General features: G+C 41.2%; 1 protein-coding gene across 7 annotated transcripts; it reads left to right on the forward strand.

Annotated features, from left to right (window-relative positions):
- Window positions 1-887: 887 nt before the first annotated feature.
- Window positions 888-100,276, forward strand: RAD18 (RAD18 E3 ubiquitin protein ligase). 7 transcript variants are annotated; one of them, XM_082344404.1, is made up of 15 exons: window positions 920-1,061; window positions 2,031-2,281; window positions 4,167-4,391; window positions 4,854-4,935; window positions 23,311-23,372; window positions 24,563-24,633; window positions 28,372-28,706; window positions 32,413-32,512; window positions 37,247-37,431; window positions 48,151-48,227; window positions 49,534-49,594; window positions 61,582-61,716; window positions 66,159-66,333; window positions 89,036-89,098; window positions 99,947-100,276. In XM_082344404.1, exons 3-15 carry the CDS (start codon window positions 4,347-4,349, stop codon window positions 100,047-100,049), a joined length of 1,494 nt encoding a protein of 497 aa, XP_082200530.1. In that variant the 5' UTR covers window positions 920-1,061; window positions 2,031-2,281; window positions 4,167-4,346; the 3' UTR covers window positions 100,050-100,276. The 7 variants fall into 7 exon arrangements, with proteins under 7 accessions (XP_082200529.1, XP_082200531.1, XP_082200533.1 ...); XM_082344406.1 differs by lacking the exon at window positions 4,167-4,391; XM_082344403.1 differs by lacking the exons at window positions 2,031-2,281; window positions 4,167-4,391 and having other exon boundaries at window positions 888-1,061.
- Window positions 100,277-144,179: the final 43,903 nt, after the last annotated feature.

Genomic DNA, 144,179 nt, shown 5'->3' on the forward strand with positions numbered 1-144,179 from the left:
AGTGTTTAAAGAGCACAAAAATTCACCTAGCAGTTCCATTTATAGGAAATCATCCCCCAAATATTCTGGCTCAAGTGTGCCGAGATTTATATAGATAGTGTGTTCATTGCAACTGTTTGCAATAATGAAAAACTGGAAACAACCTAAATGGTCCTCAGTATGGGTGTACATAAGTAAATTGTGGCACATCTGTATTATGGACTATGTAGCTATTAAAAGGAACGAAGTAAATCTATATGTATTAACATGGAGAGGTCTCAGGATGTATGTAAGTAAACCAACAGAAAACCTCAAGTTGACAGGTATGCATTTAGTATATCAACATTTGTGGGCAAAAAAAACTGTATCTATGTATCTGCACAGGAAATATCTGGAAGGCTACACGCCAAAATTAAGATGATTAAATTAAATTAACCATCCTATTTGATAAAAGAGCTCCTATTTTAAGGCCAGAGGCCCTATCTGTAGTCTGGTCAAAGACATTGCGTGACTCAGAGAAACCTATTCACTTTTTTGAGCCGAAGCTTTCTCTTGTGTAAACCAATAATGATATTTACCTCTCAGTATTGTGATGGAGTGAGATGAAATAATGGTTATGAAAACCCCGGCTCTGAGCAGAGACAGCACATTATAGCAATCATGGAGGGCGACCGGAAGGAAGAGGCAGGAGCCCAGACCTTGAAAGGTTTGGCAAGGCCTGGATTTGGTTTGATTTTAGGCTGTCTCTTCCTAACATTCAACAGGCATTCACTTATTACGGGTGCAGTACAAAACCCGCAAGTGGGTTTTTTAACCACACATCTGCGCACGGAGGCATAGTGGAAGCCAGGCGCGTGCGCAAAGAGAGCATCTTCGGTTGCGCTTCGGCCACGTCCTACAACTCCCAGCATGCTCCGCACACGCGTCGGGCGCGTCGTCGACTGCTGACGTAGCTCTGTAGCGCGGGGAATTTCGAGTGGCAGTGGAGCGTGGGAGATCAGTCGGACCCTCCACCCTCTTTAGGGGAGGCCATGGACTCCCTAGTCGAGCCCCGGTGGCCTCCGGGCCTGGCAGTCATGAAGGTGAGTGCTTCGGGGAGGTCGGGGGCGTACGGCGTCCGCGGGAGGCGAGCCCCGCCTTGAGGAGGAGAAAGGACTAGGCGCCGGCGCCGAGCTGGGCCAGGATACCCGGCTCTGCTCTGCCACTTGCCACCGCGTAGATCTGGGCCTCAGTTTCTTCCTCTCCTGGGAATTACCGAGGACAGGCCTCGGCCCCTTATGGTGAGCCTAGGTTGGCTGTCGTATGGGACGGGGTATTCTGCCGTTCAGTCACAACAACCACAATGATATGGAGAGAAACACTCTAAACGGTGGAAACGACAGCGACACCTAATCCTTTCTTAGAGCTTACTGCCTGCCAAGCATTATGTAAACTCTCCCAGTACTTTAGTGAATAATCTCCCACAGTGACACCGGACACGGTTTGGAGTGGACCTTGCATCAGAAAACATTTATTTAATCACCTAGCAAAGCGGGCAGTCTCCTTTACATTCTCATTCATTTCTTCTAATTACCCTCAAGAAACCTAGTGCTACTTTGCCCTAATTCCTCCCTAACGTGTCCTAACTCTTGATAGTTGTGCATCCTCTCTTTTAAACAAAGAAATCAGGACTCACGTTTAGCACTAGCCTTTCATTTTATTGAAGTCTTTCACTCAAATAACATTGATTTCTGTGGCTACTTTGTTTTTGACAATGCATTCCTGTTTCCATGGGCGGTAGTGGTGAGTCCTGGATTCCTACTGTGTTTGGTCAAGAGCAAATACACCGTTCTGTACTAGCTAAGAACTAGCTATGTGATTATGTGATTATTTCCGTTTGTGACTGAGCAAAATCACGTTCTCCTTCTGTTGCTCAGTTTTGTAAACTAGGGATTATGGTATCTGCCCCACTGACTCCGAAGGTGACTTTGAGGATTAAGTGAAGGGACTTGGGGGAGGTTAAAGTAAGTATAAGGCCTTGTTCTACTTGCCATCATCAGTGTCATCTACAGGACTTGGTGACTGAAGATCTCCCCATGGAAGAGCTGACATTGTGGAAGGATCTGGGAAAGCCGTGGTTTTGCAGTTGTGCTGGCTTTGGCTCCAGTGTGCAATGGAGAAGAGCATCGATTTGAGTTCCAATGGTTCTGGGTTAAATTTAGTCTCTGCCTTCTATTTAACTGTGTGACCTTGATTCAGTTACTTAACCTCTCTGAGCCTGAGTTGCCTCAACTATAAACTGGAGACAGAAATAGTTTATAAGGTTGGTTAAATGAGTTGATGTGTGTGGATAGGGATCCTGTCTGGCTTATTCACTGTACCTAACACAATGCCTGGCACATAGTGGGTGCTCAAAAATTATTTGCTAATTGATTGAAGGTATCTAGAAAGTAGTAAGCATTAAATTAATATATCTTTATTATTATTATTAATGCTTAACATGTGTTAAGTATTTCTCCCCCTGCTTTTTATGTGTTGTCATGAAGATTATGAATTGGATAAGGGAAGTGAAAGCTTCCCCCTTCCACTTTCTCTAAGTTGAGGAAATCCTAGGGCATCCAGTGGACTGAAAATCTGTGCAAGAATGTTATAGCTCATCGGATGCGGTATCACTTCCACAGATCTTGCTCAGCACATCTGTCAGAACCACTCCTCCTCCAGGAGAGGATGGTGATAGAGAAGAAAGCAAATAGACCAGGTGCCAGGGCTTTGGCTTCTGGTCCTGCCTCTGCTTTTGATTGATTTTCAACACAGTCCTCTAGCTTTCTGTGTCAGTGGTAGCCTACCATCCAAAGTAATGGAAGATTTCGGCATTTGAATGTTTATTTCCCTGGTTCTACTGTAACAAAAATTTGTTTCTGACAGATTATATATGTAGAATGTGTATATAGTAGAAAAAAATTAAAATTTACAGTAAGATAAAGGAGGAAATGAAAGTTACCTAGCATCCTACCATCTAGAGAGACCCACTGTTTAACATTTTCTCTTATTGTTCTTCAGTTTTTCTCATGTGGGATCATGCACACACATACCCACAATGTGTATATGCATTTAAAATTTGGGATCACCTTGGAGTCAACCTCTCAGATTTGATACAACCCCTTATAAGCTCTATAGGCTTCATCTAAAAAATTGGCATATAGATGCTATAGACCTCCTAAGATTGTTAAGGAGATTAAACTACATAGTTCTGTTATTATGTATTATTGTTGTAGGTTTGTTCTCTGATTTTTTTTTGTTTGCATTAAAACATGAACATTTTTCCATACATTAATTATTCTTTGAAAGCATGTTTTCTTTAATGGCAACAGTATTTCATATGTGAACTATTAGAGACATTAGTCTTTTTGTTTGTTTGCATTTTTAAAAATTAGGTCATATACTCATATGGTTCAAAAAGTACGTGAAATAAAAAGTAAAAGTCTTCCTCCAAACTTGTCCCTCATCTGTCCAGTTTCCTGACCCCTTTGACCATTATTTGTTACATTCTTGTGTTCAGATTTGCATTCAGATTTATATTCTTATTCCCTCCTCCCTTTTTAACAAAAGGTCACAGACTGTGTGTACTGCCTGTACCTTACTTCCTTTTTTCACTTTTCTTGGCAGTCTTTCCGTATCAGTACATAAGAGAGCACGCTCTCACTCTCTCTCTCTCTCTCTCTTTTTTTCCTCTTAAATATCTGCTCAGTATTCTTTTGAATGAAATAACATTTTAGGGCTTCCCTGGTGGCGCAGTGGTTAAGAGTCCGCCTGCCAATGCAGGGGACACGGGTTCGAACCCTGGTCGGGGAAGATCCCACATGCCGCGGAGCAACTAGGCCCGTGTGCCACAACTACTGAGCTTGCGCTCTAGAGCCCGCATGCCACAACTACTGAAGACCACGTGCCACAACTACTGAAGCCTGCTTGCCTAGAGCCTGTGCTCCGCAACGAGAGGCCACCACAATGAGAAGCCCGCGCACCACAACAAAGAGTAGCCCCCACTCGCCGCAACTAGAGAAAGCCTGCATGCAGCAACGGAGACCCAATGCAGCCAAAAATAATAAATAAATAAAATAAATGAATTTATAAAAAGAAATAACATTTTAAATGATTTAGAAGATTTTAGGTTGCGAGAGAGATGCTTTCCTGTTTGGGTTTCATTCCAGATGGATGCACACCTATCTGACTTTGCAGATTGCCTGCCTCTTCCCCTCCTTCTGCTGTCACTGGCGCCAGCTCTTTCCAGGGCTTCCTCATCTGGCTCCACCGTGTAGTACCGTACAGTACTGAGCAGAAAGCACTGGACTGACGGCCAGTAGACCGGAAGTTTTGTCCTGGCTTGACTCATGTGCTGTGAGCCTGCTCTGGATACAAGTTTACTCATTTGTGAAGTAAGGGTTTTAACTAGATAATTTCTAGTGTTTCTCTTTAATATCCTCTGATCTGGTTCTTACCCTGTGTGGTGAATGGCTGCCGGTACCTTTCACCCAGCAGTGACAGTGGACCAGGGAATGGGGTCTGAAGAGGAGGAGGCTTGGAGGAGGAACTGGAAATACATGGCAAGTAGAAGAGAAATAGAGTAGCCCTTTTGTGAAGGGCTGGCAACATGGAGTGGGAATCTGTAGCGTCAGCTTCATCTTTCTGAAGTGTTCTCCGTAACCTAAGATTTGAATAAGTCATATGGGGGAGGTTTTCTCTCCCCTGCAGTTTATGTGGACTTAGCTTTTGAGTTTGAATATTTGACAAAGAAGTATTATTAAATTATTTTTTTAGGGGATGGAGAAGGAGTTCTGTGGCAGATGTTCCAGTCTTGGTGGCTTTCTGATAGGTGTGTATGTATTTGTGCATTTCAGACAATAGATGATTTGCTGCGCTGTGGAATTTGCTTTGAATATTTCAACATTGCAATGATGATTCCTCAGTGTTCACATAACTGTAAGTATGTATTGTTTCTCTGAGTTACAAAAATGTGGTTTTTTTATATAATGTATTATTTTAACACCAAAGGTAAGTACACATATATTATTTATTTCTCACCTTTAGCTCCTCTATCTTGAAGTTTTAGCAAGGTCTTTTCCATGACCTTCCTCTTAAATATTGAATATTTTTTACAAGGCTCCTATGTTTTCTACCACCTCCCTCTTGGATACTTTTATGCCTTTTGTAACGTTTACAGGAATAAAGATTTTGATCACTATATATTGTTATTTGCCCGGCACTTTTGGATGTTAAATTTCAGATTTTTCATTTTTAGCAGTATAAGAGATAGGTGGTTCAACTAAGTAGTCCTTGGCATAGAGTTTTAAAGTTTAAAAATTCCACTGGGAGAGTTCTACAACTGAAGAGCATTACAGACAGTTTTATCACTTGCTGTGTGATGGTGGGAAGACTCATATATTGAAATGTGCTTGTACTTCTCTTCATGAGTCTAGTATGTACATATTTTTTATACTGTAGTTTGACGTATTTAGTGCATGGGGTGCACTTGTCATTGTTCTGGATCTAGCCATCAGTTTATGGGTTATCTAGGCTTATGATCGTTCTTATTCTCTATTTTCGAGTTGATTTGCCTTGGAAAGTTAAAAAATAAGTTAGGCTTAAAAAATGGTGTTAGTGGATAGTAGTAGCTTTGGTGAAAAAGTTTCCATTGGGAAGACATAATAAGCGGATGGTGGTGGTAGCAACATGGGCATTAGAGATAAACTTGGGCTTGACTCTTAGCTCCCCACTTATTAGGTGGGTGAGATTGCAAATGCTCAACATTTCTTCAGATGTGAAACCCTGGTGAGTAGTTTCTGCCTTAGGAGATGGTTGTGAGAATTAAATGTACAGAGTCCAGTGTCTGGCACGTTATAGGACCTTAATAAATCTTAGTTTCCTTCTAGGCTAGATTCATATTAGGAACCAAGATAAGTTTTGGGGATTGTTTCTAAATATGTGTTAAAATCACCTTTATTTAGGTATGATTTATATGTAGTAAAAGGCATCCATTTTAAGCGCGCAGTAAAATGTACAAGTGTCAACGAGTTTCAACAAATGTTTATACCATGTAATGACTACAATTAAGATATTAAACATTTCTATCACTTGATAGAGTTCTCCCCATTATCAGTCAGTGTGGCCCCAGGGAATTATATGTGGGTCTGTTTCTGGATTCTCTTCTATTTCATTGATTTTTATGCCTATCCTTGTGCCAGTACTACACTGTCTTAATTACTGTAGCCTTCTAGTAAGTCTTCAAGTCAAGTATTGTAACTACTCCAACGTTGTTTTTCTTTATCAAGATTGTTTTGGTTCTTTTAGGATCTTTGCATTTTATATGCATTTCAATATAAATTTTAGAATCAGGTTGTCAATTTCTACCAAAAAAAGCCTGCTGGGATGTTCCTTGGGACTGCACTAAATCTAGAGATCCAGCTGAGGATATATGACTTCTTTTTTTTTTTGAGATTTATTTATTATTTATTTATTTTTGGCTGCATCGGGTTTTAGTTGCAGCACGCGGGATCTTTGTTGAGGCACGCGGGATCTTTCGTTGCGGCATGCGGGCTTCTCTCTAGTTGTGGTGTGCAGGTTTTCTCTCTCTAGTTGTGGAGCACAGGCTTCAGGGCACATGGGCTATGTAGTTGTGGGGTGCAGGTCCAGGACGCGTGGGCTCTGTAGTGTGTGGCACTCAGGCTCTAGTTGAGGCACGTGAGCTCAGTAGTTGTGGCACGCGGGCTTAGTTACCCTGCGGCATGTGGGATCTTAGTTCCCTGACCAGGGATCGAACCTGCGTCCCCTGCATTGTAAGGCGGATTCTTTACCACTGTACCACCAGGGAAGTCCCTATGACATCTTAACAGTGTTGTCTTCAATGTAAGAATGTTGTCCTAAATTAGAAGTAAATCCCAGAAAATAGTCAGTATTATCTTAAAGCAAAAGGACAGCTTTATTGTTTGCAAGGTTTGCAGACGGGATATGCAGCCTTTGGCTGTAACCTAAAGTACCTTTGGGCGTAGGGGGTAAAGAGAGTGAGGGATTTTTAAAAACAAAAACTGTAGAAGTCACTTTTGGGAGACTTGCAAAGAGGATTGGCTGACCCCTGCAGCCTGACCACAAGTCCTTGAAGCTTGACTATAGTTTGTTTTTTTTTTAAAATAAACGTATTTATTTATTTATTTATTTATTTATTTATTTTTGGCCGTGTTTGGGTCTTCGTTTCTGTGCGAGGGCTTTCTCCAGTTGCAGTGAGCGGGGGCCACTTTTCATCGCGGTGCGCGGGCCTCTCACTGTCGTGGCCTCTCCCGTTGCGGAGCACAGGCTCCAGACGCGCAGGCTCAGTAGTTGTGGCTCACGGGCCCAGTTGCTCCGCGGCATGTGGGATCTTCCCAGACCAGGGCTCGAACCCGTGTCCCCTGCGTTGGCAGGCAGATTCTCAACCACTGCGCCACCAGGGAAGCCCCCCTGTGCTGCTTTTAATATTTTTTTCTTTGAATTTAATTTTTGTTAGTTTGATTAATATTTGTCTTGGTGTGTTTTTCCTAGGTTTATCCTGTATGGGACTCTCTATGCTTCTGGGACTTTCCCATGTTAGGGAAGTTTTCAACTATAATCTTTTCAGATATTTTCTCAGACCCTTTCTTTTTCTCTTCTTCTGGGATCCCTATAATTCGAATGTTGGTGTGTTTAGTGTTGTCCCATAGGTCTCTGAGATTGTCTTCAGTTCTTTTCATTCTTTTTTTCTTTTTTCTGCTTCTCGGCAGCTATTTCCACCATTTTGTCTTCTGGCTCACTTATTTGTTCTTCTGCCTCGGTTATTCTGTTATTGATTCCTTCTAGTGTATGTTTCATTTCAGTTATTGTGTTGTTCATCTCTGTTTGTTCTTTAGTTCTTCTAGATCTTTCTTAAACATTTCTTGTATTTTCTCGATCCGTGCCTCCATTCTATTTCCGAGATTCTGGATCATCCTTACTATCATTACTCTGAATTCTTTTTCAGGCACATTGCCTGTTTCCTCTTCATTTATTTGGTCTTGTAGATTTTTACCTTGCTCCTTCATCTGTGACATATTTTTTTTGCCATCTCATTTGTTTTTTTTTTTAATGAGTGGGATTGTGTTCCTGTTTTACTGGTTGTTTGGCCTGAGGCTTCTAACACTGGGGTTTGTAGGCTATTGGGTAGAGCTGGGTCTTGGTGCTGAGAGGAGGAACTCTGTGAGACCTCACTCCGATGAATATTCCCTCGGTCTGAGGTTCTCTGTTAGTCCAGTGGTTCGGACTCGGAGCTCCCACTGCAGGAGCTTCGGCCCAACCCCAGACTTGTGAACCAAGATCCTGCAGGCTGCCTGGGTGCAAAACAAACAAACAAACAAAAACAACGATAACAAAGTAAAAAATAAAATTAGACTAGGAAACTAACAGATCTGTTAGGAAGAATATAAAAATAAAAATTTAGATGAATCAACAACCAGAATGCACAGTAGTACCATGACAGTAAAAAAGAGGAGGAGGGGGAAAAAAGAGTGCGGGGGAGGCCTTGGCTGTGGAGGGTGGGGTCTAAGCAAGGGTGAGCTTTGGGTGGTGGATGGGGCCAATGCTCAGGACCCACAGGGCTGGAAAAGGCCCTGGGGGCCTTGGGGGGTGGGGCTTAGGCTCAAGGAATAGAAGGGGCCCAGTGTGCCCCCCACCGCTGGTTTCAGAGGGCAGGGGACCTCACCTGGGAGCCTGGCAGGCTTCCTGGGCTCGAGTGGGCAGGACAAATGCCCTCCTCTCCTTTCCTCTCCTGCTCCTCTGGTCTGCGAGGGCCCCTCCCACCTGCCTCTCCTGATCTCCCTGGTCTCCCTCCTATGCCCCCAAGGACCCACGTGGCCTGGAGGAGGGTTTGGAGGGCAGGGGATCGGCCTGGGAGCTCAACAGGCTCCCCGGGCCTGAGTGGGTGGGGCAGTCGCCCTCTGCTCCTCTCCCGCTCCTCCCGGAGGGCCCCTCCCGCCTGCCTCTCCTGATCTTCCTTGCCTCAGGGGTGCTGATCCTGTCTGGCCTCCACTTCTCCTCCTCCCTCAGTCCCCCTGTGTCCTACCGGTTCACTTTGGGGTTCCTCCCATCTCCTTGGGCGTCAGAGTCCCCCACTAGCGGCTGGCGGGTGCCCTAGTTGTGGGGAGATGCTAACTCTGTGTCTTCCCACACCACCATCTTGACTCTGCCCTCTAATTTCATTCTTTTACATGTAACTATCCAGTTTTTCCAGCACCACTTTTTTTGAAGATAATGTCTTTTCCCCATTATATATTTTTGCCTTCTTTATCATAGATTAATTGATGATAAGTGCATGGGTTTATTTCTGGTCTCTCTTTTCTGTTCCACTGATCTATGTGTCTGTTTTTGTGCCAGTACCATGCTGTTTTGATTACTGTAGCATTGTAGTATACTCTGAGGTCAGGGAGCGTGATACAACCAGCTTTGGTCTTTTTTCTTAAGACTGCTTCGGCTACTTGGGGTCTTTATGATTCCATATAAATTTTAGGATTGTTTGTTCTATTTCTGTGAAAATGCCATGGGTATACAACTGTGTACTTCTGTTCCCCCCCTTCTGTCATCCTGTTGTTGTCTTTCCTTTTATGATGTGCACATATACCACAGACAATACATTGTTATTATGTTTGCTTTATTTATTTACTTTCTGTAAATTTACTTATTTATTTATTTACTTTTGGCTGCGTTGGATCTTCGTTGCTGAGCGCGGGCTTTCTCTAGTTGCAGCGAGTAGGGGCTACTCTTTGTTACGGTGTGTGGGCTTCTCATTGCAGTGGCTTCTCTTTGTTGCAGAGCACAGGCTCTAGGTGCGCAGCCTTCAGTAGTTGTCGCACACGGGCCCAATAGTTCTGGCTTGCGGGCTGTAGAGCTCAGGCTCAGTAGTTGTGGCGCATGGGCTTAGTTGCTCCGCGGCATGTGGAATCTTCCCGGATCAGGGCTCAAACCTATGTCCCCTGCATTGGCAGGTGGATTCTTAACCACTGCACCACCAAGGAAGTCCCTGTATTTGCCTTAGACAGCTCATTATCTTTTAAAACAAATTTAAAAATGACAGAGTTAAAAAAAAAAAAATGACAAAGTAGTCTTTTATATTTAGACACATTTATCATTTCTTATACTCTCCTTTGTATACATCAACGTTTTCTTCTTATGTCATTTATATTTTCTCTGTTGCATTTCTTGTAGCACCAGTATGCTGCTAAAGAATTCTCTCAGCTTTTGTTTCCCTGAAAAAATTTCATTGCTTTTTGAAAGGTGTTTTCAGTGGGCATACAGTTCAAATTAAAATTTTTCTCCTTTCTGAATGTCAATTCTACAATTCAAAAATTCTACAATTTTCTGACTTGACTAGTTTCAGATGAAACCAGGTGTGTTAGGTTTTTTTTGTTACAGCTTTCTGTATATAATGTGCCTTTTTTCTTCTGACTGCTTTTCAGATTTTCTCTTTATTACCAGATTTTAGAAATTTGTAATGTGCTTTAGTGTGACTTACTTTATGTTTGTACTGCTTGTGGTTCATTGAACTGCTTCAGTTTATGGGTTTATATTTGGAAAAAATTTAACACTTTTTCTTTGAGTATTTTTCTGTTTACACACCCACCTCCACACCCGAGCTCCAATTCAGATTACACTTTTTTAGACCTTTATTAACTTTATTCCACTGCTTTATGTTAATCTACAGACATTGAGGCTCTGTTTTTTTTTTTCTTTTCCTTTTTGGTAATCTCCCCACCCCCATCCTTTTTGTGCTTAATTTTGGATAATTTATATTGTTATGATTTCAAGTTTATTGATCTTTTATTCTGCACTATCTCATCAACTGTTAGTCTCATCCAGTGAAATTTTCATTTTAGATATTGTATTGTTCCTCTCTAGAAATTTTACTTTTTTAGTATCTTCCATTTCTTTCCTCATTAGGTTCGTGTGTGTGTCTGTTTTAATCCTTGAATATATTGAACATATTCTAATAGCTAGTTTAACCTCACTGTCTGCTAATCCGTTATCTCTGTTGTTTCTAAAACTATCTATTGATTGATTCCATCCCCCCACACACACACACACTTCTGGTTATAGAGCACATTTTTTTTTGCTTCTTTGCATTTCTGGTAATTTTTGATTGGATGCTTTCCATTGTAGTTTTCACATTTTTGAGTGTTTAGATTTTGTTTTATACTTTATTGGAGTGTTGGGTTTTGTTGTGGAAGGCAGTTAAGTTACTTGTGGATCAGATTGGTTCTGTCAAGTTTTGTTTCTAAGCCTTGTCATGATGAATCTAGAGTAACCTTTTTTATAGGACTATAGTGGGGGGAGGGTGAGAAACACATAACATAAAACCTTCTCCATTAACAAGTTGGTAAATGTATAGTATAGTATTGTTAACTACATGTGCATTGTTGTACAGCATGTCTTTAGAACTTTTTCATCTTGCATGACTAAAATTCTATACCCATTGCACAGCATTTACCCTTTTCTCCCTCCCCCTGGCCCTGGCAACAACCATTCTGTTTTCTGCTTTTATGAGTTCATTTAGATACCGCATATAAATATAATCATGCAGTATTTGTCGTTCTGTGATTGGCTTATTTCACCTAGCTTAATATCCTCGAGGTTCATCCATGTTGTGGCATATGACAGAATTTCCTTCTTTTTTAAGGCTGAATAATATTCCATTTTATGTCTAGAGCACATTTTTTCTTAATCTGTTCATCCACTGGTGGACACTTGGGTTGCTCCCTCCTTTTGGCTCTTGTGAATAATGCTGCTGTGAACACAGGAGTGCAAATATCTCTTTGAAATTCTGTTTTCAGTTCTTTTTGATAAATACCCAGAAGTGGGTTGTTGGATCATATGGTAACTGTATTTTTAATTTTTTGAAATGCCTCCATACTTTTTTCCATAGTGACTGCACCATTTTACATTCCCATCAACAGTGCACAAAGGTTCTAATTTCTCCACGCCATCACCAACGCTTGTTATTTTCTTTTCTTCTTTTTCTTTTTTTTGATAGTGGCTGTCCTAACAGATGATGTCATTATGGTTTTGATGTGCATTTCCTGGATGATTAGTGATGGCGACGATCTTTTCATATACCTGTTTGCCATTTGTCTTTGGCAAATGTCTTTGGAGAAATGCCTTTTCAAGTTCTTTGACCAGTTTTAATCAGGTTACATGTTTTTTTGTTATTGAGTTACAGGCGTTTGTTGTATGTTTTGATATTTTTGGATATTAACTCATCAGGTATATGGTTAGCAAATATTTTCTTATGTTTCATAAGTTGTCCTTTTATTCTATTGATTGCAGAAGCTTTTTAGTTAGATGAAGTCCCACTTGTCTGTTTTTGCTTTTATTGACTGTGCTTTTGGTATCATATCCAGGAAATCATTCCTAAGACTAATGTTATGAGGCTTTTTCCCTTTATTTTCTCCAGGCAGCTTTATAGTTTCAAGTCTGTATTCTTTTGCAGTGGAAATCCAGTTTTCCCAACACCATTTGTTGAAGAGACTGTCCTTTCCCCATTGTGTACTCCTGGCACCCTTTTCAAGGACCATTTGACTGCCTATGTGTGGGTTTATTTCTGGGTTCTCTATTCTATTCCATTGGTGTACATTCCTGTCTTTATGCTAATACCATATTATTTTGATTACTGTAGATTTGTAATATGTTTTGAAGTCTGGAAATGTGAGACCTCTAGCTTTGCCTTTCACATTATTTTGGCTATTCAAGGTCCTTTGTGGTTCCATATGAATTTTAGAATTGACTTACCTGTTTCTGCAAAAAATACCATTGGTATTTTGATAAGGATTGCATTGAATCTATGGATTACTTTTGTTAGTATGAGCATTTTAACAATGTTAAGTTATCCAGTCAATGAACATGGAAGTGTCTTCTGCAGTTTCCTTCAGCAGTGTTTTATAGTTTTCAGTGTACTTGTCTTTTGCCGCCTTGGTTAAGTTTATTCCTAATTATGTTATTCTTTGTGATGCTATTGTAAATGCGATTGTTTTCTTAATACCTTTTCTGGATTGCTAGTTTTAGAAGTGAAACTGAATTGTGCATTTTGATTTCGTATCCATCAACTTTGCTGAATTCATTTATTAGTTCTAACAATTTTTCTTGTGGTATCTTTAGAATTTTCTACATATAAGATTATGTCATCTGTGAACTGAGATAATTTTACTTCTTCCTTTCTGATTTGGATGTTCTTTATTTCTTTTTAACGTTTAATTGCTCTAGGTAGGACTTCAAATACTGTGTTGAATAGAAGTGGCAAGAGTGGGCATTGTTGCCATGCTTCTGATCTTAATGGAAATCATTGGGTATGATATTAGCTGTGTGCTTTTCATAATGGCTTTTATTATGTTGAGGTAATTTCCTTCTAATTTTGTTGAGTTTTTTTTTTTATCATGTAAGGGGTTGAATTTTGTCACATCCTTTTTCGGCATCTATTGTGAGATGATCATATGATTTTTATCCTTGTTCTGTTAGTGGTGTAGCACATTGATTTTTGTATGTCAGCCTATCCTTGCATCCCAGGAATGAATCCCACTGGGTCATGGTGATGATGCTTTTAATGTGTGGTTGAATTCAGTTTGCTAATATTTGTTGATGATTTTTCATCAGGGATATTGGTCTGTAGTTTTCTTGTAATGTCTTTGGTATCAGAATAATGCTTGCCTCATAAAATAAGTTTGGAAGTGTTTCCTTCTCAATTTTTATGAAATGTTTGAGAAAGATTGGTGTTAATTCTTTTAATGTTTGGTAGAATTCTGCGGTGAAGCCATCTGGTTGTGGGCTTTTCTTTGTTGGGAGATTTTTGATTACTGGTTCAGTCTATGCACTAGTTTGAAGTCAGTTCGTATTTTCTATTTCTTCATGAATCAGTCTTGGTACGTTCAACTTGTTGGTATATATTGTTCACACTAGTCTCTTTTAACTCTTTTCATTTCTGTGGCATCAGTTTTAATGTCTCCTCTTTCATTTCTGATTTTATTTACTTGAGTCTTCTCTCTTTTTTTCTTAGTCTGGTTAAGGGTTTGTCAGTTTTGTCAGTCTTTTCAGGAACCAACTCTTAATTCCATTGATTTTTTTTTTTTTCCTATTCTCTTTTGTTTATTTCTACTCTAATCTTTACTATTTCCTTTCTTTCAGTAACTTTGGGCTTAGTTTGTTCTTTTTCTAGTTCCTTGATATATAAAGTTAGGTTTTTATTTGAGATTTTTTTTCTTGTTCTTAGTGTAGTCATTTACTTCTATAAACCTCCCTCTTAGTGGTGCTTTTGCTGCATCCCTTAAGTTTTGGTGTGTTGTGTTTTCATTTTTTTAAACATTTTCTGATTTCCCTTTTCATTTCTTTTTTGACCCATTGCCTGTTCAGGAGTGTGTTAATTTCCACATGTTTGTGAATTTTCCTTTTTTTTTCTTCTGCTATTGATTTCTGGTTTCATTCTGTTATGGTCAGAAAAGATACTTGATGTGATTATTTTGTGACTCAACATGTAATCTCTCCTGGACAATGGTCTGTGTGCACTTGAAAAGAATGTGTGCTCTGCTGATGTTCTGTATATGTCTATTAGATGCCTTGGGTTTATAGTATTGTTTAAATCCTCTGTTTCCTTATTGATCTTCTGTCCTATCCATCATTGAAAGCTGAGACATTGAAACCTTCTACTATTATTGTTTTGCTCTCTGTTTCTCTAGTTCTGTTGGTGTTTGCTTTGTGTGTTTGGGTGCTTTTTTATGGTGTCCTATAAGTCCCTTAGGCTTCTTCTTTCTTTTTCCTTTTTGTGCCTATGAATGAATAATTTCAGATGACTTGTCTTTAAGTGCATTGATTCTGTCTTCTGCTTGATCAAGTCCACTGCTGAGCTCTTCTGGTAAATTTTTCATTTCAGTTACAAGTATCCCCTGCTTTTCAAAAGTTTGCTTTATAACACTTCCCTTTTATGAAAGACCTACATTAGGACCAATTTCCACTAACCAAAAGAAATCTGAAGAGGATTTTCACTTTTACAAAAGAAAGGCAGAAGGTGAAAATAGCCTTCAGTATTTTTGTTGAAGTGACTGTAATAGAAGCGGTGTGCACCCTGAACAGCGAGAGTGGCATCCCTGGCGACTACACTCAGCATCGCAGCATCAAGCCACCATAGCTTGGAACTGTGTCTGTGAGTATCTGTGTTTCATCTCGCTTTATTTTGTGCATCTTCACTTTTTCACTTTATGCCATTTCGGCTTACCAAAGTTTTCACAGGAACAGTCAACTTTCAGATGGTGGGGGAAACCTGTATTATATTCTTCATCTCCAGAATTTCTGTTTGGTTCTCTTTTGTATTTTGTGTCTGCGTTGATACTTTCGTTTTGTTCATGCATCATTTTCCTTAGTTCATTGAGCATCTTTATGATGGTTATTTAAAATTTTTTGTCAGGTAATTCATACACATCTGTTTTTTTAGGATTAGTTTCTGGAAATTGGCCATATTTTCCTGTTTCTTTGTATGCCTTGTTGCTCTGTTGGGATCCATGCATTTGAAAAAACAGTCACCTTGCACAGGATTTACAGACAAGCTTCATATAGGGAAAGCCAGATGTTCCTGCACTAACTCACCAGCCAGCCCAGCTAGAGATTCTGGGGATCCCTTAAACCTTTTCTGTGGTTGGATCTTCTCTAGACTTATGAGTATAATTAGAGATGTTTTGCTGGTTTCTTTTTTCATTACTGTGTAATCTTTTGCTGCTTCTTGTATCTGTGGTACTGCAGAGCCTCTGGAATTGCAGCAAACTGCCCAGCTCTTTTTTGTTCCTAGTGGCCCCCGGGCACTAGAGTATGCCAGGTCCCATCAGAACTCCGAGCCAGGCAAGGTAGAAGCAGTCCCTTGGGCAGCCCCTTGGAAAGCTGAAATACTGGTTGCATCCTTCTCTCTTCTCTTTCTCTCCAAATGAGAAGCCACTGAGTTATATTGGCCTCCATCTGTACCGTGGGTCCTCTGGAGCAGTGTCGCAGCTCTTTTTTGTTCTCGTTAGCCTCCAGGCATCTAGAGTATGACAAGTCTCTTCAGTACTGTGAGTTGGGTGAGATAGACACAAGTCCCTTGGGCAGCCCCCTGAAAAGCTGGAACGTTGGATGCACGTTCTTCCCCAAGAGAAGCTGAGAGGTGGGAATTTCTCCTGCTCACTCCCAGGGGAGGGGTAGTGGTGAATGAGTGACTGCTCGTGCAAACCGTCACCTTTGTCCTCAGCGACTCCAACCTGGTCCCCTTTCTTGTCAGTGATTAGATTCAGGCAAGATGGAAACCAGTCCCTGGGGCAGCCACGTGAAAAGTCTGAACATTTCATATGTGTTTCAGTCTTCTCTTGCTCCCTCCCCCGGAGTTGGGAGTGTCTTTCTGATTATGTGGTGCTGAGCCAGGGGTAGGAACTCTGGCAAGTGAGGGCCGCAAATTTTCTACTGGCTTTGATGTGGCTGGTTTTGTGCTTGCCTTGGGGTATAGGAGCATCTTAACTAGTATCTGGATTTCTCACAAAGGGAATTGGTTTATGTATTGTTGTTGATTTGTGTTTCCATGGGAAAAGCAGGGTCTGGCTTCCTGTTCTGCCATCTTGCTGACATCACCCACTCTCTATGGCTAATTTATTCATATACTAAGGTATGACGTTCTGGGGTTTCTACTCAATGCCCATGCGTTTAGTGAGGTTCCTCCAAACTGCCTGCTAGAAATTTCATGAACCCTTGGTGCTTTGTTACCTCTCCAGTTATTGTTGTTTCCCTGGAAGTTGATCTTTATTTGGCCTTATGGATTTTCACGCCCGTGTATGTGCAGATTTGCATTCAGTCATAGAATCGAATGGATTTGTATTCATATTTCTGGAGGTCTTTCTGTATGTAGCATCTTTCTTTCTGGTACTCTGCCCTAGAAATTCTAGCTACCTGGATTGCCCTGAACTCTGATCTTTGTTTCTTCAGCTAGCAAGACTGATGGGCTTTTGGCTTTCCTCCCTGCACAGTGGTCCAAAGTCTGAAAATAGAAAGAGTTGTTTTATATTTTCCCCTAGTATTTTAGTTGTTTACAGAAGGAGGGTAATTCTGGATATTGGTTACTTTCTCATGGACAGAGATGGAAGTCTACTCTATATATTTTAATTATGTCATTTTAGGGAAGAAAGACTTGACTTTTTATGAATTCAGTGAACTCAGCTGAAAAATTAACCTTTACTTCCATTCTTTTTTTTTTCATGTTTCTTTGTCACATACAGTTGTCACTGATGTCGTTCTTTATCTAAGAGGAATTCAGTGGAGAATACTTCCAATAATGATAATTTATTTTACGAGCACTTATTTTTCATACTCTACCTGTCATGATTCAATAGGCATTTTCTACTAATCATCAGTTGTCACAGGTTCCCTCAAGACTAAAAGTTGCTCTGGGTCTGTAATTGTTTTAATGACACAAAAGCCCCCAGAGCTTAGTAGAAGCCAGACTTAGCTATCATGTTCTGCTGTCATCCTGGATTGACTAGAATTGGTGACCCAGAATCCTAGCCACTTTGCTGTTCCTTTCCTTAAACATTTCAGGATTTGTCATTTTAAATTCCTTTATTTGGTTTTCCTATGTTAGCTTTTTGGGTGTAAGTAATGAATACTGCATTTGCATATCTCCTGCTATTAAGGTTTGAGTGGGGTGCAGTGGCAGAATGCAGAACAGTTAAATTGATCCAAATTCATGCTATTAAAGAGTACATTTTGGGGGAGAGGGCCTGGACTTACTCCAATCCATAAAACACCATTAAGTGAGAATGTTCTCACTAGTAGATTGATCTGCTTAAGTGCCAATTTACTTTGCACTTGCAGTTTTTCTGACTTGATAATGGAAGATGCTCAAAATATTTACTGCTAGGTGAAATCATTGGCTTTTAGGCACTGTTAAATTACCACTATTTTAAAGATGGACCAGCCGTCATTTTTCTTTTTCTTTTGTGGATTTTTGACTCACAAAATTAATTGAGGCTTGTGTTGTAATAAAAAGCAGTTTACGGCTTCCCTGGTAGCGCAGTGGTTAAGAATCCGCCTGCCAATGCAGGGGACATGGGTTCGAGCACTGGTCTGGGAAGATCCCACATGCTGTGGAGCAGCTAAGCCCGTGTGCCACAACTACTGAGCCTACACGCCTAGAGCCCGTGCTCCACAGCTAGAGAAGCCACTGCAATGAGAAGCCCGTGCACTGCAATGAAGAGTAGCCCCTGCTGCCTGCAACTAGAGAAAGCCCATGCACAGCAACAAAGACCCAACACAGCCAAAAGAAAAAAAAGCAATTTAATTTTACTAAAAAAAAAAAGTGAAATGTGAAATGTTCCATTTACTGACTTTTTCTAAATTAAGAGGCAATGTAAGATTCTTTTAGGCAAATAGTCAGTGTTATTCTTATCATTCTTATGAGGCAGCACTGTGAAGCAAGACGGGAGAAAAGAGATAGTTACACATACAGAAGGGGCATATAGTTATGCAGAACTGCCCTTATGGAGATGCCGGAGTGCTGGTTGTTAGTTGGAGGCATGTTATTCTCTTATCAGCTAACTGGTCACTTAACACTGGACTTGGAGGCAGAGGCTAGCTTTCTCAGCTTTGAAAGGATCCTTTGAAAGCATCTCCTATACCTTTCAAACTTGGAACTGGATTTTCTTTTTTTAATTGGACACTTTAGAATTATTTTTGAGATGGTTTGTTTTCTCATAATATACTTAAGATCACATGCAAAATGGATTGGCTTAAGTTTTAGAAACTTGATTTTTACAGTCAGGATGCTATGCTCTTCTGATATATGAAAGCCAGCGGATGGCTGCATCCTGTTTGAGATTAGAAATACCTCCTTCCCCAGGCTTGCTTGTTTCTTTGAAACTACCCTTTATTTCATTGTTTTATTCTTCCCTCCCCCACCCTATACACACGGCTCATAGTTGGGCTTTTGGGTGGAAAAAACAAACTTCACAGGTGATTTAAATAAAGCCAGCTAGGAATACACGGTTCAGAGTTCTTCAACTGCTCTACTTTGATTGAAATATCATGGTTGCTCACTAGAGAATAAATTATGCTGGTCTGCAGTTCACCAGTACATATTCGGTAGTAGACTGGTAGGTTGAAATTAAGCCAAGGGCTTGATCCACTTTGGACTAGTGTCTGGTTCTCCATGTGTAGAAGGAAAACGCGTATAAGATTATGCAGAAGAGAAAGCAGTAGCCTCATTTTACATACTCTGATACAAGTGATCCTGTTAATTAAGTACATATTGGTATTACATAGGTATATATAATAAGTGCATCTTATAAGCAAATTATAAATATTTTAAATAATTAGTTAGAAATATGTTAAAACTTGGGCTCTGGTACGTGCCTTTGCCACCTATTAATTCCATGATCTCGGGCAAGTTGGTTAAGCTGTATGCTGCATTTTCCTTCTTGTAAAATGGGACTAATAGTACCGACCTCAAGGTTGCTGTACGGATTGAAAGTGTTAATACAGCTAACATGCTTAAAACAGAGTGCACAGTAAGTACACAGTGTTATGTTAAATCGAATGAAATTGCCAATATTTGTCCTTTTTTGACTTACCAAAAGTTTCATATGGTTCAACCTAGTAAAAAAACATATTAATTAAAAAAAAATAATTGTTGTTCAATCAGAATCACATATTATGGATGTGATTTACTGATCAAAATCCATTGAATTGGTATGAACGGGGCTAGAGCCTGCCAACTAAACTAAAGCCAACAATAATCTCCCCAAGTGACTCAGATGAGCAGCCAGGTTTGGGAATTCTTGACTTACAGTATCACTCAGGAGACTTTATATACTGTGGAGAGAATAACATTGATAGTCAAGAGAATGAGTCTAGAGAGGAATTTTGCCTCAGGATGAATCAGGATGAATTTCAGGTCTCATCCGCATCTGATTTAGGTGATATTTAGATGAGAGTTTGGATTTCAGACTTCAGAGTTGATGTTGGGATGAATTACGACTTTTGGGATTGGTGGGATGGGGAGAATGTGTTTTGCATGTGAGAAGGACATGGATTTGGGGGGTAAGGGGTGAAATGCTATGGACTGAAGTGTCCCCCGCCCCCAGAATTCATAAGCCCTCAGCCCCAGTTTGATGGTATTTGGAGGTGGTGCCTTTGGGAGATGCCCCTGATAGTGGGATTAGTGCCCTCATAAGAAGAGATGTAGAAAAATAAAAAAAATAGAAGAGCTGTAGAAAGCTTGTTCTTTCTTCTCTGGCCATAACAGGACACAGTGAGTAGGCAGCTGTTTATGAGCCAGGAAGAGAGTCCTCACCACAAACCTATGATACTGGCACCTTGATCTTGAACTTCTAGCTTCCAGAACTGTGAGAAAAGAAGTTTCTGTTGTTTAAGCAAGCATTCTGTGGTATTTTTTATGGCAGGCAGAGCTAAGACACCTAATTCCTCCCTCCAGTCCTTTGTATCATTGCTATCATTCATTTTACTTACACATAAGCATATGTATATTTACATAAGCATAAATAATCTCATTTGCTGCTATTATTATTTTGAACAAACTATTATCTGTTATATCAATTAAGAATAAGAAAAAAAAGTTTTAATTTTACCGGTAATTATTCCTTCTGGAATTGCTCTTCTTTTCTGTATGTGGATCCAAGTGTCTGGCTTATATTATTTTTCTTTTCTCTGAAGAACTTCTTTTTTTAACATTTCTGGCAATGTCAGTCTAGTGGGAGCACATTTCCTTATTTATTGTTTGTCTGAGAAAGTCTTTATTTCTCTTTCACTTTTGAGGGATCATTTTGCAGAATATAAAATTCTAGGTTGATGGGTTTTTTCTCTCCTGCTTGCATGGTTTCTGAGAAATCAGATTTAATTCTTATCTTTGCTCATCTGTAAGTAAGGTGTTTTTTCCCCTCTGGCTTTTTCCAAGATTTTTTCTTTAGTTTTGATTTTCCACAGTTTGAATGTGATATACCAAGTTGTGGGTTTCTTGGCATTTTTTCTACTTGGTGTTCTTTTGGCTGCTTGGATCTGTGGTTTGGTGTCTGACAATCTGAGGGAAATTCTCAGTCATTAATGCTTCAAATATTTCTTGCTTTCTTTCTCTTTTTCTTCTCTTTCTGGTATTGTTATTACGTGTATGTTACACCTTTTATAGTTGTCCTGCTACAAAATGTTCTTGAATATTTTTCTGTGGGGTTTTTTTTTTCCAGTCTTTTTTCTTTTTGCTTTACCGTTTTGGAAGATTTTATTGCGATATCCTCAAGTGCAGTGATTTTTTTTCCCTCAGCTGTGTCCTGTCTACTAATGAGCACATGAAAGACATTCTTCTACAGTTTCTCATCTCTAGCATTTCTTTTTTTGATTCTTCCTTAGAATTTTCACCTCTTTTTATACATTACCCATTTCTTCTTGCATGTTGTCTGCTTTGTCCAGTAGAGCCCTTAGCATCTTAGTCATAGTTGTTTTAAGTTTCTGGTCTGATAATTCCAACATTCCTGCCATATCTAACTATGCTAATGATGCCTGCAGTTTCTTCAAACTGTGTTTTTTGCCTTTTAGTATGCCTTATAATTTTTTCCTAATAGTGGGACATGATGTACTGGGTAAAAGCAAGTGTAGTAAATAGGGCTGTAGTAATGTGTCATGAGATTGGGGGGTGCTGGGTAGCATTCTATATTCCTACAATTAGGTCTGTTTCTTAGTGAGCCTGTGCCCTGGACTGTGAACTTCACAAGTGGTTCTCAATTTTTTACCCCCTTAGGTGGGACAGGATGGCTAGAGGTAGCTGGAGTTGGTTATTTCCCATCCCCCAAGTTAGCTGGGCTCTGGTAATAGCCCAATAGAATAGGCTCCAGTAAAACTGTTTCTCTTGAGGTTAGGCCTTGTTAAGAAGAACACAGTGCTCTCATGTATTTCAAAATGATTTACTTTTCCTCCTCTCCCTGCGGAAGAACTAGGGAATTTTTTTCTGATAGTCACTTTGAGAACCTGGTAGAACCCTTGGAGCAAAAACTCACATAACTGTCAGGCCTCCCCTCCCCAATGTCTGGGTCCCCATTGAGTTTTTAACTCTCAGACTTGTCCACACTGAGCTTCCAGCAATTTGTGAATTACAGTTCAGATTTTCCTATGCCAACACTGGTTCCAGCAGAACCTCTTTCTCTGGTTCCCATGGAAGTTTCTGCTCTGGTAAGTTGTATTTCTTTGTATCCATCCTGTCTGTCTCTTCAGTTTTGGAGGCAGCAGTTTGCCTCATAAGGTCACTTCTCTGATGGATCTAAGAAGAATTATTGATTTTTTTAGTTTGTTCAGCTTTTTACGTGTCATTAGATGGAGTGATGACTTCCAAGCTCCTTACGTGCCAAACTGGAAGTCCTCGTTTATTTGTCTTTGCTTCCCCAAAGAACTTCACTCGTTGCCTGATTTTTCTTTTTCATAATGTGTTTCATTGTTCCTGGGTGCTCTTACTGAGGCCGGCGTGACTTGTTCACTTCCAGGATGTCTGTACCTGAAATCATACTGTCTCCTTCTCCTTAACTAGACTGAATCCTTTAATGAGGCCCCTTCACTAAGGTGAATTTGTGCCAATAGCAAATGGTACCAGTAAGGTACAATTGTATTAGTCACATTTTGGGAGATCATTTTATGCTGCCTTGGGTGTGAAGAATTAGTTCATGCCAATTCCCACTTAAATTGTTAAGACTTAATACATTGTCCTTAATACACTGAATTGTACTGTAATTGTCTCACGCTTTTTTAACTCCTTGAGGTCAAGAATCTTCCCTCTTTCTTTAGTGCCTGCCACAAAAGTATTTGTAAGTGTGGGATGAAGGATATCATTTACGAAGTTAAGATGTAGAAATCCCTAATTTGATAATCTGGGTATATATTGTTTCTTAACACATGTATAGATCTTATTTCAAAATTTATATTTTAGAATGTTAGGCAGTGGAGATATCTGACATGTTTATACAAATTCATCCTAGGTCTTACATGTATGTTTTCTTCATTTTACAGATGGAAGATACAGAGAGTGATACATGTTGCTTATAGAGTTGTGATATGCTAGGGACTCATAATTATTATTATTTGATATGTTTCCCTTCTCTAAAAATGCTATTTAATCGTGTTTGCAAATGTGTAGAGGTACTAGAATTTTGAGATTATAATGATATACCTTAGATGATGGAAATAGTCTAGGGTTTAAGTCAGGTTTTGTTAGAAGTCAGAATCCAATAGTCTTATACAGCTTAAGTAATTTATTATGTTGCATTTGTGTTTTTGCAGACTGTTCTCTTTGTATAAGAAAATTTCTGTCCTATAAAACACAGTGTCCAACTTGCTGTGTGGTGAGTTTTTCTTTTCTTTTTTTTCTTTAAACTAACTGATTGGTGCAGATATTTCTGCTTCATGTATACACAAAAGCCCATGGGAAGATGTATAATTATTGAATTAAGCTATATCAAAGACCGTTTCAGGAAGGACTTATAAAATACATATATGGACAACTGGGCTTTGTTCAACTTTTCATAAAGATTTCTGATAACCTAAATGTATTTTAGGAAGAAAAAAACTAATTTTAAGATCAGGATATAGCACACTTTAAATCTTATGAACTGTGTTTTTATGGCTCCTCACTTTTTATAATTTCTCAACTTGGGTAGAAAATCTGATGGTAGGATCATTTATTTGCAAAAGATTGATGTTTAAGTATTTGTGAAGAAGGCAGAGATTCAGCTTAACTGACCCCTTACCTCTTTCCCAAACCAGACCTTCAGGGAAAACACCAAGAAATTTGTTAAAGTTTATGAAGCATTTTATGTAGTGGAAATAGGTGAAAAGGTACGTAAAAAGGGAAGGTGAACATAAGTAGGAATAAAGAAAGAAGAAAAAGAGATAGTAAGGTCTGATAGAAAGGACACTGGGGCTAATTAAAGGGTTCGGGTTCTAGTTTGGTGCCTCTGGTAGGTACATGGTGTCAGGATGTCACTGAACTTGTTTGGCTCCCAAGTCTAAGCTCTTTCCAACTAGGGATGCTGCTGTCATCAAGATGGTATCATCACAGAGATAAAGTGTATGCCACGTACGCTAGATAGCTACTGGGTTTATCGTTTTCCTCTTGCGTTCTTGAACACCAATCTTGTTTTTAAAGTCTCTTTGAGCACCTAAGGCTCCCGTGTTTTTACTTTAAAAGAGCATCTCTGTTCTGCTTTTCAGGAGAAATTTTTGGGAAAGCTGAGTGCTGGCATTTTGAAGAAGGATTCTTGCTCATATTAGGTTTTATCTTAGTACAGAGTACATACGTTTTTACCAGATGCTTTGGAGACTTTTTAATCAGACTTCCAGTCAGCAGATAGTGATTCACTGTTTTAAAATTCCGTATTAGTATGAGATGAATGAACTTTATTTTGAGGTTTTCCTGGAAGACTTAGTGGGATGGGGAATCTCAGGAAGATGAGACACACGTTTTCAAAAACAAGATTATGACGAGTTAATTATTGTTTCTGACCTTTTTCTATCTGTTGTTTTTCTTTTCTAGACAGTCACAGAGCCGGACCTGAAAAATAACCGCGTATTAGATGAACTGGTAAAAAGCTTGAATTTTGCACGGTATGATTTACTTTTGTGACTAATCCCTAACTGCTTTTGCCTTTTATATGTGTCCGCCCCTTTACTCTGTGCACTTTTCGGGATTAGGGAATGCAGGGCTGCATATTTGGGGGTAAAAGAAGGGATGCAACAACAGTCATTAATCACATACGGACAATCTAATCATAATAGGATTTTCTTCCTTTACTTAACAGAAAGTCTCCTGTTATGAAAAACAAGAGTTAAAATGTAGATTTGGGCACTTACTTTCGAGTATTTCAGAAATACTTCAGCTTTATCTTTTATTTTCCCTGCCCCAGCATTAGAATCAACCATTTTCCCAAGGAGCCCTGGTTCCTTTTATTGGAGAATGGCATTTAGAAATCAGGATCTGGAGCTGGGTATGCTCATTGTTACTGGGGTGCCATTGCTTCTAAACCCTCTCAGTGGACAGAGCTGGGTAGCATATGCATGTGTATGTGTACACACATATATGTATAATGGTTTCTGTGTCATATATTAATCCATTAATTCTTAATCCGATTTGCTCAGCATGTATAAAATGATGTGTAACATGAAATGCGTAATTGCTGGTGCTTTATAAAGTGTAGCTTTACTTCTTAACTGTCAAATGTATGATGGTGGTAGTCAGTGCTCACCCAGAGGGATTTAAAAAGGCATGTTTTATCAGACAATATCTTCAATTATTTTTAGTTTTAATCATGCAAGCCAAGCAGGAGTTTTTATTAGGAACATATTGTGTTTAGTTAACAGTTAGGTGCTCACATACTTAAGTACATGAATTCCAAGCTTGTTGGGACATTTTTGGAGGTTCATTACATGACTTCTAAAAATGTAAAGAGATTTCTTCCAGTAGAATTGCACATTTTTTCATTGTTTTGCATACTAAAAATGATCAGATTTAGTACTCTGAACTCACCTAATAAGGCATTTTAGAACTCAGCTGGTTGGTTATTTCCCTAGGCAGAGTCATAAGAAAGTGGTATACTTTCCTAGATTAAGACCCTCTGAGATTCTCTGGTGCTCATAATTAAAGTGATTGCTTTTATTTTAAAGTCTTTCACCAGTTAGATATTGAAGTTGATAAGAAAAGATGCAGACATGTATTTAGAAAGGAATTGATCGGCTGTTTGCTTTTCTCTGAGGCAGTAAAATTGTATCTCATGGCTTATTTTTTCCTCAGCTGGTATTGAAAGCATAACAGCCTCCCTGCTAGGAAAAAGGGAGTGTTAAGAAGAACAGCATCTGTTTGTTGAAGATAAATGATCAGCATCTTTGGGTTCATAGACCCTTTGGTAACTTAAAGGAAGGCCTTGGAATGATTGCGCTCTCTCCTCTCCTCCCTCCCCAAAGAAATAGGCTATTTAAATATTCTTTGTAGTGGGTGTGGCGGGGTAGGAAGCATTCTTTGTAGATTTGGGACGGATTTTATCATTTGTTTCTCCCTCTGTTTGCCTTCTTGGAATTGCTTTATGGGGAACATTTCTTGGACATTTGTCATATCTAAAGTGCTGTGGTACTTCATTTGCAAAATTAGTAGGGATGAAATTCAACGTAATCGGTTTCATTACTTGTTCGAAATTTGGTTTAAGATCAGTGAGGGAGGAAGTTTAATTTTATGAGTAAAATGTAAGTTATTTATATTGTTTATTGATTTTATTTCTTCCTGTGCTTCCCATCTGTCATTGCCATTTTATGATATTATGATTTTTAAAAATTTAATATCCTAAACTGAATAACAAAAGAGTACTGGAAATAATTCCAGAGGTTTTCAGGCACAAGGCTGACATGAGGATCTTACATTTTTTTCTAACTTTTGCCTTTTATTTTCAGGAAACAAGTGTTTTTTGTTTTTTTTTTTCCCCTTGACTCATTTTTATTTAAAATAATATTCTTAAGAAACTGTTGTATTGAACAAAATTTATTTAGAATATTGTTGTCCAAGTGGAACATCATTCTTTTTTTTTTTTTAAATGAATTTATTTATTTACTTATTTATTTTTGGCTGCGTTGGGTCTTCGTTGCTGTGCGCGGGCTTTCTCTAGTTGCGGTGAGCAGGGGCTACTCTTCGTTACGGTGCGCGGGCTTCTTACTGTGGTGGCTTCTCTTGTTGCGGAGCATGGGCTCTAGGCGTGCAGTGCGGGCTCTAGAGCACAGCCTCGGTAGTTGTGGCACACGGGCTTAGTTGCTCCGTGGCATGTAGGATCTTCCCGGACCAGGGCTCGAACCCGTGTCCCTGCGTTGGCAGGCGGATTCTTAACCACTGTGCCACCAGGGAAGCTCTCCTGTACTTTTAAGATAGCATTCTATTATCTTCTTGCTTCCATAGATTTTGTTGACAAGTCAATGATATTTCTTACTGTTATTTCCTTAGAGCCATGATTCTTAACTGAGGGTGATTTTGCTTTCTCTTTACCTCTTCCCCCAGGGGACATGTGGTGATATCTGTTTATGTTTTGGTTGTCCCAACCTGGGGCAGGGGTGTTATGCTATTGACATTCCTCCAAGGCACAGAACAGTCTCTTACAACAAAAAATTATTTGACTCACAGTGTCAATAGTGCCAAGGTTGCGGAACTGTGCCTTAGAGGTAGTGTGTCTTATTTTTCTCTGGTTGTTTACAAGATTTTCTCTTTATTCTTTTATTTTTCAGCAGTTTGATTATGATGTGCCTAGGTTTCATTTTCTTTGTTTTATCCTTTTTTGGGATGGATTTTAATTCCCTCTTACAGCATACAATTTTTAAAATTCATTTGTCTACTCTTTTCTTCTTTTTTCTTTAACATATTCATCATGGTTCTTTTGAAGTTCTTCTAATGCCACTCGGATCACCTCTGGGTCTGCTTCTAATGGCTATTTTATCTCTTGATTAGTGGCTAATTTCTCTGCATGTCTAGTAATTTTTAAATGTTTGTTGAACATTGTGGATGTAATGTTATAGAGGCTGTGAATTACCTTCCTTTGAGAAATGTTGAATTTTGTTCTGACATGCAGTTAAATGACTAGCTAGCTCTTCACTTTCATTCTGTCAAGGTTTGGATTAGTTTTTTGTTAGATTTGGTCTATTTCACTTTTGTTTCTATTTCTAGAGTGTGGACCTTCCGTGGCCTTTGTGGGGTTTCAGTTGAACGTCTAGGGTCTTTACCAAAATCTCTCAGCTTTGGCTGGGCTCAAACTCTAACAACTTCCCAGCATTGACCTTTAGAATCTCAGCGTCCCGGCATCTGCTTCCTGCCAGGCCTCCTATGGCTTCGTCTTAGGCTTCTCCAGCCCTGGAGACGATCAGGAATTGATGAGCATTTCTCAGCAGACTTTTAGGGTGTTCTGTGGCTACTCCCTGCCCAGCACCCTGTCCCTCCAGTCCTAGTGATCTTTGCCCAGAGCTCTAACCTCTGTTCCTTCCACCCATGTTGACTATAGTCCATGCTTACAGACGGTTTTATGTGTTCTGTTAAGATTTAAAATTATTTATGGTTGGAGAGTAAGTCTCATATGAGCTATTCTTTGTGACCAGAATCTGAAGTCCTCCCGTTATCTCTTATAGACAGATGAACTGCTTTTAAAATCAGATTTATTGCTTTGTATTTTAGTCTAGAAGAAACACTGGTTTTGTTGTCATTATAGAGTAAGTTCTATATTTCGTAGAAACAAGTGTTGAGAACACAGCTTATGTCAGTTAGGTTATTATGTATACAGAAGTTGATGTCTTAATTAACTGTTATGTTTTCTGTGCTTCAAGGAATCATCTGTTGCAGTTTGCCTTAGAGTCACCACCCATCTCTTCTTCCTCCTCATCAAAGAACCTTGCTGCCAAAGTGCACACTTCTGTAGCCTTCAGACATTCATTAAAGCAAGGAAGCAGGCTAATGGAGAACTTCTTGATTAGAGAAGCTGGTGGTTCTGTGTCAGAGTTGTTGATAAAAGAGAATGAAAGCGAATTCAGCCCTCAGAAAGAGCTGAGTTCTTCTGCAAAGACCAGAGGGACACCTTTCGTAGAAAAATCAGCTCCAGGTTTCTCAGAGGCTGGTGTTCCTGAGACACCCTCTACATCGGCCTTGAAACAAGTTACTAAAGGTAGGAAATTATTTTCACATGTTTGTTTTCTTACTTAAGAGAAATCTTCTCATCCCACATGACATAATATATAAGCAGCATTTTTGAGGGGGAAGGAATGGGAAAGGGTAAACCCGCTTTCATCTTGTAACAGCCTCGGAGATGGATGTAGGCAGTGCTTCCAGATGTGTTCTCTTTCTGCCTCATAGAGTAGGAATTCAGGCTGATGGCTGGAAAAGTGAAGCCGTTTTAATTAGTTCGTACTTCACGTATGGCGTACCTTTCTGTTTTTCAGCTTTTCATTCCCCCCTCATCCTTTATATCAGTTCCAGTTTAACCTTAAAGAGCTCAGTTTATCTTAAGATATCAGCACTTGAACACTTCCAGGCTGTTCTGAGTCACATTTATAGCCTTAGATAGTTTGACCACTCCCCTAGCTGTCTGACCTTATTTCTCACCTCTCCCTCTCAAAATCCTTCTGCCATAGCCAAGCTGATCTCCCCACTATTCCTTGAAAACACTCGGGGATTGGAAAAGTACAACCTGCAGGCCAGATTTGGCTTGTCACCTGTTTTTGTAAACCAGGCTTCACTGGAACACAGCCATGTCCATTTGTTTACCTGTTGTCTGTGGCTGCTTTTATGCTACGTGCCATGGTTTATTGGCTGTGACAGAGACCATCTGGCCCCCAAAGCCTAAAATCTTTACTGCCTGCCCCTTTGCTAAAGATGTCTGCCAATCCTGTTCCACCTTTCCAGACTCTATCCAGGTCTAACCATTCTTCGGTTATGTTACATAGTATTGGTTTCTCACATCACTAAAGTGTTACAGCACTTGTTTTCTGGACTGTTCTGTGTATAGTTTGCTTAACTTTTTGATGACTAGCTCAGCTTGTTTATCCTCTTGTTTCCGTGTCTTCTTGCCAGTGAAGTTCAGAACACCTTTTAGGTAGAAACTCTGTCTTAGATATTTTTGGTACGCCCATACCACACACAGTGCAGGGCTGTTAGTGGTTACTAAACTTAGGTTGAAATTAGTTTATTAGTACTCAAGTGTTTAAATTTCATATGGCTATGTGAATTTTTTACTTACATTTCCTAGGATATCTTATCTTTTTCAATTTTTTTTTTATTAATTGCCAGTTCTTATTATATGTTTTTAAGTTGATAACATTTTCCCTGTAGCAGAACCTTTTTTCCAAGCGAAATCTTGCAGTGAACCATAACATACAAAGTGGATAAAATTGGCCTTGCTCCGTTAAAGTGGATATGGAGGGTCTGGGGATTGTGCTCCTCCACGTGAGCGCCCCCTGCATCCCTGGCTGTCTGCCGTGGTGGCCTCTGGGCCCTGAGATACCTCCACAGGTCCCTTAACTCATCAAACAGTTTCAGAATGATTGTTTCCACTTTTTAACACTACACTTGTATAGGCATACCTCAAAGAAATTGCGGGTTTGGTTCCAAACCACTGCAGTAAAGCAAATATCACAATAAAGTGAGTCATGAATTTTTTTGTTTCCCAGTGCATATAAAAGTTATATTTACACTATACTGTAGTCTGTTAAGTGTGCCGTAGCATTATGTCTACAAAAACAGTATACACACCTTGATTAAAAAATGGTTTATTGCTTAAAAATGCTGACAGTCTCAATTAATCGTCAACAAAGGAAACAGGAATATAAAATGGAGAAAAGACAGTGTCTTCAGCAAGTGGTATTGGGAAAGCTAGACAGCTGCATGTAAATCAGTGAAGTTAGAACACACCCTCACACCATACACAAAAATAAATTCAAAATGGCTTAAAGATTTAATTATAAGACATGACACCATGAAACTTTTAGAAGAGAACATAGGCAAAACATTCTCTGACATAAATCATACCAGTGTTTTCTTAGGTTAGTCTCCCAAGGCAATAGAAATAAAAGCAAAAATAGGGGAATTTCCTGGCAGTCCAATTGCTGGGACACAGAGCTTCCACTACTGAGGGCCTGGGTTCAGTCCCTGGTTGGGGAGCTAAGATCCCACAAGCTGCCTGGTGCGGCCCAAAATAAAATAAAAGCAAAAATAAACAAATGGGGCCTAATCAAACCTAAAAGCTTTTGTACAGCAAAGGAAACCATAAACAAAGCAAAAAGACAACCTATGGAATGGGAGAAAATTTTTGCAAATGATGTGACTGACCAGGACTTAATTTCAAAGTATACGAACAGCTCATGCAGCTCAATAATGAAAAAACAAAACCCAATCAAAAAATGGACAGACGACCTAAACAGACATTTCTCCAAAGAAGACATACAGATGGCCAACAGGTACATGAAAAGATGCTCAACATTGCTAATTAGTAGTGAAATGCAAATCAAAACTACAATGAGGTACCACCTCACACTGGTCAGATGGCCATCAAAATGTCTACAAATAACAAATGCTGGAGAGGGTGTGGAGAAGAGGGAACACTGCTACATTGTTGGTAGAAATGTAAATTGGTGCAGCCACTGAGGAAAACAGTATGGAGGTTCCTTTAATAATTAAAAATAGGGTTACCATATGATCCAACAATCCCACTCCTGGGCATATATCCAGACAAAACTATAAGTCGAAAAGATACACGCACCCGTATGTTCATAGCAGCACTATTTACAATAGCCAAGACATTGAAACAGCCTAAATGTTCATTGACAGATGAATGAAGAAGATGTGGTGCGTATATACAGTGGAATATTACTCAGCAATAAAAAAGAATGAAATAATGCCATTTGCAGCAACATGCATAGACCTAGAGATTATCATACTAAGCAAAGCAAGTCAGAAAGAGAAAGACAAATACCATATGATGTCACTTATATGTGAAATCTAAAGTACGACACAAATGAACATATCTACGAAACAGAAACAGACTCACAGACTTAGAAAATAAACTTATGTTTACCAAAGGGGAAAGGGAGTGGGAGGGGGATAAATTAGGAGTGTGGGATTAGCAGATACAAACTGCTATATATAAAATAGATAAACGACAAGGTCCTACTATACAGCACGGGGAACTATATTCAGTATCCTTTAATAAACCATAATGAAGAATATGAAAAATAATAGATATATGTATCTATATATATGTATAAGTGAATCACTTTGTTGTACACAAGAAACTTAATACAACATTGCGAATCAACTCTACTTCAGTTAAAAAAAAAAATGTTGGGACTTCCCTGGCGGTCCAGTGGTTAGGACTCTGTGCTGTCACTGCCGAGGGTCTGGGTTCAATCCCTGGTCAGGGAACTAAGATCCCACATGCCCCTAGCTGTACATACCCTCCCCTCACCTTCCTCCTGTGGCAGGTATATCTTACTCAGGTGGTTAAGATTGCTTCAGTGCTAAAGATGAATGGGTCCTAAGATGGGAAAACTTAATATCAGTTTTATAGCTTCATCACGCCTTGGTAGAAAAGATTTAACTAAAGCATTTTCTAAAAAACAGATTTCCAAACATCTTCGCAGTCTCTTCTTCTAGGCCTAGGATTCTAATTATGTGACTTTCCACAATGTAGCCCTTACCCAGTAAGCAGTCTATTCTACTCCTGCTGCCCTAAGGTGTCCTTTTTCTCTTCTGCTTTTCTAAGTGCATGTTAAGGTTGGATTCTCTTTTTTATCTTAGTTGCTGAAAGATGCTGGGTTATATTAATTTTTGCTCTTTCCACAAATAATAAAATCTCTTTCTCTTTTTGAAAAATACAGTGGATTGTCCTGTTTGTGGTGTTCATATTCCAGAAAATCACATTAATAAACACTTAGACAGCTGTTTATCACGTGAAGAGAAGATAGAAAGCCTCAGAAGGTAAGAAAGTTAAGCATAACCGTTGAGCTACTTTAGCTTTTTGCCTCCTATGATTTATAAAATATGAGCCAACTGCCCATTCTCTCTCCTTGTTCTTTCCTCAACTCCCACCTTGCCAAATATAATTAACTTTATTATATGCTAATAAAATTTGACTTAACAAGAAACTAGTGATTTAGAATTCAGTTCTTTTTAAACTTGTTTTCTTCTCTTAGAATTTTAGAACTACCATAAAGCCCTTGGCCCAAGAAAGCAAGGTTAGACTCTGAATATAGAACACATCAAATCTTTTTTTGGTTCTCAGGAAGCTCAGAAGTTTAAATTTGTAATCTAGCTTTTACAAAAATTCTGAATAGTTAATTACTATATACATATGACATACTATATACACATGACAGTAAAAGGTACAAAAGAAAGTAACACAACATTGTAAATCAACTGTACTCCAGTAAAAATTAAAAAGAAAAAAGGTATAAAAGGGTATTTTTTTTTGTCTTTTTTGTTTTTTTAGAAAATATGGAATCATTTATTCATTCAACAAATACTTATTAAGCACATAACTGTGTGCCAGGCATTCTGCAAAGCATTGGTGAATCACTGGTGAATGAAAGTCAAATTCTCTGCTCTTAACACCCTTTTGTTCTGGAAGGATGCAACCAGTAGGCTTGCATTTTGAAGGCAGTGATTTTCTCTGTTATTGCATATGTAGAAGCTTGCAGTTGTATAGTTTGTCTGTGGGGCAGATTCAAAAGGGTGTGTTTGAAATGTAGAGTGTGTGTGTGTGTGTGTGTGTGTGTGTGTGTGTGTGTGTGTCCCTGCCAGCTACCCAGGTGAGATAACTAAGTTGTCAACCCAGTATCTGCACCTAAACTCACACTATTCTGCCTCCCCTCATACATCAAAATCACAATAGTTTATTAAACTAGGCCACTGTTGTTACACATGTAAGTTGTAAGTTAGGAATCAAACTGTAGTCAAAGTTAACCTGCAGGGTGTTAAAGAATCAGTGATAATGAAGATAATAAGGAAGCAGAAGCCGCAAATTAGATGAGTCTGGTGATGAAGGGAAGAGGAGAGATGAGATGTTAGTTTGGGGAAGGATTAAGGAGTAAGATCAGGGAAGAGTTTGTTTTTTAAAATAGCAATTATATAAGCCTTTAGCCTCCTTCCTTCTGCTATCTCCAGGGAGAGAGCAGATGATATAAAGAACAAGAGATCAAAAGTCCAGTAATGAAGTTATCCTTGACATGCAGAAGGAACCCTTCTTCTGAAACAGGATGGAAGAGGGAGAGAATAGGTGATAATTCCGAGATCTGGAAAGGAGAGGGAGGAAATTGAAGAAATTAATCGTATCCAGGAGGTGGGAATGAACAGAATGATTGGCTCTTACGTTTGGTCTGTTTGGAAGAACTTGGAAGAATGCCAAAAACCATGCTGATAAGACTGGACTATTTTATTGTTTTTTTGTGAGTAAAGCTAAAATGGTGTCACGTGATTTTATGAGTAAGTCTGGAGTGAATGCAGGTTCCTAGGGACAAACTCTGGGTGTTATAATGTACAAAAGCTAACACATAAAGCACAGTGATACTTTATTAATTTACAGTGGAGGGCACCAATTGACAGTTCTTACTGTCGTGTTTTTAGCTTGATAGTTAACTTCTTTCCCTGAGCAGAACCTTTTTTTCAAGTGAAAACGCACAGTGAATCATAACATATAAAACAGAGAAAATTGGCCCTGCTCCATTAAAATGGAGGTGGAGGGCTTGGGGACTGTGCTCCTCTCCCTGACCTCCCTCTGCATCCCTGCCTCGTATCCACAGTGGCCTTCAGGCCCCAGGATCCCTCCACAGGTCCCTGCGACAGATGCCTGTGCGGTCCTGCGTGCCCAGTACTCACTCCTAGTGGGTACGTTTGTTGACGAGAATAAAGTTTAGATTTTTAGGTTGCCTAGTTAGTCGAGATTTGGAATAAAGCTGGATCATCACGAGGATTATTTCTCATAAGCCGTGAGGATCTAATGACCTACCTTTCTCTTTAGAAATGTTTTTTCCTGAAGAGTGAGTTGGGAGTATAGAAGCTGGGCATTTTCTCCTTGAAGAGTAAGGAATCAGCACTGATAATCTTGCTTGGACTGCTCTTTCTCTAGATGCATCCATTGTATTTCTTCTAACACACTTAGCTCTGTCAGTTTATCCAGAGATGTACTCCTCCGTGTGTAATTAAGTTCAAATTCCAGTAGTGGTTCCAAACAGGCTCCGTGGAATACTATAATCCTGCCAATTACTCTGTAGCGCAATTTAGAAGCACTGCATTCACTCCCTCTTTCTCTCTCTCTTAGGGAAAGAGTCACTGTGTAAGTTAGTGTATTGAAGGCTCTGAGAATTCCTTCGTCAAACATAATTATTGGATTTTGTTTAATCCAGTAATTCCTAAATGTATTTGACCTTAAAACCTTTTTGTCATTATAACTCATCTTGCAAAGCTGGTGTTTGTGAAGATACACTTAGGGAGACATTGAACCACCTTTCTCTTTAGTTACATCCTGGTCCTGGGGTCTGGTCACATAAAAGAATCTCTGACATTTAAAAAAGTTTCTCCACAACACCCCAACAGGCCACTTCTTTAATATGGATGACAGCCCTTAGCCCATTCTGTGTAGATTCATATCAGAGTTGATTCAAAGAATCCTCTTCCTTTTGATGTCCTCAGATTCTGAGGACCCTTAAATGCATTACTGTTTCACCAAATCATAGAAGAAAGGTAAGTAGCATTTTCATGTTTTGGGAAACATTTATCAGCCTTCGTATTTTAAAATTCATGACAGAAATTGTTGATTTCTGCTGGTGCTTTTCATTGTAAATGCCAGTGAACAGTAGAGTTTTCCATTAGAATTTCACAGTCATAAGTTTTATTATCTATCCTTAATAAAATAAAATAAATGTTTTAGGTACAGACTTACTGAATTGTCCCTCACAGTGTTCTTGTATAAACTCCTACAAAAGGTTTTTCAGCTCTTGCTACCTTCTGTGATTTTATTTAGCCATAATCTTATCAGTTCTGTAGAGTCCAATAGGCTGTCTGTCATTATAAGAAGAGCAATTTTCAGAAAAATGTAATCTGTTGAGGGTTTACAGGTCTTTCTGCAGTTATATAGTTACCTCTGGCTTTTAGACCATATTGATAGAGCATAAAAGAAATAACCTAGCCAGGGAATGGTACTGTTGGGTAATAGAGAAATGTTTGGTTGTTTTCATTCTGTATTCGACTGTACTCTCTCTCTCAGTGTGGTCTCTGGTCCATTTGCATTAGATTTCCACGTGGAACCTTGTTAATAGAGATTTTCGGTTTCCACTTCAAGAGCTGAGTCAGAACCGGTGGGTGGTGTGGCCGTGCAACTGAGAACTGCATTTTAGATAAAAGCCCTCCGGGTGGTTCTGAGAGGCACTCAAGCTTGAGCAGCGTCACCTTGTGCCAGCTGGTTACATGCAAGTCTTTTGTAGAATCTTGTTTTTCTGGATAAACCTATTGCTTTCAAGTTCCTATTAATTTTTACCTGAAGTTTTGATATTTCATTTAAAAATGATTGCAGTTGTAGTGACTAGCATGAGTGCATGTTTATTAAGCACCTCATTGCCGTAGTGTTGAGCCAGGTGATGTACTTAGAGAACCAGGTTCTCATCAGATTAAATAGATGAAAATTCACTGTGAGTTTCCTGTTTAAGTAGTTGTCTCAAGTCATTGATACCCTTAGGTAGCTTGGCTTCTACATATTCTATCTAAAGAAATAATGTTTATTAATTGGTGTTTTGGAGGGAGTATAAGAAAGTCATTTGATAGAGCTTTGTCATATTTAAAATTGTAGCTTAGTGCTTATCATTGTATTCGTTATGTAAATACAGTGAAGAGCCAGGTGGGGATTTTGCCAGTACACTGCTTAATGCCTTATATATTTGTTAATATAATTAATTGAAGTTGGAGAAAAAAAAAAACAGTGCTGTGTTTCTTGCTGTTGTTTTCAGTTGTGTTCTTTTGAAGATGATCCCACAAGAATACTATCTACCCATCAACTCTCTGAATTCTTTTTCCATTGGTGTAATGAGTTGGGTAAAGCTAACCATCCCAACAAGTCTTCTTTTATTTCATCTAGTGCTTTTGCAAAATGATTGCCTTAGGCCTAAGTGGGCAGTTTTGGCTATGCATCAGAAATTTTTCTAAAGAAGCTGTATATGATGATATTCTTAAATCCATAGCCTGACCCGTGATAGCATTTGCACTCTAATCACCTGAGATAGCTGGTTTTATAGAGATTTGTGTGGAAACCATGGGCAAAGTTTAGGAAGAGCATGCTTTAAAGAGGTGAAGAAGTAAATAAGTTCACGTAAGTATGACCCTAATTTCTCATAGCATTTAGTCCACAAGCCTTCTGTGTGAGTCCCAGGTCTGCATCTTTAGGCCAGGCCTCTCTCTGAGACCTAACTTTCTCTAAGTTTTGGCTGCCACCTAGACCCCGCTATCTGAATGTCCCACTGCCACTTCAGATGCATCACTGTCAGAAAAATACTGTCAACTTTATTTGTAAATTTGATCCTTCTTCTCTTTCCTGTTTTTGTCTTAATGGTTCTGCTATTTTCCCAGTCGCCTGGGTACTGAGTCAGAAGGTAAATTACTGTTTTACATGAAAAACATTGGCTAATTCACAGTAAACCTCAGTGATCACTTTTTTTCCCTTTTCAGCTCTGTTCACAAGAGGAAGCCGCTGCCCAAAACTGTATATAACTTGCTCTCAGATAGAGATTTAAAGAAAAAGCTAAAACAGCATGGCTTATCTGTTCGAGGAAGTAAACAACAGCTCATTAAAAGGCACCAAGAATTCGTACACATGTACAATGCCCAGTGTGATGCTCTGCATCCTAAATCAGGTAAAGTTAAACAATGAGTTACGCGTATCCTCTGGATAAAGCAGTTTCCTGTGGCTTAGTGGTTATAAATCACAGAAAAAAATGTTAATACTTTTTTGGTAATAGGTAAGACATGCAAATGTACTCCTTCCGAAGGTACCTAGAGTGTCCTGTGATAAGCCAGCCTTTCTCTCAGTCCGTCTCTCCGTCCCCCTTCCCTTCTCAGAGGCAACCACTGCTGCCAGCTTCTCATGAATATGAAGGTTGATCTAGAGAGCGTGGCCTATAATCCTAGTTTTGCAGCTTTATGACTGGGTGACTATGGGCACATTACTTATTATATCTGACCTCGGTTTTCTCACCCATAAAGTAAGAGTTATAATACTACCTACTTCATAGTGTTTTTGAGCAGAATAAGTGATAAAATGCATGTAAAGTCCTAGCATAGTACCTTAGCAAGTAGTCAGCATTGAATAAATGTTACCATTAGATTATTAAGATTGTTATACACAAAAATAGATCTTTAATCATTATTGTTATAAAAATGTTAATTTTACATGCATACTACTTAATAGTTTGTTCTTTCCATTTAACCACACACAAATTTTGGAGTTCTTTCAGTTATTAGCATATGGATGGTATTGCCTAATTTAAAAAAAACTAAAGTATAATATGCAAATAGAAACTTACACAAATTGTAAATACATTGTTTGGTGAATTATCACAAAGCAAAGGGAAAGTGCCTTTGTAACCACTACTCAGATCATTACCAGCATCACAGAAGCCCCCTCCCAATCACTACTACCTTCATTCTCACAGATGACTACCTTCTTGACTTCTCAAACCATATATTCATTTTGCCTATTTTTGCCTATATTTTGTCTTTATATAAATGGAATAATAAGTAGTTTATGCATTCTTCTGAGTCTGATTTCATTTTTTACAGTATTATGTTTATAAGATTTATCCATATTTTTGTGTATAGTTGTGATTTTTTAAAAATTTTTGTTGCTGTAGCATATTCTATTATATAAATATATTACACTGTCCATTCGGTGGCTGATGGACATTTGGATTTTTCCACTCTTTGACTTTTAAGAATAATGCTGCTATGAGTAACCTTTTGCAGGTCTCTTGGTGCTCGTAGGCACACATGATTGGGGGATACGTATACCTATCCCCCAAATTATGTTTTTGCAGATATTCAGCTTTCATGGGTACAGGCAGAAACTCAGTGCCAATGTATGCTCTCATCAGGAGGGTATGAGAATTCCAGTTTTTCCACATCCTTAACAACATCAATATTGTCAGTTTTCCGTTTTGGCCATTCTGGTGGGTCCACAGTAGTATCTCATTATGGTTTTAATTTTTGTTTCCCTAATGGCTTGTAGTGTTCAGCATATTTTTATATTGTTATTGGCCATCTGGATATTCTCTTTGGTGAAATACCCATGTAAGTCTTGTGCCCGATTTTTCTGTGCTGTGGATCTGTTGTTTCCTGATTTACTTGTGGGGGTACGTGAATTTTTCTGGATACACATCTTGCTGGGTGTGTATATGTTTCTCCTTTAATTTCATCTTTTCCCTCTCTTAATGGCTTCATTTGAGAGGTAGAAGTTTTAAATTTTATATCCATTTCATTGCATTTTTCCATCGGTTAGTACTTTTTTGTCTTTGCCTACCGTAAGATCATGTTTTCTTCTAAGAACATTATTCTTTTTGCTTCTACCTTTCAATCTACAGTGTATCTGGAATTGATTTTAGCATACGTTGCGAGGTAAGGGGCGAGATTCTTCTGTTGTTTCCATATGGATAGCTGATTGATGTCGCACCATTTATTGAAAAACCATCCTTTACACATTGAATTGTCGGTACAGCTTGGTTGAGAATCAGCTTACTGTATATGTGTGGGTCTGGACATTGTTTTGTTCCATTGAGTCATTTATTTATCTTTGTGCCAGTAGTGCACTGTCTTAATTGCTTTATGAGTAATTTGTAATAGATCTTGCTGTCTGGTAATGTAGTTCCTCCAGCTTTGTTGTTTATTGAGATTGTCTATTTATAGGTGAATGGGTATACAAATTGTGGTACAGCCATACAGTGGAACACTGCTTAGCAATAAAAATGAACTACTGATAAATGCAACAACATGGATAAATCTCAAAAGCATTGTGCTAAATGAAAGAAGCCAGATACAAAAGACAACACACTGTATAATTTTAAAACTCCATTTATTTAGCATTTTAGAAAAGGCAAAACTATAGGGACATAGAAGAGATCAGTATGTCCCAGGGCCTGAGGGTAAGGGGGAGGGAATTTACTGCAGTGGGGCAGAAGAATTTCTGGTGGTGAAGGAAACGTTCTAGATTTTGGCTGAAATGATGAGTAAATGACTATTAATAGGCAACTGGGCTTGTCTGCCATTTTTGGCTATTCTGGATAAAGCTCCCATAAACACGGGCTTATAGATTTTTATGTAGCCATGTGCTTTCATTTCTCTGGTATTTTCCTTTTCATTCAGTTAAAATATTTTCTAATTTTTGTTGTGATCTCTTCTTTTACCCGTGGGTTATTTGGAAATGTTTTCAATTTCCAAATATTTGAATATTTCCCAGATATCTTTTTTTTAAATCATTTCTAATTTGATTCCATTGAAGCAGTTCTGTATGATTTTGGACCTTTTACATTTATTGAGACTTGTTTTATAACTCAGCATTAGGTCTTCCTTGGTGAGTGTCCCTTAAGCACTTGAAAATTTTAGTTTTTTTTGTTCAGTGATCTGTAGTGTTAGTTATGTAAAGTTGCTAGGTAGTATGTTCAAGTCTTCTACATCCTTACTTATGCTATGTTTACTGATTCTGTCAATACTGAGAGGATTATTGAAATCTCCCAGGGTATTTGTGGATTTTTTATTTTTCCTTTCAGTATGTTCCGTTTTCTTTACATTTTGAATCTCAGTAATTAGGTGTATGTGCATTTAGTATTGTTATGTCTTCTTGATGAATTAACCTATTCATTATTACGACATACTTGTTTTAGTCTCTGGTGATATTCCATAAATAATAATCTTATTTCACTTTTTTCTTTAAACATATTGTGTCATTATATTTAAACTGTGTTTTTTGGTAAGCCTGTGTGGTTTGGATTTGCTTTTTAAACTTAATTTGACAAGATATACCATTAAACTGTAGCATTTAAAACTTTTTCATTTAATCTATTTGGTGGGGTTTAAGTCTACCATCTTGCTCTTTATGTTGTCTTTGTCCTGTCCATTCTTTGTTTTTTTTCTTTCTTTTCTTGCTTTCTTTTAGATTATTTTTTAGTTCTCTATTCTATCTCCGCTGTTGGCTTATTAGCTGTACCTCTGTTTAATTTCTTTCGGCAGTTGTTCTAGAGTTTACCACATGCATCTTAAACTTATCACAGTCTACCTTCAGATATCTTTGTACTATGTGTTTAACATAAGGACCTTACTCTTTCCATCGTGGTTTTATTGTCATAGATTTTTCTTCTATGTGTTATAAACCTCATAATACTTTGTTACCATTTTTGCTTTAAACTGTCAATTTTCCTTTAAAGACATTTTAAAAATTGAGAAGGAAAGTCTTTATGTGCCTACGCATTCACCATTTATAGTATTTCTTATTTCTTTGCTTAGATCCAGGTTTCCATCTGATGTCATTTTCTTTTGGTCTGAAAATCTTCATTTAATGCTTCTTGTAGTGCACATGTGTTGAGACAAGTTCTTTCCACTTTTATTTGTCTGAAAAAGTCTTAGCTTTGCATTCTTTAAAAAAAAAACTTTATTTGGAAATAATTTTGAACTTATGGGAAGGTTGAAACATTATCATAAAGAACACATATGTACCCTTTACACAGATTCACCTGTTAACATTTTGCCCCATTTGCTTTATGAATTACTGTTTCTCTCTCTTTATTAATGTATATGTATTTGTGTGTGTGTACATCTTTATATACACATATTTTTTTTTAAACCATCTGAGAATAAGGCGTATAATCTTGTCTCCTAAATACTTTATTGTGTATTTCCTAAGAAAAGAGATATTCTCTTTTATTGCTGCAGTACAGTTATCAACTTTAGTAAATTTATCTTTGTTAAATAGTCCTTTAATCTGTCATCTCTATTCCAGTTTCAGCAGTTGACCCAGTAATGGCCTTTATGGATTTTTTTTCCCCCTCCAGTACATGATCCAGTTTTGGATCACATTATTAAATTTAGTTGTAATATCCTCTCAGTCTCTTTCAGTCTGGAACAATTCCTCCGCCTTTCTTTGTCTTCTATGACATTGACATTGGCATTTTAAAAGAATACAGTCTTTGTTGTTGTTGGGTTTTTTCCCCAAATAGAATGTTCCTCATTTTGGCTTTGTCCTGTGTTTCCTTTAATTATGTTCAGGTTGTGCATTCGTGGCCAGAATACTATATAAGTGATGTTCTGTCCTTCTCAGAATATCACATCTAGAGGTATTTGACATCTTTGTGCCCTTCATTTGTGATGGCGGGTTTGATCACCTTGTCAGTTTCTTCACTGTTGTGTAGTTTCCTCATTACCCCTAGTAAGAAATCTGTAGAGAGACACTTTTATACCATCTAAATATTCTATACCTCATTAAAATCTCATGCCTGTATTTAGCATTCTTTGGTAATTTTTAGCTGAACTGGTCTTTTCTGTGTAGTTGCACAATGATGACTTTCTAATTTTAGCCTTCCTTCCACATTTGTCAGTTGACACCTGCCATGGTACTGAAAACAGGAGCCTTCCCTTCTTGTATTTAATTTGTCTATTATCAATATGGATTCACAGATTTATAGCTTATTTCCATCCTGAATTATTTTGGTGTTTATGTTTCTAGATTTGACCAGTGGGAGCTTCTCCATGCTGATCCTTGGTCCTCATGCCATACTTTCATTATTATCATTATAATTTTTTACCATTTCCTTATTTCTAGCATAACAAGGTAGTGATTCCCTGTCCCAGCCCTGGAATCAGCCATTTCCCTGAGAAGCTTTGGTTCTTTTGGGGGGAAAACAAGATAAGGCTACCAGCTATGCTCATTGACACCTGGTACCTTTGCTTCTAGACTCTTTCAGCAGATGGAGCTCAGGAATATATACACACATATACATATGCATACATGGATATGTATATACATACACATGCATGTATGCCTGTGTACTACATGTATATGTATGCATGTAAATCCACTTATACATATTAGAAATCATGAGAACATACCGATACCTTTACTTTCAATCCAGCCCCACAGGGGTCTTCTTTACCGTTCTCTATTTCATATTTGTATTTCCCTTTTTCCACAGGGAGAATCTTCCCTCTCAGTAGCATCAGCACGTTTACTAATTTGTTCAGTTCTGTAATATATCTAAAATCGTTTCAGAATTGCTTCATCTGTACTACTACACCTCTCTGCAACCAGAGAAAGAATTCCAGATTTTTTTTTAGTTCTCTCTACCCAGCCTTCCCTCTCCCCTCCCCCCTCACCTGCACTAAGGGTACATAGTCAAATACTGTGTTCATAAGTTATTTTTTCCCTTTATTGTGGTTATGTTATTTGAAATAATACAGTGACAGTTCATTTGTTTCACTTTGTTTCCAATTTTAAAAAAAATAAATTTATTTATTTATTTGTTTTTATTTTTGGCTGTGTTGGGTTTTCGTTGCTGCGTGCGGGCTTTCTCTAGTTGTGGTGAGCGGGGGCTACTCTTCGTTGTGGTGCGTGGGCTTCTCATTGCAGTGGCTTCTCTTGTCGCGGAGCATGGGCTCTAGGTGCGCGGGCTGAGTAGTTGTGGCTCGCGGGCTCAGTAGTTGTGGCTCGCGGGCTCAGTAGTTGTGGCTCGCGGGCTCAGTAGTTGTGGCACACGGGCTTAGTTGCTCCGTGGCATGTGAGGTCTTCCTGGGCCAGGGCTCGAACGCGTGTCCCCTGCATTGGCAGGCAGATTCTTAACCACTGCGCCACCAGGGAAGCCCTTTGTTTCCAATTTTTATTGTTGTTATTTAGTTTCCTCTTCTAAGTACAAGAAATTAATAACAAATGTATCATTTAAACTGCTTTAAAAGAGATATACAGTTGACCCTTGAACAACATGGGTTTGAACTGCAGATTATATGCAGATTTTTTTCAGTAAATATAGTACCTGTATTTTAATTGTACAGATCTTTAAATTAACTAAGTGTGGGGAGAAGTTTGTGCGGCAGGCTGGGAGCATCAGCAGTGTTTAGCTGGAGTAGTGTTTAGCTGGAGTAGTGTTTAGCTGGAGTAGGTTGGATATTGTCAGAAAGGTTTCTGATCTCTCCCTTTCACTGACCTTTGCTTAGAATAGGTTTTTCTTGGGACTTTTTTTTTCTTTCTTCTGTGAGTGTTGGGGGTTCTGGATTGCAGGCTTCACCAGAGACGAGTCTGGGATATTGTGAAGATAAAAAGAAAACCCGGGAAACTTACCACAGTGTTGTTCCTCGAATTCTGAGGTCCTTAGCCAGTCCATTTTCCTCCTTCCACTTTTCAGAATTCTCTTAACCTTGTCTGTTATATCCAGGGTTTGTAGTTATACTTTGCAGGTAAGATTATGAGAAATGAGAAGAGAAATGAATCTAGGCCATCTTGTTTGGAAACAGAAGTTCTTGTTCATGTATGTATTTTTGATTTCTGTTTTAGGTGCAAACACATTAGTATTGTTAAGTCTTCTTGGTGACTTGACCCCTTTCTGTAATTTCCCTCTTTGTCCCTGATAACATTCATTGCTCTGGAGTCTCTCGTGCCTCATATTAATACAGCTATTTCAGATTTCTTTTCATTGGTATTTACAGGATACATCGCTTTCCATTCTTTGTTTTGAACCTGTTTTGAATCTGTGTCTTTTACTTAAAATGGGTTCTTTGTTGACAGTATATTGTTTGGTTTTTCTTTCTTAATCCAGCATTCTCTGGCTCTTATTAGTGCCTTTAGACCATTTACATTTGATGTAGTTGGCTTTCAGCTTAACATCTTGCTAGTTGTTTTGTTTGTTCCATCTGCTTTTTGTTCCTTCTATCCTTTTTTTTTTTTAAATATCTTGGATTAATTGAGTATTTTAAAAATTATATTTCATTTCTACTATTGACTTATTATTGTACCTCTTTTTCAAAATTTTAGTGTTTGCCTTAGGGTTTACAGTGTACACCTTTAATTAGTCACAGTCTACCTTCAGATAATGTACCACTTTGCTTGTAGTATAAGAACCTTATACAACAGTTTACTCCCAGTCCCTAATTCTTTGTGCTGTTGTTGTCATGCTGTAAACACAATGCATTGCTATGGTTTTTCCTTTAAACAGACAATTGTCTTTTATAGTAGTTAAAAATAAGAAAAGTATATTTCATATTTACCTTCATTTTTACCATTTCTAACACTTTGTTTCTTCTTACAGAGATGAATTTCTGGTTTTAAATTTCTTTTGCTTGAAGAAATTCCATTAACACTTTTTTTGGTACAGATCTGCTAATAATACATTCTGTCAGTTTTTGTTTGTCTCAGAAAGTCTTCATTTCTCTTTCACTTTTGAAAAATATTGCCCTTGATATAGAATTCTGGGTTGGTAGGTTTTTTCCCCAACGCTTTAAATTCTTCATTCTGTTGTCTTCTGGGTTGACTAGATTTTGATGAGCAGTATGATGTGATACATGACTTTTCTTGGTGTGGTATACCCCTTTTTCTCACTGGCTTCAGGATTTTCTGTGTGTGTCTATGTGTAGGTATATTGTTGTGTTTTGTTTTGTTATGTTTTTTGTTATTTATTCTGCTTGATATTCTTTGAGCTTCTTGCATTTGTGGTTTGACATCTTTCATTATATTTAGCAAATTCTGGCCATTAGGTCTTCAAATATTTTCTCTCCCTTTTTTCTTCTTCTGGGATTTCTATTACGTGTATGTTAGGGCTTTTGATATTGTCTCACAGCTCTTAGTTGCTCTATTCTGGGTTTTTTTGTGGTTTTTTTTTTCCCCCTTTTTCTCTGTTTCTGTTTGGGTAATACCATCGATCCCATTTTTAAGTTCACCGATTCTTTCCTTAACTGGGTCAAGTTATCTCTGCTAATGTTTTTTTATTTCTGACATTTCTGTTTTATTCTTCTTGATGATTTCATCTCTCTCCTGAAATGCCCCATCTGTTCCTGCATGTTGTTCATCTTTTCCACTAGACGTTTTAGCATATTAATTGTAGTTATTTTAAATTCCATGTCTGGTAGTTGTAACATCTGGGCCACTGGTATCTGAGTTTGGTTTTGTTATTGTTGTTTGTTTGCTTGCTTGTTCATATATCTTGTAAATTTTGGTTGAAAACCAGACTTAATGTGTGAGACTCTAAATGCTGAAGTAAATAGTATGAATGACTAAAAAATGGACTTGTCTCTTCTTCTGCTAGGACTTTACTGTGTGTGGTTGATTGGTTTGGATTTTGTTGTTGCTGTGGTTGTCCTCGGTTGCCCACCACTTTCATATCCCTTGTGCTTTTTAGGTCGGTGCCTGAGTTACCAGAAGTTTGTTTGTTTGTTTTTAAAATGTGCCTGTATCACTCGCACTTCGGTTTTCCCTGTGATCCTGTGCCTTAAGGAGTCTTTCCATGCTCACTTCTCTCCCAGTGGCTGATTACAGTTACCTGTCACTTGGAGTGTCCTGGCTCCGTGGTAGGGAACACGAGGCTGTTCTCTGTTATTCTAGCTTAGCCTCCTCTTAGGCAGGCCCTTGATTCTGGGTCTCACAGGTGGGTCTCTCTCAGTGATCCTGTGCCTCCCCAAGTGGCAAGGGTCCTCTAGTGGTCTGGGCCCAGGGCAGTTTCCTGACCCTTCTGCCAGAGTAGAGGGTTTTGTTTGTTTACTTTCTCCATTTACCTGTGCTCTGGGGACTTCAGTTTTGCCGACCTTCCCTCAGTGGCTTAATGCTTTTGTTTCCTAAGGGTTAAAGATCTGATGGGGCTTCATGTCCTTCCTGCACTGGGGGCTGTTCTTTCCCAAGCCTGTATCCAGAGGGATACTTTTTCTAATTTCTCATCTTTCCCCTAGTAGTTCTTGAGAGTATCCAGTAAGGTCTACAGAAAACCTTGGAATAGGTGTGAGTCCCCTTGTGTCTAAGATTCCCAGGATTTTTATATTTTCATGGTGGTTCACCCTTGGCCTTTTGCAATTCATCAAAAAGTTTATCTGAGGGACTTTCCTGATGGTCCAGTGGTTAAGACCGCTTCCACTGCAGGGAGTGGGGGTTCGATCCCTGGTCTGGGAACTAAGATCTCGCATGCCTTGCTGTGTGGCCAAAAAAAAAAAAAAAAGTTTATCTGAAATCTTCTTACCCAGCGGTAGGATAATCCTTGTTTTCTTATGTCAGCCAGTACTCATGACCCCTCTCTTCTCTAAGGCACCTGACTTTCCTTAGATTTCAGGCTAGGTGGTTTCCCTGTGACCTTAGTTCTGTTGGATTCGAGTAAAGTTACAGTTTTATAGGTTATCCAGCCATTTCTCGTTGTTAGGGTGAGAATGACACTGTATCCAGCTCCTTACATCACAAACAGAATCAGAAGTCTCCCTGAAAGATTTAATCCCCTAAATTGCATCTAATCCTAGTACAGTTTCCTTAATACCTTAGAAGAGAGTATGCCAGATGTTCTCTAACTTGAGTGATACTTGGGTTAGTGGATTAGGTAGAATGCAAGTGGTCCCTTTGCTTACCTGTTATACCATGATTCACAGAGGGAGAGATTGTTTACATTGTTTCTACTGGTTTTATGATATTAGGGAGGCAAGAGGTACCTCTCAGTGCTTGAAAAACAAACTTTGAATTGAGGTAATTGCCTTCTTAAATGATCCTCTCGAGGACTGTCAGTTTTGTAAAAAACTTTTTAATAGAGATTATTTATAAGTTCTATAGAATTTAAATTCTAACGGTGAAGAATATGGTGATTTCCCCTATTTACCCTGTTATCCGACTCAAACAGTTGTCAACTCATGCCTAATGGCGTGTTGTCTGTCATTTACATCCCTTCCCCCCATGGATTATTTTGAGGCAAATTCTAGATATAGTATCTTTTTATGTATAAATGTGTGTAAGGGATTGTAGTTTTTTCCCCCTATACTGTATGTGTATTTTAGTCTTAATATGTTGACCTAGTAGGCAGAAGGATAGCATTGGCGAATTTCATGCTATTTGCGTTCAAAAGTATTTATATATGAGATGGAGTGTATTTCGGATCTCTTTGATGTATGTGATTGGTAACTACACCTACTGACAAAAATTCTGGAGTCAAGGCCATCTACCCCCTAGTATTCGTAAACCTTTGTCTTTCCTTGAAAAGTAGACTGTTGTAACATTTTGTACATTGGAGTTTCAGTGGATATCCCCTAAGAATAGAATTCACACTAACATTAATTTTCATATTCCATTGGGATTCCTGTTTATACCTGTATCCTCAAAGGAAAGAGCAAAATGACTTTGCTGTACTCTTCCAGTTATATTTTAAACTGTAATTGCATGTGTAAAAGTTAAGTGTTTTAACTCTGTTATTTTTTTTTAACCCTTTTATTTTGAAATGACTTTAGACTTACAGAAAAATTACAAAGACAGGACAGAGAGTTCATATATACCCATCGTCCAGCTTCAGTGTTAAGAGTTTATATAACCAGGGTGCATTGAGCAACACCATGTAATTAATATTGGCTCTATGCCTTTATTTTAACAGCTGCTGAAATAGTTCAAGAAATTGAAAATATGGAGAAGACTAGGATGCGTCTTGAAGCTAGTAAACTCAACGAAAGCGTATGTTGATGGTCTTTTTCAGTATCGGTAGAAATGAAGGAAGGAAAAGTCGAATACCCTACAAATTAAAGCAAACCAGTGTTAAATCTGTTCAGTGGGAAATGTACTAGAACACATTTCCATTTAATGTATTATGATTTCCTTGCAGCTCATTTTAGCATTTTTATCGTATTTAGCAGTCTTCTGGCACAAGATCAATTCAAAGTAGAGTTTATTGATGAATTAATTTTTGTGGAAAAAAGCATGTGCCTGTACATCAGGTAACCTTGGTATTTGTCGTTTCTCTGGTGGTTGCATTTAATAAGCTCTTTAACATTTAACCTCTGTGGCCTTTAAGATCTTCATCTGTAAAACTCAGGGGTTTAACTATATAATCTCTAAGATCTCCTTTTAGCTCTGGCATTCTGCATTTCTATGGTTATACTGATGGTGAAATTAAGTAATTTTAAGAGTTGATGAGGATTGAGCATTTATTGAGCTTACTGAGGGAATCAGAGACCTAAATTTCTTCACTATTGCCTTCCTCTAGCTTGATGGTCCAAAACTTGAGGAAAGGATACCAAAGAAGAAAATAGCCGTTGTGTCCTTTGACACTGGAGGAAGTGTTTTGGGCTCTCCCAAGTAGACTTTTTTTCTAGACCATCGGTAATGTTTTTGTAAGGAAAGCAACGACCTTAGGGAAGTAAGTTTATAATCAGATAGTAGAAAAAAGTGAGATTTTCGTTGACTTTACTATTACCTGTGTGCTAACTATAAGGTGGAGACTATAATGAATCGTGTAAGTACATTTCAGATCTTTTAAGTCTAAAATTTTAAAAAGTGAATTAGAAATTTAACACATGAAGTCTTGTATTATTGCATTTTCTTTGTATACCTTTGTGGTAGACTTGGAAAAGTTAGGCTGGAAAAGGTAGAAGACAAACAAGAAGATCTGCCTTGTTAATGATCTGCTAGCTGTCTCTTCAGTCTTGTAGTTTTATGTTACCTATTGTAGTAATGAATGTGGAAAATTAAATATTGAAAGTAGGAAATTTAATTGATTGTTGTCTTAATACTTCATAAATTCTAATGGAATCAGTGTTGCATTTTCTACTGATGAAAAAAGTAATGAGTAAAATGTATGTTAATTACAATATTCAAGAGAAGTAAACAGGAGTTAATCTTCCTAGGTCTATATAAAACAGAGATGAGAGATTATTTTCCTCTATTTTAAACATCCACATTTGAGATTTTAAAGTTTATAGTACTAATTTCTATTTTTTGTCATTTTTGGTAATTTTTAATTACGAATTTTTGGATTTTTTAGATAATGGTTTTTACAAAGGACCAAACAGAAGAGGAAATAGATGAAATTCACAGTAAATATCGTAAGTTATGTGATGTTTTCTTTGTTTACAAAGAACTTGGGTTACAGTTTCTCATCTTAAGTAATTTTTTAAGATATATTTTTATATTAATGTTTAATACAAACTTTCTTGTTAATATTACTTAAAAGACTGAATTTTGGTTGAGTGTTTACTCAAGACAGTGACCTTTTTTTGTTAACTATGTGCGTGCTCTTTGATTTGTGACTAACATTCTACTTTGAGCTTATCACTAAGTGAGAAGAAAATGGGGTTAAAATGGAGACATTCCTGACTTGCCATCCTGTCCTCAGGCCAGTGACAGTATTTATGTAAAGAATTTCAGAACCCTGTAGCTTGCATATTTATGCTGAAAATAGTTTTCATTTTATTCATTATTACCAGCTTCCCAACTTTATCGCTTCATTTTCCTTAAATGACCTTTATATGTATCTTTCCCAGTGCTAGCACATTACTGTTTTGTCAATTAGATAGCTGCTTATTCTTTGGCTGGTTGGTTGGTTTTTAGTTTAAATTTAAATTTAAGTGCCTGGCAAACAGCAGATAGTTAATATTTGCTGAATGAATATTCCACACCTGATATGCCTTAGTCGTGCCAAAAGAATTGTGTTTTCTTTTTTCACTTCTTAAGCTTTGAAGGGGCAGATACAGCCGTGATCTTTGTGGGGAGGGAGGGTGAAGTACACAGGCACTAGATGTAGTTGTGATGGCCCGAGCCTTCTCGGGGTAGGGAAAGGAGCCTGGAGGATTCACGGACCAGAGGCTGAACCACAGAAGTTACAGCGCTGGCACTCTAAAGATAAACAGATGTGATCCATCCTCTTTGATCAACCTTTGGGAAGCCAAAGTAATTTTTGTTGATACAGGAGCTAGAGAATATCAGATGATCACTGAAGTGGCAAAACTAAGGCCTGTAACAATAAGGAAACCAGAAAATTTGCATGGAACAAAAATAATTTAAATCACTAAAGGATGGTATCTGACAATTATGCTACATTAAAGAAAACATGGGTTAGATATAGGCAAGAAAATATACAAATATCTATTGCCCACCATTTAAATAGGGTGGGCAATAGATAAATATAAATATATGGATAAATATATACAAACTTTAATTTTACTAAATAGGTCAACATGTTAAATTAATTCACTTAGCTCTAAAATAAACCTCGGTATATACTTTTTTTTTTTGAAACCTTTTGGGCACTTCCTAAAGCTTAAGCGCTTATTATTAGCATTATAGTGTAGTTAGAGTTTGATTTAGTGTCAGGATCTAAATATACCATTGATGGCTCTTCTTTTTTTTAAACATTTCTATTAATGTTTTAATGTACATGGGTTTTTTACTTTTTAAGTTTTTTTAATTTACTTTTTGGCTGCGTTGCGTCTTTGTTGCTGCGCGCGGGCTTTCTCTAGTTGCGGAGAGCAGGGGCTACTTTTCTTTGTGGTGCATGGCCTTCTCATTGTGGTAGTTTCTCTTGTTGTGGAGCACAGCCTGTAGGCACGTGGGCTTCAGTAGTTGTGGCGCACGGGCTCAGTAATTGTGGCTCGTGGGCTCTAGAGTGCAGGCTCAGTAGTTGTGGTGCACGGGCTTAGTTGCTCCACGGCTTGTGGGATCTTCCCGGACCAGGGCTCGAACCCGTGTCCCCTGAATTGGCAGGCGGATTCTCAATCACTGCGCCACCAGGGAAGCCCATGTATGTGGTTTTTAATCACATTTCTCTAAGGCTTATTAAAAACTCTGCCTCCTTGCCACCTCCTTGTCTCCATCTTCATTTCCTAGAATTAACAACGGTCAAACCTTTTGGCTTTTCTTTTAGTAATTACCTTCATGTTTATAAAAGATTATTCTTTCTGCTATTTCTTGAAGTGTTTCAGTTTTCCATGTTAACAATTGATTGAAGTCCTAATTTGAAAAATGAAAATTTAGCTCTTTTGTACATCCTGACTCTTACCTTCTCCTCCCTCCCAATTTCTGAATATTGTCATAATTTTTTATAAGGTCAGTATTAGTTAGAGACATTGTATACAGTTTGAACCAGGCAACGTACAATACTATGGTTATGAGGTGTGTCAGAGTATGCCACCACCCGAGAATATGCCACCGTGACGTGTTGCTTTGAGCAGAAGGCAATTGAGAAGCAGCAGAAAGGAAAGCTCTTTGCCCAAGTGTAGGACGCAGTTACAAAGGTGCCTGTCCCTCCTCCCCTCTCTGTCCCTAGGAGTAAGTTAGTCTTCCTGTTGACGGAGAAGACTCTGACTTAAATCAGCATAGCAGACTTCACTCTTGTTTACTGTGTTTTTCCTGGCCCTCTCCCCATAACTGGCCTCCCACACACCTTTCTTTTTTTTTTTTAATCCAGCTGAAGATGGTATTTAAGCCAGTGTTCTAAGTCACCTCCAAGTGGCTTAGAGTTACTTATTTTTCTCTGGGTATCTTCCATATATACATGAGGTATACATGTTAATAAACATCTGTTTGTTTTTCTCATGTAAATGTGTCTTTTGTTATAAAGCCCCAGCTAAGAACTAAGAAGGTTAGAAGGGAGATTATTTTTTCCTCCCTTACAGTTGTAATTCCTTTTAGGAAAACATTCTATTTTCCCTATAATTAGCAATTTTATTTGCTTAATTTTCTATTTATCTGGTATTAATTTATCTGTAAACTTTCTATGAGAAATGTCAGTCACTTTCTATTACTTTGAAGCTCATAGATTATTTATCAACTCACTATTTTCTCCAGAACATCTTGCCTGAAGCAGCCCCCAGCCCTTTTCCAGGCTACTGTGACTGCGCTTTGGGCCTCCTTCATAGCTACCCTGGAATTTCCTTTCACCAGCCTTCTGGGTATTCTCTCCTCCCTCCTGTGTCGGTTCACTTATTTCAGGATCCAAATCTGCCTCTTCTTTTTCCTTGTTTTGGTGGAATACATTTTTTCAGGGAAGTCCCTGGGGAAAAAAAGGGTATATGGAGGAATACTTTTTGAGTCCCTACATAGCTGGAAATATTACTTTTACTACTGATTTATTATTTGGTATAGATAAATTGCCCACATAGCTAGGAAAAAGCAGGACTGGAAATTAAGCCCACATTCACCCTGTGCTCAACTTGAAGCCCTTTGCACTGTAGGGTGCTTTGAATCTGAGTGAATAACTCCGTATGTTGGGAGCTTCTTTTGGGTGGGGGTGGGGGTACGCTAAGCTTTGGTTTGGGGTTATATTGCTTAAAAGAAGCTTAATTTTATGAATGAGTTACTGTGGTAGTTTGTGACGATATATCTTTCTTATTTTCTTTAGCAGTCTTTTGGATAGATTTATCTTCACGAGTCCCTCTTTTAGAAGAGGAGAGAAACAGTGAAATCAATTTGAGCCTTAGTTGCAGATCTGTAGAAAGTGTATTTGATACAGAGTTGAATCAAATGAGTTTATTGAGTTACCTGCGGGTTTCAGGTTGCAAATGCTTTTGGTAGGTCTTCTTAATTAAGACTGAATTGCTCCAGTAAGAGGCGGAATCTTTGCCTGAAGGAAGTTACTCTACTTGCCTAACTGCCATGACAGACATATTTTGGGGATCTTCATGCTCTTCACCTTGGTAAAATATAGTTTTATACTCTGCCAAGTAAAAAAAGACAAACCTCTAATGAACACTCTGGGATTACCTCCTGTAACTTTTCCTGAGAACACCAGCTTAATCCTGTTAAGTAGGCAAGGCATTTTAGCTTAATATGTTCCTTTGTTTTTTTATTTGGCTGTTCATTAATTCAGTAAATGTTTATTGAGCATCTACTATGTGCTAGCTGTTCTTCTAGGTAGTGAGTATAGAGCAGTGAGCAAGATACATAAATTTCTCATCATGGAGCTTATATTCTAATAGCAGACAGATAAATAACAGTAAATCAGCAGATGATTATAACAATTTTAGGTGGCAGATGCTATAAAGAAAATAAAGCAGAGTAATTTATAGAAATTATGGGGGCATTAGATAATGTAGTCAAGAAAAGGTTTTTCTTGAGGAGTTGACATTTGAGATGAGTCGTAAGTAAAAAAAAAATCGAAATGAAAATAAAGGCAGCCATTCACAGAGCCGGAGGAAGAGTATTGCAGGCAGAGGGAGCGTCAGGGGCAGAGGCGCTGAGGTAGACACAGTGTCAGCGGGTTTGAGTAGAGTGTAGTGAGCGAAGCGGAAGAGTGGTGTACAGGGAGGCAGGGCCAGGTCCCGGAAGGAAAGACCTTGTAAGAATGTGCTTGGGTTTTATTCTTCCTGCAGTGGGAAGTCATTGGAGAGTTTAGAAAGACAAGTAATATGATTTTATCTATGTCTAAAAAGATGGCATCTGCTGAGTAGAGAATAAATTGTAAGGTGGCAAGAAATAGTAAGAAAACTAACCTAAAGGCTCTTCACTCAGGCAATATTTATGGATCACCCAGACAGTATTCTAGGTATTGGGAATATAACATTAAAGAAACAGACCAAGTCTCTGCCCACATGGAGCTTACACTCTATTGGGAATAGTCAGACAGTAAACAAACGAGTAAGATATGTCAGATAGTGATACGTGCTATGAAGAGACTTAAGGTGGGGATAGAAAGTGATGGAGCTGCTGGACCAGAAGGGCTCCTTTAAGAAGGTGATGTGATGTTTGAGAAGAGACCTGAATGAAGTGAGGCCATTTTAGTAAATTAGGTCAGGGATGTGGCATTTCTAGAGCGGTAGCAGAAGTAAAATACGCAATTCAAGGTAAACTTTCAATGTAGAACCAATAGTACTTGCTGATGAATTTAATATAGGCGGATGACTAAAAGAGGAATCAAGAATGACCCCTGCATTTTTGGTTCAAGCACCTGGAGAAGTGATGATACCATTTACTGAGATGGAGACCAGGGCGAGGATTGTGGATGGGGAAATGGAATCAAAATTCCTATTTTGTCTGTGTTAAGTTTTGGTTTCTAGTGGATAGCCAAGTGGAAAAGAGAAGTAGGCATGAATGGATGAATCTATCTAACTAAAAAGACATGTGCTTTTAAATTGTATACAATTAGCTGGGAGAAGAGTACTGTGGGGAACAGAGCAGAGCCTAAGGCTAAGCCCTGGGGCACCCCAACGTTTAGGGCAACAGTTCTCAGTTCCCTAAGCCTCTGTACACTCTTAAAATTTGTCTAGGGCACCAAAGAGCTTTCGTTTATGTGGGTTACAGTTGTTGATATGTATCATATTACAGATTAAAGCTTGGGGGACTTCTGCTTCTGGCCAAGACAGAATAATTGGGACCTGATATACAACAACCCCCTCACCCCCCCCAAAAAAAAACCAACAAACAACCACCGTAAATGGACAAAACATATGAAATAGTTTTCAAGACGTTAGGCATTAGGTAACAAAGGACAGGAGTCTCTGAGAGATGGGAAAAATTTATTATACGAGCCCTATAATAGAGTTTCTAGGCTCCGGGTTGGGCAGGGAGATCCTAGGCAGAGCTTGGAGGGCTCTGAGTTAAGGAGAAAGAAAGACCAGAGAAACTGAAGGAGCTGAAGTTTGCAAGACAGAGTGCGGAGAGGAGAGAGTTGCATTGAGAGAGAACCCCGGGGATCTGCAGAAGGTCACCTTGTGAATTCATTCAGTGCACAAAGTCTGTTCTCTACCACGAGATGAAATCAAATTAGAAATCAGTAACAAAGCCCTCTGGAAAATCACCAATATTTGGAAACTAAATAATACACTTCCAAATAACACATGGGTCTAAGAAAAATTAAAACCGAGAAATATCAAAAATATTTATTAACTTATTTAAAAACAATAAATTCATTACGTTAATATAAATCGTAAATGGCATATTTTGGTAAAAAAATAACTTTCCCAGCACAGAAAAATCGAAGTAAATGGAGATTTCTACTCCTAGCCCAGATGGAATAACAGATTGTATTTACTTTTCTCCCTTAAAAGCTAGAAAACCAGATGAAATATATAAATCAATGGATTTTCAGATATTGGAAAAAGGTAGCACAGGACTGTTTTCCCCGAGAGAAAGAAAACAAATAAGATTGTGAACTCTACAGGTCCAGCAGCTTGCAGGCAGCTTTAAGGTCCTGGGTGGGGGAACCCCAAAATAATCACTAAATAGGTTCAACAATATAAAATTAACAATATCCTATTGAAATTACCAGGAATTCAAAGAAGCAAAAAAATAACATCCTAGAAAAGAGAAAAATCGATTAATAGAACCAGACCCAGCAATGACAGAGATGATGAAACTAGTAGATAAAAATGTTTAAACATTTACAAATATGTTCTTTATATGAAGAAGGAAGAATGAGGGAGGGTCCTGCTGAGTTGAGAAATGGACAGTATAAAAAAAAGACCAAAAAGGGAATTCCCTGGCAGTCCAGTGGTTAGCACTCCTCACTTTCACTGACCCAGGTTTGATCCCTGGTCGGGGAACTAGATCCCACAAGCCACACAGTGTGGCCAAAAAATGAAAACAAAAACAAAAAAACAAATGGAATTCCTTAGATGATGTACATACTTGAATTGAAAAATATTCTGGATGAGGTAAATGCAGATTAGGGAATAAATTGAACTGAATGAAAGGACATCATAGCAATGTGTATTGCAGCTAAAGCAATGCTTAGAGGGAAATGTGTAGCATTAAACGCTTATATTAGAAAAGAGAAGAAGTTTTAAATTTGTTATCTGTGCTTTCATCTTAAGAAACTAGAAAAAGAAGGGCAAATTCCATCCTAAGTAAGCAGATGGAAAGTAACAGTGAAGAGCAGAAATCAGTGAAATTGAAGACAGAAAAATAGCAGAGAAAATCTATGAAACCACAAGCTGTTTGTAAAGATCAACAAAATTGGGACCCTCTAGCAAGCCTGATTAGGACAAAAAGAGAGAAAGCACAAATTGCCAATATGAGGAATAAAAGAGGGAGAATTACTAAGTATCCTATTGATATTAAAAGAACAGTAAGGGAATATTATGAATAACTTCATGCCAGTCAGTGTGGAAACATACATGAAATGGACAGATTTCTTGAAAGACACAAATTACCAAACCTTACTCAAGAAGAAATAGATAAGGTTGAATAACCCTATATCTAGTAAATGAATTGAATTTTCATCCCCAGGAAGAAAACTCCAGATCCAGATGGCATCACTGGTGAATTCTATGAAACACATAAGGAAGGAAATAATACCAATTCTACAAAAGTTTTTCTAAGAAATTGAAAAGGAAGGAATACTTCCTACCTCATTTTATGAAGCTAAAGTTTCCATGAAAGTTAAAACCAGACAAGGGTAGTATAATAAAAAGTTCTGACCAATATTCCTCAAGAACATAGATGCAAAAATTCTTAACAATATTTTAGTAAATCAAATCCAGCATTACATAAAAAGGATAATGCATTATAACCAAGTGAAATTTATCCTAAGAATGCAAGATTGGTTTAATGTTAGAAAATTAATCAATATAATTCAGTGTATTAACAGACTGGAAAAAAAAACTGTATAGTTTTATAAGTAGATGCAGAATAAGTATTTGTCAAAGTTGAACACCCATTAGTAATAAAAACTCTCACTAAATGAGAATTTCTTTAATCTGGTATAGCAGGGATCCCCATCCCCTGGGCCGTGGACCGGTACCAGTCCATGGCCTGTTAGGAACTGGGCCGCACAGCAGGAGGTGAGCGGCGGGCGAGCGAGTGAAGCTTCATCTGCCGCTCCCCATCGCTCACGTTACCGCCTGAACCATCCCCCAACCCCAGTCTGTGGAAAACTTGTCTTCCATGAAATCAGTCCCTGGTGCAAAAAGGTTGGGGACTGCACTGGTATAGGATATCTGAAAAACCTACAACTAACATCATATTTAATAGTAAAATATTGAATGCTTCTCTTCTGACTAGGAACAGGGTAGAGATGTCTATTCTTACCACTTTTGTTCAGCATTGTACCGTGGGTCCTTGCCAGTGTGATAAGGCAAGAAAGAGAAGTAATATTCAGATTTGAAAGGAAGAAATAAGACTTTTTGTTCACAGTTGACATGATCATCTTTCACAAATAGTATGAATCGTAAAAGAAAAAGAGATAAATTATATTTCATTAAAATAAAAGCTTTTACACTTCAGAAGACAAATATGAAGGGACTTCCCTGGTGATCCAGTGGTTAAGACTCCATGTTTCCACTGAAAGTGGCGTGGGTTAGATTCCTGGTAGGGAAACTAAGATCCCACATGCTGTGTGGTGTGGCCAAAAAAAAAAAAAAAAGACAAATATGAAAATGAAAAAGCAAGTCACAGATTGTGAGAAAATATTGTAAAATTTATATTTGACAAAGTGCTAGTATCTGTATTATATAAAGAACTCTTAAAATTCAATAAGTCCTAGGATGTATTTTTTTAAAGTGCAGATATTTAAACAGATCTTCAGAGAAGGAGATACTCAAATACCAAATAACCACATGAAAAGATATGGTTATTTTAATGGCAAAAAGGAAAAAAGAAAGAAAGGATAACTCCAAGTGTTGGCCAGGATGTAGAGCTAATGGAACTCTCATACATTGCTGGTGAGAATGCAAAATGATACAGCCACTTAGATAAACAGTTTGTAGTCTGTTATAAATTGAAACATAAACCTACCTAGCAGTAATTCTACTCCTAGCTATTTACCCAGCAGAAGTGAAAGCATGTGTCCACATCTAGATTTTTATTTATTTATTTTTTATAAATTTATTTATTTTATTTTATTTATTTTTGGCTGCGTTGGGTCTTTGTTGGTGTGTGCGGGCTTTCTCTAGTTGTGGTGAGCAGGGGCTACTCTTCGTTGCGAGACACGGGGTTCTCATTGCGGTGGCTTCTCTTGTTGCGGAGCATGGGCTCTAGGCGCACAGGCTTCAGTAGTTGTGGCACATGGGCTCAGTAATCGTGGCTCACGGGCTCTAGAGTGCAGGCTCAGTAGTTGTGGTGCACGGGCTTAGTTGCTCCGCAGCATGTGGGATCTTCCCGGACCAGGGCTCAAACCCGTGACCCCTGCATTAGCAGGCGGATTCTTAACCACTGAGCCCCTAGGGAAGTCCCAATAGTTTACTTCTTTTTAGAGCTGAAGGACACTCCACTCTCTGGATGTACCACAGTTTATTATCCATTAACGTAACGAAGGACATCTTGGTTGTTTCCTCTTTCCATTTTTAATGCACTCTGGCACTTTCTATCCTATTCTTATTATTGTTTTAAGAAAAAATTGCTGGTCTGGATCTACTAAGTTGTTTTCACAACCCACACTCTGTTTCAAAAGCACGGTCCCGTCCCAGGCTTATTTGTATGCAGTGGGAAAGATTCAAAAGAGAGGGGGAAATAGATGATAGAGGAAAGGATAATTGCACATACTATATCACTGAGAAGGCCTTAGTGATGGAATCCAGAGCATAAATTAGCAGTTGGCCCTTAATTGCAGCAAGGATAGCCGTTTCCTGCTAACTGCCAGGAAGATAGAGCATGTGTGCACAGATGAAGTAGTTTGAGACTTATGATCATGAATTTAAAGTGAGGCTAGTCAGTTCAGGTTAAATGAATAAATCCTGAGTGGATGCTAGCCTTTACTGTTAATCTGTTCTTCATCCATGTTTGCATGTTTGCTGCGTGGGTGTCATAGGTAGTTGGTGAAAAAAAGACATGAGATTTTACTTTGGGAGACGCTGACTTCAGACTCATTCTGTGATTTAAAGTAGATGACTATGTATCTCAGTGACATCACTTTAGAGGCTTGAGTCTGTCCCACTCTTGGGATCCTGGTTTTGGTGCATCCCTGGGTTCATGGGCAGACCCAGAGATACTCTGGCTGTAAAAGCTGCTCTAAAAAAAGAGCAGTCAAGGTGGTTGGGGCATGAAGGGCTTGACTTGGCACTAGAAAAGATTATGGTATTTCAACTTGGTGAGGCATAAAAGGTGGTATGATTCAAGTATTAAAAATCTTGAAGAGTATGACTTGGTTGAATGTGGGCTTATTCGTCAGCTCCTACCACTATCTGATCCGCTTAAAACTTTTAAGAGGTAAGTTCAGGGCACTGAGCCAGCAGAACTGAGACTTTAAACTCTAAAGTTCTCCTTGCCAAATAGCAGAACTCCTAAAATGATGTGGAGAAATGAGTGGGAACAATTTTATTCGTGATAATCTCTTGGCATTGTTCATTTTTTGAGGGGTTATTGGACTTCTTGGGCCAGAGCCAAAGCTGTGGTTGCCATTTACTTTTTGGTTTCCAGCCCAGCTGTAGGAGTAATTAGATTTAAAAAGAAAATCTCTTCTAAACCTGGGATTTTATTACTTCAGAAGATAAAGTTATTAAGCCTCCTTAACTGTTATGAGATTACTTTAGCAAGTTTCTTGTGTCATTCTAAATCCACAATCCATAAGTACACAACGGAGGAGCCTTACTAGCAGGAGAAGCCTTACTAGCAGAATGGCCCAGGCTGATCTGCTTAAATTATGTAGACCCCATAGTGCTGTGTTACCCTTGCCTAACACAAGCTACATAAGGATGGCGGTGGTGGTAGCTCATTGATTCTGGGGAGCTGAACAAGTACAAAGTAATTGTTCTCAAATGTATAGAGTTAAATAGGACTTAAAAGAAATCACCTAGCTTGTATTCTACATGAGATCTCACCTATTTCTGAAGAGCTCATTTTTTCTAGTAATCTTTATGGGCAGCTTATATTTTGCTGAAATTTTAACCAGTCTCTTATTTAAAATTTACCAGACACTTTGCAACCCAACACATTAGTTTCACTGGGAGTTTTCATACACATACCATGCACATAAATATGTTAGAATTAGGAGCATTCTGTCCCTAATGTCCAAAGAACAGTCACATGTATAGATCAGGAATATTGAAATGAATATGCAAATGGAGGGAAAACTGGCTTTTTCCAGAGGGGGACGGAAGTCAGTCGCAACTTCACTAGACAGGATTCTGCTTGTCTATAGACAAGAATTGTTTTCCATTGTGGTCAGTTATCTACAATTTACAGAACTGTAGCATAGCTCAAGGGCAGTGGATGACTGGAATCCTGGAAGGGTGGCTCTAGAAAATGCATAGTTTTCAACTGAAGCACAAATTTTCCCCTAAACCCAGTTATTCATGGTATTGCACTACAGGGAAAATGATGGTTACTGGAGGAAAACAGTCTCAAAACTTTGTGTTAACTACTTGCAGTATGAATCTTTCTAAAATGTATTTTTATAGGATTTACAACATCATTTTGGACCATGACTTAAGTTTTTAAGGTTGCTAGATAAGTAAGTACAGCCTCAGGTGTTTGAACCATGGTTCAGAATCACAAATAGATGTGTTCAAGTCCATGCTCGAATGACGAACGGCTACTCTTTATTGAGTAAATTAATGTACATTAATAATGGTGACCTGGAGGTCAGGCTTAAATTATTTTCAGAGGTGTTAAAGTAGTAGTAAATTAAGATTGGTTAGTTATAATATCCTAAGATAAGGTAGATTGGTGGTGGTGGGGATCTTAGATTATTAAAGGGGTTCTGATAGGAAACAGGCAAGAAATGTGAAGGAAAAAGGGGGAATTAAAGTAGATATCCTATGTTTTTATCCAACTTTCCTAGAAGCTTCTGCTTTTATACTCAGTTAATGTTCTTCCTCTTAGTACTCGGTTGTGTCTTGGAAGTTAGAATGGTGTCTTTTGGTTATATTTAAGAAAACAGCATCTTTCATGCTCTATCAAAAGCCTTTTTAAAAGAGTGGGATATGGGAAGAAACCTACAGTTGGAAACTAGGAATATCATGTTTCAAGTTTGTATCTGAGGAACGGGGAAGATATAAAAGAATGCTTCCTCAGCTCCCCAGGCCTTTTAAATTCATTGTAAGTGTGTCCAAAGGGTGTTGTTCTTGAGCAAGCTTGTGTTATTCTTGACGTTCAGTCCATCGGTTGTAGACATGTAACTTTTATAGTCCTTGATTTACTGAGAAGATCTTTTGAATTTCAGGTATAAAACATCAGAATGAATTTCAGCGTCTGGTGGATCAAGCCAAAAAAGGATATAAGAAAACTGTTGGAATGTCAAAAAAAAAAGTAACAGAAGAAGATGAATCTACAGAAAAGCTATTATCTGTATGCGGGGGTAAGAGACTTTAACTAAAAACAGAAGTATATGGAATTTTATAATTTTTAATATCAAAATGAAAAAACCAAAGGAATTTACTTTGGACTTAAATGGTATTTGAAATGGGCAAAAGTATTTTTAGACATATAGCAGTTGTTGGATGTTTATTAATAAACTAGGTTTATTACTCTGGGAAGAATGATTGTGGAGATGTCCTGAAGACACAGTTTCTAAAATCTGTTTTCCTTTCCATTAATGAGATATCAGAAGTTTTTTAGTTGTTTAAGCTTGAGGTATAGGATTTATTGCTGCAGATCCTTAGGTATCCTACAAAGAGAATAAATTATTTTTATTATAGGTCGCTGCTATTAACTTTGGATGGAATGTTCTGCTAAAATATCTAAGGCTAATACACAGCACATTCCAATTTCAACCCATTTTAAAATTTGAGATTGATATTATATTTATGTTGCCAGGATTTGGGCAGTGAACAGAACAATCATAATGGAGGAAAGTATACTAGAAAATTCTTTATTATTTTTTCTTTATTGTGATTAAAATATACAAAACATATTTATCATTTTAACCATTCATAAATGTACAATTCAGTGGCATTAAGTACATTCACAGTGTTGTATCACCATCACCACTATTACACCCAAAACTTTTTCGTCATCTCCAGCGAAAACTCTGTACCCATTAAATAATAACTCTTCCACTTTCCCCACCAACGCTTGGTAATCTCTGGTCTACTTTCTTTGTCTATGAATTTGCTTATTCTATGTACCTCATATAAGTGGAATCATATATTATTTGTCCTTCTGTGTCAGCTTATTTCATTAAGCACAATGTTTTCAAGGTCCCCATGTTGTAGCATATATCAAAATTTCATTACTTTTTATGGCTGAATAATATTCCATTGTATCTATATACCACATTTTGTTTATCCATTCATCTGTAATGGGTTATTTTCACCTTTTGGCTGTTGTGAATAATGCTGCTGTGTGCATTGGTGTTCATGTATCTGTTCAAGTCTCTGCTTTCCATTCTTTTGGATATGTACCTAGCAATGGAATTTCTGGTTCACATAGTAATTCTTTGTTTACCTTTTCAGAAACCACCAAACTATTTTCCATAGTGGCTGCACCATTTTACATTCCCACCAGCAAAGCTTGAGGATTCCAATTTCTCTATATGCATGTCAACACTTGTTATTTTCCTTTTTTTTTTTTTTTTTTTTACTGTAGCCATCTTGGTAGATGTGAATTGGTATCTCATTGTGGTTTTTTGATTTGTATTTTTCTAATGACTAATGATGTTGAGCGTCTTTTTATATGGTTAGTGGCCATTTGTTTTTCTTCTTTGGAGAAATGTCTGTTCAAGTCTTTTGCCCATGTTTTAATTGGCTTGTTTTTTTGTTGTTGTTGAGTTTTAAGAGTTCTTTAAATATTCTGAATATTAATCCCTTATATATATGATTTGCAAATATTTTTCAGCTTTTTTCTGGGTTGTCTTTTTGTTTTCATGATAGTATCTTTTTTTTTTTCATGATAGTATCTTTTGATGCATAGAGTGATTTATTTTGATGAAGACCAGTTTATCAATTTTTTCTTTTGTTGCCTGTGCTTTTGCTGTTATAGCCATGAAGTTGTTGCAAAATCAATGTCATGAAGATTTTCCTATGTGTTTTCTCTGAAGATTTTTATAGTTTTAGCTCTTATGTTTAGGTCTATGGTCCACTTTGAGTTAATTTTTGTATATGGTGTAAGTAAGGGTCCATCTTCATCTTTCTGCATGTAGATAATCCAGTTTTCTGAGCACCATTTGTTAAAAAGACTGTCCTTTCCCTGTTGAATGCTTTTGACATCCTTGTTGAAAATTGACCATGTATGTGAGGGTTTATTTCTGTACTCTGTGTTCTATTTAATTGGTCTGTATGTCTAGCCTCACGCCTGTGCTATACTGTTTTAATTACCATAGCTTTGTAACAAATTTCAGAGTTGGAAGGTATGACTCCTCCAACTTTATTCTTCCTTTTCAAGGTTGTTTTGGCCATTTGGTTCCCCTGAGAGTCCATGTGAATGTTACGATGGATTTTTCTATTTCTGCAAAAAGTGCCATTGGGATTGCATTGATTAGTTGCTTTGGTTACTTGACATCTTGACAATATTAAGTCTTCCGTTCCATGAACACAGGATGTCTGTCATTCATTTTTGTCTTTTTAAAAATTACTTTCAACAATGTTTTGTAGTTTTCAGCATGCAAGTCTTTCACCTCCTTGGTTAGATTTATTTCTAAGTGTTTTATTCTTTCAGTGCTATTGCGTTCTTTATTTTTGTCCTCAGTTCTCCTGGTGTCATGTAGTAGGTTGCTGCCTGAGTATAAGTATATACTTCATGGTCTTTGTGAACAAGTTAAATCTGTTCATGCAGTTGTTAAAGGACATTGTCAGAGAGTAGTTGAGCTCCTGAGAAAATCTGGCTTAATATCTCGGATTAAGAGAATATTTTTGTTTATTGGCTGAATCTCTTTTGAAAATGATTGATTGCTTGTAGTCAGGGGTGGTGTATTCTTTGTGTATGTGCACGTGAATATTGCTCTGTCTGGGGTTCAGAGATGAGTGCTGCTGGTAGATAGCTGCGCATGAACGCGTGTGTCTGGGAGGGCTGGGGAGTGTGAGAGAGAGGCAGACAGACTGGCACAGACCGAAAGGTTGGGCTTTGTATAGCATCATACAACCAGTGTAACTTTTGCTCTTTAGAGTAAACTTGCTCATTAAAGTACCAATATAAGTGAACAAGTTATGTATCCTGTTAAGTAAAACCTTCATCTGTTTTTGTTACGTTTCTTTAGGGAGGTTTAATGTCGGGGCCTCATGTTTTCAGCTTTATTTGGAGTTCCGTCCTGAGATCCATGGGCAGATATGAAGGATAACTGACTTTCAGTGCCCACAGTTGTTGAATGGTATTTGTCTGCAAGAGGGAATTTATCCTGTAGAAGCTTATGTAAGAGGGGAAGAAGTAAGAGAAGAATATAAGTCAGGTGCAAAAATAAAAGGTAGTTTTATGTTGAATTCCTGCTTCCTGGTTTGCCGGCTTGATTGCATTCTCCCAGCCAGTTGAGTGATAGAGGTGCCTGGGTTCACCGGGTTTACTGAGTGATTGATTCCTCTCAACCTGGTCCTAGGTGTCTGTTTACAAGAGAATATCCTAGAGATCCTGGATGGTCCTCTTAGTTAACTGCTTGTTTCCCTTTCCCAGATAAACATTAGAGGGTACGGTTTTGTTTTGGTAATGAGCAGGCTTAGTGAAAGCCAGACAACATCAGGAGCTTATTTTTAGAAATTATACTCTTGTGTGATGTATGCTGTTTGCGAGTGTAACAAAAACTTATAATTATTTCTGGAAAAATCTTGACCATATGGAGTTGGAAAGGTTTTTGTTTGTTTGAACAATCTGTCTTATTCTTTTTCCATAAACGTTATCTTTATAACAAAACCTTGACAGTTCTTGTTGGTGTCCTTTGTTAAAGGTCACTTGCCTCCACAAGTGCATGAGTGATGTGTGAAAGCTCTGCTTCTGTGAGCAAACACATGAAAGGGGGCTCTATCCCAGTAGCACGTGTCAGGCATGTCAAGAACTCACTCGGTCCCTGAATCTTAAAGCCAGCACAAGTGAAGTCCCAGCAGAGCCCTGAAACACGTCGTGAGGGAGGGGCCTGGACACTGAAGAATCCTGCACAGAGATGATTTTCTGCACTCATATTCACAGATATTTGGTCACATCTCCATGTCATATTCCTGCAAACACTGTGTCTGCATCCCCCCAGCTTTCCTGGGCCTTTATCTTTATCTGCAATAAGAGACCTCAGAAAGTGAGAATATGACAAGGGATGTGTAGAAATGTGACATGTGTTGGATCAAACAGATATATTGGTTGTGTCTGATTAGTTTTTCTCTTCCCCAGTGAATATTAGATTCTATGTAACAGATTTAGAAAAATGTCCAGATGGATTCACTACCATTCAGCAGTCAGTGACAAATATTGTGGTTCTCTTATTAATTGAATCTTTAATCCTTTTTTGTCATGTTTCTTATGTTTATCACTATTCTCTGATCTGTGAAATATTCAGGAATTCTTTAGTAATACTGTAAATAAAAGCCTCATTAGAATTATAAGGTTCTCCCTGCTCCTGGTTTTAAAGAACATTTTATTTTTGAATTAATTAATCTGGAAATACATTGGGTGGACAGTATAACCAGATAGCACCAGTGTAGTGCTAATTCTTATTCTCTGGCCGTCACTAGAGTTTTGGAATCAGTGTTCCATAAACTTCTATTTTACCAAATAGCAATATTAAATGTTGTGGAAATAATAAATATACAGAGGTTGTAAATTTTAAGGTACTCTTAAATGTTTCTTTTTTTTCTTTCTTTCTTTCATTTCTTTTTTCCTTTTTAGGACAGGAAGATAATAAAATGAAATTCTCAGATATGCCCTCAGTAACAAACCACTTCCCTCAGTCAAAGCTGGACTCCCCAGGGAAACTAGAGCCTGACAGACCAGATGATTCTTCCAGTTGTACTGATATTCAAGAGGTAGCTCTTTCTTCACCAGAGTCAGATTCATTCAATAGGTAAGAAACTTGCAGTAGTTGATTATTTAAAATTTCTGTTTTCTGTGCATGCTAAGAGACCAGCAAAAATAACCAGAAATAGCTTTGAGGCCTGGTGCCATTCCTCATCTCCTTCCATTGTCTCCTGCTGCTTTGTAAGGTTCACAAAGGGATCAGGGCAGGATGTGGGAAGTGTGTGCAGCAGTCACTGGGGACTTTGTTTTCTGCTTTGTAGGCTTTTTTTAAAAAAATTATTTTTAATTTTTACTGGAGCATAGTTGATTTACAATGTTGTGTTAGTTTCTGCTGTACAGCAAAGTGAATCTGTTACACATATATCCACTCTTTTTTAGATTCTTTTCCCATGTAGGCCATTATGAGTATTGGGTAGAGTTCTTTGTGCTATACAGTAGGTCCTTATTAGTTATCAGTTTTATATATAGTAGTGTGTATATGTCAATCCCAGTCTTCCAACTTTATCCCTTCCCCCTCCCCCTTACCCCGTGGTAACCATAAGTTTATTTTCTGCATCTGTAACTCTATTTCTGTTTTGTAGATAAGTTCATTTGTACCCTTTTATTAGATTCCACATATAAGCAATATCATACAGTATTTGTCTTTCTCTGTCTGACTTACTTCACTCAGAATGACAGTCTCTCGGTCCATCCATGTTGCTGCAAATGTAGCCTTTATATAGATATTTTTCCTAGAGTTAGAAAAGAGAGCATGACTGGCAGTGAAATTTTTATCAAGAGAATGAGTGAAGGAGATAAACACGGCTATACTAGAAAGTAGAGATGGCCAGAAAGACAAAAGAAAGAAAAATTTAATTGAGCAAATAGAATGGATGGGGAACCTTTTATAATGAGAGATTTGGAGGTGAGTCATTTTTCCAAATTTTTTAAAAGACAATTTAAGAAGATGATGTGTTTTTGAAAGATGACATAGTGTTGTGTTACAGTTACCATTTTGTGTTCTTGCGATTCACTTTATATGATAAATGCTACCCATGCTTCTACCTCATCTTTATAACTTTTTAGTAGATGCAGCATTCTGTTGGGTTTCTGTACCATAATTGACCAAACTTTTCAATTTCTATTGGATTTCTACATCTTCCCCAGTGTTTTTTATACTTACACACCTAAAGCTGTGGTAGAGCTCTCCCTATAGGAAGTCTTTTGTTTCTAATGAATTACTCCCTTAACTTTAGCATCATTTTGACCTTGGTGGGTGTTGTTGTTGCCTTCTGAATGAATTGTACCAATTTTAAATGCTAACAGCAACATGTTATTTAATCTTTGGTATTTGTTCATTTAAAAATTGTTCACAGTACTCTAGAATGATAGATTATGTCTAATCTAAAATATCAAATTAAGGAGAAATTTTTTTATGAGAAGAATATACCCAAGGACCTTTGCTTTCCTAGGGTTCTTGGAAAACAGCTTCAGGTTATTCAGAATCAAGTATTAGGAAGGGAAAATCTTCTCATTTTGCCCCGAACATTTTCAAGATCAGAAACGGTTTATCCCGAGTTGGGTAAAGGCAGAACATACGGTAGCCTGAGTTTCTGCAAGGCTGTGGCTCTGCTGCACAGTTACTCTGGATCAGGCCATTCCTGTAAGTTCACTGGGTAGTGTTTGTTTTTAAACACAAAACTTAACGGAGTACAGGGTAGAAACGGAGGAGAAACAGAGTTCAGGGAAATAAGAGTGAGTTTTTAAGCATAGTCACGAGATGCCCGAATGTTCTGGAATGCCAGGATGAAATGGGACATTTTTATAAATTTGGAGTGGAGGGTGGAATGGAGGAAAATGAAAGGGGAGACACATGGCAGCCAGTTGTGTTTTTATCTGGTGGTGAGAGTGTGGGAAACAGGATGAGTTTGTTGGAGGTCTTGGCCTCAGACTGACTTATTGTTATCACTGAACTGTGAGAGGGTTATTAAATCATTTAATTTCTTTCAAAGTAGGCTCTTATTTTCCTTCACACTTTAATTAGTTATGCATGTATATATGTCTACACACACACACACACACACACACACACACACACACACCCAATACACCCATGATCAGTGGAACTACCTGCTAATTGCGAATATTTAACAGCTTTATTGAGGTATAATTTACGTACCATACAATTCACTCATTTAGGTGACAATTCAATGGTGTTTACTGTCTTGCCAAAGTTGTACCACCATCACCACAATTTTAGAGCATTTTCATCACCCTGAAAAGAAACCTCATCCCCATTAGCAGTCACTCCACAGTTCCTCCCAACTCTGCTAGCTTCTGGCAACTACTGATCTACTCTGTCTCTATTGATTTGCCTATTTTGGACATTTCATATAAACAGGATCATACAATATGTGGTCTTTTGTAACTGGCTTCTTTTACTTAGTATACTATCTGCAAGGTTTATCCATTTTGTATCATGTTTCAGTACTATATTCCTTCTTCTTTCTAAATTATATTCCATTGTATGGATATGCATTTTATTTTTTCATTTATCAGTTGATGGACGTTTGGGTTGTTTCTAATTGTAGTTTTAACAAGGACAAAAATCATCGACTTTGTTTGCACACTTTGGAAGCTTAGCTTTTAGAGACCGAATATGAGGATTTGTGTGGCTTGCCTTGAGAAATCGGTCAGTGTCTGGTACTCATATCTCAAGTATAAAGAAGTGTTACACACATTGTAAATATTAAATATGTTAAACTTTAAGATTTTAATTTAATTAAGTACCTTTTTATACCCTCCTTTTAATTTGCCCTGTCATTTTATCAGTCTAAGGTTTTTTACATTTAAAATGTTGAGTCTGTTCCTTATATAAGACCTAGAAACTCAGGCTGAAGGGAGAGTGGGAGTGCAGTGGTATTTGCTTTGATACCAGGGCGGACCACTGGGCAGCCGATTCCAGAGTGGACTGTGGAGGAGAAAGTGTGCAGGGGGAGCAGCTGTGGTGCAGCAGGAAAGTACAGGCTTACAGTTGAGTGGCTTTGGGTCAGGATCTGCTGGGTGATTTGGGAGTCAATCTTTTGAAGTCCGTTTCCATAGCTATGAAAAGCATGTATAAATATCTTCTGTCTCAGATCTATTGGGAAGATGAAATGAAATAATAGATGTGAGAGTCTTTGATAAATATATGATTATTCTGGTTTTATAAAGACCAAATCAAATTGAGTTTCCTTCAGTAATACTGCAAAACTTGGGCCTCTAGGACTGATATTTCAGAAATGCTTTCATAGTCCTCTATTCCTTCATTCTAATTCTTAAGCTATTATATCATAGAGTAAATCCCACAATTTATCTTTTTTTTTCCCTACTTCTGTTCTGAACTTTAGAAAGTTGTGAGCCTGCACTAATTAGTTCCATTGAAAATTCATTTAATTCAGCCTCAGCTGGGTGCTCACCACCTAATTTACTCCTTATTGCATTTCCAACCCAGTTGCCTGTGTCTTTTTCCTCACTTTGAATGAACACCTTGTCTCCCAGTTCACCAAGGCAGCTAATCTGACCTGTCTCCAGATCTTCCTTTCCATTTTAAGGTTTCTTGTAATTTCTGACCACTTCTTTCCTGTTAATTGTAAGAGAAAGATATATTTCTTAATACATTTCTAAAGACATATTCTTTCTTAAGATGAATTCATTCACCTCCTCTGAGACTTTGCTCCGTCACTCATGTCTTAAGTTTGCTCTCAGATGACCCTTTTTCGTAGCCCTTCCTCCGATCTCTTCTCTTATTCTTCCCACTATGCAGGAAGTAATTTTGACTTCCTCTGTGAATTCCTGTAACAGCGTCTCTGAATTCCATAGCAGTTTGTCTAAATCAAATCTTGCCTTGTATTATAGTTATTTGACTATCCTTGTCCTTCCTATTATTACTCATCAAAGTCCTTAAGAATTGAGTCTGTCACTCATTTAAAAAAATCTCCTGCCTTGGGTTACTACACAACCATTATTAAGTGAAGGATTTCTTGATTCTAAGGTGTACATTTTCTGTTTTACATTTTAATGTCTGAAATTGTGATAGGTACAGTGATCAATGGTGTTTTACAGTTGCTGCCAGCCAGGTGGTAGTTGTGATATACTTGCCAGTGTGTGAGTTTCAGTTGAGTTACATGTATTGTTAACATTACATTGGTTTGTCATTTAAAATGTCTTCAACAAAATAATGAGAAAAAAGTTGTGTATGAAGAAAGTAACAAAATACAGCAGGGTGAAAGTTTGATGTTAGCGAGGTAGTGTTCACTGTTGGATGAATGACTGCAATTCTGTATTTTCTTGCAAAACAGCCAAGTGATTTACAAGACCTAAAGATGCCCACAAGTATCTGAAGACTTGTTAGTGAACTATGTGCAAAGGATTGCTTGTTTGTTACATGACCTACTGAAGGCAGGAGAAATGGTCACATCCCTTGGAATAGATGGGAAAAATTTCAAAGTAATAACAGTGAGCCTGACTGATTCATCTGTTGCAAAGACTATTGTTTGGGTGTCAAGTATCAATTTGTCAGACATTTCTTGCTGTCTGTGAACAGAAGCTGCTCATCTTCCAGTCACAGTTTATGTGATTGAGAAAAACAAAATTATGAGTTTAGTTTGCAGAATGGGTGTCAGTGCCTTAGATGAAATGCCTGGAGACAATTGTCAGGTAATTTGGAGAAATGCTTTTATCTCCAGTGCTTTCAGTGGTACAGAGGATGACTTTGTGAGGGAAAAATCAGACATCATAGACGTCGAGTCAAAACATGATGAAGAGTAGGGTTCCGAATCTGAATACGTTTTAGGAATACTTTAACCAACTTATTTCAGTTTTTTAGAAAATATATGTACAACAGTAGTATAAGATAAAAACCTATGTCTACATAGGTTTAAAAGAACTCTGGATATGTAAAAGTTAAAAATAATGGTTCCTCTTACCATTAATGTTGTCTTAGATTTTTGAAATGTGGTATCTGAATATGAATAAGGTCCCTAACTCACTTCAAGCATAATTTTACCACCTAGTTGGAAACTAATAAAGTCGGTCATAACACTCATAAAGTTGGTGGTAACCTGGCAGAAGGCTGTCACAAAGTATAGTGATCCATTGGTAAATGCCAGTGCGATTTAGTGACTCTAAAATCTAAATGGTCAAGAGAGATACGCAGTTGATTAGGTTGATTAACACCTTAGAAATCAGGACAAGAATTCAAAGTGAAAAGGGACCCATCACAACCAAATGCCTTTAGTGGAATCAAAGCATTTCAGAGATTAGTGGTCTTTATTTGTCTGGTCCAACTTTTATTTTCCATAATTCAGACATCACATGGAAGGGAGATGAGACATGACACTCAGTGACTTTGTTCAGATCTTTTCCAACCCTAACATTCTGTAATCCTGTTATTTTTGACAAGTGTAATAGTTGATAAATTATCTGTGTTCTTTTACCACTTGACCATTGCAGACCATGAATCAACCTTCTAGAATTATGCTTATTCCTTGTATATTGAAGTGTTCATTTTTTATGAAAATTTTCTCACTTTTTCTTTTTATGATAGTTTTATTGCTTTCACTGTAAAGCCCTAGATTTTCAAAACAACTTTTAATTTAGATGTTATGCATGCTTATTGTGAAAAATAGAAAATTTAGGTAAACAAAAAGTAAGAGTCCAGTAAAATTTTATCAGCCAGAAAGAACTTTGGGTTAACACTTTCATATGTACATTCTTCTAAAGACAGCAGTATGGGTACATGGATACTTAGAGGAACATTTTTAATACACAAGAATCATAATATTTTGTAAATTTTTATGCTTTTTTTTTCTCTTTTAAAGAGACGAGTCATGCTGCTTTAGGTCTAATGTGAGTGAAAATAAATTGAGTTTTTTTTTTAATTCATGTAGTCATGCTGTAATACAGATTATAGATCTTATTGAATTACACTATTGGTTTTCTTTGTGTTAGAGCAGTATTTAAATTGATGTAATATGCCAGATTGACAGCTAAGAATAATCTTACTTTAAGATCCAATAGGTGTATCTAATCCAAATAATTACTAGGATGAAATTGTTTGTTGCTAATTTGATTCTTAACTCTTAAATAAGTACCTCTTTTAGAGTTTTAATTATTAATGTTATATTGATTCTTTCTTGCCAATTTGAAGACAGATGATAAAAAAAATTGATAGGAATTTTAGATTTTTGTACACCTCCTAGATGACTCCCGGGAGTTCAAGAGACTTGTCCAAATTTCTGTAAATTCACTTATTGTTCTTCTTAAGAAGAGAGGGCTTTTGTTCCCTGAGTTTTGGCAAGCAGAAAAAACTGCATATTTTTGAGTGCTAAGTTATAAGAAAAGATGCTTTTGATTATGACCCTAGACAGGAAGCTTTAATCTTCATGTAGAGATGAATAGTGGTCATGCTATTCTTTGGAAGAAACTTTAGATCATTATTTTAAAAAAATATTTTTGCACTTTAATTCTAGGCAATATAAGTTAAAAAGAAACTTTTTATGTAACTGGAAAAAACTGAGTAATGTCATAGATTAGGTAATATTATATCAGTATTCAATTTCCTGATTTTGAAAATTTTATTATGGTCATGTAAGTGAATGTACTTGTTCTTAAGAAATGCATGCTGAAGGGTTAAAGGGACATGATGGCTGAAACTTACTCTCAGTGCTTAAAAAAATAACGTGTATGTGTGTGAGTGTATACACACACAGAGAAAGAGTGAGAAAGCAAATGTGGCAAAATGTTAGCAATTGGAAAATCTGGGTGAAGGGTCTAAGAGTCATTTTTTTGTAAGTGTGAAATTGTTAAAATTAAAAAAATTTACTGGAAAGGGTCATTTTCAATAATCAGAGAAGCTTGTTTATACCAGAAGATTTTTTAAAAGAAAGATTTATAGTTACGATTTATTGGCTAAAAAAAGTGGTAGCCAGGAATCTACATGGGCTGCTGAGTATTGTTTTCAGTCGCTGAAACCATATTTATTTCAGTCAGTCTGTTCAGGACCGACCCAACATGGTTACCTCAGCTTTGGTGTGTTCGAGAGTGTGGGCTAATGAAGCAGGGACTTTGATGTCAGTAGGAATGAAGAGTATCACAGAGACCACCTAATTTCACCGCTTGGTAACCTGTAACCTGCGTGAACCTTCTTGCAGATGCCAAGTGCTGGTCATAAAAGAATCTGGGTCAGGTAAGGTGTGAATGAGTACATTGTAACTTTTCACACTTCCTGGCCAAAACCATTACCTCTTCTTTGATGCTAGGTCAGTAGCAGCATCTTTGTGCAGGAATTCCAATACAGACAGGCACAGAACACCGGAAACTTTGACAAAGAGGCGTATTAACTATGGGCCATGAATTTCATATATTTTGGTACAACTTCTCCTCACTTTTCAGTCATTTTTCCAAGAGCTATCTGTCCAAACTTCTTAAGAGCAAGAGAGCAAAAAACAAAAATATGTGAAGAGATCTTGATTACAATTTGTTGGAAAATTTAAGGAGTAGTTAAATTTCAGCTTTTCTTAAATTCTGAGTCAATTGGAGAATGATGGGGGAAATCGTAAGAGAAAAAGTGCCATTGTGACACTCATCTGAGGAATGTAGAGTACTGGCACCATCAGCCTGTTGATAAGAGCCATTGTGACACTCATCTGAGGAATGTAGAGTACTGGCACCATCAGCCTGTTGATAAGACCACGCTGAGTTTATTGCTTGTTGAAGGGAATGGGAAACACTACCTCTGTCATCAAAGTGGCCTCTCAGCCAGAGGGGCAAAGCTGACTTGTGTGTTGAGATTACGATTTTGGTTTAGTCAGTTCTTTCAGTGCAGGTCTTGGTTAGGATTGGGTAAACCTAATAGTTCAGAATTAGTGAGTACAGCAAGATGAGGATTCTGAGGAGAGGAGCTCAGAGTCCTTGGGGGTGTGTCCCTTGATGCTTGCTATTGAAAAGCTGATGGGTTTTGTAGGAGGTCTTTGGACTCAACAATATGTGAGTGCTAGCAGTGTTCTGTGTTATATAGCTTAGTCCACAGGCAAGCCCATTTTAGAGAAGTGGAAGTGAAAGGTCTAAGGAGTCACATAAGCAGCTTAGGGTTGTACACATGGTAGATGGCAGTACCTGGACTTGAGCCGAGGTCTAGTTGACCTCAGAGCCCAAGTTTGCCTGACTGATAATGCTTATGGCCAAGCCGGCTCGCTCTTCACATTCTTGAAAGAGTGTAAACATGCAGTGCTTGAAATGTTTGGGCTTCCTGAGAAGCAGACCCCGAGACAAGGATTTGAGTGGAAGTGGTTAATTTAGAAGGTGAAAGAACCATGCTGTCGGGAGTGGGCAAGTGCGACAGGAAAGGGAAGATAGCATTTAAGGGGCATATTATCAAACCAGACGTCACTGTGAGCAACTGGGGTTTATCCCTCCTGGGAACTGGGAGCTGGTTTAAAACACACACCTGAGTTGTCCCACCCAAGGCAAGGGGCAGGGGTATGTCGTTTGGTTGGGGGCTGCTCCCCGCTGCTTCCAGCCTTCCATGCTGGCGACAGAGCTGGCTCTAGCACGGCAGGCAAAGGCGCTTACGTTTGGAGATCAAGTATGTCAGGGGATTAGGGCAAGGGGATAGGGGCAGGGCACCAGTGGGGTCTGCCCAGGCCATGATTCCAACTGAAGACAGGAAACTGGTTTGGTTTTCTGTAGACTCTATTAATGCAAATGGGGTACTGTAGACTTCTGTCTGTATCTCGGGCCCAAGAGAAGGCAGGAGCGGGGGTGGGGGGAGTCCCAGAGCTCATTGCCCCTCTGTGCCCCTGTTTGCCAAGCTCGCTTGCCCGTCGCTGCCAGGAAGGGGAGACGTAAGGGTATTTGCGGGCTGTTGAATAAGGGGTAGATAAGCAGATGCCAGGGAGAGAAAGAGACAGATAATCTAGAAAGCTCTGAGACAAATGGGTCCACAAACTGCTGGAGGAAAATGTGTTTGTTGATGAGAAACAATTTACTTTTTCCTCTTGTGTGATAGATAATGAACTGAAGTATGAAGTAATCTTTTTTTATCAAACTGAACTTCACCAACATACTAAATAAAAATCTCTGGGTCTTAGAAAAATCACAAGCACGGAACTGGGAGTTCTTTGATTGTCGGGAATATTTCCTCATTATCCTGGTTTGTTTCTCCTCGGCGGCAGTTAGAGCAGTGTTAATGGGCCTTGTGGTGTCTGGATGTCCTCTCCGCTTCGGACGTGACTCTCCAGGGTGTGGCAGAAGAAGCCCGCTGGTCTTTCTGGGGAAAGTCTTTAGAAGTACCTCATTAATAGGTGACGATATTGTGTGCCTTTGAATCCTCCTTGGACAAAAAGGGGGGGAGAGAGCTAACCTTTTATTTGGCACATTTAATAGCAATTATTTTTTAAATGTTTTTTACACAGAATTGCTTCTTCATGATCAAGAATTAGAAAGTATTTTGAAGTATACTTCTCTGTACTCTTTGATTTGCACTGATGTGTGAACCTTAAATATTTCTCTAATATGTATTTGCTGGGGTTTTTCCCTGACTTATTTCAGAAGACTTTTGTCTAACTCTGCTTGTCCGTAGCTTAGCGTAATATTTTTTTTCTGTCATGTTACTTGTGTGTCTTTGTCTTAAGTGGATGGCAAATGGGAGTCAGGTTTCTGACTGTTGGAGGAGAGATTACAGACAAATAAGGCTAAAACTATACATGTGGTAGTGGATTAGAATTGGAGACCTTAAAATGAACTCATGTTTAGCTTAATATAGAGTCAGATGGATACATACAGAAATATTTATAGATCTGTGTGTGTAAGTGAGGTAGTTATTTTACACATGTGTTTCCTTTTTCTGTGAGCTGCCAGGGCCCAGAAGCAAGGGCAGCACAGCTGCAAGGAGCACACCTAGTGCCCTGATCTTGGTGTTTAATAACATTTTCCAAAAAAAGGAACCAGTGCTTCTTGGCGAAATGGCTGAATCCAGGGCAGGGGCAGGAAGCAGGGAAATGCTAGAAAAAGAGACAGAAAACGGGGGAAGGAAGGTGAGAGGAAAGGAAAGGGAAAAGAAGGGGAGAAGAAGAGGAAACAAAAACCTGACAGACAGGACTTCCCTGGTGGCGCAGTGGTTGGGAGTCTGCTTGCCAATGCGGGGGACACGGGTTCGATCCCTGGTCCGGGAAGATCCCACATGCTGCGGAGCGGCTGGGCCCGTGTGCCACAACTGCTGAAGCCCGTGCGCCTGGGGCCCGTGCTCTGTAACAAAAGAGGCCACCGCAATAAGAAGCCCGCGCACCGCAACGGGGATTGGCCCCCGCACGCAGCAACGAAGGCCCAACGCAGCCAAAAATAAATAAATAAACAAACAAACAAATAAATAAATTTATAAAAAAAAAAAAACCTGACAGACATACCTCAGCCAAGAGATCAAGGTCAACATCAACAGCAGTGTTATGCTGATGGCGTGTGTGCTCTTGGTGTGATGCCCTGGAAATGGCACATTACCTCTGTGGTCTTCCTCCTCCAAACTCAGTAACCTCAGTCAGACTGTGCGAAAAACATCAGACAAACTCCAGTTGAGGGTCATTCTGCAAAATAACCTGACCAGCATGCCTCAAAACTGTCAAGGTCATCAAAAACAAGGCAAGTCTGAGAAACCAACACTGTCTGGGGGCACCTAAGGAGATACGACTACTAAATGTAATGTGGTGTCCTGAATGGGATCCTGGAACCAAAAAAGGACATTAAGTGAAGGCTAAAGAAATACAAATAAAATATGAAACTTAGTAATAATAATGTATTAATATTGCTTCATTGGTTGTAACTAATGTATCAGACCTAATGTAGGATGTTAACAATAGAAGAAACTGGGTGTGGGGCATATGGGAACTTTCTGTACTATCTCTGCAACTTCTCTGTAAATATAAAACTATTCTAAAATTAAAGTTTTTCTTTTTTTAAAGTACATTACAACATCAAAATAAGGAGACATAGTGGCATGAAAATATTCAAAGAATGTATTGAATATTGGAAAACCAAAGTCATCGAAACATTTTCTTCAGTGGTAAATTGCACAGTTTCTAGGTTGTAGTAAGTTTAGTTATTGAATTCTTTTTTTTCTTTCATTTAATATTATGTATTACATTTAGTCATATAAATTAATAAAGCCCTGTGTAATGCATTCCATAAAGTGCATTATTTTGTACTATGTTAAAATTTAATCCATAAATGAAGCGTGAAGGAAGAATTCTGTTTTCCTCTCGGTTGTCTTACTTGTTTTATCAGTTTTGCTTTCTTGTGCTAATATTTTTACTTTATAGACTGATTCCACCTCAGAGGATGTAGCTTACCCAGCCTTTACGTTTCATCAAAAGAGAAAACACGCACGGTTTACGATAGGCCTCACCATCTTCAGTTACCGTGTGTTTATTAGTGAATATATACTTGTAAAAGTGGTTTGAGTAGTGATCCTCCCAGAACAATGTGAAAGTACAGATAGTTTTTATCTTTTCTACCGTTCTCATCGGCAAAGGGTATTTGCTGTTAAATAATGAGGTTTTCTTCTAATCTCAGATACTTCATGTTGGCACCTTTTAGGGATCTTTTTTTTTTAATGCATTTTCACTGGGTAATCTGATGGGCTTCTTTATAGTAGCTTTTTTTGTTTTTGTTTTATAATAAATTCATGATTTTTCAGCATTCTGAGTCAACCCTAGGTGGTAGATATTTTTCTTTTTCACCAAATTCCTGAACTGCCATGATATAAAGATCCTCTGTAAAATTACTTTGCGCCCTTCAATTTTCTGTATCAGGAGAGAGTTTTACAATTCCATAGTGGTTGCTAACTTGTGTATCTAAAATGCTTGTTGAAATTGGCAGTCCCTTCCAGGTTCCACACTTGTCACATGATACCTTCATTGTCATAGCTTGTAGCAGTGTCTGATTGTCACTGGAGGTTTTGGTACAATGACTGTAGGGTTGAGAGTTTGGGTTGGCATGACACGATAATACTTGCTATTTTTGTAAGGTTGAAGTTTTTAAAAATGTATTTCCTTTTTAGTTTTTCAGACATTTTGTAAACCATATAGGAATTCTTGTTTCAATGTGCTTCTGCGTATATTTGGCTTGATTCATAAAACTGAGATATAATCTTGACTGGTTCAGAATTTAGTTCTTCATTAAAAAAAAAAAAAAAAAAGAGTAGGCGAGAACGTATTTTTCAGAATGCTTGGAGCAGAGTAAGTATGAGACCTTGAAGGAACTACCAGTTCCTTCTAAATGTTAGACGATCAATAGTTATTTTGGATCAGCACTCCCAGACCCCCAAACATAGGCAGGCAGTTAAGAGCTTTCTCTAGTTTAAAACAAAATGTCAGAATCAGAATCCTTTAGTCTTGTTCTGGTGAATGAAATTGGATGAACTAGAGATGATATGTAACTTCCACATCATGCTGTTGGAATTTTGTATTTTCAGTGAATTGTTCAAGTTTATCATTTGTTATAGTCAACTTGAAAGTTAAAGTCAGAGCTTTTTTCCTGCCTTCTCAATTTATACTATCTTTGCTTTTAAATCAGAGGAACACATGTTATGAGATCTCCTTGGAGACCTTCAGAGCCTGGGAAGAAGGCACATTAGGATAGAATACAAACATTTTCAATTTCAAAGGTACCTTGAGAAATCACTAAATGTAGTACCTTCATATCACAGGTAAGGAAATGGAGGCCTAGAGAGGTGATGTGACTTATCTCAAGTCATTCACTGAATAGAATTGAAGCCAGTAATTCTCAGCCCAGATTTTTCCCCATTATAACATGAATTGCGTCAGAATTTTTATCTTGGGTGCCATTGATTCCTTTGTTAGTAGAACAGTATTTTAACTGAGTTATTTAAAATGTCAGTTAGACATAGAATGACCATATGTTCTGGTGTCTCTGAGATCGGCTGGTTCCCACTTATTCTCTTGGCATCATTATTAGTAGTACCCTGTATCACTCTCCCAAGTGTCTGGGTTTAGATGGTAGATTATATGGTTGTCCTGTCAGAGGGACATGCCGTGTTTATTTGCACGTCTTCTTTGTTCTCTTAGTCCCACACAAATAGTCACATTCTGGAACACGGGTACATATTAAATTGCTGATTTTGCTTACTCCTATTGATTTTACCACGTAAGTAGTACCCATTGTTCTTGTATCTTAGAGAGATTCAAGCATTAAAATATGATGGGCCTCAAATGTGGAGGCTTGTTATTTTTTAGGTAATTCTGCAGAAGTCACTTGTGGAAGCCTGTAAGGTGCTTTACTATGGGTATGCTGCCCCTGCCCTAGTAAGCACATTTCGTTAGAGCCTTTTACATCTTGTTACTGGAGTATCGGTAATAATAGTACAAATCAAAAATTAAAGAATATGTGTCAACATTAAAATTTGGAGTCAATATAGTTTTGGAGGGATAATTCTCATACACTAGATCATTTGGTCTAAGGCCTCATTTTTGTGGGAACTGAGTCACAAGGCGGTTCAGTGTCCGCTGCCTAAAACCCAGCAGTATAAGGTGGTTTTAAAATTCTCCTCCTCCTTGAACAGATTGTAAGACGAGAGTTTTATGGCCTGAACCTTGACTTGATACTGGGTTTCTGTGGCTTGGTGGTTGGTATTGGCCAGGCATCCCACATCTGTACAGTTGACCACGCGTCCTCAGCGTGGGCAGCTGGGCAGATGATATAGAAGTTGGCCTGGCTGTGCCGAAGACGTGCTGCTCCCATCACGAGCTTCATACCCTGCCTCTTGTTGTCCAGGGAACTCGTGTTCGAACGGAAGCTTCTTCAGTGGTAGAGGACATTTTCACCTTGAGATGCTGCTGGTCTTGTAATTCGTTTCTCCTTACGAGGCTGAATATCGTAACCTGTTACTGTGATCTCGTTGTCTTCTAGTATTGGGGTTTTTTTTTGTGTTGGTCATTTATGCTGCTAATAGTTGAGTCAGAACAAAATGAAGCATCGTGATTTTGTCCCCCTGCCCACTTAACTTGAGATTTTGATTCAGTATCTAGTTGTAGTGGTGAAAATTTTGCTAATTAAAAAAATTTGTCCCTTACATTAGACTCTCAGAGTTGATGTCTTCTTTTTTTTCTTTTTTTCCCTTAAGTTTATAAGTTAAACATAAGCACAAATGTTTGATTGTACTTTGAATCTGAGTTTTTTCCAGAGTGCCAAGAGGATTCCAGTGTTTGGAATTAACCTAATGTCCTTTTATTTCTCTTCCTTGAAAAAAAATACACAGTACTTTTCTTCACTTTTTATAAGAATTTAAAGTGATTGACCTAAAAGATATGATTATCTGTTGAATACAGTATTTCCTAACCCTTTTCTTGCCACATAAAAAATGGTAACATTTGTGTGTCAGACACTGCCATCAAAGAGATGATTGATGCTGGAGGCCAGAGGTGCTGCCATGGGCTTAGAAATTGTTTTGGCTATTCTGGGTCCTTTTGCATCTCGATATAAACTTTAAAATTAACTTGTCAGTTGCTAAGAAAGAAAGAAAAGGTCTACTGGAATTTTGGATGAGATTAAATTCAATCTGTAGATTAACTTGGGGACCAACTGACTTATCAATATTGATCTGGTGACAGTATGGTCTGGTTTATATGGTTTAAAAGGATGACTCCAGATGCTGTGAAGAGTGAACGGGGGGTTAGAGGTGAGGCGAGTGGCAGCAGGGAGACCAGGTAGGCTTTGGTCCAGTCCATCCGAGGGGTCATGGTAGAGCAGATTAGGACCATCATGGTAAAGACGGAAATGGGTGGGATTGGGGATATATTTTGGAGGTAGGATAGACAGCACGTGCAGGTGGTTTGGACGTGGTAGGATAGGAAAAGCTCAGCCTGTGGATGAATTTTGGCTTTAAGAAGGAGAAAAAGGCACCTAGGACTGAACCCTCTCTCACTCCAACATTGAGAAAGTAGAAGCATTTAGAAAAGACTGAGCAAAGGAGATCCAGGAAGAATAAGACCAGTGGTGGATGAAGAAAACTAGGACATTGTGATACCATGGAAGCTGACAGAAGAAAACAGATGAGAAGTCAAATGAGACAAGACTTGTTTGACTAGGGAGCAGGGACTGTGGACTTGGGCAACATGAAGGTTTTAGCAGGTGTGGCTTCGAGTGAAGCGGTCCCTGGAAGACTGAGCGGTGTGCGCTGAGGGGAAGCCTTAGGGGACGAAGGAGAGAGCACCTCCCACCAGCTCGCAGGAACTTCTGCTGTGAAGGGTGGTGGAGAGGAGGACTGTACGTGGAGGAACACGGGATTGCGGGAGGGCTTTGATGGGAATATGCAGTCGAGAAGGGGACACTGATGAGGGGTGGGGAGCCAGCTGCGTGAGTGAAGTCCCGAGGAGGCAGCGAGGTGGGAGCGGGTGGAAGGGTCGGCCTTTGTTAGGAGTGGGGTTGACTGACCTGTAGAAGCAGCAAGGAAGGCAGGACATAGGCACAGTTGCAGGGGCAGCAAGTTCCTGCTGGTCTTTTTGTTTTTACATTTTTGGCCGTGCTGCGTGGCTTGCGGGATCTCAGTTCCCCAACCAGAGGTTGAACCCGGGCCTTGGCAGTGAAAGCCCAGAATCCTAAGCACTAGGCCACCAGGGAACTCCCCCTGCTTTTATCTTCTTAACATAGTTAAGGCAGTTTCATCAGCTGAGATTGGGGTGGGCTGGCGGGTAGGCAATTTGAGGGGTGAGCCTTTGAGAATGGGAAACAGAACATGCCAGGTAAGTTTTGTAGGATCACCTGGTAGTGAGGATTGCCCATATAGTAGATGCTTGCTTTGGAATTCTTTCTCATCAACTAAGAAAAAACTTCGAATGTGTTTAACTTTCAGATATAACTTAGAAATGTTGTTGACTATGAAAGAAGACATGCTAATACATTTTCTTATCATGTATAGAGGTTTAATAGAACCTTTTTTAAAACATTCGAGATTTGATATTCTTTTTGAACACCTAGAGACTGAGAAGGAAAGGACCCACAAACTCAAAAGAAAAATGGGCAAAAGCCCTGAACAGATGGTTTGCCCAGAGAGAAATGCAAATTGCATCTATTTGTCACCCGTTAGGTTGGCAAGCATCTTAACATTTGTTAATAGACTCTGCAGTAAGGGTATGAGGAAACACACACTCTCATTTATTACTGGTTGGAGTGCTACATAATACAGTCCCTAAGGAGAGGAAGCTGGTGAGACCAACCAAAAGTACTGTTTGGCCTTTTACCCAGTATTCTCATGAATTTGTCCTATAGGTACACCTGCACCCGTACAAATGACTATACTTGGAGTTATTCATCGAGTCATTGTTTATCATAACAGAAGGTTGGAAACTACTTTGAGTATTAATCCTTGGGGGCTGGTTGATTAAACTCTGGTACATCCACACAATGAGATACTATGTGATTGTTCAAAAAGGAAAATCTCTACATGCTGACACGGAGAGATTTCCAGGATACGTTTGCAAGTGAAAAGACCAAAATTCAGAACAGCATAGATAGCATTCTGTTTCTTTTCTAAAAGGGGAGGAAATGAGTATACTTTTATTTGTTTGGTTTTGCATAAAGAAACATCAGAAGAGTAAACAACAAACTAATAAGTGATTATGTGCTGGAGTCAGAGGGGAACGGATTGCCTGGGGACAGAGGAGGAAGTGAGACCTTTCGGTGTCCCATCTTCTCATGTCATTTTGATTTTGAACCATGTAAAGATATGAATCTACTTTAGCCAAAAAAAGAGTAGGTACTTTACAATAAAGTTTTGGAAATCGTCATCGTCTTCGTCAATGTCATATTATATAAATTGGTTCGTGAAGGTTCGTAATGCAGCAGTAAGGTAAGACAGATATAGTAACGGGGTTTTGTAATTTAGGGGCACTGGAATTATTAAGAAAATTGATGACTAGGTGTTTATGTTTCTGGTCAAATTAAGAGAAAACAGTATCTAAAGAAAACCTTGTCAAAGTAACTGAACCTAAGGTGTAAGTATCTTACTGTAATTCAGTGATAGCTTTGTTATTTTTAAAAATCTTAATTGTTTTTGGAAGGTTAACACATTACATTTGGTTTTTAACTGTTAAGAATGTGTCGTCGAATGAATTTAAAATTGCCACAAAATCTTTTTCTACTGATATACATTACTGTTTTGTATTTTATTACAGACTGTTTTTTTTTTTTTTTTCTGGGAACATTTCTGGACTTCAGAATACCCCTGAAAGCTAAATGGTTCATCTTGTTTCAGATGGAGGATTTTGATCGTTGAAAGCTTGTAGAGAAAATGTGGGAACATGGAGTCGTGTTGCCATATCTTTTGCATTTTCAAAAGAGCTTAAACTGGGTGGTACCTGGGATCTACAGTCCTTTGGGTGAATGGGGCATTGTTCTGGGGGAATGTATCTTCCCCTAAGATGCTATGACATCGAGTCCTTGAAATTTATATGCGTCCATCAGATCCCTGTACCTAGCCATCTGTCTTTGTTCATCAGCTCAGCCATGGCTTTGCGCCTCTAGCAGGGTGCCTGGCACATGGTAAATTATTGAATTAATTTCCCTGGGCTTCAGTTTCCTCATTGATAAAATAGGATGATAGTGTTTGTGCCCTGCCAGCCTCTCTGGGTGATTCTAAAAAGCAAATGAGGTGATCATGTATTGTGAATTCTTTGTAAATTGAACATTTCATCTCTTATTAAGGATTTTCCACATATTACTTGATAAATAAGTTCGTTCTGTTATTATATTTTTCTTATATCTGAATCTGGAGCTTTCTTCATTTTATCTTTTTCTAGATCTAGTGGAGAGCATGAAAACATCCCTCTTTTCCCTTTAGTTTCTCTGAGTTTTTGTCTACCTGTCAATTGGGGATAAAACCTAGGGTTCTTATATGAATTAAAGCTAGTGTATATAAACTAGTCATCACAGTGATTTGTAGAAGTAATTGCTAACAAAATGGTAATTTTTGGTTTTGTCATTGAGTGATTTTTTTTCAACCTAGGATGTTTACTATTCTAGTATTATTGTCAGCCACCTGCTAAAATACTTGGCACATAAGCTGTTGCTCACCCTACAGAACAAAGTATTTGAAACAGGGGTCTGAGGAAGGATTCATGGAGCTGGTAGCATTTATTTAAGTACCATTGTCTAGTGGGCTTATATGCTGTCCATCAGTCCTCCAGTGATCAGCCCTTAAAGAGGTATTTTTTTAAGTTGGATATACTCAACCATGCTCAAATTAATGCCACAATTATGAGGGGAGATTTGGGGGGGTGGGGATTGGTGGAGAGTAACTAGTAGATAATAGAAAAATTCCACTTGTAAGTAATCTTTAATCCGTAGGATTTTTGTAGCAGATGTTTGCATTTTACCTACCCCACAGTACGCTGTGTACCTGCCATGCTGGATAAATAAAAAGTTCTGATGAATTTGCACCTTGGTGTCATAGAAACCAAAGATTAAAGATTAAAACAGCACATAGTGATCTGGTCTCCTAGGGCAAATTGAAGCATGGTGCTGAGGCAGTTATTTGGGTAATTCAGACCCAAATCTGGTTTATGAAAATGGATGCAGCATTTATTGAACACTTACTGTGTGCCAAGCTCTATGCTAAACATTCTATGTATTATATTGATTAATCTTTAAAATATTCCTTTGAACTATATGTCTTATTATCCTGACTTTTCAGGTGAGGATATTGAGACTCGGAAAGATTAAGTAACTTGCCCAGGGTACACCAAATGACAGAAACAAGACTGAAACCTTGACTTTGTCCAACACTAAAACCTGTGACTTTTTTCCTCTGGGTAGTACGAGCAGTCATCCCTTTGCCAGAGGAATTTGGTATGTCACTTTTCAGCTTTGGTGGTAAAATCTTGACCGGTAGAAATAGAAGGCTGCAAGATAAATAAGCAAAGAAAGTGTTTTCCTTCACCTGGTAAGATGTTATGCCACTACTTTTGATCAGAGAATGACAAGAGTAAAATATTATAGGAAGACCAACTGGACAAAGACCAACCAGCAGCCAGCAAACAAAGAAGAAAGCAGTTGAGCTTACACTTCTGAAAGTTTGAGCTGAAAATGAAGTCTAAATGGTACGAAAAATTAAGTGTGGGTGTTCCAAATAGAGCTACTAGACTCTTCCTGTATAGGAAGAGGGAATTCCATAGAATTGAAGATTCATATTTTTTGCCTATAAATCTTTATCTCATGTATTTAATTTGTATAATAATATCCACTCTAGCCTGGTCTGGATGGTGACATCAGACAGCACGATTTGAACACCCTCCCACAGGGAGCTCTAACGTTCAAGTTCCAGACTCCACATTCATCTGGCTTCTTGAATCATGGTCTCCTGGAGTGTTTCAAACCCAAATTGTAGAGAATCTGAAGTTTACTCTGAAAAAATTTCTTGTCTGAGAATTAAAAGCTACAGCTGTGTAGGCTTGTGTGTGCCCTGACTCTGGGTATACTGGAGGGAGTAATTTATTTTCTCCTGTGGAGGATTGTTTAGATGTCTTGAAAGTGTGTGAAAGGAATTTTTGATCTCCAAGGCATATTAAAATGATTAAGATTTCAAAACTACTAATTACTGCAATACACAAGGAAGAGATCTGAGAGTGATAATTTTAGTAACACTGCCTGTTTTGCCCAGTAGTCTCTTTGTAAAATCCTATTTGTGAAACAGTATGTTTAATTTCAGGAATGTGGCTTTTGAGTAGAATATAGTAAGTACATTACCTTAAAAAGGAATGGACATTTCTGTCTGCTATTTTAATTGTATTAGTCAGCATCAACTCACACTTTCTAAGTGGTGGCTAGAATTAGAGCAGCAGACATAGCAAAATATGCTGAAACTTCGTTTTAGGTAAACGTCAAGCCTCCCAAACTTTCTGTCATTCAGTTTAGTGATGTGGTTATCATCAGGTTAGCGACTGAGCTGGAGTAGAAGGAAAGGTGATGAGAATTGAGGAAATCGAGGCACTGTGCATCGTGCTGGTTGGTAGTATTGAAGTTGCAGACGAAGAGGAGATTGCAGACCACTTCTGAGATGTGTCTTTTGTACACCTCCTCTACCATCTGTTTTCACTGAAATAGTGTAGCAAAAACCTCTTAGGTTTGTGTCCTTAATGATCCGCAAATATTTTCCTTCAACAAATCAGTGGTTTGTACTGACGATTTGAAAGCCGGGAGGTTAATTGATCACAGACTAATAGGTTATTTGACAGGCTTGGCCATCCTGCTTACTTAGCTGGAATAGTAGGGATGCTTTGTAACCTTCCTGTTGAAAAAAAATTGTATGTGTGTGTTGGGGGGTGTCAGCAGGAAGCCGACTTTACTGTTTCTCTAGTGATGTGATACCTGCCAGGACCTAGAGCTATATGACCGCCCCTTTCTCCCATTCCCCTAGCTCATGAGTTCTCAATAGGAGCGATTTCACCCCCCAAGGGGTGGGAATTGGGTGGGGGGGTGCTAGATGGTTAAAAAGAAAATCTTACTCCGCGTGTAAAGCATGTATACACACACACAGTATGTAAACAGATATACATTATATTTGTGGTATTAAAATTTCATTGCGGGGCAATTAGGAAAAAAAGAAGCTCTGAAAAGACTTCTTAGGTGTGGGGAGTGGGGGCAGTCATGGAAAAAGGTTGAGAGACACTGCCCTAGCTCCGTTCAGGTAAGGAAGAGTGGGTGATGGTATCAGTATCACTTGGCATAGAGAGAAGGAAATGAAAATCTCCCATAAACAGCTTCAGTTTTCTTGATAAAGTTGGTGTAGTTACCACCAAAGTAAGGATTAACAAAGGCTGGGATCTTGTGAACGGAAAGGTTTAGACCTCCTCTATGGGAATAAGGGTGGCGGTGTTTGCTAGCCCTCCCCAGCGAGTGGCCAGGTGGGTCTGTCTCTTAGGAAAATAATGAAGTTGGTGAAATCTGCCTTGTGTCTCCTTAAGGGTCTTCTGCTTTTTCCTCTCCTCTCCTAATGAACACTATATTTAGCTAGCTGTTTAATGGGAAAGCTTATAGTAGGCTTGTATATACTAAGGTGAAAATGACTGATGATAAATTAATGTGTTATTATTTTCAGGGACACTTGCATTTGAGCAGGGGGCCATCCTCTGTGTAAAAGAGTAGTAGATGCTTAGGTACTCTGACAGGTTAGGTCAATGGTTCCTGTCCCAGGGACCTGAAAGAGTGATTGCAGCTGGTTTGCAAAAGCATATGCATATCGAGAATTATCCATGGACATAATCGAGAGTGTCTCACAGGCGTATGTACTACTATTTTTAAAATGTATATATGCGCTTCTCTAATGGATAAAATATAAATTAACAGTATTACTAAATTTATAATACTTCATTATTGTTACATGTTTTCTCGATCCACAAATACGAGGAGTCGTGCTTCTACCCTTTGAGGAACCTCATCCTGAATTGTGCTCGCTGTATTGGAGGGTCACTACATTGCAATGCGAATGGAGCGCTTACACATAGGCCATTGTACACACAAGCCACAGTCAGGGACACCCTGCGTGTAGCTCCTTGAGGGTCTTGGGAATTGGGGAAATCCCTTGAGTAAAATGTTTGGTACAGAACTGTGTTTATTGACTGTTGCCCCCTTTTTTTTTTCTTCAGGCGCTGTAGGCAAACACTGCTTCAAAGTAGTTTTTCAGAAGTGGTGGAGAATGATTCACTGACACTTTAAATCTTCATAATTTTTAAACTTTTGTTATTTCTTAGAATATCACTAGAAACAAGATTGGCACTAACATTTCCAAACCTGTTGTCTCTTGCCCGAGAGAGAGTTAGTCCTTTGTTTGAGCCTTCTTTATCCTGGGGGTTGTGACGACTATTTGAGTTGTGCCATACACTGCCCATGACATTCTGTGTCTTGTGTGTCTTGGATGTCTAAAGAAATGCTTTTTTTCCTAATATATATATATACGCGCACACACACACATATAAGGAATTTAGTTGGGTAAGAACAAGATGCTAAAAGCCTTAAAACATTTTTCCTTTAAAGAAGTAATGCCTGTCCTCTCTGTCCTTATTTACTCGGCTCCCCTGCCTCCCTCCCTGCCCTGCACAGATAGGCCAAAGACTACGTAGCACTTTAAGCTAAGTTGCATTATAACAAATTACAGGATTAGCACAGTTCAAATTCATTACATTTTACTTTATTTGGTTACAGAGGGACTAACAGACACTTAGGAACTTAATATCTCTTGTGAATTTCATTACTAAACTGCAGTTTTTAAAACATGATTTGATCTTTGGTTGCCATAAACGGAAATTGAAAAGGCTCACGATTATATTCCATTTGAATCCAGGTTTTTTTTACTGAGGCGTTTATTTAAGCTTTAGGGATTTTTTTTTCTTTATTATTGCTAATTAATTAAGTTTTTTTTTACAGCTTCATTGAAACTGATGTATAATAAACTGCAAATATTTAAAGCACACAATTTGATGACCTTTGTCACATGTGTACTGTGAAGTCGTCGGCACAGTCAAGGTGATGACCTATCCATCACTCCCAAAGTTTCCTTGGGCCACTTTGTAGTCCCTCCTTGCCCACCCCCTGCCCCCTGCAGGTAACCACTGGTCTGCTGGTTTGCTTTCTGTCACTAGAGATTAGCTTGCATTTTCTAGAATTTTATATGAATGGAACCACGGTCTTTTTATTGTCTGGCAATATTGATGTACGTGTCCTTTTAGTTCCAGTTCAGACATCATAAGAGATCTCCTAGAAGAAGAGGAAGCCTGGGAAGCATCACATAAGTGAGTTCTCATAATCACGAAATAAGCATGTACTTTCACCTGATAAATTATAATTCTATACAGTTGATTTTCAAACCAAAGAATATTTGTGCTTACTGACTTAAGCAAGTAATAATTCACAAAAATCAAGGTAAAGATTTCCAGTTCACTACTTGTTTCTATATATTTCTGCTTAGGAATGGAATCTTAGTGTAATAACTCCAGTTACTTGTCAGAAGTTGTTTTTCTAAAGATAAATTGTTCCAATGGGCAATTAATAGTCAGGAATTAACAGTCGGGCCTTAAGCAGTGGCTTAGACTCTTTAGAAAACTTTTAATCCTTTCCTAAATGTTGCCAGTCATAAGACTGTAGTACAACTGGGCAGATTTGTTCCACTAAAATTTCATGAAGATCACATACCACAAGTGGGCCCTCAAAACTGCCTAGCACTTTTACTGTTTCTGTGATTATTTCTATGTCTTGTTCTTCACAAGGATTACTTGAACCCTTCTCTTCTTTTCAGTGGCTCCAGCCTAGCTGAAGACCTTTTCTCTTCCTTTGTAGAAAAAATAGAAGCCATTGTATGGGAATCCTCATCTTTCCAACACCAAATGTATAAATCTGCCTGTGTTTGTACATATTTTATCCCTCCTTTTATACTTTCTTCCTTTTATAATAAAGGGCTGCCTCTTTATTATAGAGTCTAGTTTCTCCTACCTCATTCCTACCCTCTTGTCAGGAATGTTACCCATTCTCTCTTCTCTCATTTAGGCATCTCTCCCTCTCTTGTCCTCTCTCTCTCTCTCGTTAGGTTTTCAGCGAGCCCGAATCTCTCCCATCTTGAAACCAACTGACTAACTACCGCCTCACTCAGTCTCATCCTGAAGCTGCTCTCGTGTCTCTCCTTCCTTTCTCAGTAGGTGGCCTCTACTTGCAGTTTCCATTCCTCATCTCCCACTGACTCATCAACATCCTCAGCCAGCCCCATCCTTCTTCTGAAATAGCCTTCATTGAAGTCATTGAAGACCTCTATGTGGCTAAGTCCAAAGGACAACTTTTTAGACTTCATCTCCTTTGACTTCTTAGCAGCATTTGATGTTCTTGACATCTTCACCTTTCTGAAAGCCTCTCTGAGGCTAAAAGAGGTAAATCTCCATCCAAGGTCACTTAGCAGTAAGTGATAAGTGATGGAGCTGAGATTTTAATCTATGTCAAAATTCAGCTCTATGGACCATTAAGCTAAATTGTCTTTCCCAAGAATGAGGTTTCCTGTGCTGACATTTTGTAGTATTACAGCTGAATCACTGGGAGAATGGAAAAGTGTGGTGTATCCAGGGAAAGCATTATGAGTAGGTTTATTAGGCCAATGAGATATTTGGTGGCTCAAACAGTAGCGTTTTATGAAAGTTTGAGATTGTGGCTGCATTAGTCTCACCTAAGCATTATTGAACTTTGCATTCTAGGAGAGGAGGCCACTCGTTAGCTAACTACTTCCTCTTGTACCAGGAATCCCCCTGTTTATGCTAAACTAAATCCTGACGTCAATGGCTCTGACAAGCTGTAGCCCAAAATTCCTGAGTCCAAGCCCATTCTTGGCAATGATGACCTCTTAAAGTCATTATTATAAGAAATCACTTAGAAAACAAATCCCATCGCTTGATCCTCACAGATAATAAATGTTAAAGCTGGAAGGATGTAAGTGCTCATCTAGTCTAGTCCCTTCATTTTATAGAGAAGGAGGCTGAGCTCCAGAGAGGTAAGTTGATGAGGTTGAGGTCCACAGCTAGTTAGTGGCCTTCTGGGCTAAGAATTCAGGCTTCCTGGTTTCAGCCAAGTGTAGAGCAGTTTAAACCAGCTTGTGCCACAGTGTAGCTTTAGAAGCAGAATCAGGGAAAGGCTGCACAGCTTTACTTTTCAACAAAATGTGATAGTTCTACAAATACCCGTCTTAAGCTTATAGGCATTTTGTGGTACCACAAGTGGCATATTTGAGATATTAGTCCTAGAACATACTATTTCAGTCCCAGCATGTTCTCCTAATTCCATAAATGATTGAGAGGTTCTATTAGCAACACAATGCCCCCATATAAAGCAGTATTTTCATAAGCAGCAAAAAAACCCAAAACAAAACCCTGTTTTCTGCAGACTGGTCTTGGGTTCTTATATCTGTGAATATTGGTTCATCTTATCATTTTGAGCTACAGGATATATTTACGTTGAACAGAATGAAAATAGGAAGAAAAATGGTCCAGGTCAATCATTTCACGTTTCCAGATTTCAACTTCCTTATCCATAAAATGTGGGGGAATGTCTTCTCGGAGGGTCTGAGTCCCTTCTCTCCTGACCTGCTCCTCTTCCATTGTCCCCTCCCTCAGTGAATGGTGGTATCACCGTCTGCCCCACAGTTCCAGCCAGAAACCTAAGAATCATCTTCAACTTCTCACTCTCCCTTACCTCTCACCTGCAGTGATTGCGAAGTCTTATAGATAAGTGGTCCTCAGACTTAAATTTGCATCAAGATCACTTGGAGGACTTGTTAAAACACGGATTATTGGGCTCCACTCAATCCTGAGATCAGGATTCAGGAGATTTGGGCTGGGGCTCAGGAGTTTACATTTTAGCATGCTCCCCAGTGTTGCTGACGCTGCTTCTGGGGCCCCGCGTTGAGTGGCGGAGCTGTGGACGACCCCTGAACTGTCTCTGTTGGCCCCTCTGTGCCACGGCCTGTGCAGGCCCTTCGCTCTTCTCTCTGGCTTCCTACCACAGCCATCCAGCTGCCTCTCTGCCTCTAGTCAGTACGCTTCATTCTGCCCATGAGACCTAAAATACACTGTGTTCTCTCTGTGGTAAAGTCCTGCAGGGACTCACCAGCATCCAAGACTCTTCCAGCCATGGCCCCAGCCTACCTGCTGGCTCCTGCACTGCCCTTCCTCCCCTCCCCGCCCCCCCTTGTTGCAGCCTGGCTGAACTACTCACATTTGCTTCAGAGTCATGCTGCCTGGTACCTGCTGTTGCTTCCGCTTGAGTTGCCTTTTCCCCTTTCTTCGGACGGGAGTTGTCGTTCCTTCCTTCCCAGCTCTGCTCAGAGGCCCCTGGCTGCTCCCTGCTCCCGCAGCAGTGGGCGCGTACCACCCGACGCGCTTCCTAGAGCAGATGCTCATTATACCCCATGCCCCGCACGGTGCCTGGGGGGACCCATGGTGGGCGCTCAGTAGGCGTATGAGGGATTGAATATGTCAGTCAGTATTCATTGGATCTGAATACACTCCCTGGTGGATTCTAGCTGTTAGTGACACGGCTTACGTGGCTTCAAGAACCTGTAAATGGATGAGGATTGCCACTTACAAATCTTTTTTAACCCTTTATCTCTTAGTGCCTTAAAAATCTTTTTTTAGGAAATAGCTTTTTCTAGTATTATAAAATCAGAAAAGGAAGAATCATTTTCTCTATTGATAATCTGCATTTCATCCTAACCCCATGAGAAGTCATTTGCAGTGTGCTAATGAGCCCATCGCATTTTCGAAGGGAGGACTATTAATCATTTGGCTGTCTTTCTTTGGAGGAGTGAACTTTATTAACTATTACTTATTAATAACTATTATTAATGTATGCACATCTTAAGTGTACAGCTTGATGAATTTTTACAACTGAATACCCCTGAGGTTAGGGTTACTTTGGTGGCCCCCGTGAATCACGCCCCGCCAGTATTCACACTCCTGAGGTCCACGTTGATTCTGGGTTTGGCCATGTGATGTGAGAAGAAGTTTGGTAAACGTTTGCACAGTGGGGCTTGTCCTTTCCAAACACTCACTTTTAGGATGCTTCTTCTTGGACCCAGCCCCTCTGCTGTGAGAAGCCCACCGCGGGCATGGAGAGAGGACAGCTGGAGGAGAACGGAGGTCCAACCCTCCCTCCAGCTGAGCTCCCAGTCAACAGCCAGCACCAGCTTGCCACCATGTGAGTGAGCCTTCCTCACAGTGGACCCTCCAGACCCAATTAAGCTGTCTGTTCTGAGCCCTGCCCAGATCTAGAATCATGACCAAATAAGGGATTGTGCTGTTTCATGAGAATGTAGCAGTAGATAACCAAAACAAATTGAACAGAAAGTTTCTGTTTAGTTTTTAATTGCCATGTAACAAATCACCCGGAAATTTAGGAGCTTAAGCCACAGCCATTTCATTTGCTTATGATTCTTCAGTCTGGGCTGGCCTCAGGCTGCTGGTGGTTATTTATGTGGCACGTAGCCAACTGGCAGGGCGGCTGGAGGTGATGTTCTGCTGAGGTGTCTGGACTTCTCTGTCTTTCCATGTAGTCTGGGAGCCTGTTCTTCTCCATGTGGTTTCTCCGCGTGGTCTTTCCAGCAGGATAGCTGGGATTTTGTATATGGAGGCTCAGGGCCCCTGTGCCAGTTATCAGTTTATTGCCTCAGCTCCAAATTCATCCTTTTTGCCTGCTCTGTGAAAACTGAATTGGGACCTTTAAATATTTTTCCTTTGCCGGCTCTCCTGATGTTAAGTTTTATCAGTAGAGGGCACTGGAGAGACATTGCAAGAAGAAGGGGTTTTGCCTCTTGGTTGCAGGCCTCCCCCAGTGCCTGGTCCTACAGTGTACCCTGGCCAGCAGCTCATTGCTCTGACTCAGTTAGCCACAGCCCTGCCCTCTCCACGCAGGTGTCTGGATCTGTCTGGGGAGAGGGCTCTTCCTGGGGTGCTGCATCTCAACCCTGAGGAGCAGCTATTCCTTATTTCTACTCTTTCTGTAATATATTCTTCAGGATTCTCTTTCCTTCTTACTAGCCAACCCCTCGTTACTCCAGTCCTCTGTTGCAGTTAGTAATTCTTTATACTAAACGTTTCTGTTCAAGTTATCATGGTCCTGACTGGACCCAGACTGATACAGCTCCCAAGAGTGCAAATACAAAAATCTCTTAGCCTTCTTAAGACTTAGTCCTGAAACTTGTGCTGTATCACTTCGGCCACATCCTGTTGGTTAAAGTAAGTCACAGGGCCAGCCCCAGATGCTAGGGAAGGGGATTGCACAGAGGCAGGAGGTGTGGATCATGGGGGGCCACCAAGGTCACCACCCAGATGTGGACTTGGAACATTCCTGGCATTCTAAGAGCCTTCTCATGCCTCCTCCCAGAGGTAAGCACAGTTCTGACTTCCATCACCATGGGTTAATTTTGCCTGGTTGTAAACTTCATATAAATGGAACCATATAGTGTGCACTCTTAGAGACAACATTACATGTGTGAGATTTTTCCATGGTTGCATATCACGGTAGTTTGTTATTTTTCACTGCTTTATCTAGAGCAGTGGTTTTCAAAGTGTGGTTTCCTGGCCAGCAGCGCTTGTATCACCTGGGAATATATTAGAAAAGGAAATTCTTGAGCCCCACACCAGACCTTCTGAATGAGAAACTCTGGGGATGGGGCCCATCAACCTGTGTTTTAAGAAGTCCTCAGGTGATCCTGCTGCAGGCCAAAGTTTGAGCACCTCTGCTCTGTAATATTCCATTGTATGAATAAGTCACCATTTATTTACCCATACTACTTTTGCTAGATATATTTTTTCGAGTTTTTGGCTGTCATGAATAAGGTTGTCAGGAACGTAACTGTAGTTGTCCATTGGTGCATGTGCTTTTGTTTCTGTTGAGTATATACTGAGGAGTGGTATAGCTGGGTGTTAGGATGTGCATGTATACAGTAGCTTCTGCCAAACATTTTTCCAAAGTGCTCATACCATTTTAAACTCCCATCAACAGTGGGCGGTCCAGAAGTTCCATGTCCTTCATCAATGCTTGGCATTCTTAGTTTTTTCATTTTAGTCATTCTCCTTCATAGGGTCCAGTGGTGTCTCATTGTGATTTAAATTTGCATTCCTCTGGTAACTATGTTATTAAAAATAGTATTCTTTTGTTGTTTGTTTACTGTTTTCTAATTGCTTGTTGCTAATATATGAAGCAAATTAAATTTTTACATTAACCCTGTATTCACGAATTTTGATAAATTTACTTAATAATTCTAATACCCTATAGGGTTGGGGTTTTTTTCAACATCTATAACCACGTCATCTCACTATAATACCTTTTCCAAAGTCTTTGTTAATGCTTAATTGAACAGGTTAGGACTGCTACTTAGATGTTAACTAGAAGTGGTAATAAGGGTATCCTTTTCTTATTCCCAATCTTAGTGGGAAAGCATTCAGTATTTTTACCTTATATTCCTAGTTTTTAACATAAATGGATGTTGAATATTTTCGAGTGTTTTTTAATATTTTCTATTGAATATATTGAGATGAATATGTGATTCTTCTCCTTTATTTTGTTAATGTGGTGAATTACATTGATTTTTCGCATGTTAAATCAAGATTGCATTCTTGAAATAAACCTAATTTGTTGATGGTGTATTAGCTCTTTTATATGTTGCTAGATTTGGTTTCTTAATATTTTGTTTAAGATGTTTTGTTGTCATGTTGAGAAACTGGCCTGTAACTTTCCTTCCATGTAATGCTTGTCAGTTTTTGGTCCCTCTTCAAGCTTATGCACTAGTATTCTGGACGGGCCCTTTGCCCCATACAGTGCTTAAAAAATTGAAAGTACTCACAGCAGGGAAACAACCAATCTTGTGTTTCCAAAAAAAAAAAAGAAGAATAATCAGAAACCTCTTCCCTGTTTAAATGGCCCTTATTCTGCCCAGGCCCCCTGTAATCAACAGGAAGTGGCGGGAGCCCTCACACTGAGAGGTTCTTTCCGTGACTCTACCAAGAGGAAGGTAAATCATCCTGGTAATAGTGTATACTGGAAGCAAGCTGGTAATAGATGGCCACATCTCCCAGGTATGGCTTCTGTATTCAGTAGATTCAGGGCTTCCTGATGCCTCTCACCGTGGTCCTCCACAGGAGTATCCCCAGTTGGCTAACAGCATAAAGTTGGCAAAGTTTGCTCAAAAATCCATTGATTATACCTTCCAGAGGCTAAGAATTTAAAAGCCTGTTATGTTTGGGCCATGTTATTAAGTGTCTTCATTCTAGTAAATAAGTGTGTTATTAAGTGTCTTCCTTCTAGTAAATAAGTGTGTTTCATGCTTAGAAAAAAATCTTGAGGTGGCTTATCCTATTAGGATTCCTGCATCTTTGAGGATGAGGTATTTTAGAGAATTACTCTGGGAGAACCTTGAGATCCTTGCTTGCTAGGGACTCTACTTCAAGCCCATGCTTATGGTAGAGGCTGCTCCTTCCACTAACACTATAGCCATGTTTGTTGCCAGCTATTGTGAAGGCAAATCAAAGAGGGGAAATATGGGAGAAACACATTACTTAAAATTTTAGAAGGAAATTAAAAACAAGGTAAGAGAGCAAAGAAACAGTAATTTTATAGAAGTTAAATATAAGGGGGAACATCCCATTAAAAAAAAAACCAAAAAAACCCAGAAGCCAAATAAATAAATGGCAATAAAATATTAAGATGAGAAATTTGGGACTTCCCTGGTGGTGCAGTGGTTAAGAATCCGCTTGCCAATGCAGGGGACACAGGTTCAAGCCCTGGTCCAGGAAGATCCCACATGCGGCGGAGCAACTAAGCCCATGCGCCACAACTACTGAGCCTGTGCTCTAGAGCCTACGAGCCACAACTACTGAGCCCACATGCCACAACTACTGAAGCCCACACGCCTAGAGTCCGTGCTCCGCAACAAAGAGGAGCCACCACAATGAGAAGCCCGCGCACCACAACGAAGAGTAGCCCCCGCTCGCCACACCTAGAGAAAGCCTGTGCGCAGCAACGAAGACCCAACGCAGCCAAAAATAAATAAATAAATAAATGTATTTATTTAGGAAAAAAAAGATGAGAAATTTGACTTGTGAAATTTTAGAGATATTAAGACCATGAGTTAAAAGCTGGGGGAAAAAATTAAAAAGATAAAGGAGAAAACATTCAGTAGATGTTGTGAAATAAGGACGTCTGGAAATTCCATAAAAGCAGTGACAAAATTGACAAAACTTGTCAGAATCAACTTTTTCTTTTTTTTTTTTAAATTAATTTATTTATTATTTATTTTTGGCTGTGTTGGGTCTTCGTTTCTGTGCGAGGGCTTTCTCTAGTTGCGGCAAGTGGGGGCCACTCTTCATTGCGGTGCGCGGGCCTCTCACTATCGCGGCCTCTCTTGTTGCGGAGCACAGGCTCCAGACGCGCAGGCTCAGTAATTGTGGCTCACGGGCCTAGTTGCTCCGCGGCATGTGGGATCTTCCCAGACCAGGGCTCGAACCCGTGTGCCCTGCATTGGCAGGCAGATTCTCAACCACTGCGCCACCAGGGAAGCCCCCAGAATCAACTTTTTCAAAACTGAAAATTAACCAAAGACAACAGCAATCCAAGGAGCATTACTTCAAGAAAAATATCTGAATTTTAGTTAGAACAGTGAGCTTTGTGGTGATTTGACTTCCCCTGTTCCCATCCCCCTCTCTCTAGCCCGACAGTGGCCTTGGGAGCCAGTAGTCTGCTGTCTTGATGAGGACCAGCAGCCTGGCAACCTGCAGAAAAGGCAGAACGGAGTTGGAGCTCCTTCACAGCCTCATTCCCAGAGAATTATTATTTGATCTGTCTGGTGGTTTCCTGGAAGACTCCCACTTGCAAGACTGTCTTTACTTTACCTGACTTGGAGCTCACCCAGTGTGAAAAGCCTCTTTTTCCCCTGAGGTGTTTGTTTAAAACAATTAGAGACAATTGATTAACTTCATGGCCATTTGAGGTAGATAACAGTTGGGGCACACAATGTGTTAAGCAAAAAGCTTAAAGGAAAAGCTGGAAAATAAGATTTCCTTCAGGGCTTTGACCAGCTCTGATATATCACTGTGGCTCTGGAAGGTCCCACGCATGCTTAGGGCTCTGTGCGTGCTCAGGAGAGACCTGAGAGGGTCCTAATCTCCCACCTCGAGCTGACTGTGAGGCTCCATGCAAGCTGAAAGGAGAGGCTAAGGTGGAGCTGTCCCCCAAGTGCTGAATGCACGCCCCAACACAGAGTCCCTTGGCAAAGACTGATTGTGACAAGGGCTTCTGTGTTATATCGGTTCCAGGCGATTAGGGAAAGTTATATCTAGTCATTAGCTGACCACTAAGCTCATGTAGCAGACACGTCTGTGGTCTCACACAACAAAGAATGTATATTTACAGGATTAGCTCAGAAAGTCACTTAACAAACAGCAGCAGACACCATCATGAACAGACGCTGAGGAAGGAGGAGAATCTAATTCCCATAGTTGCCGCAGTATATTGGTAAAAATGTCCAGTTTTCAACAAAAAATTAGACATAAACAAAGAAACAAGAAACTGTGGCCTATACACACCGGGGCGGGGGAGAAGCAACCAGTGAAATCAGCTGTTTTGACTCTGATCAAAGGACTAAAGGGACGTATGAGAACAGTGTCTCACCAAATAGAGAATACCAATAAAGAAATAGAAATAATTTTTTAAAAATAGAAATTCTGGAGTTGAAAAACAAAATAGCTGAAATGAAAATTTCACTAAGAGGCTCAGCAACAGATTTGAGCAGGTGTAAGAAAGACTCAATATTGAGATTGCAGTTATCCCTCAGAATCCATGCGGGGTTGGTTCCAGGACCCTCCCCCCCACCGCTGCAGGTACCAAAATCCATAGATACGCAAGTCCCATATATAAAATGGTGTAATATTTGCATTTAACCTATGCACATCTTCCCATATACTTTATTTATTTTAATTTTTATTTTATTTACTTATTTATTTTTGGCTGCATTGGGTCTTTGTTGCTGCGCACAGGCTTTCTCTGGTTGCGGCGAGCGGGGGCTACTCTTCGTTGCAGTGCACGGGCTTCTCTTTGCAGTGGCTTCTCTTCTTGCGGAGCATGGGCTCTAGGCGTACAGGCTTCAGTAGTTGTGGCTCGTGGGCTCTGGAGTGCAGTCTCAGTAGTTGTGGCACACAGACTTAGTTGCTCTGTGGCATGTGGGATCTTCCTGGACCAGGGCTCAAACCTGTGTCCCCTGCATTGGCAGGCAGATTCTTAACCACGGCACCACCAAGGAAGCCCCTCCCATATACTTTAAATCATCTCTTCTTATTCTCGACATCATTTTCTAGTTTATAAGTGCCTTCCCATGCGGTTTCATTTAATCCTCCAAACAGCCTTCTACTCCACTGACAAACCTGGGAAATCAGGCAGGGCCTGACCCCTGCCGCTTCCCTTCCCCTGCTTTACCCCTGTGCCCCTCGTGGGCCCTCTTCACTGTCCTGCCCTCTGTCAGTGTCTCAAGGAGCGCTGCCGAGGCTCCGGTGTCGGGGGCCCGCAGCACCAGGCTGTGCTGCAGAATCCAGAAAACGTCAACTTTCGTCTTCCCATCTGCTCGTGCGGCAGCGACCCCTTTCCCCGGTGCTCTGCCCGAAGTGAAAGGATGCGTGTGGCTCCTCTCTCTTGGGAGGGGATTTTGTTTTCTTGGTTCCCTTACAACCTCAGCTGTCTGACAGGATCAAGATAAGTTATGATTTTGTTCGACTCTCTGGCTTCGTCTTCTTGTTAGGATGGAAGCACATTTTCTGCAGCTTTCTGCCTCCGAAGCAGAAGCGTAAAGCTGCTCGATTCTGATTCAGAAGAAAGGAGTTCACTTCCTAACTCTGTCACTTATGATGTGTGATCTTTGCTAAGTCACTGTTTTCTCAGTTGTGCAGTGGAAATAATAATAAAAGTCATAATAATTATCATAGCAGACTTGTCAGTGGAGTGGAAGGCTATTTGGAGGATCACATAGAAACACACGGGAAGGGGCTTGTAAACTAGAAACTGCTGGGGAATAATAGGGATCATCATTTTCTAAGCTGCCGTTTTCTTTTTTCCATTTTCAGGTGCGATCTTCAAGACACAGAAATAAGTCCCAGACAGAATCGTCGCACGAGGTCAGGTGAAAGTGCTGAGCTCGAGCCAAGAAATAAGCGGAACAGGAATTAGTGTGGGTTTGTTGACTTTCCCAGTGCAGTCATCAGAAGATGGTACTTTTGTTGCCATGTAGATTTCATATTCATAAATGCCCAAGTGAAGATGTTACATTCTAAATATTATGTTTAACTGATTTTTATTCTTTTCTGCCTTTCCAGGAAAAAAAAAAAATTACAAAGCATCCTCACTTGGTCAGTTACCTCCTGCCCCTAAAACATCTCTCTCTAAAAATACTGGCATCCACATGTTCACCAGCTTTGCAGACGACAAGAGTCTTTTTGGCAAAAGGGTTTTGTTTGATTTTGTTTCTAAATTTCAGAATGTCCTTAAGCCATTCTCCTCTTCCATGGAGAAGCCAACTTCAGAAAAGGATCCTTTAACCCCTCTACCACAAGGAGCAGTTGAGGCATTCAGAGCCACTGTGTTTCTGGAAAGGCAGGATGTCCTAACTCAAGTCCTCCGTGAGTGTGAGCACGCGAGGCCTGGAGGCCGGTGCGCGTGTTACAGCTGTTTCAGGATGGTTGTTGCCCGAGTTTCATGTGGTTGTTAGTTAGACCTGTGTCTTACACTTTACTTGGAGTAGGATATTAGTATTGTAACCTAAAGGCACAAAACACTAACTTTGAAACATTAGGCATATTCTCCAGAAATGCCACTTACAAATGATTCCTTGGTCTTTTTTCACTTGGGTAAATCAAATCTTTAACACTTTGAATCCCAGCTATTAAATGAAAAGAATGCAATAAATGAATTTTGTAACTGAATAGACTCTATATCAATTTAAAATAAAGTCCTTGAAAACAGTCTCCTGTGAATGGTTGAGTACAATCTACAAATCATTGGAAAGGGTTGATGAGAAATTGTTTTCTCTGTGCAAAATGTCCCCCAGTTCCCAGTTCCTTCCAGAGTTCCTAATGCCTGTCTTTGGCATTTCAGAGCCAGTCCCCTGCCACCGGTGCCAGCAGCTGTGGGGCTGCCTGTGTCCTGGTGACAGCAGTGCCACTTCACCAGAGTCCAGGAAGACCCTGGTGTTGGTTTGGGGGTGGAGGGCCTGATCCTGCCCTGGGCCAAGTGTGCCAGCACCTCAGCTGATCCTGCGCTGGGCCAAGTGTGCCAGCACCTCAGCTGATCCTGCCCTGGGCCAAGTGTGCCAGCACCTCAGCTGATCCTGCCCTGGGCCAAGTGTCCCAGCACCCCAGGGTAGCCATCCCTGCTCCCGCTGAGCTCCTGGAAGGAGGAGGCGGCTGGAACCCTGCTGTATAAAAGAGCACCTAGACCTCGGAAGGCGTACCGGGCAGGCGCTCTCCCGCTGGCTCGCAGACGGCCTGGCATTTCTCGGTCTCTCCGCCGCTTACCGAAGAGGCACGGCTTCTGCCTGGAAGGGATTGCGGGCAGCCGTGCAGGCAAGTGGGGCGGCCTGCTCCAGCTTCAAGACCTTGTCAGAATGCCACACCTTCTCTCGTGTGCCACCTTTGCAACTCTTGCAGGCGCCATGGGCTCCCCTCTCTGGTCCCAGCATGTTGGAGGCAACACTCCACCCCCGCCTCCATCCTGTGATGCCCCACTCCCACCCTCTCCCAGGCAGCCGTGGGGCAGGCTGGGGCAGGCGTGCTCCGCTGTATTCGGGGGTGTGGGGGCAGGCGTCCTTCCCTGCAATCTTGGCTTGGCAGCCAGCACGGCTCACCCTCCAGACCACTGACCTGTGGGAAAGAAGAGGTGTGCAGTTGCCTTGCCCAGCCCCGGAGAATCCTGCTTTGTGGCTGAACTGAAGTGGCTCCTGCTCTGTGAGGGCCTGCCAGCAAGTTCCTTTGAGGCACTGTGCTGAGGATGATCTGAAGCTGCCGCCTACCTTCCTGAGGGCTCAGGTGGTGAGTTACTAGCTAATATCTAGGCTTCTGAGACTTGTAATGGAGGGAACGGGAGGGGTGGAGAGGTTGAAAGGGGAGGAAACATCAACTGGGTCTCATCCATGGCTTCGTGTAGATCCATGTAGGACTCAGAACAAATTCCTGGGAATCCTACCCCTTGGAGACCACACCAACTTTGCTTGCTTGTTTCTTTAACGGCTTCATTGAGATATAGTTCACTCAACATACAATTCACCCATTTAAAACTTACAATTATATTTAGAGACCATCACCATAATCAATTTTAGAACACTTTTGTTGCCTATGGTCCCCTTATTCGTCACCCCCAACTCTCCCATCCTTCCCAGCCCTAGGCAACAACTAACCTACTTTCTGTTTCTATATTTCCTTATTCTGTATGTTTCATATCAATGGAATCATACAATACACGGTCTTTGGGGTCTGACGTCTTTCACTCAGCCTAATGTATTCAAGGTCATACATGTTGTAGCATTTATCAGTCCTTCATTTCTTTTTATTGCTGAATAGTATTTCATTGTATGGGATATACCACATTTTGTTTATCCATTCATCAGCTGATGGATATTTGGGTTGTTTCAGTTTATTCTCACTATTGTTAATGGTGTGCCTGTAAGCATTTGTATACAAGTTTTTGTGTGAACATGTTTTTATTTGTCTTGGGTATATACCTACGAATGGCATTTCTGGATCATATGGTAACTCTGTGCTTAATATTTTATATTTAACTGCCAAACTGTTTTCCAAAGTGGCTGCACAATTTGCCCACTAGCACTCTATTAGTCTTCCAGTTTCTCCATGTCCTTTCTAACACTTGTGATTATCTGTCTTTTTTATTATGGCCATGCTAGTGGGTGTGAAGTGGTATCTCATTGTGGTTTTGATTTGCATTTTCTCAACAGCTAATGATGTTGAGCATCTTTTCATGTGCTTTTTGGCCATTTCTATGTCTTCTCTGGAAAAATGTCTATTCAGATTTTTTGCCCATTTTAAAATTGGGTTTTTAAAAAATTATTGCATTGTAAGAGTTAATTGTATAGTTTTTAAATTTTCAGCTTCTGATTGTGTATTGATAGGTTAGAGAGATAGAAATGATTTTTGCATATTAATCGTGTATCGAGCAATCTTGCTAAACTCACTTATAAGTTTGGTAGCTTTTTTGTAGATTCCATTCGATTTTCTCTAATAGAGAATCATGTAAACATGTAATCATGTAAAGACTTTTGTATTTCTTGCTTTCCAATCTGGATGTCTTTTATTCTGGATATAAATTGTCTACCAGATAAATGCTTTGAATTATGTTGGGAATATTTGCTTCTACTCCTAGTTTGCTGAGAATTTTTTAAAAATCAGAAATGGTTATTGAATTTTGTCAAATGCTTTTTCTGTATTTATTGAGATGATCATATGGTTTTTCTTTTTTAGTTTATTAATATTGTGAATTACACAGTTTGGTTTTTAAATTTTTTAAAATTTATTTATTTATTTATTACTTTGCGTTCGGTCTTCATTGCTGCGCGCGGGCTTTTTCTAGTTGCGGCATGCTGGGGCTACTCTTCATTGCAGTGCGCGGGCTTCTCATTGTGGTGGCTTCTCTTGTTGCGGAGCAGGGCTCTAGGTGCATGGGCTTCAGTAGTTGTGACATGAGGGCTCAGTAGTTGTGGCTCGCAGGCTCTAGAGCGCAGTCTCAGTAGTTGTGGCACATGGGCTTAGTTGCTTCGCGGCATGTGGGATCTTCCTGGCCAGGGATCGAACCCGTGTCCCCTGCATTGGCAGACAGATTTTTAACCACTGTGCCACGGGGAAGTCCCACAGATTGATTTTTAAATGTTAAAACAAAAGTGGGAGAGACCCCACTTGGTTATGATGTGTTACCTTTTTACATATTGTTGGATTTAATTTACCAAAATTTTGTTTAGAATTTTTTGCATCTATATTTTGGAGGGATATTAGTCTGTAGTTTTCATTTCTTTTGATGTCTTTATCTGGTTTTGGTATTAGGATAATGCTGGCCTCATGGAATGAGCTGGGAAGTATTTTCTCCTTCAGTTTTCTGGAAAAGTTTGTGTAGAACTGGTATTATTTATTCTTAAAGTGTTTAGCAGGATTCACCACTGAAGCGATATGAGCCTGGAATTTTCTTTGTGGGTAGGTTTTTAACAATATATTTCATTTCTTAACGTATATAGGACTATTCAGTTTATCTGTCTCTTCTTCAGTAAACTTTAGTAGTTTGTGTCTTTCGAGGAATCCATCCATTTCATTTAAATTGACAGATTTACAGACAGAAGTTGCTTATAATTTTCCCTTTTGTGTACAAATTTTTGTGAGAACCTCTTTGACCTTTCTCATTTCTGTTATTGGTAGTTGGTGTTTTCTTTCTTTCTTTTTTTTTTCCCCCCCTCATCAGACTGTTTAGAAGTTTATTTTTATTGGTCTCAGGCAAACAGCTCTTGGTTTCATTGAATTTCTCTCATGTTTCACTCTTTTCTATTTGATTGATTGCCACTCTATCTTTTATTTCCTTTCTGTTGCCTACTTTGGATTTAATTGTTCTTTTTATATTTTCTTAAGGTAGAGACTTAGGTTATTGATTTGAGTCCTTTCTTCTTTTCTAAGACAGGCATTTAATGCTACAAAATTTCCCCAAAGTACAGCTTTAACTGCATTCCACAAATTTTTATGTTCTGTTTTAATTTTCATTCAGTTCAAAATACTTTCTAATTTCCCTTTTGATTCCTTATTTGATACATGAGTTACATATAAATATGTTACTTTCCAAATACTTGATAATTTTTCATAGAGCTTTATTTTATTGATTTCTAATTTAATTCCTTAACTTTTATGACTTGAACCCTTTTACATGTATTGAGACTTTTTTTTAATGCCCTAGAAGATGGTCTATCTTGGTAGATGTTCAGTATGCACTTGAAAAGAATATGTGTTCAGGACTTCCCTGGTGGTGCAGTGGTTAAGAATCTGCCTGCCAATGCAGGAGACGTGGATTCGATCCTTGGTCCGGGAAGATCCCACATGCTGTGGAGCAACTTAAGCCCGTGCGCCACAACTACTAAGCCTGCGCTCTAGAGCCTGTGCGCCACAACTACTGAGCCTGCGTTCTAGAGCCCACGAGCCACAACTACTGAGCCCTCGTGCCACAACTACTGCAGCCCACACACCTAGAGCCCGTGCTCCACAACAAGAGAAGCCACCGCAATGAGAAGCCCATGCACCTCAACAAAGAGTAGCCCCCGCTTGCCACAACAAGAGAAATACTGCGTGCAGCAACGAAGACCCAATGCAGCCAAAAATAAATTTTTAAAAAAAAGTAATGCTTTAAAAAAAAGAAGAATGTGTGTTCTACTGTTGTTGGGTGGAGTGTTTGATAAATGTCAATTACATCAAGTTGTTTGACAGTGTTGCTCAAGGCTACTCTGTCCTTGCTGATTTTCTGTCTGCTTGTTCTATCAGTTTTTGAGAGAGTTACTGGAATTTCTGAATATAATTGTGTGTTTGTCAATTTCTCCTTATAGTTCTTCATTTTTGCTTCATGTATTTTGAGCCTCTGTTAATAGGGGCATAACCATTTAGGATGGTTATGTCCTCTTGATGAATTCACCTCTTTTTCTTCATAAGATAGACCTTCTTTATCTGTAGTAATATTCTTTGCTTTTAAATCTACCTTGTCTGGTATTAGAATACCCCCTCCAGCTTTTTTTTGGCTAGTGCATTTTTCCATCCTTTACTTTTTTTAAATTATATTTTAATTTTATTTTTTATTTATTTTTACTGTTTTAATTGAAGTATAGTTGATTTATAACATTATATTAATTTCAGGTATACAACATAATGATTCAATATTTTTATAGATTATACTCCATTTAAAGTTATTATAAAATATTCGCTATATTCCCTATGCTGTACGATATATCCTTGTAGCTTTTTTGTTTTGTTTTCTTTTGTGTTTTAATTTTTTTTGTTTAATTAATTTATTTTTTGGCTGTGTTGGGTCTTCGTTGCTGCGCATGGGCTTTTCTCTAGTTGCAGTGAGCGGGGGCTACTCTTCATTGCAGTGCACAGGCTTCTCATTGTGGTGGCTTCTCATTGCAGAGCACAGGCTCTAGGCACGCGGGCTTCAGTAGTTGTGGCACGAGGGCTCAGTAGTTGTGGCTCGTGGGCTCTAGAGCGCAGGCTCAGTAGTTGTGGCGCACAGGCTTAGTTGCCCTGCGGCATGTGGGATCTTCCCGGACCAGGGCTCGAACCCGTGTCTCCTGCGTTGGCAGGTGGATTCTAAACCACTGCACCACCAGGGAAGTCCCTATTTTATATATAGTAGTTTATACCTCTTAATCTCCTGCCCTTGTCTTGCCCCTCCTCCCTTCCCTCTCCTCACTGGTAACCACCAGTTTGTTCTCTGTATCTTTGAGTCTGTTTGGTTTTTTGTTTGTTTGTTTTGTTTCTGGCCACACCATGCAGCTTGTGGGATTTTAGTTTCCCAACCAGGGATCGAACCCAGGCCCTCAGGAGTGAGGGCACAGAGCCCTAACTAACCACTGGACCACCAGGGAATTCCCGAGTCTGTTTCTGTTTGTTCCTCTATATTTAAAGTACATTTCTTATAGATAGCATATATAGTTGGTGTTGTTTTGTTATCCAATCTGACAGTTGCAATTTCTGCCTTTTAATTGGTGTGTTTAAAACCTTTATATTTAATGTGATTGTTGGTGTGGTCATGTTTAAGTCTGTCATTGTGCTATTGTTTTCTATTTTGTCCCATCTGTTCTTTATTCCTTTTTTTCCTCTTTTTCTTCTTTATTTGGATTAATTATTTTTTACTCCATTTTATCTCCTTTGGTGATTTATTACCTATAGCTCCTTATTTTGTTATTTTAGTGGTTGAATTAGGGTTTATGGTAGTCATTTTTATCACAGCCTACTTTCAAGTATTATACTACTTCAGGTGTAATATAAGAATCTTCTGATGCTTCCATTTATCCACCCCCCCACCTTTATATTATTGCTGTTATACAATTTACTTTTGCATATGTTGTAAACACCGTACTACATTGTTATTGTTGTTTAGACTGTAAATTATCTTTTAAAGTGATTTATATAATAAGCAAAAAATCATGTCTGTTAATCTATGTAGTTACCATTTTTCATGCTCATTATTCCTTTGTGTATATCCACATTTCTATCTAGTATTATTTTCCTTCCACTTGAAGGACTTTCTTTAACATTTCTTCTGCTGGTGATAATTTTGTTCAGCTTTTGTACGTCTTCATTTCACCTTCGATTTTGAAAGAAATGTTAGTTAAGTATAGAATTGTGAGTTGACATTTTTTTTTTCTTGTCACTTGATTTGTTTCCTGTGAGAAAGTTTCTGTCATCCTTGTCATTGTTCTTTCTGTTTGTAACATGTCTTTTTTCTCTGGCTGTTTTTAAGATTTTCTCTTTTTTATTAGATTTGAACAATTTAATAATAATAATATGCATTGGTGATGTTTTCTTCATGTTTCTTGTGCTTGGGGTTTATTGAGGTCTTTGGCTCTGTGTGTTTATCATTTTCATCAAATGTGGAAAATTTTGACCATTATTTTCTTCTGTCCTCCCCTCTCATTCCTCTCCTTTGAAGATTCATTCCAGTTACATTTATATTAGGCCATTAAGTTGTCCCATAGTTCACTGATGCTCTTTTCATTTTTTAAAATTCTGTTTTTCTGTGTTTCATTTTGTATACCTTCTGTTGCTACACTTCAAGTTATTTCATCTTATTTTCTGAAATGTCTGATCTGCCTTTAATCACCTCCACTGTACTCTTCATCTCAAACACTGTAGTTTTCATCTCTAGAAGTTTGATTTGGATCTTTTTACATCTTCAATGTCTCTACTTAGTTAATTATCTGGACGCATGGAATCCTGATAGAATAACTGTTTTAATGTCCTGTCTGCTAATTCTAATATATGCGTTAGACCTGGGTCACTTTTAATCAATTACTTTACTCCCACATTATGGGTTGTGTTTTCCTGATTCTTTGCCTGCTTGGTAATTTTTTATTGGATGCCAGACATTGAGAATCATACTTTGTTGGATGCTGAATGTTTCTCTTCCAAATAATTTGGATCATTGTTCTGGGACACAGTTGAGTTATGTGGAAACAATTTGATTCTTTTGGTTCTTGCTTTTAAGATATTTTTGGTGGGCTCAGAAAAGGCTCAGTCTAGGACTAATTTTTTCCTCCTATTGAGGCAAGACCTTCCTGACTACTCAACTGAATGCCCTGTGAATTGTGACTTTTCCAGTCTGTCTGGTGACAATAGGCTGTGTCCAGCTGTATGTGAATGCTAGGCACTGATGCCATGAATCCTTCCCAACAGTTCTTTCCCAGCCTCCAGTAGTTTCCTCACACGTGCTAATTAATATTCCCCTAAAGACTTAGGACAGACCCTCTGCGGGTCTCCAGGGTTTGCTCTCTGCAGAAATCTCCTCTCTGTGTCTCTGTCTAGCTGGTCTCGCTGGATTCCCAGCTCTATCTACTCAACTCAGGGAGCTCATCAAGCTCCACCGGGGTCTCCCTTCCCTGCACCCCCTGGAAACTCTCCCAAGGCACTTACCTGGGGCAGCTGAAGGGCTCACGCACCTGGTGTTTTCCCATCTCTCAGGGATCACTTTCCTTTATCACCCAATGGCAACCTTCTTGAAAATTGCTATTTTACAAACTTTTTTTTGCATGTGCCCTATGTTTTCAAAATTTTTTTGTTCAAGTGGCAGAGTAAATCTGATCCCTGTTACTCCTCTTTGGCTGGAAGTGAAAGTTGCCCAAATTGCCTTGTTACTTAAATTGTAAAATAATAAAAATAATCTCAAGATCATCCATAGGGGAATAGTTAAATAAATATGGTACATGCATGTGATGTTGTATTTTAAAGCTGTTAAATGTTTTGGAAGATATTTATAGATGTAACTTGCTAATGTAACAAGTAAAGAAAAGAGATTGCAAATCCATATCTATAGTAAATTCCAATGCTTCAACATATATCAATATGTATTCTTCATGTATTATGCGTATGCATAGAGAAAATAAAATACCCCAACATATGATTTCTGAATTTTGGTATTTTGGCTGAATATCAATTTTCTTCTTGTTTTCTACATTTTCTAAATTGTCTCTAGAATGCATTCTTTGAGAATCCTATATAAGTGTGTATGTGTCTGTATGTACGTATATTATATGTTTGTGTGTGTGTACACGCACAGAGGCACACACGTTGTGGGGTGGGTAAGGAAGAAATACAGAGGCTTGATTACAGGAGGCAGAGGAGACTTGGGCCGTAAGCCAGGCTCTGCCACAACTCGCCTGTGTGATTCAGGGCAAAGCATTTTCCTTCTCTGGCCTTAGTCTTCTCAGCAGCAAAATGATCTTCAGAAAACCTTCCTGCTAGAACATTCCGGGAGCCAGTGACTGATTGAAAGTGCACATGGCCTTGCTTGTTCTGCGCTTTTCATTTCTCCTCCCATGGCTTCCTGAAGAGCTGGATAAAGTCTGTGAGTCCAGATGGGGGCGCTGTCCTCTGCTGGTCTGTTTTTCTAGGTCGAGGAGGCCTGGAGTAGGGAATTGCAGGGAGCTGATAATTTTGAAGGAACATCTCCCTCGTCTGCTTCCTGCCAGTCTGAAGTGAGCAGCGAGCATTGGGTTGTGCAGCGGCCAAGGCATCACCCATGGTAGGAGCTGGAGCGGGTGCGGATTCCTGCCCCCTCCCTGCCCCCCTGCCACCCCTGGCCAGCTGGTGCCACCTCCTTGCTCACTTCCAGGACAGCTGTTCTCAGCTTCCCTGGGGAACCTCCCTGTCCCTGCCAGATGTGAAAGCACAGCTTGTTCCTGTTGCTCAGCTCTTCCAGCTTCTGTCTCTAAGTAGCCAGGGCGTTAGCCCTGAAAAGTAGAGGATGACAGCAGGAATTGGCAAGGGAAGTCCCATCAGAGGGGCGATGGCCACCAGAGCCAGGGGATGGGATTTTGGGGGGGTCATCTTAGGGTTCTGTCCACCACAAACCCTCTCTACCTCTCAGCACTGTGAGTTAAATAGAACATGGAAGTGCCCAGCACAGCACCTACCATGTTGTTCGGCTTTCATATATATTCATTAAATCTCTTTCTCTGACTTGTTCATGCTTACTTGAGGGCACAGGATCCACCCTGATGTTTTTCTTTATCTCCAGAACCTGGACATGTGTCCCTCTGCAAGAGGGAAGGAGGACTACATCAGAGAGCAGGTTTGGGGGAGGGGGTTGGGGCTTTGCGAGGAGCCACGGAGCACGGAGGGGGCACGCTCAGATATGAAGGGGCAGAGGGTGTCTGTGAGCATCACGGACAGGCTTTGCCTCCATAACCTCTCTCAGGTCGCAGGCCTCTCCCAGCCTGCGGCTGCCGCTGCCAGCAAGTGAACTGTTGCTGCTCGCCCCACGTGAGCATCTGTAGAGGACGGTGGAAGAGCTGCTTCAGAGCAAGGGGAGGAGGGGAGGCCCTGGGTGCCTGCCCAGTACCTGGGGACCTCCCTGGTGTCCTCTCATCGCGCTCTTTCCCCCGTGGGACAGACCTGCAAACGCAATTTAGAAATCCCGGTTGATGTGCCTTCTGGAATTCAGGGCTCCAGGTGTGAATACTCCAGCAAGAGGGAGCCAGGCACCAGGGCAGAGGCAGGAGAAACACAGTGGGGCTGGTGTGAGGAAATGGGGCGCCTGGATGAGCAGGTGCAAGGGGGTTCTGTACTCATGCCTTTGCTCCTCATGCCCTTCCCCTCAAAGCCCAGGTGCAGCCCCACCTGTCCCATGAGGCTTTCCCCCATTACCTTACATGAGAGCAGTCAGCTCCTTTCTCCTTGTTCATGGGCAGTAGGTTTCAGTAAAGAAGTGGACCAGGAGTCAGGATACCTGGGTCCCACTTTGTCAACTAACGTGCTTTATGAACATGGGCGTGTTAGTTACGTCCTCTGGGAATCAGGTTTTCCTACCCTTTAAACGAGGAGGCTGGAGCACACGCTCTCTCAGGTTCCTGTCAGCTTTCCATTCAGAGATGCTTCAATTCCAAAGCCCTATTTTATTTTATTTTTGTATTTTGCTCTTGACCCTTCTCCTATTGGCCTTGAGTTCAGGGCTCCGTGTGGCCCCCAGTGCTTCCACATGGAGTAAAACACAGCTGGAGTCCATACCCTAATCGTTTGCTGAATGAACACCACGCCTGGACGCACTGCTTCCTTTTTTAGGAGTGTGCCCCGAATTCCTAAGCAGACCGTGAGCTTCCTGAATTTAGGTATTGGGGTGTCCCCCTTTCAGAACCCAGACTTGGCTGAGAAAGGACCCAGAGGCGGACTTGGGGGGATGGGGGTAGTTCCCATACGCTAACATCAAGACAAGAATAACACTGTAAATTAACTATACTTTACTTAAAAAAAAAAAAAAGGTTAAAAAGTAAAAAAATGAAAAAAAAGAACAGACTGACTCTGGCCATAGTTCCTCGCAGTATGGTAGCTATACCTCCCCCACCACCCATACACCCAAGGCCACAAGTCCCAACGGAATTCAGCCAATCAGCAACACCTTCACTTCAGAGCCTCCTAACGGCCAATCAGCAACAGCTTCACTCTGGCGCCCACGCTGCTCACGTCAGGGTTCGGAGTCAGCGAAGGCGACGCTTCTGTAGCAGTGTTTTCTCAGCTAAAAAGGAACCGCTTCCTAAACGCGCGTACTTCTGAGAGTCTGCACCCCCTGAACTCTGCGCTCCCCTAGACCAGCTCTGGTTTGTGCAGTGTGTGCCTCCCCAGTGGCTCTCCCTTTCTCAGCAAGTAGTTGGGCCTCTGGTAGGAGGTGACGAGGGGTGGCCCCTTCCTGTGACGGGTTTTGGGCCGACTTGGGACGCGTGGCTTGCGCGCTGGCAGCTACCAGCTCGGCCCCCTCACTGTAGTAACTCCGTGCCTAGGAGAGTCCCTGACCCATAGGTGCTCGATAAATAGCCCTTGAATTGTTTAATGGGGGGGGGGGTCCCTCCGACTCGTGCTGGGGCTGAGGCTGGGGACAAGGCCCCAGAGTGGGAAACAGCCAGTGGGAAGGGAGAAGTGCTTTCTCCCTGGGAGAGCAGCTTGCGCCGGAGGTCAGGGAGCTGGGCGAGGACGTGAGGAGAAGGCTCTGAGCATTCGGGCAGCGGTGAGTAGCCCCTCCGTTCCTACCGCCTGGAATGTGCCCGTCCTCCTTGCCCATCTGTGCCCATCACACAAAGCCTTTAAGGGCTTGTCCTGTCTGCACAGAAGAGGGCTCGGTGAGGGTACGGAAGACAAGCCAGTCAAACCTGTTGGCCGGAAGGGACCTCGACCTTGGCTGATAGAATCAGAGGCCCCAGGATATTCTGATACCTGAAACGCTGGGCTGATGCCGCAGTGTCACACTGGAAGAGATCAGCAGACACTCGCTTCACCTTCCTGGGCTTCCTGTCCGCCCCTGTAAAGTGAGGAGACTGGTCTAAGAAAATGCAGGTGCCCGCACCCTGCCCCCTGATTTAATTGGTCTCTGATTGGGCCTGTGAGATGGTAGGGTTTTTTGTGGGGTTTTTTTTTCAGTTTTTACTTTTTATTTAGCAACTCAGATTGAGACCCAGTAACCCTCCCAATAGGTTTAGGTTTTGAGGGATCGTAATAAACAGAAGACCTGGGACACCATAACGGTTAAGGTCTTGAGAAAAGGACAGAATGTGCCCGAGACAGCAGGGGACAGAAAGGGTGGCCCTTGAGGCACCAGGTACCCGCGATTCAGTGTTCCAAGTGGGTGCGACCCTGACTCTAGGGGCAGAGGTGGGACCAGAAAGCACCAAGGCCTTTCTTTAGCCCAGTGGACATCGACCAGAACTTTCTACAGAAGAACTTGTGCTTTTAGGGCTCTGCTATTTTCTTGAGACACCACCGAGAACTCAGCTGTCACCCAGGGTCGTTTACAGGCCCCCAGGACTGAACATTTATCGCTGCCGGGATAGGTAACTCCATCCTGAGACAGGTGGGTGCTCTCGCGTCCACTCCTGGAGGCCTGGAGAATCTGACGAGAGGGAAAGGAGAGAGACGGGCTTCCGCTTTCCTGAGCTGCGGGAAGAGCGCGAGGTGGCGGGACGAGGGCGGTGCTCCGTTCTTCAGCTGGGACGCTTCGTACAGGTACGCAGCCAGCATCTTGGTGCCTTTAGCGTAGTCGCGCCTGTTGAGCTTTTCATTCTGGGAGTGGGCTCCGTCATCTGCTGACCCCACAGGCAGCAGGATGTCATTCTTCCCAGTGACTTCCCAGTGGAGTTAGAACCATGGAGCTAAGTCGGTATCTGAGAGCAGTTTCAGCTCTGACATTCTGTGACCTCTGTACTCACCTTGGTGTGGTTGGTACAGGAGCGGGGCGCAGCATGTGGGAAAACAGCTTAGGGTTTAATGCTTTTAGTGGTAATAGGAGTCGTGGCTCCCACTTACTGAGCTCATGTTCCATGCTGGGTTCTTTGAATGCGTTCTCTTTTAATGAAATTGTCCCAACAACCCTATGAGATCAGTATCATGATGGACATTTTAGAGATGAGGGAACTGAAGTTCAGAGAGGTGATTTGACCTGCTCGAGGTCACACAGCAGACTGATCAGTGGCTGACCTGGGTTTTGAATGTACCTCTGAACTGACTTCAGAGCTGATGCTCTTTCCAAACTGGGAAGTTTGGAATAGTTGCTTGGACAATTAATGTATCCGTGGGTTCCTTTAACATCTAACTGGGGAAGGGAAAGTCCACCTCTTTTCTGCTTTGGCTACACACCATCACTAGAGTATCGGGCTCTGCTCTCTTATCTTTGGATAACACTGGCCAGCTAGAGTTCTTTGGGATGAGTGAGGCCACCCAGGCAGCTGAGAGGATTCCCCCTGCCATGTGGAGGACCATGCAGCAATTTCGGGCCTTAGCTTCAGAATCAGGGATGGGAGATAGGAGCTCTGTCTTCCGTTGCATCACGGGCTGTTGTGTGCAAGAAGGGAGAGGAATTCTGAAGCAAAGGGTCTGGCAGTCCTGAGCACTGGCAGGGCAACACTCATCACGTAGGAATGACCAGTAACCAACCTGGTTTGAACTTAGTTTATAAGATGAAGTCTTTGCTAAGGAATTAGCACATCTCCTGCATGTGCTGTGTGTTTCTGAGATAGTTGCTTTGGGGGTGACCCTGTCCCTCTCTGTGCTGGAGGCTGGGGGAGAAGCTTTAGGGGACCCTCACTGTGGCCCAGGTGCCTCCATGTGCTGCTCTGTAACATCTCAAGGATGCAGACCTCGTCCACCTGTGCTGGAAACCAGCAGGCAGGTGCAGGGCGCAGCCGCCCGCCTCGCTTCACGGTAACTTTGTTTTTAACTAGGAGTGTAGGCGTTGGCCTTGAGGAGCGGGACGTGGATGTACTAGGTGGGCACTTGGATCTCAGCTACTTGGTGCAAAGCTCCGGTGGATTCAGGTGGACAGACGCAGAGCACGCGGTGGAGAGCTGGGCACTGTGGGCACCGAGACCTGAACTGGACGTAATGTCTGTCCCCGGGAAGCTCAAGTCTAGTTTGGGGAAGACAGAAGCCACTTAGCTGACTAACATAGGAGGTGGGTAGTGGCAAGTATGAGGACGATGATGTGGGACCCAGGAGAGGAAGGAGTTCTGATTGAGGCAGCAGTTCCCAGCCAGCTCCACAGAAGCCGTGACGCTCTCCAGGTAAGACCAGTCGAGGAGGAGAATTTCTGATGCGTGGCTAGACTGGAAAACAGGCGCATGGAAAGGAGACAGTGGGAGAGGTCAGAGAGGGTGTTTGTGCTGTAGAGGACGGGGGCAATGTCAAGAGCATGGGTACCCGGGTGCCTTGGTTCATACCCAGGACGTCCCCCTCCCCCTTTCTAATGGAATTCCGCCTCCATCCGGTGCATCCGCCCTTCACGTGGCCCTGCCCTTCGCGACGGCGGCTCCCCTCGCCGGTCATTGGTTTGGGCTCGAGCCCTTGGTGCAGTTGTGGTCACGGAGGTGTGAGAGGCGTGTGGCAGGGGCTTCTGGGAGAGGCTTCCTCACTGTCAGAAGGAGACACACAGGAATGGAAGGTCATCTTTTCTTCTTCTGGATGTTACTGTGTTTGCGTGCCACGCTGCACTGGGGACCACCGTCTTGCTACCAGGAAGGGAGTGGGTCTGAGAGCAAAGCCCAGGCTGAAGGTAGTGGAACAGGAAGATGGAGAGAATCCTCCTCATGCTTGAAGGTGGTGTTGGGCAGCCGCGTTTGCTCACCCAGCTCTGGACTCCTTGTGTTAAATAATGTTTGTCTTCAGCGCTGGCATTTTGAGATGGGGTTGTCTGTTACATGCTGCTGACAGCATCCTTCCCGAAACAAAGGACACTCTGAGGGGCGTCATACGTCCAGGGCTTTCCCGAGTGTGGTTGTGCCTCCTGAGAACGGATTATTGTTGCCAGTGTGAGCTAACCATCTTCTGCCACTCCAGCCTTTCCTGAGCCTGGGTCCACATGGGGGCAACTAATTGGGGACCCCTCCATTTTAGACAAATCCCTTATATTCTAAGACCAGCTGAACTTAATATATATGTAAAAATCTGCTGCACATCACCCTGGAGTCTCACTACAGAGAGTTGCCCGAGTGAGAATCAACACCTATAGGCAAAGTGCCTGCCCTCGACCCTTGAGATTCTGTGTTGGTTTTTGAAACCCCTGTTTGTCTCTCCTGCTGGGTAGCACGCAGGCCCCAGACCTGGTTGCTCCGGAGGATCAGTACCTGTCTTTTCCAGTTCCCTCTGGTGCTTTCAAGAGCAAATTCTGGGTGGACTGAGTAGTCTATCTTTAATGTCCGGCTGTCCACCCAGAACATACATACCCTTCACACGTAGTTTAAGTTCATTAAGCTTTTTTTTTTTTTTAAACAACATGCTCTGGTGTAGGGACAAAACACAAACTTAATTTTGTTTAGAGAGATGCCCAGATGCTCAGAATCCCACCTTGAGAAATCATTCCCTCCAGCGCAGCATGTGGCTCTCAGAGTGTCTCTGAGCCTGACCTAGGCTAGAATATCCACACGCTCTGCTTGATTTCTATATCTCCATCAGAGCTATGTTCATCTGATAGGCTGTTTTTTGTTTTATTAATTATTCACGTTATTACAATTATTAACATTTTCTAACATTACAGGATGTTTGGGAAATTGAAAAATGAAGTCAGTCTCAATCCCTCCATCTAACGTGTCTCTGAATTAATTTCATTGTGGCATGTGATTTCCAGTATTATCCACATAGAGACACATTTGTGTGCTGCACACCTCGTACACGTACGTTTTTGTCTCCTGGTTTTTTCATCTTATTAAATTATGAGACATGACCATGCTGCCCCATCGTTTTTAATAATTATTTTAATGGTTGCATAATAGGATCAGCAAGTAGTGGAATAATTTAAGATCATAACAAACACTGGTGGTGGTTTACAGAACCGTTTCCTTTCCTCCTCCTCTTCCTCTTCTTTAGCTTCTTTGTGCATCTCCCCCTCCCCCACCTCCCCGCTTCCTGGAAGGAGGATTCAGGAATCAGTGAGTCCATCCCCAGCTTCAGGGACAAATCCTGATTCGTCAAAGTCAATCGTGGTGTTCCCATGTCTCTTACCAGAGATTGGTTTAGGTCCCTGCATGTGTTGCTGTTCTTTGAAGGGACATGAGGGGATGTCTCTGCGGAACTTCTAGGAAAAGCTTTCATGCTCCTAAAATGAAGCATCAGGAAGAGATGTCCCTTCCTTCCACTGGATGTCATTTTATCTGTAGGTGATGCCTGCAAATGTAGCAGGAAACATATCCCGTATCCCAATTCGATCATCTTTTTCCCCCGTTGGTAAACGTTAAAGCCTATTTTAGGGTGTAGCCCCGAAGCCTATTCTGTTACTAGGGCCTGTATATTAATAGAGCCTATAGTTACCTATGATCAGGAACCTACTGTTAAGCATTTGGAGTGTTCAGACCTGGAGTGTTTCCTGGGCAGCCGATTTCTCACCTCACCTAATGCCTTCCCCAAACTCTGGGGCACTTCCCAGAGTCTTATGGTGAATGTCCTGCTTGTCACTGGTGTGGAAGGTTGGGGACTAAACCAGGTCAGCCAAGTTCTCTCCTTTTCTGTTGTCCCAAGTGAGTCAAGGCACAGACAGCCGACAGAGCCAGTCTGATCTGATCACTGGGGACAGTCTGACAAGTGTGACTCAGAGCTGGAGATAGGGCAGGAGGCAGCAGGATGCCCGGCTCTTAAAGATGTCCTAGACATAGAGGGAACCTACCTCAACATAATAAAAGCCATATACAACAAACCCACAGCAAACATCAGTCTCAGTGGTGAAAAACTGAAAGCATTTCCTCTAAGATCAGGAATAAGACAAGGATGTCCACTCTCACCACTATTATTCAACGTAGTTTTGAAAGTCCTAGCCACGTCAGTCAGAGAAGAAAAAGAAATAAAAGGAATACAGATTGGAAAAGAAGATGTAAAACGGTCACTGTTTGCAGATGACATGATACTATACATAGATAATCCTAAAGATACTACCAGAAAACTACTAGAGCTCATCAATGAATTTGGTAAAGTTTCAGGATACAGAATTAATGCACAGAAATCTCTTGCATTCCTATACACTAACAACGAAAGATCAGAAAGAGAAATTAAGGAAACAGTCCCATTCACCATTGCAACAAAAAGAATAAAATACCTAGGAATAAAGCTACCTAAGGAGGTAAAAGACCTGTACTCAGAAAACTATAAGACACTGATGAAAGAAATCAAAGATGACACAAACAGATGGAGAGATACACCATGTTCTTGGATTGGAAGAATCAATATTATGAAAATGACTATACTACCCAAAGCAATCTACAGATTCAGTGCAATCCCTATCAAATTACCAATGGCATTTTTTACAGAACTAGAACAAAAAAATCTTAAAATTTGTATGGAGACACAGAAGACCCTGAATAGCCAAAGCAGTCTTGAGAGATAAAAACGGAGCTGGAGGAGTCAGACTCCCTGACTTCAGACTATATTACAAAGCTACAGTAATCAAGACAATATGGTACTGGCACCAAAAGAGAAATATAGATCAATGGAACAGGATAGGAAACCCAGAGATAAACCCACACACCTGTGGTCAATTAATCTATGACAAAGGAGGCAAGGATATGCAATGAAGAAAAGACAGTCTCTTCAATAAGTGGTACTGGGAAAACTGGACAGCTACATGTAAAATATGAAATTAGAACCCTCCCTAACACCATACACAAAAATATAAACTCAAAATGGATTAAAGACATAAATGTAAGACTGGACACTATAAAACTCTTAGAGGAAAACATAGGAAGAACACTCTATGACATAAACCACAGCAAGATCTTTTTTGACCCGCCTCCTAGGGTAATGTAAATAAAAACAAAAATAAACAAATGGGACCTAATGAAACGTAAAAGCTTTTGCACAGCAAAAGAAACTATAAACAAGACGAAAAGACAACCCTCAGAATGGGAGAAAATATTTGCAAACGAATCAACGGACAAAGGCTTAATCTCCAAAATATATAAACAGCCTGTGTGGCTGAATATTAAAAAAACAAACAACCCAATCAAAAAATGGGCAGAAGACCTAAATAGACATTTCTCCAAAGAAGACATACAGGTGGCCAAGAGGCACATGAAAAGCTGCTCAACATCACTAATTATTAGAGAAATGCAAATCAAAACTACAATGAGGTATCACCTCACACTGGTCAGAATGGCCATCATCAGAAAATCTACAAACAACAAATGCTGGAGAGGGTGTGGAGAAAGGGAACCCTCTTGCACTGTTGGTGGGAATGTCAATTGGTACAGCCACTATGGAGAACAGTATGGAGGTTCCTTAAAAAACTAAAAATAGAACTACCATATGACCCAGCAATCCCACTACTGGGCATATACCCAGAGAAAACCATAAGGACACAGAAAGACACATGCACCCCAATGTTCACTGCAGCACTATTTACAATAGCCAGGTCATGGAAGCAACCTAAATGCCCATCGACAGACAAACGGATAAAGAAGATATGGTACATATATACAATGGAATATTACTCAGCCATATAAAGGATCGAAACTGGGTTATTTGTAGAGACGTGGATGGACCTAGGGACTGTCATACAGAGTGAAGTAAGTCAGAAAGAACAAATGTCTTATATTAAGGCATATATGTGGAATCTAGAAAAATGGTACAGATGAACAGGCTTGCAGGGCAGAAATAGAGACACAGATGTAGAGACCAGACGTATGGACACCAAGGGGGGAATGCAGGGCTGGGGAGTGGTGGTGGTGAGATGAATTGGGAGTTTGGGATTGACATATATACAGTAATATATATAAAGTAGATAAGTAATAAGTACCTGCTGTATAAAAAAGTAAATAAAAGATTTAAAAAAAAAGATGCCTTAGAAAGCGCTTCAGCCTTCAGGGCCAAGAGCCCATAGGAGATAGTCCTCTTGGGTCTTCTCAGATGAAGACTTCTTGCTGGAGACTGAGGCCTGCAGACTTGGACTCCTGTCTTCCTCTAGTGGACTGAACCTTTGGACGTGCTCCATTTAGACTCTGTCCATAAGCCTTAGGCATTTGCAAGACTGTAGTATTTAGGGGGACTTCCCTGGCGGTCCAGTGGTTAGGACTCCGTGCTTCCACTGCCGGGGGCACGGGTTCCATCCCTGGTCAGGGAACTAAGATCCTACAAGCTGCAGGGTGTGGCCAAAAAAAAAAAAAGTATGGGATTTAGATGAGGAAAACTTGGGTTAAGATTCTGATTCTGTTTCTGGTTCCATTTTAGGCTAATTATAACTTGGGGCTTCATCTACCCTCTTTGATTCTCAATTTCTTTAACTACAAAATAAAGTCAATGGCAATCTCTCTATTATAGAGTTGTTGGATTATTAATTGACATATATGAAATAGAGTGAAACAACAGTGATTTCTGGGACACCTACTATGTGTTAGGCTCTAGAAGTAAAGACCTAAGTAAGTTTATGTCTTCTTAACAAGCATACTGTCTAATGGAGAAAATTGGAAAGTATTGCTTATTATCACTACTACCCAGGATCCATATATTTGAAGTTCAAGTAAGAGTTTTCTTAGCACATGATATATGGTCCCACCATTGCCGCCATGGTGGGGAAACAAGTGTTACAGGCTGGTAGACCTCTGTGGGCCTGGACCTCATCTGCAAGGCAGTGTGGGCATGTCGTCCTTGACATTTTTCATGACCAATCTTCGGGCACTTTGAGCTGAGAAGTGATGCCATCTCATTTCTCATTCCCAAAGCCTCGTATCTGGATTGACAGGAGCAGGAAAGGATGAGGTTGTAGGAATCTGGAGCATCTGGAGAGAGGCCTTGGGCCCTTCTCCTTCTTGGACTGCAGGCACAGGCAACACCAAACAGAAGCTTCCCTCTGGATGGTGCCTTGGCATCAGCTCCTCCCTTTCCCTCCAGCTTGAAGACACACTCGGTCTTGATAAAGAAAGTATAAAGATTTACTTGTTTAGCTAAACAATATAGCTAAGGTTGTTTCAAACATTAAAAACAGAAACAAAACCAAAAAAACCCCCAACATCCTTTCTTTTAATGGAAACTTACCTGGAGCTGCATATGTGAAACAGGTTATCAGGGAATGCTCTTGGTTGATGTTTTGAGAGTGGGGTGTCCTGCCCATCCAACCCCACTGTTTCCATGGAGACCCTTCAAGTCCTTGGTGGAAGCCATAGTGCTCTGCAGAAAAGTTTGAAGCCATAGATTAGACCCACTCCAGCTAGATGGTGTAGGTAACATCCCTGTGGATATCCCGTTCCTGGGGTGAATTGAGCTCTCTTGAGATTCCCAGCCCTAAGGAATCTTCCTGGCCAGCCACCTTGTAGTTACCTGGAGTTCCATCTCTTGGGGCCTTTGGGGGTTTTGGTCTTTCCAGAATGTCCCGTAGAAATGCACGTGTTCCCGGGAGGGGTACAGCAAGCCCAGGACCCATTCCCAGTCACACTCACTCATTCGTTCATTTATTCAGCTAATGTCTGTTGAGCATGTACTAAGTGCTGCGTCCTGTTCTCCATACCAGGGGTGCAGTTCTGAGCAAACAGACAAAAACCCTGCCCTCTTGCAGCCTGTATTGCGCTGGGGGCTGGAGGGGCAGGTAGCTGACAGCCAGGCTAGAGGTTTGGGGGACAGTGCTGGGGGCAGACTGCTCAGAACAGAAAATAATCTTGCTGTCCTTGCCTCGGAGCTGCCGGCCCTACTCGGCTGGAGCTGAATGACGTGCTGAGTTAAACCAGCTTGGCAGGGCTTCTCTGGTGCACGTGGAGGCAGTTGGTTTGCACGCGTCCTCATGAGGTCTTGGGGTCTGGTGGTGACGCCTTGGGGTGGAGAAGAGGGTCTGCTGGGTGGTGGCAAGGAGAGGCCACTGAGTGCTTCACTTAGATCTAACTCAGGGCTTCTCAAACTTTGCTGCACGTTTGGACACCTCGGGAGCTGTGAAAACCTGGCTCCAGGGCTGCACTCCTGGGCTATCTAACCAGATTTTTTTTTTATAATAACAGCTGCTGGGTTTTTAAAAAAATTTTTTTTTATTTATTTATTTTTGGCTGTGTTGGGTCTTCATTGCTGCATGAGGGCTTTCTCTAGTTGCGGCGAGCGGGGGCTACTCTTTGTTGCGGTGCGCGGGCTTCTCATTGCGGTGGCTTCTCTTGTTGCGGAGCACGGGCTCTAGGTGCGCAGGCTTCAATAGATGTGGCACGTGGGCTCAGTAGTTGTGGCTCGCGGGCTCTAGAGCGCAGGCTCAGTAGTTGTAGCGCACGGGCTTAGTTGCTCCGCGGCATGTGGGATCTTCCCAAACCAGGGCTCGAACCTGTGTGCCCTGTGCTGGCAGGCGGATTCTTAACCACTGTGCCACCAGGGAAGTCCCTCTAACCAGATTCTGAGGCGTGGGTCTCCAACCTCAGGAGTGTAAAAGCTCCTTGGGTGGGTATAATGTCCAGCCATGTGACAGAACCACTGAACTCACTTATATAGTAGTCTCTGTAAGATTTTTCTTGCTGAAAGGTGTCCTGGGCTTTAAATGCATCTAGACAGTGTTCTCTACCTTTGGACAGTATCAGACTCACCTGGGGAACTTGGTTAAACACACACAGGCCACATACAGTCTCTCCTATACCCATGTGCTGGGGGCCTGTATGCTCTTACCAGCTCCCCAGGGGATTCTCAGATGCACCAGCGTTGGAGAACTGCTGGGTCAGAGGATGCGCGGGAGGAGTGGCAGACTCGGTGAGCAGGGCAGCTCACGAGTCCATGACTCCTTGGGCCCCCAGCCAGGAAGGAAGCAAGTATTCCTGTGTAGGGTTGGTGACTTTGCAGCTCTGCCCCCTGCAGCACTGCACTGGAACTTAGCACTCTGTAGGTAGTATTGGCCCCATTTGACAGATGGGGGACTGAGGCGCAAAGATAGGATGCAACTTGCCCAAGGCCACATGAGATTGAAACCGCAGACAGGCCTGACTCCAGATCCTGGGGCTGGGATGGAGTCATGATTTTCTTCTGTGACCCACAGTCTGTTTCAGGGAGCACCAGAGAGGCCCATGTGTCTCAGCTCTCATCATCTCTTAGAAGCGGCTCTAAAAGTCCAGGCTGGAGACTGCTGTGCTCACAAGAAACCGCTCCTGGTTCACGCTCTCCTGTTCATTCCGCTCTTGTTCTCCTGCAGGGAGGCTTGCAGGCCCCTCGTTTCTCCTAGAACCCTGGAATTAGCCCTAATTGTACATCTAAGGAGCAGAATTTTTAGGGCCACAATGCAGTTTGGTAAAATTAGACCTATCTTCAAACTGCATGCATTTACCGTTTCCAGTATCTTCGCAACTGCAAAAATCAACGTTGACTCTACGGACCATATATTTGCCTTTAGTTCAAAATTTTACATGATCCAAGTGCTTTCGGTAGCCATCTGTGAAAATTTAGACTAAAAAATGGGGTGAAAGAGTGGGAGGTTGTTCTTTTTAAGGAATGTATTTTCTTCTGAGTCTGTCGGCAAAGTAAAAGTGTGTTTATTAGATTTTGAACACACGTATTTTCAGAGCCACACTTAACTGTGTGCAGCAAAGTACAGCCCTGTTTGGTGCCTGACCATATAAGTATCTAAGGAAGAGACTTCATTCCTAGTTCTTGACAAACATGAAATAGCTTTCAAGAAAACGCACGCAGAAGCAATTATGATTATGAATGGCTTTGGCAGCTACCATCCTACATTATTAATTTTGTAATAGAGTCAAGCTCCTCTTCATTCATATTTGATGGAAAGCCTTGTGGCCCAGAGGGAAGCCCAGGACAGCATTTATGGAATTGTTTTTAAGGTTTCTGAATGCTGGCAGTGCTTTGCCTGCCTTCAGGGTTGCATTCTTCTTTCCCTCAGTGACCTTGCTGGGCATGGGAACCTTGCCTTTGAGATAGTAACTGCTCCTTCGGAAGCCTGCGGAGACCTGCACGTAACCAGCACGGTGTTAGCTAAAGGGAGCAGGTTGAGCGGGGAGCATCATTTGGAATCTGCTGCGTTTCCGCAGGGTGCTGGGGGGACGGGATGCGCCCACGGGAAAGGGCCCCTCCAGTCGTCTCTGAGGATGAGGATGTGCTGTGGCTGCAACATCCAGCATTTGTTCCAAGCTTTACAGTTTGCAAAACAGTTCTAAACCCAGGATCTCCTGATAATCCTTAAAGGAGGCAGGGCACGGCTATGGTTAGGTCCTGTTTACCAATGTGGAAGAGAACCTTGCAGGGGTTAAATGATATATTTAGTCTCTTCTGGCCTCCTGTCCACAGTCACCCATTCTCTCCCTCCCTCCCTCTCCCCCCCCCCCGCCCCAAACGCCTCCTTGTCCCCTGGGCCCCCAGGCCCCTGTCCTGCATTGTGTTATCAAAGGCCCTGGTGCTCTGCCTGCCGCCCACTGGTAGCTGCGCTGCGCCGAGCCTAGCAGGGGGCTGCCGCGAGCTCGGGGCTCAGCCAGTTTTATTTTGAGGGAAGCAAAGCCACGCAGATGTCTCTCCAGCCCCGTGTGGAAGGGGTCAGCGGATCACTCTGTGTTCCCTTAGATGATGTCATGTCTTTGCAAAGTCTGGGTTTCCAGTGTTTGCAGGGATGGGAGTCCCGGCGACAAGCAGTGTGGACAGAATGGAAGGTGGCAGTGTCCAGTCGCATCGTGAGGTGTGAGGAGTTGCCCACCAGGCACCCCTGTCCCACCAGGAAGTAATTGTGGTCCTTGAAGAATGGGATGGAAAGATTAATTTCTGTGCATGTTGCCGTAGCTGTTGCTAGTACATAGACGCTCAGGGAGTGTTTTGGACCTGACTCCATGGTGAATGGGGCTGGTGGGCATCTCTAGCGGCCCAGGGGCATCGTGAACGAACCCTGGTGCCACGAGGGTCTTGTGAACCTGGAACCTTCGGAAGCCTCTGGGGAAGCGGAAGGTGCAGCTCCTCTTTTCCCAGGGGGCTCGGAGAGTTTGAAACGCTCTTCAACCCAAGGCTGGGTGGGTTTCCCTGCTCCAACAAGATGCAGAGGAGACAACTCCAGGCGGTCTTCCCAGCCCTCCTGAGTCACACTAGGGGGAGGTCCCTGAGGTGCAGGTTGGCCTAAGTCACTAAAATAATTAGTTGCCCAGGAGTGGGTGGAGAGCGACACGGGTGTTCGTCATCTCGAGTCCAGGGGACACGCTGATGATCCCAGACAGTGCATCGCCAGTGGGGGCCTCAGAGCATCAGCCTGTGTTCAGTCCTTTTCCTCAGGATTTTAGTCAGTGTCTTTCATACACCTTCCCCCCCCACCCCCCACCCCGCCACCAAGGAACAACGTGGGCAGCCTGGAATAGTGGGGCTGGAGTGTGGGTGTTTGCTGAGCCCTCGGTGACACACGGCTGAGCTTCTTCCGGCTCCCCAGACCGCCCCGCCCCGCCAGCCCTGCCCCTACCTCCCTCCCGGGTGGGTCCTACACTGGGACATCGAGGGGCTGGAGGCGGCGGGTGCTGCCTGGTGTTAAGAGCTGTGAAAGGCAGAATCAGGACCAAGGGAGAGCTTCCCCTGAGATGAGAAGCCGCCAGGGAATTCCTCAGTGCCTCCCCTCTCCACATGTCTGTGCCAGCGTGTGAGTGCTGCTTCCTCCTGGTGCCCCGGCCACAGCTGGTGGGACTCGTCATCAGCCAGTTACTCGGGGAGGAACCAGGGCCAACAGCTTCCCTGGATTTTGAGCTCTAAAACCAGACACCCCTGCTTCAAATCCTGGCTCCACCACGTACTAGCCATGTGACTTTGGGAAAGTTATCTAACCTAAGATTTGGTTTCCTCATCTGTAAAGTGGAAATAATGATAAAGCACCTCATAAGATTATGATGATGATTCATTGCAACACCTTACGTTAAGTAATAAGCATGGTGCCTGACCTGTTCCTTCCAGGGGAAACCACAGTAAAGGCTCCTGGCCGTGTTTTCCTCCTTCTGCCTCTGCCCGACCCTGGAACATCCCCCATGTGGTCCCCGGTGGCCTGGCATGCCCCCCTTCTTGGGAACTGTGAGGAACAAACTATCTTTCGCTCTTCAGTTTAAAACAGACACCGGTTAGCATGGCTGGTTCTCTCTACCCAGTCTTTCATCCTCCGGGAGGCTGGCGTGGGCACCTCCCTGTGGAATCTCAGTGTTCCCAGCAGCAGGAGAGGACAAGCTTCAGTGCTCAGGCACTTTCAGACTTCTGCCTGGTGTGTCACATGTCCAAGCCCAGATTCAAAGGGTGGAAAGAGATAGACTCCACCCCCTAATGGAAGGAACAGTGGTCGCATTGCAAAGGGGGGCGCATACAGGGATGGGAAGGACTTGTTCCCATTTAAAAAAATCTACCGTACGCTCTGCTTGGTGTCTTTGGGCAAGTGACTTCCTTTTCCTTAACCCATGGTCATCCTCTTTATAATGGAGTGGAAAATTCCTGTTCCTTGCAGGGCTGCCTAGAGGGTCCAAACACCATAAAGTACCATGGAAATGTACTGGTTTGTTGGTATCAGACATGTCTACCACAGGTGTCACATTTTGAGAAAAATCTAGCTGTTTGGATCTTAAGAAATGATTTTGTTATCACACATCTTGGACAGAAGGACAGGTTCCTGAGATTCAGGTTGGTGTGATCCTGACAAGTACCTAACAAGATGCCATCCCATTCTTCTTATATAAAATATATGTTATGTATGTATGGTCTCAGTTGAGGTTCTTGATCCTATCTATCAGTGTCTCACTTGTGGATCCTGGGAGAGAAAATCTGTTTGGCCAAGTTTGGATCAGGTGTACACGCCAATTAGAGGGACATGGTTACAGGTACCAAATGCTGTTTATGTTTGTCTGGACCCTGCTCCTTTAAGCTGGTGAACACACCAATCCTCAATGACCACTGTATCATAAAAGCCAGTTGTGAGCACCTGCCCACCAGTCTTCTTGTTCTAGACCTTTCTTGCTTGTTTCTGACTAGTTTCCACTTTCTTCTGGTTCCTGTAATTCCCTCTTGCATTTATTACCTTGCTCTTGTACTTTCCCGTTTGGTGTTTTTCATCTGAAATTGATGCATCTCAACTCTTCCAGAACAACTTTGGCTTGGATATACCTTCCAATGCAGAGCAACAGCCAACAATGGATTAGCTGAGATTTAGTTCTTCTGGGTTGAGTTGAGACTTGGGGTGCATTAGCTATCCTGGCTGACTCCTTGGACTCAACTTGCAGCCCTGGTCCACCACTCCACTTTGCAAAGTGGGAGTTAGGCAATTTCTGTGTCTCTTTCTCTGTCTAGACCAGGGGTCCCCAAACCCCAGGCCACAGACCAGTACCGGTTAGGAACTGGGCCACACAGCAGGAGGTGAGCATAGGGTGAGCGAGCAAAGCTTCACCTGTATTTACAGCCGCTCCCCATCGCTTGCATCACCGCCTGAGCGCTGCCTCCTGTCAGATCAGCGGCGGTGTTAGTCTCATAGGAGCGCAAACCCTACTGTGAACTGCACATGCGAGGGATCTAGGTTGTGTGCTCCTTATGAGAATCTAATGCCTGATGATCTGAGGTGGAGCTGAGGAGGTGATGCTAGTGCTGGGAAGCGGCTGCAGATACAGATTATCATTAGCAGAGGGGTTTGCCTGCACAGAGACCATAAGGAATCAGTTGCTTGCAGACTCATATCAAAACCCTATCAGTGAGTGGCAAGTGAAAACAAGTTCAGGGCTCCCACTGATTTTGCATTATGGTGAGTTGTGTAATTTTTTCATTATGTATTACAATGTAATAATAATAGAAATAAAGTGCACAACAAATGTAATGCACCTGAATCATCCCGAAACCATCCCCCCATCCCCCGCCCCCGGTCCGTGGAAAAATTGTCTTCCATGAAACCAGTCCCTGGTGCCAAAAAGGTTGGGGAATGCTGGTCTACACCACAATCCTCTTGAGGGCAAGTACCGTGTTTCCAGATGTTATTTGTCATTTTGTCCCTACAGGATCAAGGGAATCGAGTGGGATGTACAATCAAGAGAGAATAGATTTGGACTGGACCCTTGCAATGGGCTGTGATGTTTTATGGCTACTGGCATCCCAAGCTGTTTCTTACTTGGCGACATCCTTCATTGGTGGTAGTCACAGCCCTGTCTCCTTAGAGCACCAAGGGGACCAAACATTCCTTTTCCTCAGCCCCTGGCCTCTCAGGCATGTGTGACCTAGGCTTGGCAAACCAGATGCCCCCACCTTGAACTTTGAACCTTGAGGGAGTTGCACAAAAACAATGGTCACATGAGAAGTAATTCATGCAGGGGGAGTGGACAAATTAAGGTCATGGCTGGTCTCTAGTGGCAGCTGTGCCAGAGGAAGTGATCTAACCCAGCTACTCCGGTGGCCTGACCTGGGCTGTGTCTTGGCCTCCTGACCCTCCTGGTTTCTGCCTATTTTTTGAGCTTACTTCTCCATTTTTGTGACAGATTCAGAGAATGGCACAATATCTTATCAATAAATTCCTACTTTTGCTTCAGCGAATCAGAGTAGATTTTTGTGTTTTTGGTTTTGCAACTGAAAACCTGATTAATGCAGCCTCTGAATAGTAATAAACAGTGGCTTCCATCCACCAGGTACATGCCAGGTGCCAGGCGACTACTAAGTGCTTCGTATAGATGACATTTAATCTTTACAACAATCTTGGGGGAGTTGTTATTTTTCTCATTTTGCATATTAGACTCGGAGAGGCGTCTATGAATAATGCTGCTGTGACTCCTCTTGTGTATATCTTCCTGACGTTCCCGCGCACACATTGGTTATACGTGTAGGAATGGAATTGTGGGGTCATAAAGTACAGGTGTGTTCATCTTCATTAGCTAATGTTCATCTGTTTTATAAAACGTGCTTACACATTTATACTCCCACCAGCACTTGTATGAGATTCAGGTTTCAGCATGTGAGTGGATCTTGGCCATCATTTGATATTGTGTCTTTTTTTTTTTTTTTTAACATCTTTATTGGAGTATAATTGCTTTACAATGTTGTGTTAGTTTCTGCTGTATAACAAAGTGAATCAGCTATACGTATACATATATCCCCATATCCCCTCCCTCTTGTGTCTCTCTCCCACCCTCCCTATCCCACCCCTCTAGGTGGTCACAAAGCACCGAGCTGATCTCCCTGTGCTATGCGGCTGCTTCCCTGATATTGTGTCCTTTTAATATTAGTCCTTCTGTCAGGTGTCCAGTGGTATATTATTATAGCTTTTTAAAATTAATTTTGATTGGAATATCATTGATTTTCATTGTTGTGTTTCTGCTGTACGGCAAAGTGAATCAGTTATAGATATACCCACTCTTTTTAAGATTCTTTTCACCTTACAGGTCATTACAGAATATTGAATAGAGTTCCCTGTGCTATACTGTAGGTTTCTTATTAGTTATCTATTTTATATACAGTAGTGTATATATGTCAATCCCAATCTCCCAATTTACCCCTCCCCCCTTTTCCCCCTTGGTGACCATAAGTTTGTTTTCTATATCTGTGGCTCTGTTTCTGTTTTGTAGATAAGTTCATTTGTATCGTTTTTTTAGATTCCACATATAAGCAATATCATATGATATTTGTCTTTCTCTGACTTACTTCACTCAGTATGACAATCTCTAGGTTTTATTATAGCTTAATTTGCGTTTCCGTCAGGCCCAATGAGGTTGAGCACCTTTTAAAAATAATTTTTTTTTATGTGGACCAGTTTTAAAATCTTTATTGAATTTGTAACAATATTGCTTATGTTTTATGTTTTGGTTTTTGGGCTGCAAGGCATGTGGGGTCTTAGCTCCCCGGCCAGGCATCAAACCTGCACCTCCTGCATTGGAAGGTGAAGTCCTAACCACTGAACCACTAAGGAAGTCCCCAGAGGGCTTTTTAATTTTATTTACTTATTTATTTATAAAATTTATTTATTTTTGGCTGTCTTGGGTCTTCGTTGCTGCACATGGGCTTTCTAGTTGCGGCGAGCGGGGGCTACTCTTCGTTGTGGAGCATGGGCTCTAGATACGTGGGCTCCAGTAGTTGTGGCTCGTGGGCTCTAGAGTGCAGGCTCAGTAGTTGTGGTGCTTGGGCTTAGTTGCTCTGCAGCATGTGGGATCTTCCCAGACCAGGGCTCGAACCCATGTCCCCTGCATTGGCAGGCAGATTCCCAACCACTGTGCCACCAGGAAAGTCCCCTAAAAATCATTTTTATTTTTTAAAAATATTGAGCAGGTAGTCCAGAGAATTTCCATACGCTACCTCTGCCCCTCAGACTTACATGCACATACACAAGAGTTTCCCCTGTTATTAACATCTTGCATTAGTGTGGTATTTTATTGTAACTAATGCACTAATATTAACACATTATTATTAACGTAAGTCCACAGTTTATATTAAGGTTCTCTCTATGTGTTGTATAATTCTCTGGGTTTTGGCAAATGCATCATGTCATGTGTCCACCATAACAGTATCGTTCAAGATAGTTTTACTGCCCTAAAAACTCTGTGCACCATCCACTCATCTCTCCCTACTTCCCCTGTACCTCTGACAACCACTGATCTTTTCACTGTCTATAGTTTTGCCTTTTCCAGAATGTTATATAGTTGGAATCACACAACATGTAGACTTTTCAGACTGGCTTCTTTCACTTAACACTGTATTGAAGGTCTCTCCATGTCCTTTTGTGACTTAGTAGCTAATTTCTTTTTATCACTGAATAATATTGCATTGTTTGGATTAATATTCAAAATATCCAGTTTGTTTATCCATTCACATATTGAAGAACATCTTGGTTGCTTCCACATTTTGGCAGTTGTTTGTAAAGCTGCTATAAACATCCACGTGCAGGTTTTTGTGTGCACATAAGTTTTCCGTACAATTGGTTAAATACCAAGGAGCACGATTGCTGGATTGTATAGTAAGAGTTTTGTTTAGTTTTATAAGAAACTACCAAACTGTCTTCCAAAGTGGCCATTTTTCATTCCACCAGCAATGAGTGAGACTTCCTGTTGCTTCACATCCTCGTCAGCATTTAATATTGTCAGTTTTTGGATCTTAGCCATTCTAATATGTGGGTAGTGGTATCTCATTTTCATTTGCAGTTCTGTAATGACATATAAATTTGAACACCTTTTCATATGTGTGTTTGCCATCTGTATATCTTCACAGATGAAGTGGGTATGCACATATTTGCCTGTTTTTATTTATTTATTTTATTTATTTAATTTTGGTTGCGTTGGGTCTTCGTTGCTGTGCACGGGCTTTCTCTAGTTGCGGTGAGCAGGGGCTACTCTTCACTGCGGTGCACGGGCTTCTCATTGCGGTGCTTCTTTTGTTGCGGAGCACGGGCTCTAGGCGTGCGGGCTTCAGTAGTTGTGGCTCGCAGGCTCTAGAGCGCAGGCTCAGTAGTTGTGGCGCACGGACTCAGTTGCTCCGTGGCATGTGGGATCTTCCCAGACCAGGGCTCGAACCCGTGTCCCCTGCATTGGCAGGCGGATTCTTAACCACTGTCCCACCAGGGAAGTCCACTTTTATCTATTTTAGACCCAGTAACCTTAATAAATTATCTTAGTAATTCTAATAGTTAATCTGAGGGTTCTTTGTCATATCATCTGTAAATAATGATAGTGTTGTTTTCTCCTTTACACGCCATATAGTTTTATTTTTTGAATCTTTTTGTACTGCATAGGACTTCCAGTAAAGTAGAATAGAAGAGGTATTAGTAGACATCCTTAACTTGCTCCTGATTTTAATGGGAATGTTCTCAATATTTCAGTGTTAGTTATGGTGTCCTCTTTAGGTTCTTACAGGAGCCCTTTATCAGGTTAAGGAAGTTCTCTTCTATTCCTAGGTTGTTAAAGTGTCTTTGTTTTTAACATGAAAGGATGAATTTTATCAAATGTTCTTACTACGTTAATTGAGGTTACCATAGGAATTTCCTTCCTATCGCATTTGAAATGGCCTCATTTCTAATTGCTAAATTCATACCCATTTTTCAAGGCCTCCCCAAACCTCCCTAACAGTTTCCCACTCTGTGTCATAAGGAATCCCATCTCCTCGCTTTTCCCTTGACGATTGGCCTCTTTGAGGATGGCAACCATAGGTTATTCACTTCTATACGGCTAATGCCCAGCATGCTGGCACATAGTACATGCTAACAAAATGTTGACCGAGTTATGGAGCGAGACTTTATTAAAGCCTTGAAGATTTTCGATTTTATCGTCTCTTGTCTCCATGTATTTGTTCCCCTTCTAGCCTGGATGCTTTCAAGTGTACGGTGCACATCTGATTATTCCCTTTGTCCCTCTGGCTCCCAGCCCAGAGCCTGATTCAGAGCACTCGTCACTGACTGAATGAATTCTTGCTCTCCTTGGGACGCTCTGTCACTAGAACGCTTCAATCAGACTTCCAGGAGTAGCTGATCCTTCTTCACAGTCCCCCTTTGCAGAGAGAGGTTTGCTTCCCTCCCACCCTCAGGGAACCAGGCCAGGCCCGATGGCTGCGGGCAAAGGAATTTTCTCCTTTCCTTCAGATTAATTTTTAAAAAGTTACTTTGCAACAGTCTGGGCTTAATTGGCCAGGAATGAAGGATGGGGAAAGCAAGCCATAAAGAGCATGCCTTCCCTCTAGTAGACACTGAACCAAGGAAGGGCAACAGTGTCAGAGTATTGGCTGTTGATAGGTCTTTACTCAGTGCCAGGCTGGGCCCTGTGGAGGTGAGCAGGACATGTAGGCCACTGTCTTGAGCCTTGAATTTATTTTTCACCATGGAAACAGAAAACTCACATTTGGTAAGTTAAACAGCACCTCCAGGCCATCTGTCCACTCATTCATGCACGTATCCATCCATCCATTCATTCATTCACTTAGTATTGCAGAGCCCCTACTGTGTGGCAGGCATTGTGCTAAATAAGCACTAGTGGATTCAGGGATGAAGAGATGCCTGCAACCCAAGGAAGGTCATAAAATTGGAAAGCAGTTGGTGCATGCTAGGAGGGTGTCCAGGGCTCAGAAGGCTGGATGAGCCAAGTGAGAAAGAGTCCATCAAAGACTCCAAAATGTTAGGAGTTGGAGATGTAGCAGAGGGTACTGAGAATAGATCAGTTGGAGATGAGAAAACCTAGATTCAAGACTCAGCTCTACCATCAACTTGATCCAAGTTGTTTCTCCTCTCTACGTCTCAGTTTTCTCACTTATAAATCAAGGAAGCTGGTCTAGCTCTCTTCCAGCACTGGTCATTTAGGATGCCAAGCACCAGCCTCTTTTCTTTGTTCTCTAGTGTGTTTGCGTTTGCCACAGACCATCTCAACCATGCTCGCTGTCTGACTGCATCCTGCCAAGTTTCATCTGAAGGAAGCAGAATTAGTGGATAAGACAGAACAAGACAAAAATAAGCATCATATGTGTCCTCAAAGAAATAAGAAAGGCTGTTGGAACATGAAGCAGGAACAGGCAGTGATGAAGAAGATGCCAGACAAGGAAAACCTAATAATTGAAATAGACTCAATATGTAGGTTGACTAACAGAAAGGGAAAAGCTGAAGAATAATATATCAGTTAGCTTTTGCTATGTAACAAACCATTGCCAAACTTAGTGGCTTAAAACAGGAGTCATTTATTACTGCTTATAGTTCTGGGCAGAACGGGGCAGTTCTGTTGATCTGGATCAGACTCAGTTGACCTCAGCTGAACTTGCTCAGCTCAGGTATCTGTGGTCAGCTGCAGGGTCAGCTGGTGGCTAGCTGGTTTAAGATTGTCTCACTCATTGTCTGACAGTTGTCTGGCTGTCAGCTGGGACAAAGAGGCTGACTAGGCCATGTCTCTTATTGTCTAGTACGCTCACCTGGGCTTGTTCACATGGTGATGTCGATTCTAAGAGAGAGAGAGGATGCAAATGGTCAAAATATGTCACAATGCCAGCCAGTCAAGGATGAGGAAATAGACTATCTGTTGATGAGAGGAGCTGCAAAGTAACACTGCAAAGGGCACAGACAAAGGAAGAAATGTAGGGTTGTGGCCATTTTTTCCTTCTACCAAAGTGCATCCTTTGACCATCCATCCTCTGAATGTTGTTCACATTCCTCTCACCTGAAAAATATGTTCACTCCCATCCCAGAACCCTAACAACTTCTCATTAAACTGTGACATCAAGCTTGAAGTCCAGGATCCCATGATCTTTATCAGGTTTCAGTGAATAAATGCCACGAATATGGCTCCTCTTAATTTGGAGACCCATGAACAAAGAAGATGACTTGTGTGATGTGCATTGGTGAGACAGGCAAAGGGTCAACGTAATGGATGTGCTTATCCAAAAGGGGGAAGAACAGGGAGCACATAGCAGTCACTGGTCATGGCAGTGCTGAAATCCAGCTGGGCTCATGTTCATGGGTCTCCCCCCTTGAGAGTAGGAAATATTCCTTGGTTAGGTCTACCTCCTGGGCGTGACTCCTGAGTCTGTTTTTCTCTCTGGCTCTTGGGTCTCCACTCTGGGACCTGCATTTCCAAAGAAATGACCTGCATTTGCAGCTCGGTAGCTCCCTCAGTCTGCTTCCTGTCTTTGAAAATTGGGGACCTAGAGGCCCTTTTGCAGTTTAAACAATTTCAGATCCAAGCTCCTTTTTTTTTTTTAAATTATTAGCACCTTTAATTATTATTTATTTATTTATTTGGCTGTGTTGGGTCTTCGTTTCTGTGCGAGGGCTCTCTCTAGCTGAGGCAAGCGGGGGCCACTCTTCATCGCGGTGCGCGGGCCTCTCGCTATCGTGGCCTCTCTTGTTGCGGAGCACAGGCTCCAGACGCGCAGGCTCAGTAGTTGTGGCTCACGGGCCTAGTTGCTCCGCGGCATGTGGGATCTTCCCAGACCAGGGCTCGAACCCGTGTCCCCTGCATTAGCAGGCAGATTCTCAACCACTGCGCCACCAGGGAAGCCCCCAAGCTCCTTTTAATCCAGGCTGGCAGCACCTTCACATGTTCAGCTCCCTTAAAAACCGCATGGGCTTACTATGAATATGATTTGAGCTCATTCCATTTGAAAAAAGTCACACCCACAGTTGTTTTTGAGATATGACCCTCCTTTAGATTTATTCGCAGCTACTTTGGGCTTCTCAGGCAGCCATGAGACAGTGTCCTTAAAGTTCCTAGGAGCCCTTTTGTCTAAATGAAAGCGTCTCCTAGGAGGCAACAGCTTAATTCTCTCGGAGGGTTAAAGAGGGTCTTTCAGTCATATGTGCACATTTGTAATGGAAGTTGCACAAAGCTTCCACTGGCTTGAAGACCTCCTGCCTGGACAGTGTTAGTTCCCTGGTCATGGTGTCCAAAGCAGACTCCTTCTGTGGACTGGCAAGGTAGCCTGCAGAGTGTGCTCGGAGGGGCACCAGGAAGATTCCATTCTTAGACCCAAAGATCTTTTTTCTTTCTCCCATGCCTGCATTTCTTCCATAGAGACTCATTGCTTGGGGCTAAGCATTAACCGGTCAAGAGGATCTGCCAGGTATGGTCATCGTCATGGGTAACGTGCACTAATTACCTAGCTCAGTGCCTGGCCCTCAGACAGTGCTCGGCACCTCCTAGTTCCCTCCTCCCAGTCCACTCTTGCTTTCCCTAAGGATCCGGATTTGCAGTTTATATTACACCACAGGAGGGAACATGGTGAGGCCCTGTCACCTCAGTGTAAGTGAATTTGTTGGTCAGTTCCTGGCACAGATATTTATTGAGCACCTACTATGTACCAGGCACTGTCCTAGGCACTGGAACCATAGTCCTAAGTCAGCCAGTGCTCCTGATTTTTGGGGGTGTATAATCCAGTGGGGCAGATGGAAAGTCAACAGTCTGTCAAACGATGACAGATTGTGGGGACTCCATGATGGCAACAAGGTGAGGGGGCTGAGATGGGGCGGCTGGGGAGCCCTGCTGTGTGGTGAGAGCAGAGAGCAAGGAGGAGGGATGGGGAGGCTGGAAAAAGGGAGGCTGAGGACAGCCCAGGGCCTCCTCCGCAGTCCTGTCCAATGACTGCAGAAAGGACACTTTAGTTCAAATAAACAAATAAATCTAGAAAAATATGATCTGTCATAGCCAGCTCGACACCGTTAGTCACGATTCCCTCAAGGATCAGAGCAGTGGGCTCGGGTGTCCGGAGCCCTGGGCTCTAATGCCAGCATAGCCCCCAACCCGCTAAGTGTCCTTGGCAAGTCCCCTCCCCTCCGGAGCCCCTGGATCCTGGAGTCCATGCTGAGGGGTGGAGCTCAGTGCTTTCTGACCACCCGTGGTCATGAAATGACCAACACTTCCTATGGGAGTTTAACAGCCCCGGAAAGGCAGATGGCTGATTGCTGCTCAGTTCCCGATTGTCAGAGTTCCCCCTTCTCTGCCCAGCTGTGCGGTTTCCCTGCCTCACTTCACTGACTTCCACCTCCGGGCCATCTTTTCTTTTAAGTGTTTAGTCATAGACCGGAAGATTGGCAAATCACAGTGCCCGGGGCGCGGTGACGACGTGGCCTGGATATTCTTCCAGAAAGCCATCGCTTACTCTTTGTTCAACCCAAATGCTTGGGGGTTGCCTGCCATGTTCTGTGCTTTTAAAACTTCCCGTCTCCAAGAATCAGAGCAGATAATAATAATCAACATCACAGCAAGGGCCACCGTTTATTGAGTACCTCCCGTGTCCTCAGTGATTGGGATCATTGCATTTCATCCTCCCATTAGGCCTGTGAAGTGGGCACCGTTGCCACAATTTCATGGATGAGGGACCTGAAGCTGAGAAAGATGAAGCCAGCTCGCGGTGGGGGGTGATCCCGATCCACAGACATCTGGCTCTGGAAGACCCGTCCCTGCCACTGTGCTGCCCTGCAGTTCTTTTTGCCGACTGCAGGGAAGAGCAGCAGGAGGGCCAGGGAAAGGCGGGGTGTGTCTCCACCAAAGACCCTGCTTGTCTGCATCTTCCCCCGTGGCCAGGCTCTACCAGCAAAGGGTTGTGACTATTTAGAAGTGAGTCGCTTGAGCTCACCCAGCAAAACCTCTTGGGACAGCCTCGCCCAGCCGTAGCTCTGACCACAGTCTTGAAGCCCAGGCCTCCTTTCCATCCCCCTGAAGTCGCAGAGGAAGTATCGGCCCTGCTTGTCCCACATCCGCCTAGAAGTGGTGACAGAAGTTATTCTTCCGCCTGGGCCACTTCCGACAACGCCGGATGCACAGACCCAGCTGGGCAGAGATGGCCTGTGGCAAAGGGAGGCTGGAAGCAGGAGACGCCATCGCAGGTCCTGTTAGAAAGAAACATCCCAGGGGCGGGGATGCTGGGCCAGGCTGTGGACCCTGCCTCCGACGTTGCGTAACTCAAGCAACACGATTTTTTTTTTTTAATCTGTATTTCACCCTTATTTTTAGGAGATTGTTTCGCTGGGTATAGCATTCTGAATTAACTTTTTTACCCTCCTCATGAACTTTATTTTTTTTTAATTTATTTATTTGTTTATTTATTTTTGGCTGTGTTGGGTCTTCGTTTCTGTGTGAGGGCTTTCTCCAGTTGCGGCGAGCGGGGGCCACTCTTCATCGCAGTGCGCGAGCCTCTCACTATCGCAGCCTCTCTTGTTGCGGAGCACAGGCTCCAGATGCGCAGGTTCAGTAGTTGTGGCTCACGGGCCTAGAGCAACACGATATTATTCCTCCCTGTGTCCAGGGCTTCAGTCCTCACGTCATGGGACACACCTCCGAGGTGTGGCTCTTTCCCGTTGAAGCGATTTGTCATCAGGAGGTTTCAGTTACACGTCCTGACATTCGAGGCGGTGGAGGGGCAGCGTGGGCTGTGGCGGGCTTTGCCCTCCTAGCAGCGTAACGGTGTCCTCAAGACCCTGACTTTTTCCACCTCTCCACTCTGTCACCCAGTGTCAGCTTCATCTAAGTCCGGTTCTGCTCTTGGTCGGAGGCCAGCTGCCGGCAGCAGGGGCTGCGCCTGTGCAGAGGGGCTGCTTTCCAAGGCTCTCTCCTGTGAGGGAGAAACCTCTTCCCCAGGAATCCTCCAGGAAACCTTTCCTTGAAAGTCACTGGCCGGAGGGGAATAGGATCCTCATCGAGGGGTTAGATGAATCAGGGCCCACCCCTCTTGCCTGAGTCGTTCGTGGGTGGTGCTGAGGTCGGTGGAGAGCTGAGCAAATCAGGTTTTATGAGAATGGAGGAGAACGGCTGCCTAGGAGGCACCAAAAGGGTCCGCCTGCTTGGGGCCCAGGGAGGCCCCAGGTAGCACCAGGAAACCAGCTGCGTTTGTGGCTGATGCTTAAAAAACGCATTATGTGCCAGAAGCATGGCTGAAGTGGAAACCAGAGCTGCAGAAGGGGTGAAGAGAGAGCCGTCTAGGCTTCTCAGATGTCCTGTTACTGTTGGCCCTGTGAGGTAAACCGCTCCCCGGCGGCGTTTGCTGCTTCTGCCCTTCTTCTCCCCACAGAGGTTTTGAGAAATTCCGAGACTCAGATTGTTAGAGCTGATACCTGGGTGAGGACTCTGAGATCCAGAGGGTGGAGTTCTTCCTCTCGGAGGAGCTGGGGCAGATGCCAGCCTCTGAAGGCTCCACCCACCAGCCTCAAGTACCCCAATCAGAGGCCACTGCTCTCTTCTCCAGGGTCCGTGCTCTGGTGCTAAGACGATGATCAGAGTTGTCAACGATAATATACCATTTTACAGTCTTAGGAAGTTCTTTTCACATTCATTATTGTATCAATCCCCAAAGCCATCAGGTAAGTATGAAAAACTCTATTAAAAGCTGAGAAATCCATCGAGAGCTGCTGGGCACTTGCCAGGTGGCCCTTTCAGAAAGGGGGACAAACTTCCCAGAAGAGTAGGGAAGGGGCCCCGACACAGATGACTTCCCAGTTTTGCACTGGGCGACTCTGGACCATCTGAAGAGCGGAGTGTTTTGATACAGCTGAGGACACATTTCTTGACCTTAAGAAATAAGCTCTCAAGCTTTCAGCTTTTAAAAAAGAACATCAAGTGGTGCGTACAGCAGACATCACCCCATCACTGAGGTCTGCCCTATTCTTTCCTGAGGCTCAGACCGTCCATCTCTGAGCCTCCGCTGGGGCCTGACCATCCCTCGCCCAGATCCCTCGCCTCAGCCTGGTGCTCACACAGACTCTTCCCCTACCTCTGCCCAGAGATGAAACTCGCTTGCCTGTCCTTCATCCCAGCCCTGATCTGTCTCTCACCCGCTTCTGAGCCTTAGCCCACCCTTAACTGCGTCCTTTACCCAAATACACCACTGTGGACCCCATGCCATCCCTCACCCCATTCCCGAACCTACCTCCAGGCCCGACACCAGCAACCCACCCAAACCCAAACCCCAAACATCACCCGACTTTGACCCCCTGCATCCCTCACTTTGTTCTTGAGCCCCAGGGCTAGCAACGAAGGTGCTTGTTGGACACATCACTGGGAAATTTCGTAAATGCTCAGCAGTCAGTGGGTTCTTTTTTAGGCTAACAAAACAAGTGTGGCTGCCAGTTTGTCTGCAGGGTCAAACTGGCTGCTCCCAATGGCACTGCCCACACCGAGGCCAGGCCCGAGAGGACACTGGGCAGAAGACAACCCCCGGCAGTGCCGTTGCACCCAGATCAGGTGGAGGGAGTTGAGTTTTGCAGTCAGTAAGCCGAGCAGCCACATGAGTGCTGCGCACAGAGCCTGAGAAAAGTGCGGTAATTACTTGATGTAATGACATGGTGATGAGCCACCTCTGACACAGGACAGGCGGGCACAAGCCACCCATCTTTTCAAGCCAACAAGCAAGGTTCATTTTTCAGATTGCTAGTGTTCATTAGAACTCAGAATTTTCTCTCATTCCAATTGTTCACTGGTTTGTCTTCTCTGTGCCTTGCTGAGTGATTGACTTTCCAAAGCACCGTGGTTCCCGGGAGGCTGAGAGGAGCTCTAGAAACGCCAGGTGTGCTGTCATTACCCCTGACAGCGCCATTGGGTGGGCCAGCCTCTCTCATCTCAACCTGCCGGCAATAACCCGAGCCATTTCTCTTTGGGAAAATGTCAGCTTGATTAGTGATGGCTTCCACAGTGGATTGGGGGTGGGGGGTGGGGGAAACAAACAGCTTCAGTATTTTTTTTTAATGAGAATTTTTTTTTTTGCTTCAGACCCAAGTTAGGTTTTTAACTTGCAGAAATGCCCAAGAACTTTCAACCAGTATTGTAGTTAGACCAAAGCTCGATTTTGATTGACACACAAAGAAACCCCTCCTGCTGCTAAAGTGCTGCATACTTTCCAAAGTCATCATTCTATCCGTCTATTTCACAGTATCCCTACGTGGAAGGCGTTATTATTGGCGTTTCACAGATGAGGAAATGGAGGCTCGGAGTGGGGCATGTCATTTGTCAAGATGGTGGAGCTTTTCTGAACCCCCATCTCCTGAGTCCTGACCAGCACTATTGCCAGCGTGGTGTTGACAGCTCAGGGAGGGCGGCTGAGGCCCAGAAGGCTGGGTGATGTGTCAGGTGTGACTGCCCTGGGAGAGGAGATGTGGGTAAGCCCAGGACACCATCTGTGAAACACGGACATGATTGCAAACTTGGAAATTCCGTTTCCTTAGCTGTTCCCAAATATCTACAGACTATGTGATGTTAACTAAATATCCAGATTTTTGACTGACTTATTTTTCCTCGGGGTCATTGTTAGGATTTGGTCTTTTGTAACAGAGAGCCCAGTGCTTGATACCTGTATCTCCTTTGATTCTTGAAACAACACTGAGATGTGGATGTGCTGGTCCCCGCTTTACTGATAAGAAGTAAATAACTTGCCTGAGGTCCCCAGCTTCAGGGCAGAGCTGAGGTTTGAACCAAGGTCTGGATTCGTCTTATCTACTGCAGTTCCCTCTTCTCTATAAGCCAGAAAAAATGGAATTCTAGTCTGAGCTTTGTCTCTTCTGAGTTCTGTGTCCTTGGACGGGTTAACAAAATTCAGTGAACGTTAATTGAGTGAAACTTTGTCCAGGCCATGGGCTAAAGGGAAGTGGGCAGGGCAGGGAATGCAAAGACCTAAAAAAAAAAAAAAAAAGTCAGGGTCTCTGTCCTGAGTTTTAACACTGATGAATGAATAACTTCCTTTCTCTAATGGATGAGAATGCATCCATAAATGAGTGAGTTAGGCTGGGTTTTCTGGAAGGGTCCTTCCAGAGTTCATATACCATGGATTCTGTGATACTGATGGTCTAGAGTCACGAGAGAGTGGTGCCCAAATCTCCTGGAGGTCCATCTGGGCTTTCACAGTGTCACAGGTGATCAATCCCCCACTTCAGAAAGCTTCCCCGAATCTCACCATCCATGAAAGGTTCTTTATCTTCTCTAAGCACTGTCTTTTGTACGGCTGTCTGATTTAATCCATACACCAACAATTTTAGCTGAGCATTATTCTTACCACCACTTTAAAAATGAAAAAACTGAGGCTCGTTGATTTTTGTCGCTTGCGCAGTGTCATAGAACTAGCACGAGGCAAGGCTGGGACTTCACATGGAAGAGTCAGTGCAACAGCTGCTGCCTCCTAACATAGACCATGGGAGTAGCTCAGGCTCTGGGCAAAGCTGGCTTGAACTGAGACCCAGGGCTCTGAAAACACCATCCAAAGATGCTCAAGGTGGGGTCGCAGGTCGTCTGCTTCCCCACAGACCATTTGGCATTTGTCACACTAGATTTTTTTCATTCTCCTTGGGACCTCGTCTGTGAGTCTGTCCTTGGCGTATGGTAAGACAAACTACGGAAAATGGAGCCAGCCAGGTGATCTTTTGGAACCTCTGGGATGCCTGTCCCGTGACACAAGGGTACTCAGTCTCCCTGAAGCCCGTCTGTCTGGGGTTGGGAGATGAGTGGAGCCTTTGGCCCCATCTGCAGAAGACAGATGTCCTCACCACTCAGATGATGTCACTCGCATTTCCTGAACCTTTACAACCTCTTGCTCCTGACAGGTGGTCATCATACCTCATCATGGGCTACCTTCCTCCCCTGGCAAAGAAACGAGGTTGAGGCAGGGCTCTTCATTCGCCAGCTAAAGAGCGTTAAAGTGGTATCTTTGCATTGAATAAAACAAAACAAAACAGAACATCTGGGGGGACCAAAATAAGTGTCAATTTGTTAAACAGTGAGTTATTGAAAAAGTAGAATTAGTGGAATATATCACACTACTGGTTGGTAACCAGTTCTAGCTGGTCATTTTTTTTTTTTTTAAATTACGAACATTTTTTTAAATAATCAGTGTTTTTAAAATTGAAGTGTAGTTGATTTACAATGTCATGTTAGTTTCTGCTGTACAGCAGAGTGATTCAGTTAATGCATATATATACACATTCTTTTTTTAAATACTCTTTTCCACTGTGGTTTATCATAGGCTATTGAATATAGTTCTTTGTGCTTTACAGTAAGAACCTGTCGTTGGTCCATTCTATGTATTAAAGCTTCCATCTGCTCACCCCAGCCTCCCACTCCACGTCTCCCTCACCACCTTGACAAACACCAGTCTGTTCTCTATGTCTGTGTTTCTCTTTCATAGAAGGGTTCATTTGTGTCATATTTTAGATTCTGCATATAAGTGATACCATATGGTATCTGCCTTTCTCTTTCTGACTTCACTTAGAATGATAATCTCTAGCTGTATCCATGTTGCTGCAAATGGCATTATTTTGTTCTTGTTTATGGCTGAATAATATTCCATTGTATATATATACCATATCTTCTTTATCCACTCATCTGTTGATGGATGTTTAGATTGTTTCCATGTCTTGGCTATTGTGAATAGTGCTGCTGTGAATGTACGGGTGCATGTATCTTTTTTCATATATATATTTTTTAATTAATTTATTTCTGGCTGTGTTGGGTCTTCGTTGCTGTGTGTGGGCTTTCCCTAGTTGCGGCGAGCGGGGGACTACTCTTCATTGCGGTGCACGGGCTTCTCATTGCGGTGGCTTCTCTTGTTGCGGAGCATGAGCTCCAGGTGCGTGGGCTTCAGTAGTTGTGGCACGTGGGCTCAGTAGTTGTGGCTTGTGGGCTCGAGAACGCAGGCTCAGTAGTTGTGGCACACAGGCTTTAGTTGCTCCGCGGCATGTGGGATCTTCCCAGGCCAGGGATCAAACCCATGTCCCCTGCAATTGCAGATGGATTCTTAACCACTGTGCCACCAGGGAAGTCCCTGTATCTTTTTGAATTGTAGTTTTGTCTGGATATATGCCCAGGAGTGGGATTGCTGGATCATTAGCTGGTCATTTGGATTAAGACGGTGTTGTTTCCTTTTTGCAGCGCTGGGTGTGTAGACATTACATCATTCTCACATCTCTTGTATCCAGAGCCCATGGGGAGGGCCCTGGACCCAAGGAAGAGAGGATACTGGTAACCTTAGCATCACACAGAAAGTAACTGAAAGGGGGGCATTGTTCTTACCATTGACCCCTTTTCTCCTTCCTTTTACCCTTCCTTCCAACTGCCCCCTGATTTCCTCAGAAAAGTCTTTCCTTGTTGCTTCACTCTAGACCTAAAAGCAGTTGTTCTCAGGGGCAGGCATCTCCAGGGCACACACTCATCAAGGAAAGGAATGTGATGATGTCCAAGTGAAATCAGATAATTCCTGAAAGTTCCCAGACATCCCCCTCAGAAATTTTGCAAAAAATCTTTCTCTTCCTCCTGCTTAATAATATGGAAAACAGTTCTTCATCAAGTAGCAATAGTCACAAGAAATAGAAAATGAAATCTTTTTCGGTGTCATGTTTCTCGTTAATCTGGTTGCCACTCTGGTAAGAGCATTACTTTGCAGACATGTTCTAATGCAACCAGGTGGTATTTTGACTCCTTTCTTCTTGTACTTAGGGAAATTACGTTATCTCAGTTTCTTAGATGTGGAAGTTAAGGAATCAAGTCTGGAGTGTTTTAGTTCTCACTCCAGTGCACTGGCAGCCACTGTCTTTCCCTTCTCTCTGTGGATGGCAGCAGGGAGGCGCCCCCCACCCCTGCCCATCCTTGCCGTGGACGCTCGGCTGGTTCTCACGCGACCTCACAGGACTCACCGGGAAGGAGCTGGGGTTGGAGGAGGGGAGTCTGGCCCACTCACTGTTTTACAGTCAAGACGTAACTTACATACAGGAAGGTGCATCGTTGTGAAGTGTACAGCTCGGTGAGGTGTACATACAAGAACACCTGTGAAACAACCTCTACTGAGGTGTAGAATGGTCCAACACCTCAGCAAGCTCCTTGTCAATCCCTTTATGGTCAATGCCCACTCTCCAGAGGAAACCACTATTCTGACCTCTTTTACCATAGATTGGTTTTCAGCCCATTCGCTTAGAAAGTTTTCTGTCTTGAGGTGTAATTAACAAACAATAAATTATACAGATCTCAAGTGTTAATTTCAGCATGTGGTGACAACATCCATCTGTGTAACTGGCACCCAGAACTACATAAAGAACATCTTCACCAGCACAGAAAGTTCCTCCTACCACTTCTGATAAACCCCCTGCCCAGTCGCAGCAAGTACTTTCTGATTCCTAACACTGCACAGTAGTTTTGCTTGTTCTTGGATTTCCTTTGAATGGAATCATACAGTACCTACTCTGTAGTGTCTGGCTCCTTTCTCTTGGCGTAACATTTTTGGAAATTCATCTAGATTGCTGCTATCA

Source organism: Balaenoptera borealis (assembly GCF_965194805.1).
Source record: "Balaenoptera borealis genome assembly, chromosome: 12".
NCBI classification, from domain to species: domain Eukaryota; kingdom Metazoa; phylum Chordata; class Mammalia; order Artiodactyla; family Balaenopteridae; genus Balaenoptera; species Balaenoptera borealis.

What these genes read in the sequence shown, in the direction of transcription:
- RAD18 (XM_082344403.1), top strand. Translation starts at nt 1,011, where the DNA reads ATGGACTCCCTAGTCGAGCCCCGGTGGCCTCCGGGCCTGGCAGTCATG. An exon ending in AAAAGCTTGAATTTTGCACG is followed by an intron (nt 24,634 to 28,371) that starts GTATGATTTACT and finishes CTGTGCTTCAAG; the next exon opens with GAATCATCTGTTGCAGTTTG. An exon ending in TGCTCTGCATCCTAAATCAG is followed by an intron (nt 37,432 to 48,150) that starts GTAAAGTTAAAC and finishes TTATTTTAACAG; the next exon opens with CTGCTGAAATAGTTCAAGAA.